We start from the raw sequence: 110449 nt of genomic DNA on the forward strand, positions 1-110449 counted from the left end.
AATAAACAAACAAAAAATAAAAAAGGGAGGGGGGCAAAACATAAGGGACTCTTAAATACAAAGAACAAATAGGGTACTGGAGGGGTTCTGGGTGGGAGGATGGGCTAAATGGGCAAGGACCATTAAGGAGGACACTTGTTGGGCTGAGCACTGGATGTTATATGTAGGGGATGAATCACTGGAGTCTACTCCCGATATCATTGTTGCACTATATGCTAACTAACTTGGATGTATATAAAATAAAAAATAAATATGTGTATATATATTGGAAAAAAACAGTAGTGTGGTACATATATTATGTAACCATCCCTCACCCTCCTGCAGAGGTGTTAAATCCAATACACAGCTATTTTGCCCTGAAACAGATTTCACATTAAATGGGATAAAGACTATTAACTTTATTTTTTTTTAATTTTTTTTAATGTTTATTTATTTTTGACACAGAGAGAGACAGAGCATGAACGGGGGAGGGTCAGAGAGAGGGAGACACAGAATCTGAAACAGGCTCCAGGCTCTGAGCTATCAGCATAGAGCCTGACGCGGGGCTCGAACTCACAGACCGCGAGATCATGACCTGAGCTGAAGTCGGCCACTTAACCGACTGAGCCACCCAGGCACCCCAAGACTATTAACTTTAGATCGGGTTAAGTTTACACTAAATTCAAAAAAATACTTTGTTTTCCAAGCATTTCAGATTTTATGAATTTTGGAATTGCAGATAAGACAGGGTATTGGTGGCACCTGGGTGGCTCAGTAGGTTGAGCGACCAACCCTTGATCTCTACTGAGGCCATGATCTCACAGTTCATGGGATTGAGCCCTGAGTCAGGATCTGTGCTTGACAGAGCAGAGGCTACTTGGATCCTCTCTCCCTCTCTCTCTCTCTCTCTGCCCCTTCCCCACTCATGAGCACCCATTCTCTCACTCTCCCAAAAATAAATAAATATATATATTATTTAAAAAAGGGTATGGGAGTACCCAGCCAGTCATGAGCATGCTACCATCTTCATCCTTCCTCGCCCAAAATTTTGCTACCCCTTCAAATTGAGAATTCTTTTTCTTCTCTGGGAATGCTGGTATTACTAAAGAAAGAGACAGGACCTTGACTGATAACACATAGGTTTATTATGAAAACTCTAAAGTGAGAAATGAGAACTCAGAAGATGAGAACAAAGACAGAAAAAATAAAAGGCCTTGAATGTTGATATGTAGTGGTTATAGCCCATATATTGTATACATGAACCCAACAACTTCTGTAAAATGGTTATTTATTGACTTTATAATAAGCTTGGTTATGAATTTCTCCTTACAATCTTCTTTATTGCCTAGAAATACATGAATGCAGAAGCCATTATAAAAGCAAGAGTGGGAGGTCAGGGTGCTTTCAACCAATCTGAAGTGCAACAGCAAAATAACATGCTAGAAGGGTATAGCAGGAAACCGTCAGCCCTACATAAGGCCTTATCAAAGGAAGCTATATTATGCTGCACGCTTGCAAAGTAAATCAAGGTCATCAAGAAAATAGGACACTGTGGGGTGCCTGGGTGTCTCAGTCAGTTAAACCTCTGACTCTTGGTTTCAGCTCAGGTCATGATCTCCCAGTTCGTGGGCTCAGGCCCAACGTTGGGCTCTGCACTGACAGTGCAGAGCCTGCTTGGGATTCTCTCCCTCTCTCTGCCCCTGCCCCGCTCTTGCTCTCTCCCTCTCTCAAAATAAATAAACTTTAGAAAAAATGTGACACTGTACTCATTAGTCTGTTTAAAATAGGAGTATAAGGGGCACCTGGGTGGCTCAGTTGGTTAAGAGTCTGACTTCGGCTCAGGTCATGACCTCACAGTTTGTGAGTTCGAGCCCTGCATCAGGCTCTGGGCTGACAGCTCGGAGCCTGGAGCCTGCTTCAGATTCTGTGTTTCCCTCTCTCTCTGACCCTCCCCCGCTCACACTCTGTCTCTCTCTCTCGAGAATAAGTAAACATTAAAAAAAAAAAATTAATAATGAAATTAAAATAGGAGTATAAGACATTTGTTTGTTTTTATTTAAGTAATCTATACCCCCAGTAAAGGGCTTGAACTCACAACCCTGAAATTAAGAGTCGCATGCCCTTCCAACTGAGCCAGCTAGGCACCCCAGGAATATAAAACATTTATTAAACATTGTTGCTTAAAGGAATATTTAGAACTTGATACCAAAATGCATCATTCCAAATAATATTATATAATGAAGAATTGACTATTTAAATGTAGTACAATAGAAGCAAATGAACATACTTCTCAAAATATAGCTAATTTTTATATGGGTATCTTATGTGTTTATTTCTTTATACACAGTAGATGCTTTATAGCTACGGTATGTGAAGAATAACAAGGTGCTTTTATTTAAGTATGCAGGTTGACAATCCACATCAGCATGGACTGGTATTTCTACTTCTGTTTTTTTCTTTTTTTTTTTTTTTTTAATATTAAATTTATTGTCAAATTGGTTTCCATACAACCAGTGCTCATCCCAACAGGTGCCCTCCTCAATGCCCATCACCCACTTTCCCCTCCCTCCCACCCCCCCATCAACCCTCAGTTTATTCTTAGTTTTTAAGAGTCTCTTATGGTTTGCCTCCCTCCCTAACTTTTTTTTTTTCCTTTTCCCTTCCCCTCCCCTATGGTCTTCTGTTAAGTTTCTCAAGATCCACATAAGAGTGAAAACATACGGTGTCTTTCTCTGTATAACTTATTTCTCTTAGCATAACACTCTCCAATTCTATCCACATTGCTACAAAAGGCCATATTTCATTCTTTCTCATTGCCAAGTAGTATTCCATTGTGTATATATACCACAATTTTTTTTTTAATATATGAAATTTATTGTCAAATTGGTTTCCATACAACACCCAGTGCTCATCCCAAAAGGTGCCCTCCTCAATACCCATCACCCACCCTCCCCTCCCTCCCACCCCCTATCAACCCTCAGTTTGTTCTCAGTTTTTAACAGTCTCTTATGCTTTGGCTCTCTCCCACTCTAACCTCTTTTTTTTTTTTTTTTTCCTTCCCCTCCCCCATGGGTTTCTGTTAAGTTTCTCAGGATCCACATAAGAGTGAACACATATGGTATCTGTCTTTCTCTGTATGGCTTATTTCACTTAGCATCACACTCTCCAGTTCCATCCACGTTGCTACAAAAGGCCATATTTCATTCTTTCTCATTGCCACGTAGTATTCCATTGTGTATATAAACCACAATTTCTTTACCCATTCATCAGTTGATGGACATTTAGGCTCTTTCCATAATTTGCCTATTGTTGAGAGTGCTGCTATAAACATTGGGGTACAAGTGCCCCTATGCATCAGTACTCCTGTATCCCTTGGGTAAATTCCTAGCAGTGCTATTGCTGGGTCATAGGGTAGGTCTATTTTTAATTTTCTGAGGAACCTCCACACTGCTTTCCAGAGCGGCTGCACCAATTTGCATTCCCACCAACAGTGCAAGAGGGTTCCCGTTTCTCCACATCCTCTCCAGCATCTATAGTCTCCTGATTTCTTCATTTTGGCCACTCTGACTGGCGTGAGGTGATATCTCAGTGTGGTTTTAATTTGTATTTCCCTGATGAGGAGCGACGTTGAGCAGCTTTTCATGTGCCTGTTGGCCATCCGGATGTCTTCTTTAGAGAAGTGTCTATTCATGTTTTCTGCCCATTTCTTCACTGGGTTATCTGGTTTTCGGGTGTGGAGTTTGGTGAGCTCTTTATAGATTTTGGATACTAGCCCTTTGTCCGATATGTCATTTGCAAATATCTTTTCCCATTCCGTTGGTTGCCTTTTAGTTTTGTTGGTTGTTTCCTTTGCTGTGCAGAAGCTTTTTATCTTCATAAGGTCCCAGTAATTCACTTTTGCTTTTAATTCCCTTGCCTTTGGGGATGTGTCGAGTAAGAGATTGCTACGGCTGAGGTCAGAGAGGTCTTTTCCTGCTTTCTCCTCTAAGGTTTTGATGGTTTCCTGTCTCACATTCAGGTCCTTTATCCATTTTGAGTTTATTTTTGTGAATGGTGTGAGAAAGTGGTCTAGTTTCAACCTTCTGCATGTTGCTGTCCAGTTCTCCCAGCACCATTTGTTAAAGAGACTGTCTTTTTTCCATTGGATGTTCTTTCCTGCTTTGTCAAAGATTAGTTGGCCATACGTTTGTGGGTCTATTTCTGGGGTTTCTATTCTATTCCATTGGTCTATGTGTCTGTTTTTGTGCCACACAATTTCTTTATCCATTCATCAGTTGATAGACATTTAGGCTCTTTCCATAATTTGGCTATTGTTGAGAGTGCTGCTATAAACATTGGGGTATAAGTGCCCCTATGCATCAGCACTCCTGTATGCCTTGGGTAAATTCCTAGCAGTGCTATTTTTGGGTGATAGGGTAGATCTATTTTTAATTTTTTGAGGAATCTCCACACTTTTCTAGAGTGGCTGCACCAGTTTGCATTCCCACCAACAGTGCAAGAGGGTTCCCGTTTCTCCACATCCTCTCCAACATCTATAGTCTCCTGATTTGTTCATTTTAGCCACTCTGGCATGAGGTGATATCTCAGTGTGGTTTTGATTTGTATTTCCCTGATGAGGATGATGTTGAGCACCTTTTCATGTGCCTGTTGGCCATCTGGATGTCTTCTTTAGAGAAGTGTACTCCTAGCTTTTTCTACAAATACCAATTAGTGACACTGGGATACTTTGGTGACTTGATGTTCCAAACACAAAAGCTTCTAATAAATATCTCTAGAATATGAGAATACTCTAAAATACATACTTTCTTTTAGAACTTAGGTATCAGGGTAAAATGAAGATCCTCCAATACTGTTTATTAATATTTTTTTAAAAAATATTTATTTACTTTTGAGATAGCACAAGCAGGGGAGGGGTAGAGGGAGGGGAACAAAAGACCTGAAGTGGGCTCTGTGCTGACAGGCTGACAGCAGTGAGCCAGATGTGGGACTTGAACTCAAAACTGGGAGATCGTGACCTGAGCTAAAGTCGGATGCTCAACTGACTGAGCTACCCAGGTGCTCCTGTTTATTAATATTCTTTAATGGTCTATAACGAAGATAAAATACTTGATAAAAGCTTGACAGAGAGGTCAACAAATAATTATTTGTTGTAGTAGAATATTTAAAGAAAACAAACAAAAACATTAGCTTCAGGGTCAAGACTATTTGGATTCTAATCCTGGTCCTAATCAGTGATTTGTACAATTCCCGAGCTTCAGTTTTCTAGCATGCAAGATACTGAGATACCAACCTCTGAGGTTGTTGTAAACATTAGAAAAAATTTAATGTTCAACATATTCCAAACTTACAATATTTTTCTAGGAATGTGTTCAATGTGGGAGCATCTACAGCAAAAATAATCAATAATGCAGGATTCATGGCCAAACATAACTATTTATTAATTTTTTAAATAAACATTCAGTTTCTTCCTTTAGAAAAAACCTAGAATTTAAATATTTCCCATCCCATCACATACAAGGCTGTATACATTATTTACATCTTTCAATTAAACATATTACAGATTTTCTGACATTCAGTATCCCTTTTAAAGTAAAACGATGAAGCAGTTAAACTTTGATCTGTAATAACTAGAATTTGAGTAATCTTGGCACACTTTTCAATATAGCATTCATGTTTCATTTCATATTTCAGACCATTTTTCCCCATCCAACTACTTAAAAATAAAGAGAATTGTGTGTTTCCATGAGAGCAGGATCCGTTGTCTTGCACATTCTCTGCAATTACACAATGTGAATAGGCTTCCATTATATGGCACTGGCAGGATTATGCTTTTGTCATCAGAAATTATCTCTACTCAAACTTTAAGAGTTGTCATGTTTATTGTACTCTCTCTCAACCTAGATTTCATGACACTGTTCCTTGATAATTTTAAGTAATAACATATGGAAAAATTCAAATAGAACAAAAGTTAAGCATTCCCTACAGGATTAGGGTCCTTACCACCTTAGTTATGCATGTACAAAAATAACACATACAATTTAGTGACTGTAAAAAACTATTTCCCCCAAAAATAGTTATTTCTGCAGAACAATTTAAGGAGAAATGTGTTCTTAATATGGAAATGCACTAATCTATTATCTCAGAAAATGAAAATGAGAATATGTACAAACCTGTAAGAAACACCAACACATAAAAATTTAATACACAGAAGAAAAATTAAATATTAACAAAAATTTTAAATTACTAATAATCTCAGCTTCAGTGACACAACTTCAAGAAAGCTGTCAACCAGAACAAACCAAAAATGCTTATGTAAGTTGCACCTGCCAACACTTCTGTCAGTGGATTACAGAAAGTGCTTCAGAACCACTAACAACAAGGACCTGCACAATCAACCCATCTGTTTTGTTCTCCTAGTGCAATGGAGGCTGAGAGGTGGGAAGTCAACAGCGTAAGGAAGTAATTTAAGGAAAAGGAGATGACAAGCCAACAGAGCTAAAAACAGGCCAGTGCTTTCATTATCTATCTTTGAGAACTGTAACCCAAAATGCTCTATTGTATAGCATTACACACAGAAAAGGAACTGGCATCATACTTGCAAAACTGAGATTATTCAATACTTTAATATGCATTTCCTGTCTTTTGTCAAAATTTAGGTTTTGTTCAGCTATAAGTGGCAGACATGGAACATAGTATTATACCTTTACAATAAATTATTCTCTATGATTAACTTGTTAGGAACATCTTAAAAGTTTAAATTGTTTGTAGTCAGAACTGTTACTATACCTTAAAATTAAATTTTTCCAATAAATCTTAAGATATCTTTACCTCTAGTAATATCATACACCATTAAACTGAAAAACAGTAATTGCTGTGGGTGAATCTTAACATTATGACAAAACTCTACTATTTAAATTATTTTAGGAGTGGATCTAGAATAGCATGTCTAAAAATTGGTATATTCTTTAATATTTCAGAAAAGTTTCAAAATAACTTTTCCCCTTGGTATGCAGTCACATTTTCAAGTTACAAATATACTTATGGTCCCATATCTTTTAAAAAGACATTCAAAAATTTTAAAGTTATAAATGATATATGAAATGATTATACAATTTTAAATATTTTATCTGTGATACACAGGTTTAACATTCAGCATAATTATTATATAAAATTTATTCCAATTTCTTTGTACAATGATCTGCAGTCTTTTCATTTGAGTGAAAATAATGTTTAAAAAAAAGGACAAAGGTAAAGGCTATTGTTATCTTAAGCTACTTCTATATTAAATATTGGATCCATTTTTTCATACTGTCCCTTCAATCAAAATTATCTTATAGTAGTTGAGATAAAACTCAGAAGCTATCAGGGAAAGAAACGAAAGTAGAAAACAAGAGACAGACCTTGATTTTTTAATTATTATATTTAACAATAAGGTAATTAAACTAAATTTGTAAAAATTAAATAAAACCTATACATCCAAATGACACTGTGTACTTCAAAGTAGAGACATCAGGAAACTATTCCTTTATTAAATGGTGCTACCAATGCTCAAAACATTCTCTTCTGCAAATTCAGAGCCTATGGCAGTCTTTTGAACTTCCCTAATGGTTTAGTTCTAAGAAAACAGCAAAGTAGAGTTAAGTTTGGTGAATGAGCTAGGTCTTACTAAGCTGCCAAAAAAGTCTTTGGTGCAACTAAAATGATGAAATAGATTTTCTTGCATAGTCATAAACCAATTCTCAAGGCATCTCTGAAAATGCTCCAAAAACATTACACCCTCAAAGCATAGCTAGAAAGAATAATGCTCCCACAGGAACCACTCTGAAGATCAACTCTCATTTGGATGTTTAAGGTATGACATACTTATTTGAAAAGAAAGTCCTACAACTAACTTAATAATTGTATCTCACATTTCACCATTTCAGTGGTTATCAAAACCTCTCTCAGAGAGGGTGTACACAAAGGTATAAAAGAAATGTCATTTTGCTATTTTCCCATAAGCAAGGAAAATGCTAATACATAAAATGGAGTCTGGTGATTACATGTAAAATATAAATATCCACATCATCTGTATTTCCTGAAGATAAGAGATTGTAGTGTTTTATCTTTCCTGATAAGCCAGGCAGTAACTTAATCTGAGATATATTATACACTAAACCTGTCTTCCCCCAGCCAATACATTTTATGCTCACCCTTTACCATTTACAAATAACACAAATAGAAACAGCAATGTAAAATCTTTCGATGTAAAGTAAACTGACCTCCAAAGCCTCTACCAGCCAACTAACACATGCTTACTCTTTTAATGAAGTCTAATGCCATGGTTTTTATGGGCAACAGAACAATCAAGTCAGCAAATGAGAGCCAGTAGCACCATCTACTGCTTACCGAAAGATTTTCACTCTTGGATTATTAATTTTCCATCATTTAAAATAACTCCTAAAACTTGCTTCATTTCAACACTTAACCAAAGCATTGTGATAATAATACTATGTTAACTTATTACTTGATATTTTATGCTTTAATTAGTGGATGAGAAAACCAACTTCTGCTTTAAATCTCTGTATAAAGAGCAGGGGGGAAATCATTATCTTGGTTATTTATAAACTAAATTAAGAGATCTGGGAAGAATCCAATACACATTCGTAAGCAAAGTGCTACAAAACCAGGATTTGATCCTTATTTTATAAAGGGCATCTTATTAACGCTCATGGAAACTAATCAAATCAAAGCAAGTTCTGTTAAACTGGTTATTTCTCACATGCTCTGGTGGGTGTTTCCTTACCTGTGGCCATGTAACCCCATGTACAATGCCAGGCCTCTCCCTGGGAGAACTTCTCTACTTTGTTACCATATCCATGCGTACATTATCTCCTTACTTCCTAATAATACCTCTGTTTAAAGGAATACTCAGAAGCAGGCACCTGAGATTCTGACACAGTGACAACAAACTCCTATCTACACACAGTAGGAAAGTAGGGCCTAGTACTAAACATTATTTTATAGAAACATCCTTCCATTTTTACAGTGTACTACTGTGTAAGGCTTAAAAGAGCAAGAACGATTTTTCAGTATTTTCTACACTTGGCTATTTGCAACCCCTTTGTTACTAGGATGATACAAAGTCCAACGCAGTATAGAAGACTACTGGAATAATTATGCTTCATTTTCATCAATAAATAGGATCCCATGTCACTTGATGCCAAATTTTATTTCTGAATCAACCTACAGGGATTGATATTACCTACCTAGGTAATAAAATATTTGTTTTAAGGACATCAGTTACTTCTCACTGCAGTTTATCAATAACCATTACCAATGAACGTCCAACATACTTGCCAGGCTCTCCCATTACTTCTACTGTTGGTACTTGGAGAATGATTGTTAGAAATGAAATGGAGAAAAAGGCAGTTCCTAGTCATCATAACTGTAATGGCATTAAATTATATCACTGCTCTCCCTGTTAATGGCAAAGACAGACTGATTTATTTAATTTTAGATTCTCGCTTACTGACCATTTTTAGTCTATATAATTTCAAAGCAAGATTTCTATTCCACAAGGAAAAAGGTATATATTTCACACTAAAGGAAGAATACATATTTGTAACTGAAGGAAACAGATCTTACCAGAAATGACAAAATCAAAAGGAAGTCTGAAAAAGATACTTCTCAAGACTAAAATTGAAGTGAAAAATGTTAAAATTATTTTAAAAATTAACTTTCTGAACTTTTTACTTATGGGAATAATTCACTAGAAAGCCATGACAAATAAAATGTAAAAGTTAATAACTACTAAATTAGCACTTACATTGTTTGATATCACTGCAAAGAAAAAGATTTCCTTTCACAGTAGAAAAATCAGAAGTCAGAATGCTTCAAATTGGGTCTATCATAAGCAGAGAAGGGTACTGTATCATTTTAAAATGACAGGCAAACACCAGCTCCATTCACTGAATGGAAATGCTGGAGAGTGATCTATTTCCCCCAAACAGTCCTTAAATTCCATGTTTAATGTCTACACCTAAAATTAATAATTTATGTTTAACTTCTCATGGAAGTTGATTCCTAAAAGGAAGTCTCTAAGACTTTGTTTACAAGAAATTGGTTAAAAACTTCATGCCACTCTACTCAAGGATTTTAAGACAAGACTTTCTGAACTTGACTCATCATACAATTCCATCTATAGCTCCCCATACAAACAAACCCTCCCAACCAAACACACACTCTTATCCATCCCCTCCTCTTCAAAGTAGAAGGGAATTCTCTAGACTTATGGCTCATTTGGCAATTGCTAAGAAACCTCACAGTTCAGCATCACCTCTGAAGATGGCAAACCTATATAAAACCTGAATTTTTACACCTAGAGTGCAGTTAACATGTAGAAAGAAGCTAAAATGCAATAGTTATTACACTTCAACATCCTTTAGTTTCAATATCACAGATATCAAGAGATGGAAGAAAGACCTGCTTGTAGAACTTTAAACATTTGTTGAACAGAATTACCATCAATATCAAAAATAATTAATAAATACTAATTTTGTACGTTCTACATGCACACCTTTACAAATTGTGTTTCTTTAATGTAGTAAAAGCTGGAGATCACCAATTTTGGTAAACTATGGCTTTTATCATAGACATTTTAAAACATGCATCAGTAAGTGCCCTGGGTAGTAATCCTAATATTGTTCAAGCCCTGTTCAGTTCTATGTCTGTGCTTTGCACCTCAGAAGTGAGCCTACCAAGGCACTTAAAAACATAAGTCTTTTGGGGACTTCAGAAATTGGCCACAATTTACACAACACAGAACCCCCAACTGTCATCAGTCCAATCAGCAAGCGTTTTCTTTCAGCACACAGTATTATCAAAAATTCTGCAAGTAAGCAAACCAAGTAAAAAAAACAAACAAAAAAAAACCACCATATGCCACTAAGACAAAACTTACCCCTATCAAATTTACAGAGAATGGTTCTTGGCTTCCTCTAGCAATTGAATATGGTTTCACTTACTCAGAATAAAGAAAAAGAAACCCAAACAAGCCCCCTAAACCTATGACAAAAACGACCGAGATAAAAATAAAACACAACCAAATCCAAATAAACTCCACACACTTCATTTGAGGAACAATTTGCACAGCTCTGCGTCCTTTTATCTGTCCTTTGAGGTGAGTTTTTCAATCAGTTCTTGGAGTGGTGCAAGTTCTCTTCTATCAATAAGGTTGAATTCCTACACACAATAAAAGCAGGAAAAAATAGTAATAATGTATTATTTATATCTCATCCCAAAGCAGATTTCCATTAACATTTGTTGGACATTAGCTTTCAAAGTAAATAAGGGTCTTATCATTTTTTCAAAAAAATGTATTCCTATTCCCCCACTCTGTGTCTTGACTTAGGCAAATCACTTACGCACTTCTGATATTGTACACATCTGTAGTAATACTAGGGTAAATCCCCCTACCTTGTAAAATTACTGTAGGGACTAAATGTGATACTGTGTGCTAACCACTTCATGTAATTCCTGGCATAAAGTGAATACTCAATAAATGAGAGTGCTGCTTCCTGTTAAAAGGGAATAACCATTTAGATATCGTCAAACAAGTGGGGACCAAAAACTCTAGCATCTCAGGCAAATTTCAACATTACATGAACATGAAGAGTAAAAGAGTTAAACATCAGCAAGCTATCATGAGATGTAGCATGAGAGTAACATAAGCAACACGGAGTCCACAAATGATAAACAAAATCCTATAACAAACAAATTAGAAAGCCTGGATTTAATTTTTGCTTCTTTATGAATTCCACTCCTGTCGTTGTGAGCTTCAATGTTGAACAGATTTCCCCACAACTATAACACCGTAAGGCTAAATAAATATAGGCTGTCTATACTTCTGATCTCATATTCTGCCATGGTAGGGCATTCTGAGCTCCCAATTTCATTCACTTATTGAGATGATCATGTCAACCATTATAGTAAGTACTGGGGGAAAGAATTAGAAGCATTTAAGAGCAAGCCTACCCCTAAGATTTGTGGGATCTGGACTAAGAACACAAATGGATATATAGCATATGACTATTAAATTTTACATTAAGCTAAAACATTGTTAAATAAAACATGTTCTATCCTCCTACCTTAACAAATATACCTTCAAAGTGACCAGGAAAGCAGATTCGAATTTAGAATTCTCAAGATTGCTCAGGATTCTGCACTGGAAAGGAGTAACATGAAGAAAGCCTATCCCTGACCCTCAGCAAACCTCCCTGATCTTCCAACCCCCAGCTCTACCTGGAACTTTAAGGAGCCTCACTTGCAGGAGTGTGGACACCCTGGCTGGTTTATGTAGGCAATGGTCACACACCTTCACAAACTGCTGCCATCTCGCTACCCCTAAGATCTAGAGGTACACGTATCAGAGATATGATCATCCCTTGAAAGAATGGACCCAAGGAAAAGATCCATGCAGAACTTGGAAATATAACTGGGACCATGTGGAAAGAAAATTGAGATCAGGTACCAGAGCACAAACCAGAGGGATCTGGGAGGTATGTTCTTTGCCCTGTGGGTCCCTTACTCTGTGAGAATACAGCTGGAGAATGACTAGAACAGGATTCTCTAAACAGTGAGGTCTAGGGCAGAGGTCCCTCTTACACCAACAAGGGGTGACTGTATACTAATGGAACTACCTTTAAGAAGGTCAGTGTCTTGAAATACATTTCAATAAGCTCAGATGTGCTTAATGCTAGGTATCAATATTTGCTAGGAGCTGAGACATAACATTGCATTTTCAGATAAGATCATACAGTAGGATAAAAGTAACCCTTCTGGAGGGAGAATATCCTCTCCTAAATCACTAAAACCTGAACATTAGCAATCCTCTTCTGTCTAAACCAAAGCACAGAAGCAAACTTTGGGATAAGATTTTCTTTTTTTCTATAGGTGTCTGTAGATAGGATACCATGGTAAAGTAATTCCTCTGAGCAACAGTTTTGGCAAGTTATAATCTAAAATGTGTTTATATAGGTGAAATTGAGACATGAAATGTGTGCTTTTAGTGTGGGGGTATGTAGAGAGGGAAAATAGACACATTTTTCTTTAGTAGAGATGGGGTGAGGGGAGGGCATTTGTGAGTATATGCCCACAGATAAACAAAACTAACAGAGATTTAAGACTTGGACTTCTGCCTACCATCTACCCTCTCAACCTCAACCAAAAAGAAGCTCATCAGCTTAACCATTTCCACCTCTTTTTCAGTCCTGCCTATTTGCTGTCTAGTTATTATAGCAGGATGAGAATATCGGACTCCTCTTAGTCTACACCCCTGAGAACTAAAGTGAGAAGGAGGAGGTCAACCAGAGTCAGAGAAAAGACCAATGGACCTCTGGAATAGCAATACTCTTTGGGGCAATTTTTTCCTCTTTTGGACATAATGAACAGTACCTAACTTAAAAATTATTCAGCATGTGATTTTAAAAAGGAGGAGGAAAAAGGTGTTATATACAAAGCCCATTTCCAGGCCAGAATATGCTTAAAAAAAAAAAAAAGAAAAGAAAGAAAGGAAAAAAAAAGAAAAAGAAAAAGATCCAAGGTAGACAGGAATTGAGAATTGAGGGTTAAGAGGATTAGGAGGAATGCTAAAATGGTAAAGGGGCCAAGTTCATCTGGAGGCCTGCCAATTAGCCAGGTTCCTAATTCAGCCGCTCCATTATGGCCTGTTAACTGAAGCAATGTCAAGGCAAGACCTCCGAGATCCATTTTAGACTTGCATGCCACCAACCTGGAGATGAGTGGAATTTATAAACAAAAGGCCTTATCATCATGGCAAGTAGAGAAGAGCATAAAGACTAGAGAGATATGGCAAATTTTATCCTAAAGGATACCTTTAGTATGGATGCAGTATTCACCTTTGAATTCTACACATAATGCGTTTTACTGAGCAAAAAAAGCTTCCTGGGGTGCCTGGGTGGCTCAGTTGGTTATCTGTCCAACTTCAGCTCAGGTCATGATCTGACAGTTTGTGAGTTCAAGCCCCAAGTCATGCTCTGTGCTGACAGCTCAGAGCCTGGAGCCTGCTTTGGATTCTGTGTCTCCCTCGCTCTCTGCCCCTCCCCCACTCACACTCTCTCACTCTAAAATAAATAAACATTTAAAAAAAAGGAAGAAAGAAAAGAAAATCAGAACTCGAAAGGTTTCCAACTTACCTGGACAAAAAAAATAAAGTGCTTGAAAGAAGTATTGAGATGTGCTTCCTCCTGAAGTTGGATTACAGGATCGAAATGCTGATGATAAATGTGAGCATAAACCCTAAAGAGGCGTTTGAGTATAGTTTTTGCCACAGACATGAAATTCTTCGGGAATGGGACACCTAATAAATAGATAAACAACCCCCTTATTAACAACAAGAGACAAGAACAAAGCAATATGAGTTTGTCAACAAATGGCAACATAAATTAACAAGACAACCCTTTAAAGAAATATTTGTGAATTACTACTTAATAATACCCACTGTACTTTTCAGAAGTTCTCAACATATCACGAATGAAATTAAACTTTAAAATTTCCATGGAATAAGAACTAGACTTCAGCATCACCCCTTAATGCTTCTTGTGTGCTTACCACTTTACTAAAAGGAAATAAATTTATGCCTAAGATGGTAATGAAGCTAAAACTCACACTTATATCCTCAGATTTCTTAACATCAAGTCTCAATACAAATATGTGCTGAATACAATGTATTAACCATGTTCAGTTTTACTTAAAATGCTTGTTGGGGCGCCTGTGTGGCTCAGTCAGTTAAGTGTCCGGCTTCAGCTCAGGTCATGATCTCACGGTTTGTGAGCTCGAGCCCCACGTCGGGCTCTGTGCTGACAGCTCAGAGCCTAGAGCCTGCTTCAGATTATGTGTCTCCTCCTCTCTCTGTCCCTCCCCTGATCATGCTCTGTCTCTATCTCTCAAGAATAATAAATAAACTTAAAAAAAATTTTTAAAAAAATAAATAAAATGCTTGCAACACTTTTTTATATTTTTTCTATGGAAATTATTTCATTACTACTCCAGGTCTACATTTATTTATTTCTTTTTAATGTTTGTTTATTTTTGAGACAGACAGAGACAGAGACAGAGAGAGACAGAGAACAAGTCGGGTAGGGACAGAGAGAGAGGGAGACACAGAATCCAAAGCAGGTTTCAGGCTCTGAGCTGTAAGCACAGAGCCTGACATGGGGCTCGAACTCACAAACTACGAGATCATGACCTGAGCCAAAGTTGGATGCTTAAACAACTGAGCCACCCACGTGCATTTATTCTGAAATCAGCTATAGTCCCTCTCAATGAGGCTTATTGTTTTATGAATTAGAGCACTTTTACAGCACTAAACAAATACAAAACTAGGAAAATACAAAATTTCATGTCCTTTGTTACACTGGCAAAATGATCCAGTTTGGCAAAACATAAGGCAAATATTAAAACTCCTGGATTCAGTGTCATCACATGACACTCACTTAAAAATATTATAGGTCACAAGGAAACATAAGACAAACCAAAATGAAGGGACACTATAAAATAGTATGCTTATCCTCTTCGAAAACATCAATGTCACGAAAGACCAAAAAGACTGAAGTACACATAGTCCATATTAAAGAAAGCTACAGAAACATGACAAGTGAATGAAAGCAAATGTCAAAGATTTTCTTTTGCTATAAAGGGTATTATTGGGGAAATGTGAAAAATCTGAAAAAGACCTGTAAGTTAAACAACAGTATTGCATCATTGTTAAATTCCTGACTTTGATAGTTATACTGTGATTTTCTAAGGAAATGCACACTGAAGTACATTTGGATAAAGAGGCATCATACACATAACTTACTCTCAAACAGTTCAGGAAAAACAAAATATGTAGTTAGGGGGAAGAGACAGGGAAAAGAGGGGAGGAGAGGGAGGGTGGGAGGGAGGGAGAGAGAAAGTGCACACACAAATATGGTAAGAAGTTGACAACTAAAAAATCTAGAAGAAGAAAAAAAAATCTGAAGAACGATATACAGGATCCTGTTCTTTGCACAACTGCAAATTTTCTAAAAGTCTGAAATTGAGTCAAAATAAAAAGTTACAGAATATATTATGGGAGATAAAAGATAAGGTGAAGGCACTTAACAAAAATGATTATGATGTATGTAAGGGAGTCCTGAAAAATAGACCTTTTATTACAAAGGCTCCAAGGTAGTTTAAACATTCAATAAATGTGTTTAAAACAATCCATAATAACAGCAACTATTTACATTGTGGTCTCCTCCACCACAAACTCTGAAAGTATAAAATATAGGGGCTCATGGGTGGCTTAGTCGGTTGAGCGTCCAGCTTCCGCTCAGGTCACAATCTTGCAGTTCTGGAGTTTGAGTCCCGCTGTGTGCTGACAGCTCACAGCCTGGAGCCTACTTTGGATTTTGTGTCTTCCTCTCTCTTTACCCTCCCCTACTTGTGTGCCTCCTCCCTCCCTCCCTCCCTCCCTCTCAGAAATAATAAATGAACTTTAATAAATAAATAAAAATATAAAATGTAGTCAAAAAGCTGTCCGTTGATAGAACAAATCCTTAATTTTTTCAGAAAACACAAGTTGTAAGAAGTTTGAGAGGGTAAAATCATATGAACTAGCTGGCTATGAACAATTTCCACTTGAAAGGTCAGCCCTTAAGAGCAAATAAAAAAAAAAGCAAATGTCATTCAAGTTGCTAACAGGCCAACCCCTCAAAATCTTCTGGTTTTCTTCTCACCTAGCTTGATTTCATAGTCTGTAAGATTCACACTGTGGTCATAAATTCAAACTCCCTCTTTGCTGAAAATACACTGTAAAACTGAATATAAGTTACATAAACTCTTCCCTAAACAAGAAATGGATATGACTATGGCAGATGATATTGGCTGCCTACTCAGTATCCAGTCTCTTTTCTATAACACAGGCCAAATTTTGTTACTATCCAAGATATACGGATATTCTGTTTAAAATTACAGGGAGGTTTAACTTAATGTTCATGATAAACTTGGTATGGAAAAGATAAGGCACTTAAATGTGTAAGATTAGAAATATTGTGATAGATATGATAGGCTAGTATGGTTCCTGGAAGAGAGCCAGAAAGTTCCAAAAACATATAAAATTATATAAAGCATAATGGATCCCAATTATACAAAACAATCATACCAATTTTTGATGGAAATAATGTCTCATCATCCAACTGGTCCTGAACCCAAGTCATCAGGTAATCAATATACTTTGGTGCAGAGCACTTAATAGGCTTCTTTATGTTTGTTCCATCTGCCCAGTGATACTCATATCTGTATTGGAAAGATAACAGGCACACAGAATAGCAGAGTATACCTATACAAAAAGCATATATTTTTATATTGTTAAATGTATGTATATCATGAATGTATACAGGACATGTTTTAAACAATCTGCTCCTCCAAATAAAGATCTTTTGCATTTGGCATTTAAATTTAGAGTTTTTAAACTGCTACTGACTGGACTATTTTGGATTTAGCATGATCCAAACTAAGCTGATCCATCAATCTCAACTTTTCTAAGTTTTTCTTTATATACAGCATTTGTATTTTAGAATCATACATTGCCATGGTAGAAAACCTAGCTAACTTTCCACGTCTCCACTTCTGTGATAACCATCTTTAATCTTTATGGTTTTTTTTTTCTTTGAAAAACATTTCTTATGCAGTACAATTATTTTTACTTGTAGTTTTAAATCTGGGGTTAAGGATAGAGAACAGCAAGGAAGATGCATGAAGAAGAGAATGATTCAGTATTTGAGTACCTTTGGCTGAAAAGCCAAATTTGCCTTAAAAGAAAAATGGCAACTCAAATAAAGATGCCTATAGGATTTGGGTATTAACAGAACACTATCGTTTGGTATAATCAACACTTAATGTACACCGACCATGTGAGAAATACTGTATCAAGGAATACTGTTCTTGACCAAGGGACACTAAAATGAAAGACACTTTCCATACTGTTATGGAAAATAGACTAGTAGAGGAGATAGGCTCATAAATGAGTAAGTAAAGACAGTATGGCAAGACTGGTAATGGAGTTATACACAAACGCATACCCACATGCAACCACAACCTGATTTTTAAGATAAGGAATAAACACACAGCTGCAACTCCAAAGCATAAAAATCTCCAAACTGAACTATCATTTCGTTTTTTTAGTTTCCAAAAGATTACCTGGCTACCATTTAGCTTCTTTCTTTGAATCAGTTTTGTTTTTCTAACCCTGTTCCAATTTAGACTAACAAAATGACAGGTCAGTGAGTCTAACGAAGGAGGTGAAATAAAATATAATGGGAAATACTACATAATATTTTAAATAATAAAAATTATCTTGAGATAGGATAAATAAGGAATCTATTTAATTATAGCTACTTATACCTGAACAATAAACCTAAACACAATACACTTGAATAAATATTCTAACAGCATACCTTACTGCCAACCCTGGGCAACAGGGTAGATTATCAAGTCTACTTTGAAGGTCTTCAAGAGGAGATTCTCCAACTTTTGGCATCCTGTTCCACTGCTTAATCACTTTCATAGTCCAGAGATTCTTCCTAATATGAAACTAAAGTCCCGAGGGACACTTAAGACTATTCCTGTTTGATCCTCTTAGGAGACATAGATCATGAACCACATAATTTTTAGCATCATTACTCTTCACTTAAAGACAGGACTCATCCATGTTTTCTCCCACATGTTAAGAAACCTTAACATTTTTGCCTTTCCTTGCAATCATATTTTTCATTTTATTAGTGATCAGGTGTTCCACATTCATTTTTAAATGCAAAAATAAAAAATGGACACAGTTGACCTAAAAATCATTTTCAATATTCTGAAGTTTTTAAACACACTTATTTTCAATATCCTAAAGCTTTTTGAAAAATAAAACTATATATTGCTTACACTTCTACAGTTTATAACTATGATTCCTCGATCCATTCTTATTCTTTTGTCATGTCTATACTTAAGAATGACTTCATCCTGTAATTCTATTTTGCCCACATTGATTTTTTTATTCCACCTCTGACAGACCATTCTCTTTGAAATTTATTTCCATCATCATGGTATAAACTTATCAACTGCAAACTACAAAATACTCATCATTTCTTGGCTAATAATAATAACTGACAAAATCCTCTGAGCCATCACTCAATACCACTTTACAAGGGGCCAGTACTAAGCTACTAACAAATACCTCTCCTTGGTACAATCCCAAGCATCTTCTAGTAAAGATGGCAAAGCATGACGACAAATGCATCTTCTCAGCACTAAAAATGGGCATAAGACTCTCAAAAAAAAAAAAAAAAAAGGGAAGGGAGGGAGGGATGGCAGGTGGAAAGAAAGGCAGAAGGAGGGGAGGGAAGAAGGATGGATGAATGGAAAGGAGACCAGGAAGATCATTTTTTGTTTTTCCAGTATCTTTACAGAGATCCTGTGCCTGTTACTTTTGAAAAATTAGATACATTCCTCCTAACCAGCTTACTTAGATAAGGTTTCTGCAGGAAAAGTGATCAGACCAGTATTCTAAGTGGTAGTAATTCTCCCTAGTTCACAGGAACAAGGATATTGGTATAATATCAGAAAACCTCACAATAAAATATTGATCAATTTCAGAGGGGGAAATGACAAATTTGAGGTAAAGAAACCTTGCAAACACTCAGATGGTAAAGTAATCAGGGTTAATATCACCAGTGATGGGACAGTTGATATTGTGTGTGCCCTCTGATATGATCCACTGAGAAGAAATTTATCATTTCTATGATGTCCTGCCAAGATAGCAAAGCCTAAATGTGGTCACAAGGAAACATCAGACAGACTGTATCAGGGGTCCCCAAGACCACCCCCATGTTTGACGATTTGCTAAGAGGACTTACAGAACTCAGCACACAGTTGTACTCACAGCTATGATCTATTACAGTGAAAGAACACAAACCAAAATCAACAAAAAGAAAAAGCAAATAGGGCAAAGTCCAGAAGAAACCAGGCACAAGTTTCCAAGAGTCTTTTCCCAGTGGACTCACAAGGGCCACACTTAATTCCCCCAAGACTGAGCTATGATAACACATGTTAAATACGATCTACCAGGTAAGCTCATTAGTGACTCACTGTCCAGATTTTTTATTGAGAAATGGTCAAGATGCACCCTCTGCATGGCACATATTAAAATTCTAAACTCCCAGAAGGAAAGCATAAGCTATACTGTTTGTACAGTCTAGGCACAGTGAGCCTGTTTTAACAAATAGGGAGGTGAGAACCCTTTCAAAATCCCAGGTTCTCACATGCTATCCAAGGATCAATTGTGTAAATAGGCCTTTCGAGGGGTAACAGTCAGGCCTGCTATGTTAAGTCTTTTCTGTATAAAGAAAAGAAATACTGGAAAAGACTGAGGAACTGTTCCAAATTGAAGGTACCTGAAAAGATAAGTCAAATAAATGCCATACATATTCCTAGGTAGAATCTTGGACCAGAAAGGGAAAACTGAGCAGTAATGAAATGTGAATAGTGTCTATGGACTGGAGGAAGGGATGTGGAGGGTTTGTATGCTGGTTATACAGAAGACTAACTTTGTTTTTGGAAAATACACAGTTGAATATGAAGGGGTAAAGATGCATTAATGTCTATAACTTGCTCAAAAGGTTCAGAAAAAATTGTTAATGAGTACATATACAGAGTAGGTGATGAAACAAATGCAGTAAAATGTTAATAATTAGGGAATCTGTGTGAAAAAGATACGGAGGGGCCTCTGGGTGGCTCAGTCGGTTAAGCATCCAACTTTGGCTCAGGTCATGATCTCACGGTTCATGAGTTTAATCCCCACGTCGGGCTCTGCTGACAGCTCAGAGCCTGGAGCCTGCTTCAGATTATGTCTCTGTGTCTCTCTGACCCTCCCCCGCGTGCGCACTGTCTCTCTCTCTCTCTCTCTCTCTCTCTCTCTCTCAAAAATAAACATTAATAATTAAAAAAAAAAAGATATGGGAGTTCCTTGTGTTCTGGCACCTTTTCTGTACACTTAAAATTATTGAAGTTTCAAGGTTTGAAATAGTCTGAAAATAAGTTCTTTTCAAAAAAAAATTACCTTAAGAGATACTTAAATCATATTCTTTTGAACATCTTTGATGATGGCAAACTGTCAGTTTTTCTTTAAAAGATTCTGGGAAATAGCTAAGCTCATTTGAAATTAATTTGAAGAATAAGGGTAGACAACTCCAAGTAATACTCTGCTCAGTATGTGAATTTGGTCAAAAAATACAAGTATGACTATGAAGTACTAAAACTGAATCTCTTGGGTAGTAAGTAATCTGACACTGTAGTTTAAAAGTCACCAAAATTAGGGGTGCCTGGGTGGCTCAGTCAGTTAAGTGTCAGACTCTTGATTTGGGCTCAGGTCATGATCTCAGGGTTGGTGGGATTGAGCCCTGCATAAGGCTCAGCGCTGTTAGCACAAAGTCTGCTTCAGATGCTCTCCCTCTCTGTCTGTTCCTCCCCTGCTTGTGCTCTGTCTCGGTCTCTCTCTCTCCCTCTCAAAAATAAACAAACATGAGAAAAATTTATAAAAATAAATACATAAAATAAAAGTTACCAAAAATATTCTAAAATAAGTGATGAGCAATCTAAGGTCGCTACTTAAAATGATAATACCCTAAGCACTAGTAAGTTTGGGCAATGTTGTTTTGTTTTTGGTGTGAAGCATATACTTCACAAAAAGTCAGCATTAAAAATAAAACTTCTCTCTTTATGTCTCATAAGTACCAATTAATCTTTCTTAAAGTTATAAAATGACACAATGTAGCAATTGAGAGTACAGGCACTAGGGGTGGCTGGGTGGCTCAGCCCATTAAGCGTCTGACTTTGGCTTCAGTCATGATCTCACAGTTCATGAGTTCAAGCCCCACGTCAGGTTCTGTGCTGACAGCCTGGATCCTGCTTCGGATTCTGCACCTCCCCTGCTCATGCTCTGTCCCTCTCTCTATCTCCCAAAAATAAATAAAATGTTAAAAAAAAAAATTAAAAAAAAAAAAAAAAAAAAAGAGTACAGGCACTAGACTCAAAGAGACCTGTATTTTAAATCTGGTTCCGCCTGCTTCTAGATAATAGGACCTTGAACATCTTACTTAACCTTTCTCAGACTCCATTTCTTTTCTTACCTCATAGGGTTGTATGAAGTAAAAGATAAAATGCATGAAAGGCTTGACATTTTAGGTAGCACTAAATAAATGGTAGCAGCCATAGTAGTAATAAAGGCCAGTATCAAGAATCTATCCATCCAAGCAAACATTTATCAAGTGCTAACCAAGTGGCAAGCACTGTTCTTGCACCAAAAAGGATTTAAACAAAGAAGGAATCTAATAGGTTAAATAAGACATGTATAAACAGTGCAAGAAAGAAATATAATCACAAAGACAAAAAGGTTAAATAGATCAGATCTAGTCTGAAAAAATCAAAAGGTTTAGAAGCAATTGATGTGAGCCTTGCAGATGGGTAGGATTTTTTAAAAATATTGCCAGATGATTAGAGGGAGATGGGAAGAGAAGAAAAATATCCAAGAGAATAATGGAGTAAGCAAGTTTTCAGAGTGTATGCAATGGAAGGAACGGTAAGGCATTGCCAGTAATCTAGTTTGGATAGACCAGAGAAGATTCATAAGCAAACAGAGAAAAGGTTGGAAGGAGGATTATACAGGGAGAGCCAGAAAACTCAGGCTAAGAAATCTGGACTTAATGTATCTGTCATTGGTGAATTGTGCTACATTGGTGAAGGAGATGCTACACAAAGAAATTATATGTTCAGAAGCTTTCTTTCTATCTAAGAACTTTTAAGTAAAAATGAGAAGTGATTATGAACCATGTCTTACTTTGGGCCAGCTGACATCACCGGACAACTTTCCTCTGTACAGAAATCTGTGATTGTTCCATAAAGCATATTAATCTGATTGAAGAAATCCACAGCTGCAAAGCAAATACCAGTTATAAGTAAAAAATTAAATTTTAATTTTACTCAAGCAGAATCCTAGATTTATCAGTGTTCTTTTCTCCACAAAGAACAGGTGAAAAGTATACAAAGAAATCACAATACTTGGTTACACTGAAATTAGGGGTTTCTGTTTGTTAAGTGGCTCCCTTAAGCAGATAAAATATCAAAGCAGAGAGTGGGAGAAATTCTTTGCAACACATATAACCAACAAAAATCTTGTATTCAGAATATATAAAGAACTCCTATGAATCAAAAAGCAAACAACCCAATAGAAAAATGTGAGACAATTTTGAACCCCAGCCGTTAACAAAAGAAGCTTCCAGATGGTCAAAAAGCACATGAAAAGAGAGTGGCAATCATGGAATTGCAAATTTAAATGATAGTGGGATGCCGGTCCATAGCCATCAAAAAAGTTAAAATGTATTTGAAAATGCAAAGAGCTATGAATATCCAACACATTCTTTTTTTTTTTTTTTTTTTTTTTTTCAACGTTTATTTATTTTTGGGACAGAGAGAGAGACAGAGCATGAACGGGGGAGGGACAGAGAGAGAGGGAGACACAGAATCGGAAACAGGCTCCAGGCTCTGAGCCATCAGCCCAGAGCCTGACGCGGGGCTCAAACTCACGGACCGTGAGATCGTGACCTGGCTGAAGTCGGACGCTTAACCGACTGCGCCACCCAGGCGCCCCAGAATATCCAACACATTCTTAAGGAAGAACAAGATGAACATCAAAATTTGTAAAGCACAATGGATAAAATAGTACGGTCTTAGTAGACCAATGGAACAGAATGGGGAACAGAATGGAGACCAGAATGGAGACCAGAAACAGACAAGAAACAGCAAGCACAGAAGCATGTTAGTTTTAGGTGTACAATATAATGATTCAACAATTCTACACATTAGTCAGTGCTAATCACAATAAGTGTACTCTTAATCTGCTTCACCTATTTCATCCATTCCCCCCCATTTACTTACACAAATATTTCTTCTTTTTTTTAATGTTTATTTATTTTTGGAGGGGAGGGGCAGGGAGAGAGGGAGAACAGAATCCGAAACAGGCTGTCTTCTGAGCTGTCAGCACAGAGCCCCACACAGAGCTTGAACTCACGAACCTGGAGATCATGACCTGAGCCAAAGTCGGACACTTGACCAACTGAACCACCCAGGTGCCCTCACAAAGATATTTCTTAAGAAGAGCACAAAAAGCACTTATCATAAAGGAACAGTTTTCTATGTTTCATTGGACTTATTCCTGGGTTTGCAATATTTTTGATGCTATTTATAATTTTTATATTGACTCTAGTAACAATCTTATTAAATTTACCTATTGGTAATAATAATATTGGTGCAGTAATAATCCTAATATTTCGATTTTTCAACATTCATTCATATTGACTATGAATGAATATGTTTTCCTCCAAGTGATATTAAGAAAGCAATCCCATGTAGGAGCACCTGGGTGGCTTAGTCAGCTAAGCATCTCACTCTTGATTTTGGCTCAAGTCATGATCTCACAGTTGTAAGATCAAGCCCCGTGGTGGGCGCTCCCCACCCCCTCCCCCCACTGCTAAGCATAGAGCCTGCTTGGCATTCTGTCCCTCCCTCACCCTCTGCCTCTCCCTCACTTGCAGTCTCTTTCTCTCTCTCAAAAAATAATAATAATAATAATAAAGTAAAATAAATCAAAAATAAAAATTAATAAAATACTTTTAAAATCCCATTTATAATTGCACCAAAAATAATAAGACATTGAGGAATAAAGCTAACCAAAGAAGTGAAAGATGTGTACTCTGAAAACTATAAAACATTTATGAAAGAAACTGAAGATGACACAAAGAAACAGAAAGACATTTCATGCTCATGTATTAGAAGAACAAATACTGTTAAAATGTCTATACTACCCAAAGCAAACTACAGATTTAATGCCATCTCTATTTAGTACTTTTCACAAAACTAGAACAAATAATCCTAAAATTTGTATGGAACTACAAAAGACCCCAGATAGCCAAAGCAACCTTGAAAAAGAAAAGCAAAGATGGAGGCATCACAATTCCCAACTTCAAATTATATTACAAAGCTGTAGTGATCAAAACAGTATGGTACTGGCACAAGAGAGACACATACATCAATGTGATCAACAGAATAGAGAGCCCAGAAATAAACCCACACTTATATGGTCAATTAATCTATGACAAAGAAGGCAAGAATATACAATGGGGAAAGGACAACCTCTTCAACAAATGGTGCTGGGAAAATAGAACTAGACCACTTTCTTTCATCATACACAAAAGAAACTCAAAATGGATTAAAGACCTAAATGTGAGACCTGAAACCATAAAAATCCTAGAAGAGAGCACAAGCAGTAATGTCACTGGCCATAGCAACATTTTTCTAAATATGTCTCCTGGGGCAAGGGAGATAAAAGCAAAAATAAACTGCAGAGACTACATTAAAAAAAACAGCTTCTACACAGGAAAGGAAACAGCCAACAAAACTAAAAGGCAACCTACAGAATGGGGGAAATATTTGCAAATTACATACCCAATATGGGGTTAGTATCCAAAATACATAAAAAACTACAAACTCAACACACAGAAAACAAATAATCCAATTAAAAAATGGGCAGAAGACAGGAACAGACATTTCTCCAAAGAAACGTACAGATGGCCAACAGACACATGAAACAATGTTCATCATCACTTACCATCAGGGAAATGCAAATGAAAACTACAATGAGATATCATCTCACATCTGCCAGAATGGCTAAAATCAACAACACAAGAAACAACAGGTTGGTGAGGACATGGAGAAAAAGGAACCCTCATACACTATTAGTGGGAATGCAAACTGGTTTAGCCACTGTGGAAGATAGTACGGAGGTTCCTCAAAAAATTCAAAACAAAATTACCACATGATGCAGTAATTCCACTACTAGGTATTTACACAAAGAATACAAAAACACTAATTCAAAAAGATATATGCACCTCTATGTTTATTGCAACATTATTTACAATAGCCAAAATATGGAAGCAACCCAAGTGTCCGTCCATAGATGAGTGGATAAAGAAGATATGGTGTTTTTGTGTGTGTGTGTGTGTGTATACACACACACACATGTACATACATATATATATATATATATATATATATATATATATATATATGTATGGAGAGAGAGAGAGCGAGGGAGAGGGAGAGGGAGAATGGAATATTACTTGGCCATAAAGAAGAATGAAATCTTGCCATCTGCAACAACATGAATGGATGCAGAGAATATAATGCTAAGCTAAATAAGCCAAAGAAAGACAAATACCATATAGTTTCATTCATATGTAGAATTTTTAATTTATTTTTTCTTTTAGTAATCTCTATATGCAACATGGGGCTTGAACTCACAACCCCGAAAAAAAGAGTCACACACTCCACTGACTGAGCCAGCCTGGTGCCCTCCTATGTGGAATTTAAGAAACTAAACAAAAAAGGGAAGACAAAAGGAAAAGGCAAAGGAAAGGGAAAGAAAAAAGAAAAGAGACGAACCAAAAACAGACTCTTAACTGTAGAGAACAAACTAGCGGTTGCCAGAGGGGAGGTGGGGCAGGGAGCAGATGGTGAAAGAGGTGAAGGGGGTTAAAGAGTAGTACACTTATACTGATGAACACTGAGTAATGTATAGAATTGGTGAAAACACGCTATTGTTTACACCTGAAACTAATATAACACTGTACGTTAACTACACTGGTTTTAAAATTTTTTAAAAGGTCTACTCCAAAAAAAGAGTATCTGATAAACATATTTTACTAATTTCATAAGATCATTATTGAATTTCCTTTTAAAAAAAAGGCATAGATAAGTAACTGAGTGTACTACTGAGAGAGGCAATTTAGCATAGTGATTAAAGTGTAGTCTCTCCTTGTGATGAGCACCGGGTGATGGATGGAAGTGTTGCATTACCATATGGTATACCTGAAACTAATGTAACACTATATGTTAACTAGAATTAAAAGAAAAACTTAAAAAAAAAAAAATGTAGTCTCTAAAACTCTAAAGCTCTATATTTGAGCCCAGGTTCTATCATTTGATAACTATACAACTTAGGCAAATTACTAATCTTTCTGTCTTACCTTCCTTATCTATATTAAACTGAAATAATAGTACCTACATCATGATGCTATAAAGATGAAATAAAAATAATCCATGTAGAAAGGATAACAGAGGGTAAGACATAGAATTAGTGTTCCATAAACATTAATTGCTGTTATTATTATTTTTTTCCACCGAAGATGGTAAATCTGTGCTTTGTACTACATTATAACAGGAGACAAAAATTTCATAGAACTCCATATTCACAAATAAAATAACACAAAGGCTAAAGTGGATTGAGGTTATCACTATCCTGTGACATTAAGTTGCTAACTAGAACCTAGAACAGACAGCATTCCAACACTAACCTATAATGAGGCTACTAACCTAATTTAGAGCTTACTGAGAAACAGGCTACTTACTGTTCACTGCAACCCATTCATTTAGATCTTCCCCCTCAGGAAGCATGACCGCCATCCGGAGATTACCACTACCAAGTGTGGCTTCTGCGTGCTTTAAGAGCTCATACTGGTGAGAACCCTCTGGAATGTTCTTCTTTGGTTTAAATGTTTTAGAGGAGCGGCTACCACTGTGAATAGAAAAGAAACGAAGAACCTCAATATTTAAGGCACAACTTTCAACAGAGTTGCCTGTACTGTATTACTGAATAAAATAACATTGAGGTGATCTTAATGTCTACAAATAAACAGCCCTAAATTGTACTGGCTACGTTAAATCCCAGTGCAATAATGGTGGTAACTACTATGTTTGATACCCCATACTCCTACAAATCTTCCCTACATTCCTACTGCAACTCCCAAGGAGAAAGATAATTTTTAGCTATAACTAATCCAGTGTTTCACAATAAATTAGATTCAGGATTATTGGTTGTAATCTATAAAAACAAAATAGTACTTCTATAATCATTTTTGGTCATTTTATTCCTTTTCACCCCTATTCTAAGTCCCTCATTTTACTACAAGTAATTTATTTCCTTCATTAAAGATAGTTTTATGTCAATAAAACACAAAAATCCCAGAGTGAGAATGAGAAGCTACATGTTCTGCCCAGTTATAGGAAACATCAGCAATCTTAACCCAGAATTCCACATATGCAGATAAGTAGCTAGACATTAATATGGTTGGCTTCTCAAATTTCTCAGTTCGTGTGGATACATGCACACACACACATTTTTTAAACGGATTGAATGAAACTAGTATTAGAAATGTTTTTAAGAGTTTTTAAGAGATGGATTCTTCTGTTAATACTATCAAATTTTTATCAAACTGTATTATATCCTGGTAATTCCTTCTCAATACTTCCCTTTTCTTCTCTTCATATAGAAAGGAACAGTTAAGAAGGAATTAGAACAAGGAGAGGCTGGGTATGTGCGAACTCTAAAGTTTCATGTTACTAAATTCATACCACCAAAAACATTCAGTGAACATATGAATATGGAAAGGGAATTCCAAGAACAGACAGTTACACTTTGCAAGCTCTCCATAGCTTTTCACTCATTACCTCCTTCTCCCATGCTTAGCCCCATGATCTCTCCTGTTTTCGCCAAGATAAAGGGTAGTTCTCAGTGCTGGTCACATATTATAATTACCTCAGGAGCTTTCAAAAAGTACTGAGGATCCTGAGATAAACTAAGAACCCAGTATCAAATTCAACCCAAATATGGAATTCAAATGACAGGTATTTTTCATTCTAAGGCAATGGAATTGTTGTTTAAACCGAAGTCTCTGTTCAGATGTTTAATTAGAGTACACTGATGTTCTTCATATTATTGCCCCCTCCCTCTGCCAGGTATCTCTACTCAACAGCCAAGGTAACTCTAAAAGCACTGATCAGACATTACTCCTCTGCTTAAAACCACCCAGTGGGTTTCCAGTGCCCCAAAGTAAATCCAAATATCATATATTAAGACAGAGGCCCTGGGGGTGCCCGGGTGGCTTAGTCAGTTGAGTGTCCGACTTCAGCTCAGGTCATGATCTCGCTGTCCATGAGTTTGAGCCCCACATCGGGCACTGTGCTGACGGCCTGGAGTCTGCTTCAGATTCTGTCTCCCTCTCTCTCTCTGCCCCTTCCCCGCTCATGCTCTCTTTCTCTCTGTCAAAAATAAATGAACATTTTTTTAAAAGTTAAAAAAAAAAAAAAAAAAAGACAAGAGGCCCTGGACCGAAACCCTTCTTCAGTTTAATCAGAGAATGCATTAAACACCAAATCCTCTCCCAGCATCTCTAAAATATAAAAACATAAAGATCATTATGCCTACACCAAACCTGAGACTTACTTTATTTTCCTGCTCTTCTCACCCTCTGTTTATCAAAATTTAGTGTGAGAAACAAACCTCACCAACATTTTCTACAAAGACATTTTACTGATTTATGTGTGATTAATGACAAAAATAGCTCTCCTATGACTAATCTGGTGCATGTCTTCAGGCAGGGTGTTAAAGTTAAATACACTCTCTTTAATTAGCCACTGTTCCAGTTAATGCAGCAACTGAGGACGTGACAAGCTGTTCTCAAAAGTGCTGGCGGAACACATGAGGATTATTAAGGACATCAGTTGTGCCTGCACTCAGAGGAGGGTCAGAGCCTCACCTGCCCCCCAAAACCATCTACTTGTTGACCCACTCTGCCATGAAGTCTTAGGCTTCCAAATGTTTTCTTGATTGATACTCCACCCAGAATTGGTCTTCCACAAAACTAAGTAAATCTACCTCATAAGACTTTAGTCTTGAGTAGAAAGAAAAAAAAAAAAAAAATCTGAGCTCGATTTTGTGAAGGCCAGCTATGTTATCTTAGGCAAATACCCCAACTTTCTTGAGCTTATTCTTTCTTAAGCAGTGAAAGCCTAATTTAACAAAACATCACCACTGTCCAGATCTTAGATCTGCTGCAAAATGAGAAAAGTAATATATGTGAAATAAAGTTTGGTTAAAACTGTAAAGTGCTGTGCAAATGTTAGTTTTTTCATTGTCCTTCCTGTTCCCGAACCAGAATGACAGAGTCACAAAGCAAAGGGTAGCACAATATCCAAAGCAGTATTCAAGCACCACTCCCACCCTCTTCTTCTAAGACTGGATGGGGTGGGGGTGGGGGGGGGGAGAATATAAACCTACTTCAGAAACAAATGCTTTTACACATCAAGTTTATGAAAGAATTTTTTTTAAATCCTGTTTTATTTTTTGGTGCTAGTCTCATATGAAGGTTTGGATGATCTAATGCTAATCATGGAAATCAAGAAAACAAGGTTCTATTCCTCATTTTGCCACTTTCTTTTTATGTTACTTAGGAAACCACAAATTATCATCTGGGCTTCAATTTATTTGGTTTTTTGAAAGTCTGGAAAATAACTTTTTACAAAAAGGTATAATTTAAGAGATGAGATAATGTTTATAAAGTGATCTTAGTTCCCTGTGGACTACTGACTTCCTTCTCTGTTCCTCATTTCCATGTACACTTAAACTTCAAAAATGTTTTCAAGTTCTCTAGTTTTCTTTCTCTCTGACCCTTCTGCTTTATTCAGGCAATATAACCTAACCATTTCAATACTATATATTTTTTATATATTCTTTTTAAAAACCATATTCAGGGGGTGCCTGGGTGGCTCAGTCGGTTAAGCATACTACTTTGGCTCAGATCATGATCTCACAGTTTGTGGGTTTGAGCCCTGTGTCGGGCTCTGTGCCGACAGCTCAGAGCCTGGAGCCTGCTTCGGACTCTGCCTCCCTCTGTCTCACTGCCTCTCCCCTGCTTGTGCTCTTTCTCTCTAAAATAAATAAACATTAAAAAAAAAAAAGAAGAACTCAGCTTTGTCCTTTATTTTTTTTAAATCTGTTTTAAGTTTATTTATTTTGAGAGACAGAGCATAGAAGTGGGGTAGGGGCAGAGAGAGAGGAGAGAGAATCCCAAGCAGGCTCCGCACTGTAGGCACAGAGCCCAATGTGGGGCTCGACCCTGTGAACCGAGAGATCTTGACCTGAGCTGAAACCAACAGTCGGACGCTTCACCGACTAAGCCACCCAGGCACCCCCTTAACTTTGTCCTTTAAAAAATAAAAAAAACATATTCAGCTTTGGTGTGCCTGCGTGGCTCTGTCAGTGAAGCATCTGACTCTTGACTTCGGCACAGGTCATGATCCCAGGGTCGTGTTATTGAGCCCTGTGTCAGGCTCTGTGCTGAGCATGGAGCCTGCTTAAGATTCTCTGTCTAGGGGCGCCTGGGTGGCTCAGTCGGTTAAGCGGCCGAATTCGGCTCAGGTCATGATCTCGCGGTCCGTGAGTTCGAGCCCCACGTCGGACTCTGGGCTGACAGCTCAGAGCCTGGAGCCTGTTTCAGATTCTGTGTCTCCCTCTCTCTGACCCTCCCCCGTTCATGCTCTGTCTCTCTCTGTCTCAAAAATAAATAAACGTTAAAAAAAAAATTAAAAAAAAAAAAAAAAAAAGATCCTCTGTCTATCTGCCCCCCTCCCTCACTCAGGTGCTCTCTCTCTCCAAAAAAAAAAATTATTAAAAAATAAATTAAAAAAAAAAAAAAAGCATATTCAGCTTTTTCAACAGCTACCTGAAACTTCCTCTAGTATCCACCATACCCTGGAAGGCGGGGGGGGGGGGGGGGGGGGGGGGGGGAAGGTCAGTACTAGTCCTCATTCCTAGGTCAAAAGATCAACTGACAGAGTCCTCAAGTTAAAAAGCACAAAGAGGAAAGCATATATGCAAAAGTCCTCATCAATGAGTACAAAGCTCTTATAATAACAATGTATGCCCAAATGCATATATGTCACATGGCATTTTAAGATATTTGGTGAAAATATTCACAGACATTTTCAATAACAGAAAGTATGTTGCCCTCCCAACCCACCCTCCTCAGAAGAAATCTGCTTCTCTGGAGAATCTCAGAACTAAGATCTTATATATCCTTCCAAATAGTCTATGCCTATACAAGCATAAAAATGCTTGGACCTGTTTTTTTTTTGTTTTTTTTTACACAATTGTTGCATGCTATAGTATACTAAATAATGTTTTTCACTTAATATCCAGGAGATGATTGTATATTAAGGCAGAAGCAGATCTAATTTATTCTTTTTAATACTGAATAGTACTTCCTTATACAAATGTATAATACACACACACACACACACACACACACACACACACACATATATATATATATATATATTTAAGTTTATTTATTTAGTGAGAGTGTGAGAGAGAGAGAGAGCAGGAGAGGGGCAGAGAGAGAGAGAGAGAGAGAGAGAGGGAGAGGGAGAGAGAATCCCAAGCAGGCTCTGCATTATCAGTGCAGAACCCAACATGGGGCTCAAACCCATGAACCGCAAGATTACCACCTGAGCTGAAATCAAGAGTTGGATGCTCAACAGACTGAGCCACCCAGGCGCCCCAATGTATAACATATTTTAATCGGTCACTTCATGATAAACATTTAGGTTGTTTCCAGTCACTTGTTACTATAAACAACGCTACAGTAAGTAACCTTGTGCACATGTATATATGAAAAATAAATTGCTAAAGTAAAACTGCTGTGAAGGACACGCACATTTTTTAATTTTACATAAGCCTATTTTTCTCCCCAAATAAGTCGTACCCTTTTACAATCTCATTAACAATGTATGAAAATAGCTAACACAGTATCATAACTTTAAGAGAATTTGGAGCTTTCTGATTAGACAGTGAATGACACATTATATATAAGGATGTTACATTGATAAATCATGGCATTACCCAGGGGTCTTTTCTTTCCAAATAAACAACCAAGATTCAGGATTGTTTCTCCTAGTCAGTCCTCTTATTCACATCTTAAGGCCGATCAGTTTCTACAGCAAGACAGGATGGTTTGACAAATAACTGAGTCCTAAAGGAAAACCCTGAACCCACATCTCTTACAATTGGTAATCCAATTTGATCTACCTTTTGTAAATTTCAACAGCATTATTTATTTGCTCTTTGAGAACCTGAAGAATAGATTAGCCCCCATAGTGACACTAGGTTAACTTCTATAAGCCATTTCTCACCATCTCAACACTCACATTTATCATTCCCTTATTTTAACCCTTTATTGTCCAATCCAACTATCAATGAAGTTGATACTTCCCAAGTTGAACAGGAGAATCTTAAGGCTATAGGAATTGGGGAGGGGAGAGATATATAGAAAACTCAAAACAGGGGAACCAGTAAGAGTTAGAAGAATAGATGTTTGTATATTTTGACACCCAAGAACATGCCAATTATCTTGAACAAGTTATTTGACATTACCAAGCTTCAGCTTCCTCATCTATAAAATGGGAAAAATAATATCCACCTTACTACTGAACCCTGTGGTAAGACCTCCACTAATATTAGTTCTCTTTGCTTCACCTCTAGGTACCAACCTGTCATTCACATCAGTAGCTCCTTCCATAGGTCTAAGTCCAATACTAAAGATCATGTACTTGATAAATATTTCTTAATTGACAGTTCCAGTGAACTTCAGGCTGAGAACTCCTACATCAGGATAGTAATGATGATTAATATTAACTAACATTTACTGCAGGCTTTGTGCTGAGAAGGATTTTACATGCAGTATCTCATTTAATCCTCTTAACTATGATGTATATGCTATTATTTTATTTTATGGGTAACAAAACTGAGGTTTAAAGAACTTAAGATTATAGTTAAGATTAATTTAAGATTATAAGAGTGGTAAATAAAGGAGCCAGAATTTAAATCTAGGATTGAAATCTTGAAAGCTCATTCTTTTACCCACTACTGAAGACTGCATGATGCTTACTTACCTTTACCTTCCATCCAATTATTTCTAATAATTTTCTTCCTATATCACCACAGTTTAATCAAGTCACTTATGAAAAAACACAAGACTAATTCATAATGAGAGAGTTATCAGTTAGGCACATTTTTTTTTTTAACGTTTATTTATTTTTGAGTCAGAGAGAGACACAGCATGAACGGGGGAGGGTCAGAGAGAGAGGGAGACACAGAATCTGAAACAGGCTCCAGGCTACGAGCTGTCAGCACAGAGCGCGACGCAGGGCTCGAACTCACGGACTGCGAGATCATGACCTGAGCCGAAGTCGGACGCTTAACCGACTGAGCCACCCAGGCGCCCCAGTTAGGCACATTTTTAAAACAATCTTCAAACTACCTAATTCTATCTCCTCTCCTCATACCTCTACTGATTTATATGAATACTTAGCACTGCCATTAAGGAAAAACAAAATCCCGCCAGAGAACAATTTCCTCCAAAAGGGTGCCAAACATACTAATGCTTTCAGAAAGGCAGATATGCACCAGCAAAAAATGTTAGAAATTGCCAAAATCAAGTACAACATGTTCTAAAAACAATAAAGCTAAAGACTCTAAGCTAAAAACATTGAGTATCAAAAAGACTACCTTCAATTCAAGGAAGTTAGCAATCTGAACAGACATACCTACTTCCATTTCTGCCTAGCATTCCTTTTAAGCCACTATTATGAGTAGTGCTACTGCTACTATCATCAATGACAGAGTAACAAGTTCCTTAACACCGCTGGAAAGCAAGAAAAAAGGCTATCAGCAGGCCAGAAATTGAAGAATTCTGGTGAGATTAAAAAGTTGATGAGAGGGGCGCCTGGGTGGCTCAGTCGGTTAAGCCTCCGACTTCAGCTCAGGTCACGATCTCACAGTATGTGAGTTCGAGCCCCGCGTCGGGCTCTGGGCTGACGGCTCAGAGCCTGGAGCCTGCTTCCGATTCTGTGTCTCCCTCTCTCTCTGCCCCTCCCCGGTTCATGCTCTGTCTCTCTCTGTCTCAAAAACAAATAAACGTTAAAAAAAAATAAATAAAAATAAAATAAAATAAAATAAAAAAATAAAAAGTTGATGAGAATACACCTAAAACTAGAAGGATATTATATGTCAACTATACTTCAATAAAAAAATAGATTTTAAAAAAAGTTGATGAGATACAGGAACAAAGTCTAAAAAACCTAGTTTAGAACATGCGCACTGATAAATGAGTGAATCTTGATAATACTATGCTAAGTGAAAAGAACCCAGACACAAAATATGTTGTATCACATATTGTATAATCCCATTTATACAAAACGTTAGAACAGACAAGTCCATAGAGACAGAAAATAGGGGCTGTAAAGGGAGAAATGGAAGAGTGTCTACTAATGACACAAGATTTCTTCTGGGGGGTTAATGAAAATGTTCTGGAATTAGATAGTCCTGATGATTGTGTAACTTTTTAATATACTAAAATCTACTAAACTGTACACTTAAAGATGAGTTTTATGGTGTGTAAATTATAGTTCCGTGTTTTAACATTTTTTAAAGAAAAATCTTTACTATTAAAAAATAATTCTCCTCACCACCTCAATAAATCAGTTTCTTTCATCCATTTATCCAGGCTTGCATTCTGCATTTCAAGTAACATATTCTGACCACCACTTATGTTCTAAGAAGCACTGTTCTAAGCCGAGACACAACACTGAGCAAGAATCCCTACTCTCCTGGTGGGGATGGAAGGAAGAAGATTCCAATATTTATAGGAAGAACCAACAGACTCGCTACTGGATTTCATCATTTGTGGACAGTGGTGAAGAATCAAGGAGGATTCCTAGATTTTTAGTCTCAAGTAGATAGAAGATGGGCCACTTATGGAGATAGGCTTTGGAAGATGGGTTTAGGACATATTAACTTGAGATATCTATCAGACATCCAAATGGATATGTTAAGTAGGCAGTTGTATTTACAAGACTCAGGCTCAGAGGAAAGATCAGACTGAAGGTAACTAATAATTTCAGTATCTTCACTGGTTAGCACAGGGCCAAAAGAGGCACTAGTATATTATTAAATGCATATTTTATAAGTTAAGAAAAGTCCTATAGTAGTAAAGAAAATTGTTCAAGATTTAGCCTAGGGCTTCCCAGACATCTGTAGTCATGGAAACTTTTCTTCCAAATTTTAACATCTTGCTCTTTAACACATTATTAGGGAATATTGTACTCGTATATTAAACTGCTAACTGGGTTGCCTCTCAATGTGAAGCAGGTTCACAACTCTTCAACTTTATAAAGTATAACTTAGTGACTTCATATAAGAACAAGTAGAGGGTTGGGCAATTCACAATTTAATACCCTATAAAATTTTATAATCTAATCCTTGGAAAATAATAAAGCACTTCACACACAAAGGCCAATTAGTTTCTACATCTGTGAAGTGATCTGAGGCATTATCTCAGCTACAGGCAAAGACACTAAAGTTTAATAGCTCATCTCCGATCACCCTCTGAGCTTTTGAGTCGTATGTAGGCTGCAGTTTCCTTTGCCCAGCACTAAATTCATTACCCCAGTCAGTAAATGGGTAGTGAAACCACAAGAGACTTTAGGAAGTGCCCAGAGTCAAATGTCTGGGTGATTTCTATGCAATAGCAGTGACTCCATTTTCAGAACCCTATACAATGTGCTGCAGTGTTAAAAAGAAGACTCCAAAACTTGCATGTGTAGAACTCAGAATGAATATTGATCTAGCAAATGAGTTGGCAGTAATTCCAAATAACACCGGTATTTCAACCAAAGGTATCTAGGGAGCTTAAACATCATTTCTTTTAGAAAATTTTTCCTAAACTCTCAGGAAAAACTGTCCATTCTCTCTTGTGTCTCACTGTAGCTTAATGCTCCTGCAACACCTTATGTGTGTATTTTTGTGTTTATTCTCTTTTAGATAGTATACTGGAGACGATATCATCAGTTATGCAGAACCATTATGACAATTAAATGAGTGAATACATTTAAAGCACCTTAGTTTTAAGGTAGCTTTACACAGCAAATCCACAACACAGGAACTAACAGCTTTAAAATGTTCAATGAGGGGCGCCTGGGTAGCTCAGTTGATGGAGCAGACGACTCTTGACTTCAGCTCAGGTCATGATCGTGCTGAGTGTGATCTTGCTTAAGAGTCTCTCTCTCTCTCCCTCTGCCCCTCTACCCAGCTCAGGCATATGCACACACACGCTCTCTCCTCTCAAAAAAATAAAAAATAATAAAATAATAAAATGTCCAGTGAATGAATGACTACATGTAAATGCATATTTACATGCAGGTATATGTGTAAGTAAAACACCAATCCTTACTTTATCCCTTAGTCCATTCAGGCTGCTATAACAAAAGACTGAGTGGCTTATAATCAATAAAAGTTTAGTTCTCAGTTTCAGAGGCTGAAAGTTCAACAACAGAGTGACAGCATTGTCAGGTACTGGTGAAGGCCCTCTTCTAAGCTGGTGCCTGCCCACTTCTCACTGCATCTTCTTATGGTGGAAGGGGCTATGGAGCTCTGTGAGATCTTTTTTTATAAGGGAACTAACCCCAATCACCTTCTAATCACCTCCAAAAGGCCTCACCTCCTAACACCATCATATTGGGCATTAGGAGTTCAACATATAAATTTGGGGGAACACATTCAGGCCACAGCAATTCTACTGCCACACGTATACTAATCCACAAAAAGTCAGCTTAAAACACTACCTCTCATGCTTATTTGTTTACGTTTTTCTTTCTCACACTTGATTACATAAATGTGAGTTACTCAAGAATACGAATCATGTTTTAGTCACCCTTGAATCCCAAGTACCTAACACAGAACCTGGGATACAACAGATTCCTAACAAATGTTTACTTAACATTAAATAATAATGTTGAAGGGGGAGAAAAGCTTGTTCTTATTGCAAAGAGCAAGTTGTTACCAATATTAAAGAAAAAAAACGGATCCATCATCTTTATTTGGCACACCAAATCTGAAAGATTTTAACTGCAGCAAGAGAAGCAGCAGATGGATTGGGGATAGTTCCTAATCCTGATAACCAAAATTTCATTTTCAATCTTGGGCCCTTTGCAGTTCTGCCCTACTTAAACCTTGGTTTAAAAACTGGTCAGTCAGGGGCATCTGGATGGCTCAGTTGGTTAAGCATCTGACTTCAGCTCAGGTAACGATTTCGAGTTTTGTTAGTTCAAGCCCTGTGTTGGGCTCTTCGCTGACAGCTCAGAGCCTGGAGCCTCCTTTGGATTCTGTGCCTCCCTCTCTCTCTCTGCCCCTTCCCCTCCTTGTGAGCTCACTCACTCTCTCTCAAAAATAAATAAATGTTAAAAAAAAAAAAAAAAAGAAACTGGGGCACCTGGGTGGCCCAGTCAGTTGAGCATTCAACTCTTGATTTCAGCTCAGGTCATGATCATGGTTGTGGGATCTAGCCCTGCACTGGGCTCAGGCTCTGCACTGACAGCACAGAGCCTGCTTGGGATTCTCTCTCTCAACCCCTCCAACTCATGCTCTCTCTCAACATAAATAAATAAACATAAAAAAAAAAGTAATAAGAAATAAACTGTCAAGACATCTCAGCAATTCTAAGCAAGCTTACTCCTCCCAGTGGGGGGAGAGGAGGCAAGAGGTTGTTTTTATACTTTTTTTATTACTGAAATATAATTGACATACAATGTTATGTTAGGTTCAGGTGTAGAACACATTGATTCAACAATTCTATGTTACTCAATGTTCACCACAAAAGGGGTAGTCACCATCTGTCACCATACATTACAAAATTATTGACTATATTTTCTATGGTGTACTTTTCATCTCTGGAACTTATTTTATATATATTTAATAACTAAGTAAGTTTCCATATCCTCCCATTGCTTAAACTAATTTAATCATACTTTAAAAGCTAAAATGCAAAATAAATAAATAATAAATAAATAAAAGCTCATATGCATTTACTTGTGGTAATAGGATTACTTTTTCTTTTTTTCCAAAGCAAAACAGCAGAATTACTCTGGGATTTAATCCAAAATAGCAACCCACTATAAAGGATTCAATAAAGAATAAAGTCTGCAGTCTTGGCACCAATGGAACAATTTTTTTTTTTTTTTTTTTTTTTTTTAAGTAGGCTCCACGCCCAACATGGGGCTCAAACACACAACCCTGAGATCAAGAGTCACCTGCTCTACCGACTGAGTCACCCAGGTGCCCCTTGGAACAATCTTTGTATCAGATACAGATCTCAAGGTAACAATAGGGCAAAGATTCACTTACTATTCCTATAGTCTATCATTTGCCTACAAATACAGAGCAGTAAAGCAAGAGGTATACAATGCAATCAATGACATCGTTTTGTGGTCTAAATGCTGGGAAATTAAATTCTTATGATAAAGCCAACTTGACTAGGAAAAAAATATGAAATTAAATCAGATACAGCCTACTCCTCCTTATCTCATATACTTTTAACCGAACTTTCTTTTTTCACCAATGTCTAGTCATCCTTAAAGAATTAATCCAGGTATCATCTTCCTCAGGAGGTTTCTCTGATAACCTAGACTGTGTTAAGGAAGCCTTCTCTGTGTTCACACAGGACACTATCACGTGTCTCTATTTTACAATGTACCATGAGTTTCTCAAAGGTATGAACTATTTCTAAGTCAGCACTACATCTCCAGAATCTAGCAGAAGGCTTAGGTTGTAACAGATCTTTAATAAACGTTTTGTTGAGCTAAACTGATAAAAGATTCCAGATCAAAAATGGTAAAGTAAAGCAAGTATTTTGGCATAATCTGCTGAACTCATATCCTGGGCTTACAAAAATAGGTTCAATCATAACGGACATAAGCAGCATAGTACATACTACATTACTACATATGTATAGTGGTATACATATTATGTTTTAAAACATCTTTCTGGTAGTCAGTTAACAAACGCAAGCACAAAATTACAGCTTAAGACTGTAGGACTGAATTTACTCTGACACTGTCAGTTTAAATTTCAGGGATCCTCAATGGGATGGTCCCTTCCAAGGTACTGGAAGCAGTCCTAACAATGTGTTCCCATGGTCGTATGTTTTCACAAAACTTGCAAAGGAATGCTAATTGCAACTGGTTAAGACTGCTTTCTCTAACTCCTGCTCCATCTCACTTCCGCCTCGGCTAATGCGGTATTCTGGGCATTTTGCTAAAGGGAGGTTGAGGTGGAGAAGTATGTAGGTTTCACAGGATATGTCTAGTTCTCAATCATTTCCATGCATAATTAAATTACTGCTAGTCTAGGTACAGGAATGACTTCCAGGAATATTCTTACACCCAAGCACTGCCTCATTTGGTGTCATTTACACATTAATGTGCAGGACCACAGTCATCCAGACATGAGCTCCATAGGGTATTGGCAGAGACATAAGAACACTGTACTACACATCAGCTAAGGAAAAAACTTAGTCGAGATATACTGAAATTTGACAACAATCTTAAAATAGTACATTACCAATGAGTTATAGATCTGAAACTCTTGAAAGTTATCAATAATAATAAACACATTTTGATCAGTAATGCTAGAAGGAAATAATCTATTCTCTCTATAGAATAATCTACTCTCTCTACAGAAAACAGTAATCCTATTTTACAAATTGTTGACATAAGAAGTCAAAAAGTATGCAGTCAAAAATGTATACAAAAATATATTAAGGTATATCGGGCAGTTAACTAATAAAAATGTTATTTTTCTATATTTTGTGATATTCATTGACTTGGCTTTATTAAATATGTAATTTATTATTATTTTTTTCTTACTCTAAATATTTACTTTGCTACCTAATTTTGTATTCATTAATTTTGTATTCATTTTCTCCAGAAGGGCTCCCAAATCTCTACTCTCTACCCATTTTAAGGCTCACTAAAGGTACTGACAGATGGAAAATTAGAAGTTGGCTGATATAAACAATTCTCTCAATTATCCACACATAAACCTACTTAGGTACCTTCTCAAAGAAACTGCCCTTGGCCATCCCTTAAAGAATTAGCATGTCTTCTTTCAAGCACGACTGTACTCTGTACAGTATTCTGTTACTGTATTTACCTAACTGAAAATTATGTTAACTAGTCTGTCTTCCTTTTTGCCATGTGCTTAAGAGCAGGTCCTACACTTCTTATTCATGTAGGTATTTTTTCAGAAGCTACTTTTAATGCAATAAATGATCGATAATTGTTAATCTTTCTAAGAGTTGCTACCCCTTGAACTACTACTATCTTTAGGAAAGTTTATTAAAGCTCTTTCAGTCACTATGTTAGTTGTATCAGATGTTGACTGATTAACCATTGTGGAAGTGAGGAACAGGATTAACTATAAGAATTCACATGAGCTAATTTCTTTAGGATCCTAGGAGGTGAAGTAGTTAATTATCATCTCAGTGCTTTGCTCACCTAAAAGATCATCATAGTTTAAAAAGTACGTTGTCCAGTGGAGAAAAAGGAGCAGCAAGTATGAACAGTAGATCCCCCATAAAAGCTGAGCAACTCACAGGATATCCAACTGGCTCAGCTGGTAGAGCATGTGATTCTTGATCTCAGGGTCCTGAGTTCGAGCCTCACACTGAGCATAGAACCTACTTAAAAAAATAAATAACAAAATAAATAAACTAAAATTTATGGGAGGCCTGGCTGGCTCAGTCAGTCACAACTTAGGGTTGTGAGTACAAGCCCCACATTGGGCACTGAACTTACCTTAAAAAACAAACAAAAAAAAACCCTGAGCAACTAATTTAGCTAATAGATTCTCCAGGACTATGTAAAGAAGAAGTCTGTCCTTAAATCAAAGAGCTACAAAGAATGGACTTTGCTCTTACTTTAAAAAGTTAAGGTAACTTCTGGGGTGATGAAAATGTTCTGGGTCTTGAAAATGGTATGGGTTAAAAAAAAAAAAAAAGAAAAAAGAAAAGGGTATGGGTTACACAGAGTTTATACACACTTGTCTAAACCTATCAAACTATATACCTCAGATCTGAGCATTTCACTGTTTGTAAATCATACTTCAATAAAACAAAAATAAAGATAAACCTAAAGCAGTGAACGTGAGCCTAAGACATATCTCTGAGCTACATAATATGGAAATATACCTCCCATGATGTTCTTAAACATATAAACAATTATTTTTTTTCTTTACTGACTTTTTTGCCTCTAGTTCAAGTGTTTTGAGCCTCTGACAATCTGAAAGACATTTAAGAACTTTCTCCCTAGAGACATAAGAGACAAAATATTTTGCACATAGGAATTCAGGAAGGTGCTAAAACATGTCCAAAAACCCAGATAAAGAACTCCTGTCCTAATCTGTCTCCTTTTTCTCAGGCTATCACAAGAACATTCATGTTCTTGTGAAATTTTCCATGAGCTCCACATTTATTTTTTAATACTAGAGAAGTATTCTTTTGGATAAAACACAGACATTCAGGATGAATAAGTACAGACCCTTTTTACTCAATGAAAAATAATCTATAGTTTATATCCTACGGTTTATTCTTTATTAAACAGTGACTCTAAAGAAAGCTTTGATCATATTTGTATCATACTTTAAAGTTCAAAATGACAGCACTTATAAGAAATTCAGTGCATTAAGTTAATAGTCTTAAGAAAATAAGGAAGTTCATGGTGATGCCTATAAATACAGATAGGGTCCAGGAAAATGGGAAAATTTTATTTCTTTTATTTCTTGGAGCTGGAGAAAGATATCAGGAACATGAATACAAAACTTATAAATCGTTTCCTCCTATAATTTCAAATGCAATTGACTGGTTTTTGTTTGTTTTTACATAAGCAGAAATCATTCCTGATTTGGAGATAAATTTTAACCAATGAGTAATTGAAGTCAAAGACATTAAAGATTTAAATGAGATTTGCTAAAGCATAACTTCAGAAGCATAACCTGAATAATATGGATTATCAGTGAAGACTGATAATAAATAATACATAAAAGACAGTTCCTTACATACAGCTCAAATTTGTATTAATCTGTTTTCTTGTAAAAATGAGTTATTGAACTGTTAGTTGGAAAAAGGACTTTTAGACTCCTTACCCACTAAGACATCACTGAAACAAAAGCAACTCAAAAAGCACAGAGTAGTTTAACACAGTGACATAATTTCCTTTCACTTACAGACACCACACAACTGTCAACACTTAACAGAATGTGGCAATAAAATGAATTAGAATTTATAAGAAGACTATTTTGAAGAGTGAATTGTTGAAGATGGTAGGCTACAAATACACATTAGCTTCCACTCCCTACTCAAAATGATAATAAAGTGAATTTAAAAAAAATTATAATTATAATCCTGTAAGGACAAACAGAATGAAAGAGAAGACAACAATGAAAATTTTAAGATTATAAAGTAGATGAAGAAATAACTGAATTAACATACCTAAGGAAACTTAAGCCTAAACTTAGAAGCTACCCAATTTATACCATAGATCCCACAAAAGGTTCAGGAATTAAATAAGTAGGATACTCTGGAAGTGGGAGTGAAGATAGAGCAAGACTTTCACAGTCTAAGAAATTACACACCCAGCTTCCCTCTGCAATCTACACAGTGGGCATCTGTACAACCCCCCTCCTGAGAAAAGATTAGGGTTACCTACAAAAGGACAAAACAGAGACGGTGTCTAGCTTGGGAGATAAGGCACACTTGGAGGCAAATGTACCATACCTAACATTGAGAGATTAGATGAGTGTGAAAAATCAACATCGAGACCTCTATAGCCCCCAACCTCCAGCTCCTTCAGGATACCAAAAACCTTGCAGCCAGGATAATAATCTCCAAGCAATGTAAGTGATGGATCACTAAATTCTACATCTGAAACCGTTTACCATATATGCTAACTAGGATTTAAATAAAAATTTGAAAAAAAAAAAAAAAAAAAAAAAAAAGCAAACACCAGAAGAGCTCTTGCTGGCAAATCTGACCACACCATGTAAAAAGGCCTAAAAAGATTCATACCGGGAGTTCTTCAAAGAAACAGCCTAGCCATATCACCTTTCAGCAAAGACCACAGTTAACATGCCCTTCACACGACAAGCACACAGATTCCAATTAGATTTTCAATTGTCCTACATGTAAATAAAAGCAGAAAGCAAAGGAGTTACCAGGCATTTGCAGGGAGCCTCTAACATGAAAGAAGACACTAAAATAGAAAAAAGCAACCTGGAGAATAAAAGATGCAGAAGAATAAAAATGACCCCATTCCAAAAAGAACTATATAATACTGATAGGAAAAAAATATTGCTTCATGAAATAAGAACAGGATACTATATAAAAAAGAGAAACTAGGGTCCCTGGGTGGCTCACAAAAGACAGATGGCCAACAAGCACCTGAAAAAGTGCTCAAGGTCACTAATCATCAGGGAAATGCAAATCAAAACCATAGTGAGATAATCATCTGATATCTGTCTGAATGGCTATTATCAAAAAGACAAGAAATAACAAGTATTGGTGAGGATGTGGAGAAAAGAGAACGCATGCTCACTGTTGGTAGAATGTAAACTGCTACAGCCACTGTGGAAAACAGTATGAAAGTTCCTCAAAAAATTAACAATAGGGGCGCCTGCATGGCTCAGCCAGTTAAGCGTCTGACTCTTGGTGTCTGCTCAGGTCATGATCTCACGGTTTGTGAGTTCAAGTCTTGCATCAGGCTCCATACTCACAGTGTGGAACCTGCTTGGGATTCTCTCTCTCTCCCTTTCTCTCTGCCACTTCCTTGCCTGTGCTCTCCCTCTTTCTCAAAATAAATAAACTTAAAAAAAAAAAAATAGAACTACCATATGAGCCAGCAATTCCACTACTTACTAAGTATTCACCCAAGGGGGGACGCATGAAACCAACAAGATATATGCACCCTTATGTTTCCTAAAGCATTATTTAGCATATCCAAGATATGGAAACAACCTAAGTGTTGTTCAAAGGAAAAATGGATAAAGAACATTGGCAGGGGCACCTGGGTGGCTCAGTTGGTTGAGCATCCGACTCTTGATTCAGGTTCAGGTCAGGATTCCAGGGTCGTGGGATCAACTTCTGCATCCTGCTTTGCACTGAGCACAGAGCCTGCTTAAGATTCTCTCTTTCCCTCTGCCCCTCTCCCCTGCTTATGCTCTCTCTCTTTAAAATAAAAATAAAATTTTTTTAATAGGTAATACAAACTCACACGAATACTACTCAGCCATAAAAAAAGAATAAAATCTTACCATTTGCCACAACATGGATGGGCCTATAGGGTATTACGCTAAGTGAAATAAGTCAGAGATAGGCAAATACTGCATAATTTCATTTGCCTGTGGAATCTAAAAACCAAAACACAACAAAATCCAAACACATAGATACAGAGAACAGATTGGTGGTTGCCAAGGGGAGGGAGCTTGGGGCAAGTGCAAAATGGGTGAAGGGGATCAAAAAATACAAAGTTCATTCCACTTATAAAATAAGTAAGTCACAGGCACATAATATACAGCATAAGAAATAGAGTCAATAATACTGTATCATACTTTGATGACACTAGACTCACAGTGGTGATCATTTTGCAATGTACACAAATGTTGAATCATTCTGCTACACACATGAAACTAATGTAATACTATATGTCAATTACACTTCAATAAAAAAAGAAAAATAATTCAATAATTAATGCCTAGAAATGAAAAAAATTAAGTAACACTATAAATTAGAGATAAGAAATTAAAACAATCAGGTAAAAGAGTTCAAATGGCTGTATTCTGAAGCAGGAAAAAAGAGGTTGTTTTTATAACAAGCCTTAGAGAACTATTTAACTCTAAATCATGTACATGTAGAATGCCAACAAAAATAAATTTTTAAAAGTATAAAAGCTTAATTAAAAAACAGTGTGAATGTTTATTAAAATTTGGCAATAAAATAGACTATTTACAGAAATGTCAATAAACTGTTCTATCTTTAAAATCAAAGCAGGGGCGCCCGGGGGGCTCAGTCGGTTAAGCATTCGACTTCAGCCCAGGTCATAAGCTCACAGTTTGTGAGTTCAAGCCCTACGTCAGGCTCTGTGCTGCCAGCTCGGAGCCTGGAGCCTGCTTCAGATTCTGTGTCTCCCTCTCTCTCTGCCCCTCCCTAGCTCACGCTCACTCTCTCTGTCAAAAATAAACTTTAAAAAATAAAATAAAATAAAATAAAAGCGTACTGTGCAATATATCTATGACTCGTAATATTTCCAGTACACCACAAATCAGTAAGCCAAAATCACCTATACATGTGGAGACTTCTCATCCTAATGGTTCATTAGCTGGTGGCTGCTTAGCTATTATCAAATTGTTTCAAAAACATTCATTCACCTTAGAAACTGCCAGATTCAATCAATTTGATATACCAATGGTCCCTGAGAAAGCCGAAAGCTATGAATGAAATACGTACAGAGTTGAGATCTGTTAAAGCAGCATGCAGCACAGAGTAGTGGGAGGATGCTGGCTGCCAACAGTCCTACAGCCCTGGAGTAACACTGTGCCTCCACTACTTAGTGAGACACGTAGACTTAGTCACTTAACCTCTCTAGAGCCTTATTTGCCTCATCTACAAAATGGAGACAGCATTATGCTGCAGTCGTTTCAAGAATTAGAAACCAGAGAATAAAAAACACTAATGCAATACCGGACACAAAGATCGACAAAAGCCATCTACCATTACTGTTTAACTTGGGGCATTATCTATTTCACATGGAATAGTGGAAACCTTGATTTTTGCAGTTGGGTATCCTGGAATCCTGTATTTGGCTTGTACTAGTTATGTGACTTTAGGTAAGCTACTTAATCATTATGATTACAAAAAAGAGAAATCACGGGGCGCCTGGGTGGCTCAGTCGGTAAAGAATCGACTTCGGCTCAGGTCATGATCTTGTGGTTGGTTCTTAAGTTCGAGCTGCACGTTGAGCCCCACGTCGGGCTCTGTGCTGATAGCTTGGAGCCTGGAGCCTGCTTCAGATTCTGTGTCTCCTCCTCTCTCTCTCAAAAATAAATGAACATTAAAAAAATTTTTAAAAGAGAGAGAAATTGTATCACCTACCATGTAAGATGGTTCTGAAAACTAAATGATATGTATAGAAACGTAAAGAACCACTGGTGCACAGTCAGCTCTCCATAACTGACACCAGTTAAATATAGCCATACTATCTCTTTATCCCTTATAGCAAAGGCCCTTCCACAGACATAAGCTTAAGTTACATCTACATATTGTACATTTTAAATAAGCAATTGTAAAAAGAGTAAGTAATCATGTAATGTCAAAAAATACAACTAAAATAACAAGAGACTTGGAATTCTTGGTGTAATCAAATCTCATTAGGATTTGTTTACACAAATAACAGAGTGGCCTTAGAAAATCACAAGATCCCAGAGTCTTAACTGGTTTGTCTAAAAATAAGAGGGTGAACTGGAATCTTTTCCAACCCTAAAACTGTAAATTATTTACCCAGAGATTTGATCTCATTCTCACCAATTCCACAAGTCACCAGAAATCTCAGACACCATGAAGACTGCATATTGTTAAACATAAAACTGTTCTTTTTATAAATAAGAAAAAAAGGCACAAAAGTACAATGACTTTGCCCAACTTAAATTCTGTACTGCCACCACCTAATTTCTAAGTCCTGCCTCTCAGAGCCTGACATACAGGGGCCTATACAGGCTCTGGACATATTGTTTTAGAGTACATCTGCAGATCACAAGAACAACTGAATTCTTCTTCTTTTTTTTAATATTTTTTAAAACATTTATTTTTGAGAGAGAGAGCACAAACAGGAGAGGGACAGAGAGAAAAGGGAACAGATGATCCCAAGCGGGCTCCACGCTGACAGCAGAGAGCCCGATGCAGGGCTCAAACTCACAAACCACGAGATCATGACCTGAGCCAAAATTGGAAGCTTAAACAAATGAGCCATCCAGGTGTCCCAAGAATAACTGAATTCTTCTACAGACGAATGCAGATAAAATATTTCTTTTCTTCAAGACTGTTTCATTCTCCCTTTCTGTTGAGAAGCAAGGGTTTCCATTTTTCAGCTCACCAATGGTTTAACCATGAGCTTATGGCACCCAAGCACAGGATAATCAATCCTCTAAATGAAAGCTAACAAGAACAGCTATCATTACCAGGGTGATGTCAGGAAAGCCCCTATGAAAATAATACAGATGCGGTCAAACCTGGGAACACAAGGCAGAGAAACAGCTATATAAAACTCCAGGAATGGTACAATTAAAAAAAAAAAAAAGTCCCTTTAATCCTAATACTGCAAAAATGACATTTTGCACTATCTGGAATTCAGCAATGCTCCCCAGTACCTGCAGCAGGCTTTAACTATAGCCATAGCCACTGAAAACTAAGAAAGGATAACATAAACAAGTGAAAACCATCAAAGAGGAGGAAGAAAAAAATGTATAAAATTGTAAAAATCCTCCCTTGTTGTCCCGTTTCTTTTTGAACTAAGTGAAATATAAGTATCAGAACTACCATAAGAAAAAGGAACAAATTCATTAAGGTTAGAAGTGTTTCTCATATATACAAATACGCAAAGTATTTACTGATAAAATGATAAAGTGTTCTGAGTTGTCATATCATATCACTTACTCATGCTTGTAACAGTTGACCTGTAAATGCTCAAAACTATAAACATTTCATCAGATTCAACAGCAATTAGACACTACTATTTACTTATATTTTGGAGAAAAAACTCTCTACCTTGAAATAATCCAGAGAGGAAAACCCTGGCAGAGATCTCTATCAGACTCCATAAGAAAAGCAACAAATATGTTAAAAGGAATAGGTGAAAAGCAGCTTTAAATCCATCTCCAGAATCTGTACGTCATTTTTACAGCTCCAAGTATGCCACCTGCCTCCCAAACATGTTCATTATTTGCTATCTACATTAAAATATCAGAAAGATAACTAAGAAATAAGAAATCCAATTAAATATTTCATTTTGTAAAATCTCCCTTTAGGGACTATAATCCATACAGATCTTGGAGAAAATTAATATTTTCCTAAGAAGTCATCAATATTTTAAAACTTAATTTTGTGACTTTGTTGATCAATGTGTTTAACATACTACTTTTCCCTTTTAAAATTAAAGAGGAAAAAGATTGATGGCAATGGAAGCAAGCACCCTAACTATATCATTAGAAATAAAGGAGACAGATTCTTTGGCAGAATCTTTATCATTAACTTGTTTACTTGGTATTAATATGAAAAGCCCAAGAAGCCAAGAAGTTTTCTTGACATTACTCTCAGTGGTGCAATGGTGGTGGGATACAGGGAAAGGGGCACTCTCACTCACTGCTACTGGAACACAATTCACAGTGGCAGGTAGGAAACATGTGCCTGGCATATACCAATCCTGAAAAAGGGGTAAGACAACAAGGGCTCTACAAAATTGTGAGATAAACATCCAACAAATAGGTGTTCCAAACCTTTCTGTGCACCTACTTATATTTCCCAAGAAGTCTCTTAAAGGTCAAAATTAGAGCAGGGTAAAAGGAATCACTAAGACCTCCACCTACCACCATGAAAATACTTGAAAATGTCTTTGATTTTTTAAAAAATTTTTGTTACTGAGTGTGTAATACATACGAGGCACTATACTAGGTGGTAGAGATTTAAATACAGCTTTTGAAATCGCTGTTACCTTTAAGGAGGTCACGCATTCTGATGAAGAAGAAAGGCCAGAAAACTGATAAGTACAGTTGTTTTTGATAAGGGCTATTAATATGGAATCTGAAATGTTATCCAATAAATTGTAAAGGGGTCACAAGTCAGGGGAAAAGAGTTGGCTCTTCAACTGAAGAAATAAGGGTGGGAAGAAGGGCAGTCCAGCCAGAAGAACAGGAATAGCACTTACAAAGGCAGGCAGACAAGGGAGGAATGTATGTTGAAAGAAATGCAAATAAAATGGCTGGGCTCCATGGGGGAGAGCATGGCAGGAAGGCACAAATGAGGCTGGAGTGGTAAGCAAACACCACATCACAGAGGCTCTCTATGCCTTGGGATTTTGCCAACCACTGCCAGCACACTCCAATCTCTACCTGAAAAGTCCAAGTGAACTGCAAGAAAAAAGTGGTCCAAAGAATTCCAGCCACTCCCTTTCCCTATTAAAAAATGCAGTGCTACAGCAGAGTAATTACGGCAGCAGTGGCAAAATCAAGTAGGGAAGGAACCCACATCCATCCACTAGAAACAGCCTCTACCTAAAAATACAGAAGCACACATCTACACAATTCCTGCTGTTCTGTATGTATGAACACAATGGATACATCCTGTGACTTTTATAAACACGGAATGCAACTATTTCATTCCTATATCCAAAAGGGTTGTATAGTCAATGCAACATCAATAATCTTTAACCTTCGTTAGCCAGTGGACTTAAAATGAGTTAAAAACAACTCTTGAGGAGTATATCCACATGACATACTGGTCTTCAAAGATACTTGAGGCCAGAGACCACACCTTATTTAATTCTGACCCCCTACCTTTCTCCTTCCACCACCATCAAACACTTTGCTTTAGACACAGAAGGCGTCCAGTAAATATTTATTGTATTATGCAATAATACCATTCATTTGTAACACAGCTAAATAAAATTTGGAATGCAGAAAGCGTTTATATACTGGGTTTGGGAACTTCATAAGCAAGGATAATAACAGTGTTTGTACAGGACTCTCTGGTTTATGAAAACTTACATATACACTCTGTCTTTCAATTCTCAAATTTACCCAATAGACTAGGCATTCCTTTCCACCCAGTAGACAGAGGAAACAGAAGCTAAGAAATTAAGTGATGTGCCCAAGGTCACATGGCTGGTGACAGAACAAAGACTCTGAAACTCAGGTCTCCTCACTCATTAACTACTACTGTTTCCATGACAACCTTTAGTCAATAAAAAAAATTGTATACACACACACACACACACACACACACGACATACTTGCCAAGCAATATACTAACATTCTGAGAAATAAAACAGTGAACAAACACTATGAAACTTACAGTCCAGAAGGGGGGAAGGGGACCTTAACTAATAATTTAAATAATCACAAGTATGCAAAGACAACCAAGGGACCTAACCTTCTTAGAGAGTACAATGAGATAAATATAGGAACCACTGCAATGGGATGGGATTTTACTGGGGGGAGGGGGGTGTCTAATGTGCAAGTAGGAATTATAGCCAAGAAGCAGGGTATGGGGATGAATGGACAGAAAATTACTAGGAGGAAATATCAGGGTTAGGAGGGTTCTGGCTAAACCGACCTAAGGGGATTCTTGCTGAAGACAGGCCAGGACGATCAAACATCACCTGAGGGACAGTGGAGGATAAGGAAGCTAAATCAGATATTGAGGCTGCAGGAAGGGGGTGTCTGGTTAAACTGACCAAGCAAGGTTCTTGCTAAAACTAGACTTTAAGGAAGTGCACAGATGAGCCTAGGAGAAGGTTCAAGAGCCTAAGTTTGGTCAAGAATAGAAACTGTCAGGGCCTCACAGATTCTCTTGAGAACAGAGGTAGTATTATAGTGAATCCGAAGGATTTTTCTTCTTTACCTTATTTTGAATCATTTAACGCAATATACAGGCATTATCCACTTACTATTATTATCCAAAGCTTCTTAAACTTGAATGTGCTTTTCACCTAGGGAATCTTAAAATGCATTCTAATTCAAGGCTTCGGGCCTGAAATCTTGCATTTCTAACATGCTCCTAGGTGATACCAAAGCTCCACACTTTAAGGGTACAAAGCAGACTTATCAAGAATTATAATTATATTGAGATTTGGATCTCCTCAGTCCTGGGGGGGGGGGGGTGTCTTCTGTCACCAAAGAGCCAACAGCAGCCTTTCTTCCCAATGGTAATACAAAATGATAGTGGTACTTTTTTTCTAAATATTGAATGGCATTAAAAAAAAAAAAAAAAAAGGTATGGGCACCTGGGTGGCTCAGTCAGTTGAGCATCTGACTTCAGCTCAGGTCATGATCTCACGGCTTGTGGGTTCGAGCCCCACATCAGGCTCTGTGCTGACAGCTCAGGGCCTAGAGCCTGCTTTGGATTCTGTGTGTGTCTCTCTCTCTGCTCCTCCCCTGCTCACACTCTGTCTCTCTCTCAAAAATAAAATAAAAGATTTAAAAAAAAAAATTTAAAAAAAAGGTAAAGGTATCTCTAGAACCTACAGTTATCACTAAACAATGTAGTCCCAACACCCAAACTATGTTCCCACTTAAGCAAAAGCTAAAATCAATACCTCTCAATTGAGGTACATTTTGGTTCCCAAATGTTTAGCAACTTGTAACTGTACTTTTTGGATAGTTGGCTGTAACTAGTTTGGAAAAAAAAAAAGAAAGAAAGAAAGAAACAAAACTTTCATTTTGGTTCTTGATGTTTGTCATTTCCCAAATTACAAACTGACAAGGTTGGGAGCACCTGGGTGGCTCAGTCAGTTAAATGTCTGACTCTTGGTTTCAGCTCAGGTCATGATCTCACAGTTTCATGAGTTCGAGCCCCACATTTGGCTCTGCACTGGCAGCATGGAGCCTGCTAAGGATTCTCTCCCTCTCCCTCTCTCTCTGCCCCTCTCCTGCTCATGCTGTCTCTTTCTCTCGCAAAATAAATAAATAAACTTAAAAAAGAAATTAAAAAAAAAAAAAACCCTCCAGCAATTGCACTACTAGGTATTTATCCAGAGGATGCAGATATGCTGTTTCAAAGGGGCATATGCACCCCAATGTTTATAGCAGCACTACTGACAATACCCAAAGTATGGAAAGAGCCCAAATGTCCATCAACTGATGAATCGATAAAGAAGATATGGTATATATACATATGCAATGGAATATTACTCGGCAATCAAAAAGAATGAAACTTGCCATTGGCAACAATATAGATGGAACTGGAGTGTATTACGCTAAGCGAAATAAGTCAGAAAAAGACAAATATATGACTTTACTCATATGTGGAATTTAAGATACAAAACAGAGACTGTGAGGAAAGATGGCGGCGTAGGAGGACGCGGGGCTCACAGCGCGTCCTGCCGATCACTTAGATTCCACCTACACCTGCCTAAAGAACCCAGAAAACCGCCAGAGGATTAGCAGAAGGGAGTCTCCGGAGTCAAGCGCAGACCAGAGGCCCACGGAAGAGGGTAGGAAGGGCGGCGAGGCGGTGCGCGCTCCACGGACTGGCGGGAGGGAGCCGGGGCGGAGGGGCGGCTCGCCGGCCAAGCAGAGCCCCCGAGTCTGGCTGGCAAAAGCGGAGGGGCCGGACGGACTGTGTTCCGACAGCAAGCGCGACTTAGCGTCTGGGAGGTCATAAGTTAACAGCTCTGCTCGGAAAGCGGGAAGGCTGGAGGACAAAGGGAGGGAGAGCTGCTGAGCCCCCGGACGGCAGAGCTCAGCTTGGCGGGGAACAAAGGCGCCAGCGCCATCTCCCCCGCCCATCCCCCAGCCAAAATCCCAAAGGGAACCAGTTCCTGCCAGAGAACTTGCTCGCTCCGCGCAAACACCCAACTCTGTGCTTCTGTGGAGCCAAACCTCCGGCAGCGGATCTGACTCCCTCCCGCTGCCACAGGGCTCCTCCTGAAGCGGATCACCTAAGGAGAAGCGAGCTAAGCCTGCCCCTCCACCCCCCGTGCACCTTGCCTACCCACCCCAGCTAATACGCCAGATCCCCAGCAACACAAGCCTGGCAGTGTGCAAGTAGCCCAGACGGGACACGCCACCCCACAGTGAATCCCGCCCCTAGGAGAGGGGAAGAGAAGGCACACACCAGTCTGACTGTGGCCCCAGCAGTGGGCTGGGGGCAGACATCGGGTCGGACTGCGGCCCCGCCCACTAACTCCAGTTATACACCACAGCACAGGGGAAGCGCCCTGCAGGTCCTCACCACGCCAGGGACTCTCCAAAATGACCAAACGGAAGAATTCCCCTCAGAAGAATCTCCAGGAAATAACAACAGCTAATGAACTGATCAAAAAGGATTTAAATAATATAACAGAAAGTGAATTTAGAATAATAGTCATAAAATTAATCGCTGGGCTTGAAAACAGTATACAGGACAGCAGAGAATCTCTTGCCACAAAGATCGAGGGACTAAGGAACAGTCACGAGGAGTTGAAAAACGCTTTAAACGAATTGCAAAACAAAATGGAATCCACGATGGCTCGGCTTGAAGAGGCAGAGGAGAGAATAGGTGAACTAGAAGATAAAGTTATGGAGAAAGAGGAAGCTGAAAGAAAGAGAGATAAAAAAATCCAGGAGTATGAGGGGAAAATTAGAGAACTAAGTGATACACTAAAAAAAAATAATATACGCATAATTGGTATCCCAGAGGAGGAAGAGAGAGGGAAGGGTGCTGAAGGGGTACTTGAACAAATTATAGCTGAGAACTTCCCTGAACTGGGGAAGGAAAAAGGCATTGAAATCCAAGAGGCACAGAGAACTCCCTTCAGACGTAACTTGAATCGATCTTCTGCACGACATATCATAGTGAAATTGGCAAAATACAAGGATAAAGAGAAAATTCTGAAAGCAGCAAGGGATAAACGTGCCCTCACATATAAAGGGAGACCTATAAGACTCGTGACTGATCTCTCCTTTGAAACTTGGCAGGCGAGAAAGGCTTGGCACGATATCTACAGTGTGCTAAACAGAAAAAATATGCAGCCGAGAATCCTTTATCCAGCAAGTCTGTCATTTAGAATAGAAGGAGAGATAAAGGTCTTCCCAAACAAACAAAAACTGAAGGAATTTGTCACCACGAAACCAGCCCTACAAGAGATCCTAAGGGGGATCCTGTGAGACAAAGTACCAGAGACATCACTACAAGCATAAAACATACAGACATCACAATGACTCTAAACCCATATCTTTCTATAATAACACTGAATGTAAATGGATTAAATGCGCCAACTAAAAGACATAGGGTATCAGAATGGATAAAAAAGCAAGACCCATCTATTTGCTGTCTACAAGAGACTCATTTTAGATCTGAGGACACCTTTAGATTGAGAGTGAGGGGATGGAGAACTATTTATCATGCTCCTGGAAGCCAAAAGAAAGCTGGAGTAGCCATACTTATATCAGACAAACTAGACTTTAAATTAAAGGCTGTAACAAGAGATGAAGAAGGGCATTATATAATAATCACAGGGTCTATCCACCAGGAAGAGCTAACTATTATAAATGTCTATGCGCCAAATACCCGAGCCCCCAGATATACAAAACAATTCCTCATAAACATAAGCAACCTTATTGATAAGAATGTGGTCATTGCAGGGGACTTTAACACCCCACTTACAGAAATGGATAGATCATCTAGACACACAGTCAATAAAGAAACAAGGGCCCTGAATGATACATTGGATCAGATGGACTTGACAGATATATTTAGAACTCTGCATCCCAAAGCAACAGAATATACTTTCTTCTCGAGTGCACATGGAACATTCTCCAAGATAGATCATATACTGGGTCACAAAACAGCCCTTCATAAGTTTACAAGAATTGAAATTATACCATGCATACTTTCAGACCACAATGCTATGAAGCTTGAAATCAACCACAGGAAAAAGCCTGGAAAACCTCCAAAAGCATGGAGGTTAAAGAACACCCTACTAACGAATGAGTGGGTCAACCAGGCAATTAGAGAAGAAATTAAAAAATATATGGAAACAAACGAAAATGAAAATACAACAATCCAAACGCTTTGGGACGCAGCGAAGGCAGTCCTGAGAGGAAAATACATTGCAATCCAGGCCTATCTCAAGAAACAAGAAAAATCCCAAATACAAAATCTAACAGCACACCTAAAGGAAATAGAAGCAGAACAGCAAAGGCAGCCTAAACCCAGCAGAAGAAGAGAAATCATAAAGATCAGAGCAGAAATAAACAATATAGAATCTAAAAAAACTGTAGAGCAGATCAACGAAACCAAGAGTTGGTTTTTTGAAAAAATAAACAAAATTGACAAACCTCTAGCCAGGCTTCTCAAAAAGAAAAGGGAGATGACCCAAATAGATAAAATCATGAATGAAAATGGAATGATTACAACCAATCCCTCAGAGATACAAACAATTATCAGGGAATACTATGAAAAATTATATGCCAGCAAATTGGACAACCTGGAAGAAATGGACAAATTTCTAAACACCCACACTCTTCCAAAACTCAATCAGGAGGAAATAGAAAGCTTGAACAGACCCATAACCAGCGAAGAAATTGAATCGGTTATCAAAAATCTCCCAACAAATAAGAGTCCAGGACCAGATGGCTTCCCAGGGGAGTTCTACCAGACATTTAAAGCAGAGATAATACCTATCCTTCTCAAGCTATTCCAAGAAATAGAAAGGGAAGGAAAACTTCCAGACTCATTCTATGAAGCCAGTATTACTTTGATTCCTAAACCAGACAGAGACCCAGTAAAAAAAGAGAACTACAGGCCAATATCCCTGATGAATATGGATGCAAAAATTCTTAATAAGATACTAGCAAATCGAATTCAACAGCATATAAAAAGAATTATTCACCATGATCAAGTGGGATTCATTCCTGGGATGCAGGGCTGGTTCAACATTCGCAAATCGATCAACGTGATACATCACATTAACAAAAAAAAAGAGAAGAACCATATGATCCTGTCAATCGATGCAGAAAAGGCCTTTGACAAAATCCAGCACCCTTTCTTAATAAAAACCCTTGAGAAAGTCGGGATAGAAGGAACATACTTAAAGATCATAAAGGCCATTTATGAAAAGCCCACAGCTAACATCATCCTCAACGGGGAAAAACTGAGAGCTTTTTCCCTGAGATCAGGAACACGACAGGGATGCCCACTGTCACCGCTGCTGTTTAATATAGTGCTGGAAGTTCTAGCATCAGCAATCAGACAACAAAAGGAAATCAAAGGCATCAAAATTGGCAAAGATGAAGTCAAGCTTTCGCTTTTTGCAGATGACATGATATTATACATGGAAAATCCGATAGACTCCACCAAAAGTCTGCTAGAACTGATACATGAATTCAGCAAAGTTGCAGGATACAAAATCAATGTGCAGAAATCAGTTGCATTCTTATACACTAAGATACAAAACAGACAAACATAAGGGAAGGGAAGCAAAAATAATATAAAAACAGGGAGGGGACAAAATATAAGAGACTTAAGTACAGAGAACAAACTGAGGGTTGCTGGAAGGGTTTGGGGTGGGGAGATGGGCTAAATGGGCAAGGGGCATCAAGGAAGACATTTGTTCAGAAGAGCACTGGGTGTTATATGTAGGGGATGAATCACTGGATTCTACTTCTGAAATCATCATTGCACTATATGGTAACTAACTTGAATGTAAGTTTTAAAAAATTAAAAAAAAATAACTGAGAAGTTGGGGTGCTTGGCTGGCTCAGTCAGTACAGTAAGCAACTCCTGATTTCAGGGTTGGGAGTTGCAGCCCCATGTTGAGGGCAGAGTTACTTAAAAACAAACAAACAAACAAAAAAAAAAACCTGACAAAGTCGGTGAAGGATCGATTAAAGAATTAAATAGGCTGACTGATTAAGACCCCTTTGGGAATTAACCATAGGCTAGAGACATAAGCATCAGTCCTCAAAACAATGCTATGTTCCAGTTGAGAGAACTCAGTTTTGACAAATCAGTTTGTTGTTCACGGATTCAAAAGTGAAATTTCTGAGAGTTGAAAACAAAAGGGCCAGCTAAATATTTGGCAGGATGTGGGGAAGAGTTAGGAAGAATGGAACAAGGCATATGTGAGTAAAAACTATAACCACAGGGAGTTTTTAAACAAAAAGCTATTTCAGTAGTTAAATCTAATGCTACAGGGCACTAATTAATAAACAGACTCTCTACAGAGCAGAAAGGCCATGCTGCTGCTCATCTGCCTGAAACATGATCTAGGCACCAAGATACTGGAAAATGTGCCATAAAAGGTTTTTACTTCTATTGCTTCCACTTAACTATTCCATATTTACAGTGAGTATTAAGAAAGTATTTTAAGTTATTCCATCACCTATTTCTACAAAGAAACATACACAAAAAATATTCCTCTAATAGCCAATACTACCACTATTGAACTATTCCCATTAAATTTCAATTTGAGAACAAAAGGATTTAGGCTGAAAGATAAAATAGTAGCAATAAAAGAAAATCCAACCTTTCCTTTATAAATAGTAATTATAAGGCTACTTGGTTATGAGGTAAACTATTACCCAAATATTTGCTTACCTTCAATCAAACCCCTGCTTTTAAGCTCTAACTGCAGAAAATCGTAGTACTGATACATGTGATTAGAAACCTACAGAAATTGGCTAGGATTTAAGTAATCAGAAATGATGAAGATGCTTACAAAAAATAATAACAGCTACCAGCAGTCATAACACTGCTGAGTTATTGATAATGAACTGCTGCACTTAACTACAATTTATTGAGCTAGGCTTTTTCCATTCGGTATCTCTAATCCTCCCAACATGTCTGAGGTATTGATCCTAAACACAGGATTCATAGGGAAAAAATTAGATTACTGTCACACTCACACCATACCCAGTGGAGTCTGAGACTGCCTTCAACCATGATATGGTGGAAGCAGGGGCCCACACATGCTCAGATGACATGCGGAGGCCCAAGCCACAAGAAGGGTGGCCAGGAAGAGTTGGGTTAGGAGAATGGCTATACACAGCGGTTTGAGCAAATACGTATGTTGGGGATTATGGGAGCCTAGTTTCTCACTAACAAAGAAGGAAGTGAAAAATATGTAAAGGGAGAAGGCTAGAAGGAACCCTGTGCTACTTGGCTCAACATTGCAGGTATTAGAGTTAATGTACTCAATATACACAGATAGAAAAAAATATATGCACATGTAAACGTGTGTGGATATGTTAGTTTCTAGCACAGTCCAATGAGAAGGTCTGGGAGCAGCAACACATCTGAACCAACAAGCATATCTATCACCCACATTCTGTTTTCTAAATACTATTTTTCAATGAACAGAACCTACACCTTTAGAGAAATAACCATTTCCAGGGCCAGGGCAGAGAAAGCGTAGGATAAACCTGGAACATTTGGTTGTGCCAGAAAGTTAGGTAGTGCTCACAAAAAGACAGAGACAAGTCAAAGGGACACAAAAGCCAGCCTGAATAGGACTCCCACTAGCCAAAACTGAAACAATATGATTCTTGATTTACGCTCAGTTCATGATCTCATGGTTCATGAGATCGAGCCCCATGTCAGGCTCTGCACTACCAGTGCGGAGCCTGCTTGGGATTCTCTTTCCCCCCACCCCCACTCTCTGACTCAAAAATAAATACATAAGCTTAAAATTTAAAACAAAAAACAAAGATGGATCTGGGGAAGGGGGCAGGGAGAAAAAAGAGAAGGAAGACAGAGATGGACACATAAACACAGCTATAACCCTGGGTCTCCTTTCCTAAATTTCTATCCTTACATTGAAGTTACTTCACATAATGCTTAATAAAAATTTCCTTCCTGTCTCTATCTATCTCTTTGTTTCTGCCTATACAGAAACAGATCTGGTTTATACTTATTCACATCCCTAAACCACCTTTCCTACAGACTTCCATTTTAAAGTTAACTACAAGTGTTTGTTTCAACTCTGTTTCAACCAAGTAGCCCTACATTAGGAAATAAGGCCTTAGTCTTTTTCAAGTTAAATATTTCTGTAAAATTTCACTGGTCAGAAGAGACTACCAATTCCAAAATGCAAGAAATATAGAGAATACTCAGTATTTTCAGTGAACACACTTTGAGTGAACGTTAAGAGCTCTGATCCTAAATTTCCCTGAATTTTATATGCATAAAATGCCAAGAGAGGAAAAACCCTAAGAGGGCTGTATTTTGATTTAACCCATGCCAATAATCAGGCCAATAACCTAAAGTTGGTGATTTTGCCACTTTACCAAAAAGAGGTTGAGTAAGCTATGTTACTTATAGATCTCATCTAGCTCCAAGATTCTACAGCTTTTCGGACAAACCTGAAAATGGACAATTCACAAGCAAATTCATGTCTCTATGACGTTTCCTCTGACTGAAATCTTCCACTTCCCCTTCCCCTTTCAGAAAACCCTTGTTATATATTCCATCACTTCTTTCACAAAGCTTTCTTCCAGCCCAAATCGGACAAATTGCTCCATATTCTTTAGACCCCCATGTACTGCATCTATTACAGATGACGATTTATAAGCGATCAATCACTCTGGAGTCCCACATTGTCCACAATGCTTAGCACACAGCAGGTGCTGACAATGTTTAAAGATTTGAGTCTATTAAGTTAAATTAGGTTCCTGTGAAGTTTCTCTATGTATCAGTTGGGAATTTAGCTTATTAAAGATACCCAAAGGCCAGTCTGCAGCACACCCAAAGCTTTGTCCCAATCTTATCTACACATGCTGTACAAATTTATTCTGTGCATCTGCACAAAAGCTACAAAAGGTATCACTGCTGCTGATTATCTGGACACCCTTTGGGTATTACCTAATCTACCTCATCTCCCCATCCCAAAACCTCTTTACCCTGCTTTACTTTGTTTCCTGGCACTTATGTCCTCCTACCATGTGGTATAATTTACTGATATTCAGTGTTTATGGTCACTTACCAAAACATAAACTGAACTAATACAGGAATCTTTTACTGTTTTGTTCATAAATGATACCCAGTGCCTACATCAGTGCCTGGCACGATAAATTATTTTTTTAAACAATAATTCTTTCCTTCTGTCTTAAAGCCCTCGGGAATTATGAGTCAGCATCCTCATTAACTAACATATCTCACATTGCCCTTACTTCCTCAGCTACAACCATTTACAGTAGCCTTCCAAGTAAGCTTCTAAGAACTAGAGAAAAATGTGTGTATACACACACACACACTTTTTTTTTTTTTTTAAGTAGGCTCCATGCCTAGCATGGAGCCCAACGTGGGCTTGAACTCTCAACCCTGAGATCAAGACCTGAGTTGAGATCAAGAGTCAGAGGCTTAGCCAACTGAGCCACCCAGATGCCCAGAAAATACTTATATTTAACTCCTAAACAGCAACTCTTAATTTCTCTGATCAACTCCTGGTGGAGAAATAATATTCAGGAAGCTATACCAAATAACATATAGATGAAATAACCAAAACTTTGTTCTTTCATTTCTGAGAATAATTATTTATATCTATGAGATCTTCAATTTAGCGTTGGAACTACTAGTGGACAAAAACCAAAACCAAAAGTGTTGGATTAACTTTTTTGGATTGTCAAACACAATCCAATGTTGGGAATATATTAACTGCTACATGAGACCTGACTGAAAAATTGTACCCCAAATAGTACAAACCCTCTAATGTGCCATATATTTACATACATCAGTTATGGCAAGACTTTTCTTATGTAACTAATATGCTTCAGAAAAAATAAACTTATCCACTTCATTTCTGTAACTATTACATACTGAGCATTGTATAAATAGGATACTATTCTAGGTGTATTCAGAAAATACCACCAAAACTTTCTCCATCCCTAGTTTCAGCCAAATATGGTTTTTCCCTGCCTCAACCAATTTAGCTCAGAGTTCCAAGAGACCCAAGTCCATTAGCAGCAGTTACAGACATCATCTACATTGCTATTTTGAAGACAGCTTTTAATTCTTGAAGAAATCAAACATCAGCAGTGTAAAAATACACTCAAGATGAGAAGCTTCAAGCTGAGATACCTGGAAATCTCGTTTCAAGCTAACATGGGAAACAAGGACTTTCATGAAGTCCCCCAATCCTCCTATCACTACCTACATGACAAACTCAAAATCAACTTCCAGGATGAGCCTAAGGAAGAGATTTCACAAACTCACATGTGTTAGGCAGGATGACACAAGCCAGGCCTCCTGTGTACATGAGAAATGTTAGCAAGCTGGCCTGCCAGTTAGCCTTCTGTGGTCACTCAGTTTTGCCTGAACACTCGAAAAAGAATTAATATTCTACATAGGGGCCTGTGAAAATAAGGGTTAATTAAATTCTCAGGATCCAGGTGCCAATGTGATGACTAAAAATTACAGGTGGGGAAAGAAGAGAATGGGAACAGAACTGCTATTGCTACTGTTGTGAAGAAAAATACTATTCTGTCCACAACAGTAAAGGAGTATATGATGTTAGTTTCAACCTCCAAGTTTTTATTAGCTTTCTAACCACAGATCAAACAAAAGTGAATCACAACGAAGCCTTCAAACGCGGAATTCCAAGGGTGTTCAGACGACCTGGGGCTGTCTGCTGCCTCCATACCCCCATCTGGCCATCCCATCTTTCTGTCCATCCCCCCAAACTCTTCTGCAATAAAGGTAAATGAAATAGCGACCAGCACTAAATGTGACGTTAAGTTGGCATTTACAAATGATCTGCAAAATAACTCCCCAGCGGACCTAATCAACCCAGAGCACACTACCGGACTGCTTGGTGGCTGTCTAAAAAGATAAAGCCCGTACTTTTCTGGGGAGCATACTGGGAGGAAGGGCACCTCGGTGAACCAAGTAGCTGCTCCACACTCCAAGACCCTGGGCTGTCACCTGGGGATCCTGACCCTAAAGCCGCCTCATTAAGGATGTGTTACATCCACAGGACTTGTTACTCCAACTTTCCACTCCTAAAACCTAAGAGGGAAGTTAAAAGGGTGCTGGGGTGACAGGGAAAAGTACAACGCCCGATCTTGTGTGCTTGGAATCCAGAAAAAAGCAATGGGCAAGCGAAACGGAGAAAGACCACCTGGCACGCGACGCATAAAGGTCATGCGGAGGAGTGGGAGGTATCTATGCAGAGCGTGCAAACCAACAAACCCAAGAGTGGAACGAAGGGAAAGATGGGGAGATGGAGAATGCAGACCCAGGCACCGGGGTGTGTCGGGACTCGGGGTCCGGGGAGAAAGAGCCTCTGTGGGGGCTGGAGGACTCCAAGCGAGCTTGAAGCGGGTTGGGGAGGCGACGGCCGTCAGGCAGCGCCAGCGCACCAGAAGGGCTACCGGAGACCTGCTCAGTGGGAACGCCTAGCCCGGGCAGCTCAGGGCAAGGCGAGCTGGGGCCCGCGGCCCTGGTCGACCGAACAAAGCCGGCGCGCGCGGGGCCTGGCTACTCACAACAAGAAGCTCATGTCTGCCGCGGCGTGGGCTGGGGGCTTTGCGGTTTCTAGGCCTCCGGGCGGCGGCGGCGGCGGCGGCGGCCAGGGATGAAGAGGGAAGGAGAGAAGAAGAGGAGAGGAGGAGGAAGGGAAGCGCCAGCTGTTCGACGGCCCCAACTTGTTCGGCTTTGCTAGTTCCAACGGCAGGCGGAGGGGGCGGAAGTGGGAAGCGCACGGCTTGAATCACTCACTGGGAGGGGAAGGGAAAGAAGGCGGGGAAAGGGCCACACGCCTGCTCTCCGAAGAACAGCCGCCGTGACTGCTGAGCTGCTTGTCGCGCCTCCCCCTCCTCCGATTCCTCTTCTTCCTCCTCCCCCTACTCCTAGTCTCCAGTCCCTCACCGCCCTCACCCCGCGAACTCTCGCGAGAGCGGCGGGCGCCGACCCTCCCTCTCCCACTGTGGCCCCGGGTCCCTCAAGTTCTGGACATCTTTGCAGCCCCGGACCACGCCCAGCGAGTGCACTGGGGCCACCAGATTGGTCAAGGACTGTCCACCTAGTTGCGGGTCGTGGCAAAGCGCTCCGAACTGCTTAGCTGAGTTTCAGCAGTCAGGAAGGAAGTGGGCTTCAGCTGCGGGATGTTCTGCAGTGAGGGATGGAATTGCCACCAGAATTATGCCCTCTGTAAGTGTTCAGCACAGGATGGTAAAAGGTTATGGAGTCTCTTTGCTAGTATATAAAAACAGGAGGAAGTTTAACGTGTTTGGAATGGGTTGGGTGTGGTTCCCCCAGAGGAGAGAAAAGGGTCTAAATGGGTTTTCAAGGTCCCTGTTGTTTTATGGTTGTATTTTAAAACCCTGAACTAGGAGAGGTCAGGATCCATTATTGTCTCAACAGGCAAGCTATGGTGTCATCAGCAGCTGGGAAAACTGCTGTGGTGACATATTCAATGTGGAGCATTCTTAAATGGATTATAAAGCCTGGCTCTGAACCCCTTAACTGTGAAATGCAAGGCTCTCTATAAAGGGGACTGAATCAATTCTAGCCTCTAGAATGTTTTGTGCAACAGAGTGCCGAATGGTTATAATTGGCTTAGGCCCCATAAATGCTTAATCAGCATTGCCACTATAACCAACCTACCACAACATTATCAATTTAAGTACCCATTTATTTTACACAAGAGATGTCCATCTTCTTTACTTAAAACATGCATCAAGTCCACAAGTTTTCAAAGAACCTGAACATAACTTAAATAATGTGCAGCTATTAACCCACTTTGGGCTAACTGACATGAAGGAAGTACCAATATGAACTATATGCTTTTGAGTTGGTGCATTATTAGTTTGGCATGTTGGTAAATCAAACCATTTAAAAAATACAGAAGAAAATATTGGAATCTTGACATTATCTTGGGAACAGCAGAGGTCACTGGAATAATTTGGGAAGACTTAAATACTCAAAAGATGCAGGAAAGAAGGGGGGAAAGGATTTATCTCAATATAGTGAAAATAATGGATTTATAACAAAAGCCCAGATCTTGATTTGGTACTAATTTATTATGTAATTCCATAAGGGTCTTCTGAAAGTAAGACTTGAATTACCAGATTAGGAAATTATGTTTGGGAAGAGTAAATCAGTTAACCTATTAGAACAACAGTTCATACCTTTCAAAAGGAGGGTCTTGGATTATTTCATGATCTCTAAGATATTCCAGTTCTAAAAGTCTGTCATGTCAGGGACATCCATCAAATGACTGGCAGACAGTCCCCATCTGCTCCCTGATTTGGCAGGCTGTCTTACATAGTTTTGCTTTTGTTCAAACACAATTTAGATGAATCCTATGACACTGAATCAGGATAACAATTGGCAGAGGAGAGAATCTGCTAAAGTACCTGCTGAGTTCTTTTCATACCACAAGGAGAGTTGCCTGAAATTAACAGCTGATAAAACTTAAATATATTGGTCTTAAAAATGATAGTCATGTTAATAATATGGAATATAATTCCAGAGGTTAGACATTTAAATCAAACCATGGCTGTCACTTAAAATTATTCGGCTTCGAAAGCACTGGGAAATTTAGAACCAAATAGAGATTTATTCAAATGGACATTTCTAATTGCAATTGCACTTTCACCAATCCATATTTCATATCACTCTTCTCTTAAAATTTCAAGAAGTTCCTCTCCTGGTCAAAAACTTATTTTGTTTATAAATCTTTGTTTATGAAAGATTATTAAAGTTTGTATTTACCAGTTTTTCAAAGAATTGAGACTATAGCATGAATAGAATAGAATACAACAGAACATGTGTGGGTATATGCTTTCAAATATCTTTACAGATCCATTCAAATTTATAAGTATATTTACATATATAAATATAAACAAACAAGATAGTTATACATTCTGGTAAGATAGGAAATAAACAGAATAATGTCATAGAGAATAATGGTGAAGGAAGAGGATCTAATTCATTTATTTATTTTTTAATTTTTCTAAACGTTTATTTGTTTTTGAGCGAGAAAGAGAGACAGAGTGTGGGCAGAAGAGAGGGAGACACAGAATCCGAGGCAGGCTCCAGCTGTCAGCACAGAGCCCAATGCGGGGCTCAAACCCACAAACCCTAAGATCATGACCGGGGCCGGAGTCGGAAGCTCAACCAACTGAGCCACCCAGGTGCCCCGAAGAGGATTTAATTTAGATTGAATGGTTCATAAAGTCCTCTCAAGGAGGTGACATTTTTGCTAAGACCTGAGACAAGAGAAGGAGCCAGCCTTGCAAAGAACTAGGGGATGAGCATTTCCTGGTAGAGGGAATAACAAGTGAAAATGCTCTAAGATAAGAAAGAGCTTAAAGAGTTCTTAGAGTTGAAAGGTTATGGCCTGGGCAGAGTGAGCAAGAAGAATGGCATAAGAGAAGACTGGACACGTAGACAGGGCAGGCTGGGGTTGACAAGCTTAGGCAAGGCATTTGGATTTTATTCTGAGAACATTAAGAAGTCAGCAGAGAAGTAAAAGAAAATAATCTGAATAACATTTCATTTTTTTTTAATTTGGAAAATTTCAAACATATATAGAGGGGAAGAAATATGATGAATCCATCACACAGCTTCAACAATTATCAGCTCATGATCCGTGATTAACATTTTGGAAAGATCATTCTCCCTTGTTGTGGAGAATGGACCAGAGGGGGCCAACATGTCAGAAGGGAAACCAGAAGACTATTGTAATAGTCCATTTGTTTCTCAGTTGTGATTTGGTTTAGGGTAGTGTCATTAATAATAGGAGAAATTAATAATCTCAAGGTAAAACCAACAGCACTTGGTGATTGTGCAGGTTGGGGAAAGAAAGGAGTCAAAGATTATTCCCATTATTTTGGCTTTAGCAACTGATGGAAATAGCTATTTATTGAAATAGGGAAGGTCTGAGTGATAATTTGGTGGTAAAACAAAGTTCTATTTTAGATTAGTTAGCTTTGAGATGTCTATTAGACATCAAAGTAGTGAGGTCTGGAAGAGTTTTGACTACTGCGCAAAGCAGAGGGAGAGATCCAAACTACAGGCATGAATGCAGACCTCAGTAAGTAAATAGTATTTGAAACCATAAGATGGACTTGCAAATAGGAATTTATATTCCCGATAAGGATAGACATAGCAGAGCATTACCTGTAAGCATCTGTTTATTCTTTACTTCTCTTCCCAGATATCTCTGGTTTCTGATCACCACTTACCTACTTCAGGTGTATTTATAATCTCCTTTTCCCTCAAAGTAATGGTTTCTACAACCTTAGAGATGATTCATCATACTTTTTATCAGATTAATCATTTCCAATGTGGTTACTAACATGTTACCCTTCCCAGGTAAGATAACACTAATTAAAGCCAAGTTTCCAAATAGTGGGTAAGAGGAAATTTCTCCTTATAGAAACATTTCAGTTAAAAAAACAAAAAACCAAAAACAGGGGCACCTGGGTGGCTCAGTTGGTTAAGCATCCGACTTTGGCTCAGGTCATGATCTCATGGTTCGTGAGTTCAGGTCCCATGTCGGGCTTTCTGCTGACAGCTCAGAGCCTGGAGCCTGCTTCAGATTCTGTGTCTCCCTCTCTCTGCCCCTCCCCAGCTCGCGCTCTGTCTCTATCTCTCAAAAATGAATAAACGTTAAAAAAAGAAAATTTAAAAAAACAGTAGGAATGATTTAATTATTATTAGAATATCACCATTTTTGCAACCCCTAATAAATTACTGGATCTAGGCATTAATCATGGCTGCTGGTATCACAGGGAGAAAACCATACTTTGTATGCATCCTGATGGAAGAATGTATCATCACCTGTGAAAAAGTCTTGCCAACAAAAGAGAACTTGAATCTGGTTAAGCCTCTAGATCAACTATATTAAATTATAGGGAATAGAGGGAACAGGAGAATATGGTAAAGAACACGTTAAATGACACCACATGGATTCATCAACAAAATCCAAACTGTGGAGAAATGATACAGGACCCAATGTCTTCAACAAATGAATTACAAAGGAAAAATAGAGCTGAAAGAGAAACCTAGAGGTTGAAAGAAACATAAGAGAGATACCCACCAGTTGTCAGGTGTGCTTTCACTTACATCCTAATTCAAACAAGCAATGTGAAAAAGAACAATAACAAATATTTATGTCATTTATGGACATCCGAAAGTTTTGAACACTGGGCAATTGATGATTAAGGACTAATTATTGTGGTGATGATGTTGTAGTTATGTTTTTTTAAAGAGCCCTTATGTTTTATAAATATGTACCAAATACTTACAGATGAAATAATATGCCTGGAATTTGCTTCAGAATAATGTGGGAGAGGGAAGTAGGAGTATAAATGAAATGAGATTGGCTGTGAGTTGATAATTGTCAAAGCCAGGTGATAAGAATAAGAGAATCATTAAACTGTGCTATTTACTTTTGTTTAGTTTTGAAATTTTCCATAATAAAAAGAAAAACAAATAAATAGCAGGTCTCCTTTTGTAAAGGCCTAGAAGAAGTATGAATTAGTGATGGGAATTTAAAATTTGCTGATACAGAACAATGATTTTTGGGGGTGCCTAGATGGCTCAGTTAGTTAAGCGTCAGATCTTGATTTTGGCTCAGGTCATGATCTCACAGTTTGTGAGTTTGAGCCCCACATGGGGCTCTGCACTGATAGCACGGAGCCTGCTTGAGATTCTCTCTCCCTCTCTCTCTGCCCCTCTCCTATCCATTCTCTCTCTCCCTCTCTCTCTCAAAAATAAATGAACATTAAAAAAAAAAAACTTAAAAAAAAAAAAGAACAATGATTTTTTTTGGACCAGAGCATTCTTTCCTTGCCCTCATATCACCCAGCCTTTTCTGCCTATATAAAGATATTCTTTTATATATAAAACTAAAAGGAAATGCAGTTAATACCAGGGAGAAGAAATGCCAAATTCAAACCCCGTGGCTAAATCTGGGCCTCAGTATTTCTTAAGTAGCTGATTCCTTCTGATTCTAAAATGTGATCTGACTGGGAAAGAATAGATACCTGCACAGCAATAGAAAAAGTACACCTAGGCAACAAATCTTTAGTAACCTGATCAAGTGCATTCTGTTGTGCAAGAGTGTTTTGGTTACATAACATCTAGATTGATGTGGTAATTATTCTATCTAATTGGTTTATTGCATAAGATTGTTTTTTTAGCTACCTCGTATTTTTTTAGCTACCTCTCATGGTCTAGTCACTCTGCTAAGCTTTTCATATATTTTATCCTCATGTCATTTGTTCCTTACACTACCCCATAAGGTTGGTATTAGGTGTTATTCCCCCCATGTATAGATTAGGAAACTAATGCTGAGAGATTATGTATGTAACTTGCTCAAAATCACATAGCTGTACATACAAGCTGAATTCAGTAGATCCCATTTCCTTCTGCCCATTTCCATAATGACCTAAATTAGAATGAATATATCCTAAATGAATTTTGGCATGCTACACAATCCCACTTAACATAGCTAGCAGTTCAACCTAACCCTCATTAATGCCCTTTAGATCTTAATTCCATACCTTGCTTCATTAAAGACAAACATGTATAGTTATACACAAACCAGTGTATGGTTATAAATGCTTCTCAAGGGCATATTATTCTGATATAATAGAAAAGAATGAAAGTGGGGCACCTGGGTGGCTCAGTCCATTAAGCATCCAACTTCTGCTCAGGTCATGATCTTCTGCTCAGGTCATGATCTCACAGTTCATGGGTTCAAGCCCCATGTTGGGCTCCATGCTAATGGTGCAGAGCCTGCTTGGGATTCTCTCTCTTCCTTGGATTCTCTCTCTCCCCCTCCCCTACTTGCTCTCTCTGTCTCTCTCAAAATTAACAAACTTTTGAAAAAATTTAAAAAGAAGTGTAAAAGATTGGTTCATGAAACTTGGTGTCTCTGGGTGCAATCATTTATCACTAAAAGCCATAAAGTATCAAAACACAAAGCTTATTTAATGTGTTACAAGGGAAGAAGAAATCTTCTATTGATCCCAAACCTAACCCAATTCCCTCCAATTCAAGCTGTTCATTCTTTTAAAGGTGAGGTTTGTGCAATAAAATGCTAGATTTAAGAGAATGATGACGTACATACCATTCGTCCACTCAACAAGCATTTACTGTCTATTATGGGCATCTGGAAGCAAAAAACATCATGAGTCCTATAGGTCATTGGGAAATACAAGTAATCAGACAAAAGCAAAATTAAAAAGTGTGTAAGTTTCAGTAAGGAAAAGCCTATGTTATATGTGAGCATATATGAAAGGGAACTCAACTTCTTTTTTTATTATTTTGAGAGATAGAGCACAAGCAAGGGAAGGACAGAGAAGTCAGGGAAGGACAGAGAGAGAGGGAGACAGATAATCTGAAGCAGGCTCCAGGCTCTGAGCTGTCAGCACAGAGCCTGATGCAGGGCTCGAACTCATGAACTGTGAGATCATGACCTGAGCTGAAGTCAGACGCCCAACCGACTAAGCCACCCAGGTGCCCCAGGACCTCACTTATTTTGGTCAGAGAATTAGATCCTGTGCATTGAGAAATAGCTGGTATGTATTTACTCCTTGCATATAAATTCCTGTTATATTTATAAACAGCACAAATTAATAAAACTTCTATTCCCCTCTCATCATTGCCAACCCACTTGTGGTGGGTTTTTTAATTTTAATTTTAATTTTAATTATTTTTACAATGTACATTTTATTTATTTTTAAATATAATTTATTGTCAAGTTGGCTAACATACAGTGTGTACAGTGTGCTCTTGGTTTAGGGGTAGATTCCCGTGATTCATCACTTACATACAACCCCCGGTGCTCATCCCAACAAGTGCCCTCCTCAATATCCATCACCCATTTTTCCCTCTCCTCCACCACCCCCCCACCAACCCTCAGTTTGTTCGCTGTATTTAAGGGTCTCTTATGGTTTGCCTCCCTCCCTCTCTGTAACTATTTTTCCCCCTTCCATTCCCCCATGGTCTTCTGTTAAGTTTCTCTGTTTTGGTGTTTTGAAGCACCATGACATAGAAATTGTTTTTTGTTTTCAAGAAGCCAGTCTTAGAACTTTTTAGAAGCTGCTACTTTTGGTATACAATTTTTAGAATCTTAGTTCATAGGACAAAAATCATAAAAGATTTCTTGCATGGACTATATGCACTCGCCCAATAAATGTTGACTGTCTTTATCTGTCAAGTTTATTATTGTCCACAATTGATTGTTTTTTCCCACTAAACTTAGACCTTGTAGACACTTTTCCAGGCAGCTGCATTGGGGGGAGGAGGAGAAAGGGTCCTTTTTGAACCTATTCAAAGCTGCTTTTCCCAAATTGATAGGACATTGCCAAGGTCAAAAAGCCTAAAATTAACTCTACCAGCTGTGTTTTGGATTGCTTCATATAGCACATGGACTCCGGGGGGCTCATTCTGGATAGGCTAGCTTACTGCTTCAATCTGCCGTACCCTTAGAAGTTTGTTTGCCTGGAGTACATGTTGTGCACAGGATGTGGTAGCTAAGCAGCTTGAAAGTGTATGGGGACTAAACAAATAAGTCTCTCTTTTAATCTCAAAGAAACCTAGCAACAATGGGGGGGGGGGAGGGGATGGAGAAGTCACTACTGTGTATGTCAGATGAGCTGCTTAACTTTTAACCTTGCTAAAGTTTCCCAGAGAGCAAGCTGGTTATGTGGTGCCAAAGACTAAGAGATGATGCTGCAGTTGCAAGGAGTCTATGTTTTTAGCCCACCCATCTCCATGAGGTCCTTTAGCATGAAGGACCATATATAGGCATAGAAAGTATCCCAACTGGCTGCAACTTAAAAATATCCTAAGAATCAGCAGCTGTTACTTTCACCCACACAAATTCACAGTTGGCTTAATAAGATAGTGCCTGTTCTCAAGAGCTGCAGCCCTCTGGGTTATGCCCTCTGTTCTTAGGTTGCCTCCCCCATCTCCAGTCCCCTACTCAGAGTAACTTAAAGCAGAATGGATGAATAAAACAGATTAGTTATGAGCGGTTCAGGGTTTGCATCAATGTAAATAATGAGATCTGGAAGTCAGATCTTGCAATATGGTCTTAAATCCCTGCCTTTACAACCACTGGACCCCAGGAACCCTAGGCTGTCCATACTCCTGGCCATTTGTTCTCTCTCACTTATGGCCACTACCACTCCCTCTTCTTGGCATCCCTCTCATGTTTTTCATAGTTGTCATGGTCACAACCATAGCAACCTGAGCAGGCCACAATCCTCTTATAGCTGGAGATGTGAGGTACTGCTTTACACAATATAATTCCCCTGCACTTCACCAATAGAAATCTGGTCCCAGATAGTCAAATCTTTAAGTTTTTCCTCGGGAGAAATATTTCAACCCTCCCCAAATAGCACTATTTTTAAGGTTTGTATAGCATCAGGGTAACCAGGAAGAATCTACAGATTTGACCAGTTGTTTTTTTTTTAAACTGTTCCCTATTTTTTTTGAGAGAGAGAGAGAGAGATAGAATGTGAACAGAGGAGGGGCAGAGAGAGAGGGAGATACAGAATCCAAGGCAGGCTCCAGGCTCTGAGCTATCAGCACAGAGCCTGATGCTGGGCTCAAACTCATGAACTGCAAGATCATGATCTTAGCCGAAGTCGGACGCTTAACTGACTGAGCCACCCAGGAACCCCCAAGAAGAATCTGCAGAGAAGAAGCCCAGGATAATCCGTCCCACCTTGAAATTTGACCAACTATTTCTAAATCCCTTATTTATAGGCTCTACTCTGTGTTTCCACACCAATCATTCCATTTGAGTACAGGGGAAGAGTTTTAGAATGAAAATGGCGGGAAGATTTCATGTGCAAAATAAAGCATTTTTTTATTTTTATTTATTTATGTATTTGTTTATTTAGTTAGTTACTTACTTGCTTATTTACTTACTTTTGAGAGAGAGGGAGTGTGTGTGATCAGGTGAGGGGCAGAGAAAGAAGGAGAGAGAGAATCCCAAGCAGGCTCCACCCTGTGAGGGCAGATCCTGATTTGGGACTCTGTCTCATGAACTGTGAAATAATGACCTGAGCTGAAATCTATAAGCAAGATACTTGACCAACTGAGCCACCCACATGCCCCAAAAGAAGCAAGTCTTTTTTTGTTTGTCTGCTTTTTATGTTTACTTACTTTTGAGAGACAGAAAGAGACAGAGAGAGACAGAGTGTGAACAGGGAAGGGGCAGAGAGAAAGGAAGACACAGAATCTGAAGCAGGCTCCAGGCCCCGTGCTGTCAGCACAGAGCCTGATATGGGGCTCAAACTCACAAACCTGTGAGATTGTGACCTGAGCCGAAGCCAGAGGCTTAACTGACTGAGCCACCCAGGTGTCTCAAGAAGCAAGTCTTAAAAGGTTAATAGACTTTCTCCAGATCAGGAAGGGGTGAGAGAGGAGTAAGAGGCAGAGACATGGCATTACAGAAAGATTATGCCACATGTGTAAAGCTCTGAAGCATGAAAAAAAAAAAATACATACGTAGACAAAGGACATGTTGACTGCTACAACTAATTACCTTAGTACAAATTCTCATTCATTCAACAATATTTATTAGTACTAACCATATACTAGTTACTTATGTTAGCACTTGGGGATATAGTAGGGTACAAAACAAAGTCCCTGACCCCAAGAAGTTTATATTCTAGTTGGGGGGAGATAGTTTGGATTTGTCAATGCATTAACTCTAGCTGTATTTGCATTTTCATTCATTATCCCTAATTATGGCATGAAATCTAAACTTATTAAAGCAATATTTTAGAGGAGTAAAGGTATCAGGAATCAAGTAGGGAAGAAATTCAAGAGTTACAGCATAAAGATACAAGGTGTTCTGACCACCGAGCAGACAATAGTTCCAATGCTCAGTTGAACTCTGCTTTACTTGATATCACAGAACTGTAAATTTAGTTCTATAGGAAGTGCTGTGAATATTTAAAGTATAGCTTTTAGCCATAACTCAGTGACTGCATGGTCAAATGGCAGGTCTAAAACTGGAGCAGGTGTGTGTGTGCAAAGACATTAAGATGGAACCACAACTCTGTTCCTAGGAACAAAGCCTCCTCCTTCTCCCCTGACTCTTTCCTGCCTCCGGCAACCTCCAGGGACCTGTGTCATCTATTAGAATCACTGTCACAGGGCCTTCATGCTTACAATTTCCATAAATCTTCCCCAGATCATCAACAACCATCACAGGAGGCAGGGGGTTGGGAAAGGGTGGTTGGTGGCTACGCAGCATGGCTCAAAAGGCTGTGCCTCCCAAGAGGCCTTAGTAGCTACTTGGGATAGGACTGAAAGCAGCTCTTTGTTTCTGGTAATACTCTGGAGCCAACTGTGGCTGCCCATCCTGCCATGGCTCTTAGAGAGCTTGTATAATCATGGAAGCATATGAGAATCTAAGCCAGTACTGGAAAGAGACCACAGAATTTTCAGGAAATGAGGGGAACTAATATTTATTTTATGGCTGTGTAATTTTCTGCCGGAATCTTGCAAGGTTCTATACTCATTTAATTCTTACCACAACCCACTGAGGCAGATGTCCCTGTCCCAGTTCTATGGGTGAGGATATTAAATCACATCTAATGTAACACCAGGAGTAAGTAGGAGACCCCGAATTTGAACCCAGGTACTATCTAATTTATGGGGAATCAAATGTCCAGGGCTTTGTATTATTGTAGGGTTGGGAATATAAGTAGTACACAAACACAGCTTTATATAATATTGAGTCACATATTAAGAAAGTTATTCCCCTTTAAATTAATTTTTATTTCTTCTGATTATATGAAGGAGAAAGTCTTGGTTTGATGCCTATGTCTTTAACATCTTTTTAACATATAGTCTCCAGTTTTAAGAGAGAGAGCCACAGGCTTTAGACCCAGAGACTTTAGTAGGCAACAATATTTAGCTAGAGCTTAATAAAATAGTGCTCTTATTGAATTTATTTATATCTTCTATTACATAAGGCATGTGATAATGGTTTTCATTTACAGTAGCGATGTAAAGTAGATCTTATTGGTCAAGCTCAGAATCTCTAGCATCACAGTACTCAGGTTCATCTACTTGCTAGCTGTTAGACCTTGGACAAATTAAGTAGCCTTCAGTTTCCTCACTTGTAAAATAAGTTCAATGGTAATACTAATATATAAGATGAATGTGTGGATTCAATGAGATATTGCACATGAAGCACTTAGAACAATATTTTTATTTTTATTATTTTAATTATTTTAAATATGAAATTTATTGTCAAATTGGTTCCCATACAACACCCAGTGCTCATCCCAAAAGGTGCCCTCCTCAATACCCATCACCCACCCTCCCCTCCCTCCCACCCCCCATCAACCCTCAGTTTGCAGAACAATATTTTTAAAATACTGTTGCTCAATAAATGGTAGTTATTATGAAATTTAGGAGAAAAACAAGCTAATTTAAATCAGGGTTTCTCATCTTTGGCACTGCTGACCAGACAGTTCTTTGTTGTGGGAGGCTATGCTGTGTATTATAGGATTTTTAATAGTATCCCTGCCCTCTATGTCCTAGATGCCAGTAGCACCCATTTATGACAAACAAAAATGTCTCCAGACATTGCCAAGTGTTCCTCCCAGGGGCAAAATAACCCTTGGTCATTACTGTTTTAAAAGAAAGGATTAAGTAAAAGTATGACTCAGACATGACATGACTTAGACATAACAAATATCTAAATGTGCTGTGAGAAAACCTGAAGTTTGGGAAACATTGCACTACTATAGTGCTATTCAAAATTTAATTTGCAGAAATTACTATTTTTACTTGCAGATTTATAACTATACTCTAAGCTTCCTTTTAAAACTAAAAGTATCAAGCAACTTAGAAGGAACTGAGCTACTAAGTACATGAAAGTTATCTTTACCTTTTTTTCCTTTTACTTCTTTTTTCTTCTCTTCTCTTCCAATCCGTCTGCTGCCATAGACCCTCTTCTACACACACCTGTGAACTGATGAGGCAACATCCTTTGTCCAGACTTCTTACACCCCTCTCTCCCCAGTCATGGGTGCTCTTATCTTCCTCCCAAGGCCCTATTCCCGCCTTTTGAATGCATGTAATAATGTAATTGATGCCAAATCAGATAGTATGCTTTCAGTTACACACAGCAGAAAACTAAACTATCTTTGGTTGAAACAATAAGGATATTTGTTGGTTCACAGAAATGAAGTTTCAAGATTGGAAGTTTTCAGGGTGGCATTTATTCAGTGGATCCAGCTCCAGTTTTCTACAGTTCCCTTGAGTCAGGCTTTCTCTGTGTGCCAACTTCATCCTCAACTTGGTGGTAAATTGGCTATGCATTTGGGGACCTCACATTCATACCCAACCATGTTTAGAGGACATTGAAAAAAAATTGTCTCTAGAAGTTATCCAGAGACAGCCTCAGATTATTGAAAGTGTCAGTGTAGGATTTTTCTGCCTTGGAAGTTAATTGCTTTTAATGATACGATGCCTGAAAATTTCTCTATCTCTGAAGTTCATTAGTTTACTGAGATGTTGATAGAGTAAATGAGATAATGTAAGTGAAAGCACTTTGTAAACTGACATGTAATTGTAAGGTATCCGCTCTTAGGTTTTTGTTTTTTTTTTTTTAAGACTATAAATCTACTCAACTAGATCATTTATAGTAGAGTTTATTGTACAATCTCATAGAAGAACAATGGAGAATGAATGTCAAAGAAACCTCAAAACTGGTGCCTTAATAGGGCCACATAGGTCTCAAGGAGACTGGTGAGTGATTCTAGACTCAAGACAGCTCTGGAGTACTCAGCAGCAGAATTCATGGGCCTTATTTGATATGGACTGGTTATAATGAATGTTTCTACTTTCTTCTGTCCTGCCCCCAACTGGAAAATTATTTCTGCATTTGTAATTCAAATTGCCAGGATGAGGGCGATGACTGACTTAGTCAGTAATTCATCAATGTTTAGACTATACCCTTTACCCCTGGCCACATCAAAGGCCACTAGCTACCTTATGGGGAGAATGCTCTTAGTTTCCATGGTTAATAATGTCTTTCAAAGCCTAAATGAATGTCATTTCATACTACACAATGTGTTCTTGCTCAAATCAATTTAAATAAATTTAAAAATAGATTTAAATAAATGAAAAGATGGCACTGTCATATGAAGACATCAATGCTCTAATTAAACTATAAATTTAATGCAATTCTCCACCCAACAAATATACCAATAAGATGGAAATTAAAAAAAAAAAAAATAGGATTTTCCAGAAAAACTGAAGTGTACAAGTTTAGCCAGGGGAATTCTAAAAAACAAAGATAGTGGGGGCAGGGGCAGTTTATCAGATATTAAAACATTATAAAGATACAAAGTTTAAAATCTTGAAAAGTAAGCTAGATCAATGGAAAAGAATAGAAAGAAAAGATATAGATAAAAAATACATAAAATTACTGCAAGAAAAGTAGATTATTCAGTAAATGGTGAGGGACAACTGGATAGCCATCAGAAGAATCTTGGATCTGTACCTTAATTTTTTATACCAACTTAAATTTCAAGTGGATCAGGGCACCTGGGTGGCTCAGTTGGTTAAGCTTCCAATTCTGGATTTGGGCACAGGTCCTGATCTCATAGTTCGTGTGGAGCCCTGCATCGGGCTCCATGCTCCGTGCTCACAGTGAGGAGATTCTGTCTCTCACTCTCTCTCTACCCCTCCTCTGCTTGCACTTTCTCTCACTCTCTCAAAAAAACAAAACAAAACAAAATAAACTTAAAAAAATAAATGAATTTCAAGTGGATCAAAGATTAAAAGTAAAATTGAATCCATAAAAATGCTAGAAAAAACACTAAAGAATTTTTTATAATCTCATCAGGAAGAAAACCTTTCCAAGCTTGACACAACTCCAGAATCCAAATCCACACAGATATAGCACATATTGGTAAATTTGATATGTGAAAGAAATTGCCAATAATGAAAAATATTAATAACAAAAATTTTAGATTGACAAATTGGAGTATTTACAACATATTTCAGGTATAGGGCTTATTTCTTTGCTTTATAAACAGTTCTTGTAATTCAATAAGAAAAAGATCACAACACAACTTTTAAAAATCAGAGAAATAAACGTAAAGAGAATATTCTGCAGCTGTTAGATAAAAGTGGCAGATCTATCTTAACTGATTTTAAATGATCTTTCAGGGGCATCTCCTTGACTTAGTAAAGCATGGTACCCTTGATCTCAGAGTCGTGAATTGATGCCCACAGAGATTACCTAAAAGAAAAAAAGTGAAAAAGAAAAAAAAAAGAAAAAGAAATGGTCTTTCAGATATATTAGTAAGAGAGAAAAAAGCAAAGGTACAGAAAAATAATGTAGTAGTCTATCATTTCTTTAAAAAAAGGGGGAGTTACTTAAAAGACCATGTTATTAATTTCTTTATTGTTTTATAAAGAAATTAAAACAATTTATAAAACAAATTACCACAAATTTATGATCTTACATTTCTGGAGATCAGAAGTCCAAAAGGGGTTTCACTGGGCTGAAATCAAGGTAGCATCAGGGATATTCCTCTTGGGGAATCTAGGGAAGAGTCCAATTATTGGCTTTGTCCAGCTTCCAGAGTTTGCACAGAATCCTTGGTTTGTGGCCTGTTACCAATCCAACAGTTGCTTCTATCATTACATCTCATTGTCTAACTTTTCTGCCTCTTTCTCCCATCTTTTAAGGGTCTTTATGATTATATTGAATCTACCCAGATAACCCAGGATAATCTCCCCATCTCAGGATCCTTAATGTAGTATAATCTGGAAATCCTTTTTGCCATACAGGGTAACAACATAGTGTCAAAGAAACATTGGAGCTGGGGTGCCAGGGTGGCTCAGTCAGTTAAGCCTCTGACTTCGGATCAGGTCATGATCTCGCGGTTCATGGGTTTGAACCCCCTGTTGGGCTCTGTGATGATAGCTCAGGGCCTGGAGTTTGCTTCGGATTCTGTGTCTCCCTCTCTCCCTCTGCCCCAACCCCACTTGTGCTCTTGTCTGTCTCTCTCTCTCTCTCTCATCTCAAAAATGAATAAACATTAAAAAATTAAAAAAAAAAGCACCATAGCTGTGTTAAAGTGATAAAATCAGATTTTATTCAAGACTATTGCAATAGAGGAAAAGAATATGGTATAGAACTGGGCTTAACTCTGAATACATGGACAAGTGGGGATTTACAACCAAAGAACAGGGCGAGGGTCAGTGGATGGAAAATTACTAAGGGGAAACATCAAGGGTAAACAGGATTTCTGGCTAAACCAACTTGACAGGATTGTTAGTTACTAAAGGCAGGCCAGGGTGATCAGCTATCAGTTGGTGGAGGATGAGGAATTTGATCAGGTACCTGGAGTGATTAGATATCAAGGGTGGGGTTCCTAGCTAAGTTGACTTAGCAGGATTCTTGCTAAAACTGGGCAATGCAAAGACAAACATGGAAGCCCAAAGGTCAAGACCTAGTTCAAAAGATGGCTCTAGGGAGCCTGATTAAAATTTGATCAAGGAGGGAATCTTTATCAAGAGTTGTAGGTTCCAGGGATTAGGATTTGGGCACCTGTTGTGGGGGGAGGGGGTCATTATTCTGCTACCACACCAGGAAAATTGATCAGCCAAAGAGAATCAACTAAAAAACTATTATAAACTATAAAAGAATTCATTAGTTAAAAATAACATATAAAAGGCAATATCCTATCCACATATATATGATTATGCAAGAAAATGGAAAATGTCACTGGGGAGAGCAAACATCAACCTGGGGATCAGAAGAAGAGAAATTATTTTTCAATGTGTCCACTTGTGCATCATTTAAGTCATTTTATAGCCATCTTCTATTGAACAAATGAATCTGATCTTGTCACTATTTAAAATCTTATATGGTTTTTTGGTTATTGGTGGTGTTGCCCTTTATCGAAATTGTTTTTGTGGGTTGCTTTTTGTTCTTGTCAATTATTCAGGTCCCTTTTCCTATTTTGGGAGAATCTGCTATTGTGTATGGTTTTGATAGGACTCCGTGCCCCATCTTTTACTATGGAAACTGAAAGGGGAAGAATTTGCATCCTCCTAACCAGGGCATTGACTCTGGAGGTGAAGCCAAGGGACACCTTGGGTGTCAGGGAACCTGCAGGAGCACGCTGCACTGGTGAAGGGGACTCCTGCCAGTCTATTCTAAGAAACAGCTAGTGTAATGTGTGTTCTTGACCACAGCGGGAGCCCCCTGGCTTTGTCTGTTTTCCAAATCTTATCTTCCGCCTCCTGCTGACTTTGTGAGTCCCACAATGTGCATCACGGTGTTCTTTTTCTCCTGTTTCTTGTAACAAAAACTCTGACTCCAGATATTAGTTAAACCTCTTAGCAAGTCATACAAGGCCTCACTTTTTTTTGTAGGCTTCTCTCTCATCCACCTTATCCCCAGGACACACCTGGATTTTCCATAATTTCCTAAACATGCCATGCCTTTTCACCCCTCCATAACCACGGAGAATGCTTTCTTCCCCAGAGAGGTAAGTGCTTTCTGAGCTTTTAATTCCCACTTAATTCAACTATAATTTCTCTGAATTATCCCTTCACAGTACTTTTTAGCCTACTTCTGTGATCTATTACAATATTTATCATATTACATTTGAAGTGTTTGAACTATTTTGTATCAGACGAAGAAGTCCTAGAGAGGACCTGCCCAATGAAGCCTGGTCCAGCATACAGCATTTTGAGGTTCCTTAATAAATATTAGTTGGCTAAATGAATGAAATTGAATGCATTTTTGATGATTCAAGATCATTATGACCACAATTTTGTGGTCTATTTGACTACAGCTCTTTGGTGTTACAAAAGGTTATAGGATGATTTGTTCCTTTAAAAATATATTTAATATTTGATAGCTTAAAAATAGCTTCCACATGTTATCTTTTTTAATTTTTAATTTTTATCTTTTTAAGTAATCTCTATGCCCCCAAGGGGCTCAAACTCACAACCCCAAGATCAAGAGTTGCATGCTGAAAAAAAACAAAAAACAAAAAAAGAAGGGTGCCTGTATGGCTCAGCAGGTTAAGCCTCTGACTCTTGATTTAGGCTCAGGTTATGATCTCAAGGTCTTGAGATGGAATCCCCAAGTCAGGCTCCACACTGTGCATGGAGCCTGCTTAAGATTCTCTCTACCTCAGGGGCACCTGGGTGGGTCAGTCCGTTAAGTGTCTGCCTTCAGCTCAGGTCATGATCTCATGGTTCATGAATTCAAACCCCGGGTTGGGCTCTGTGCTGACAGCATGGAGCCTGCTTGGGATCTTCTCTCTCCTCTCTCTGCCTTTACCCTGCTTGCACGCTCTCTCTCAAAATAAACTTAATAAATAAACTTAAGAAAAATAAAAAAAATAACCTCACAAGATTCTCTGTCTGCCCCTTACAAGATTCTCTGTCTGCCCCTTCCCTGCTCATGCGCTCTCTCTCTTTCTCTCAAAAAGAAAGAAAGAAAGAAAGAAAGAAAGAAAGAAAGAAAGAAAGAAAGAAAGAAAAAGAAAAAAGTCGAATGCTTTGCTGACTGAGCCAGCCAGGTGCCCCTACACATATATTTTCTTGGTTGATTTTTGTTACAACCATGTGTGGTAAGCCGGGGTGAGTTCCAGAGAGATTGAGTAACTTTCCTAAGATTACATGTGATTTACAAGTGGCAATAATGATAAAGTCAATAAAAGAAAAACATATGAAATTTATTTAGCACTTACTATATCCAAACACTTTTTTTACTTGCTGTATGTAATTTGATCCTTTTCACTATGTGGTAACCATGTTATTATCTTCCTTGTGTGGATGGGGAAACTGAGATTACCAGTTAGTAAATAGTAAAGCTGATATTTGAACCAGATGTACTGAAATGGAATCAGTTTCCCAAATCATTATGCTACAGTGGTAATTTTACTATAATCTCCTGCTGGCTCCTAGAGGCTGGATTCTTACAGCTTCTTTTCATGCTATTTTCTTGTTAGCATGCAGTACCATTTTGCTGCTGCTAATTCACTATTTCTTATCTATGCTAGAAACCAGGTAAGTAAAGTGGGTGTTGGGTCTAAAATTAGGAGGAAATAGATGACCATCTGTTGATTCTGTAACATCTTTTATTGGAAGGCCTTTTTTTGTTTGTTTACTTATTGATTCACCATCATATTCTATTTAATAAAAGTCCCAGAAAAGTGCCCCTTGTCAAATAGCCTTATTTGAGTTAACTCATGCAATTGACCTGAAAACAAGGTTCTCCAAATAGTCAATGGGGCATTGGAGTGGCAATAATCCGGAACACATAATCTTTTTTTTTAATCACTTGAGCTCATCCACCTGAAGGAAAGAGACACTGGCCCACTCAGTGAACCTACCACCGAATGTCTCTGCTGTAAACTGTTTCAGCATTGTTAAGTAGCTGAAATGATAAATGGATATACCTGGCCAAAGAAGCAGAGCTCACAGCTTCAGAAAAACTGCTGAGCTCGAAAACGTTTCTTAGTAAATGCCCTTTGAAGGGTTGATTCTTTTATCAATGAATATTTCTTTACTACAACTTCTTTTCTTTTTATCATGTATTCTTATATATATGTATGTATCACACACGTGCACGCGCACACACACACACACACACACACACACACACACACACAGACCAGGTGCCTGGGAGGCTCAGTCGGTTGAGCTTCCGACTTCAGCTCAGGACATGATCTCACAGTTCATGAGTTCAAGTCCCGCATTGGGCTCACTGCTATCCATGCAGAGCCTGCTTCAGATCCTCTATCTCCCCTCTCTCTGCCTCTCCCCTGCTCATGCTTTCTCTCTCTCTCTCCCTCTTAAAAATAAGTAAACATTGAAAAAAAAGACCAGAGATTTTGAATTTGCCTACATCATTGGCAGTAGAGAAAAGCCCACTTTTATTATGTGTACTAATCAAAACAGCACAATAATTAACTGTGCATGAGTATTCATGTAGTTTCTCTCAGAAGAATGTTTAAGAATCTGATTTCACAAATCAAAACCACACTCAGATATCACCTCACGCCAGTCAGAGTGGCCAAAATGAAGATATCAGGAGACTATAGATGCTGGAGAGGATGTGGAGAAACGGGAACCCTCTTGCACTGTTGGTGGGAATGCAAATTGGTGCAGCCGCTCTGGAAAGCAGTGTGGAGGTTCCTCAGAAAATTAAAAATAGACCTACCCTATGACCCAGCAATAGCACTGCTAGGAATTTACCCAAGGGATACAGGAGTACTGATGCATAGGGGCACTTGTACCCCAATGTTTATAGCAGCACTCTCAACAATAGCCAAATTATGGAAAGAGCCTAAATGTCCATCAACTGATGAATGGATAAAGAAATTGTGGTTTATATACACAATGGAATACTACGTGGCAATGAGAAAGAATGAAATATGGCCTTTTGTAGCAACGTGGATGGAACTGGAGAGTGTGATGCTAAGTGAAATAAGCCATACAGAGAAAGACAGATACCATATGTGTTCACTCTTATGTGGATCCTGAGAAACGTAACAGAAGCCCATGGGGGAGGGGAAGGAAAAAAAAAAAAAGAGGTTAGAGTGGGAGAGAGCCAAAGCATAAGAGACTGTTAAAAACTGAGAACAAACTGAGGGTTGATGGGGGGTGGGAGGGAGGGGAGGGTGGGTGATGGGTATTGAGGAGGGCACCTTTTGGGATGAGCGCTGGGTGTTGTATGGAAACCAATTTGACAATAAATTTCATATATTAAAAAAAAAAAAAGAATCTGATTTCACTCATTCAGTTCATTCCATGAAAATTTACTGAGTACTTGTCATATGCCCAACACTATAAATAATAAATATCAGTAGTGAACAAAATCAGTGTGGTTCCTACCCTCATCGATATCACATATCTTATTGTGCAGCTTCATTATACAATCACTCCTTATTTTTTTTAACGTTTATTTATTTTTGAGAGAGAGACACACACACACAGAGCAAGTGGGGGAAGGATAAAGAGAGAGAGAGGGAGACACAGAATTTGAAACAGGCTCCAGGTTCTGAGCTGTCAGCACAGAGCCTGATGTGGGGCTCAAACCCACAAACCATGAGATCATGACCTGAGCTGAAGTCAGATGCTCAACCCACTGAGCCACCCAGGTGCCCCAATCCTTATTTTAACTTGTAGTCCAAGGTTATCATAAAATCCTACCTGTAAAATTTCAATAGCAATGTGAAACTTCCCAAATATACTTTCTCAAAAAATATTGAGCCAAATATAGTCATTGGATTTTAGTGCTAAAATAAATTTTAAAATAGGCATATATTATGCTCTTCTGCTGTGCTTAAATTTTGTAAGGTATTATATTATTTTACTATTGCTACTGTAACACACTTCATGGCTTAAAAAAACAAATCTATTATATTACAGTGTAGAGGTCAGAATGAGTTTCACTGGGCTATAACCGAGGTATCATCAGGGCTGTGTTCCACCTGGAGCCCTGGGGGAGAATCTAGAAGCTGCCTACATCCCTTGGCTTGTGGCTCCATTTCTTTGTTTTCAGAGTAAAACACTACTTTGTAAACTGTGCCGAGATTATGGAAACGGCTTCAGTTTTTTTCGTTTCAGCATTTTCTGATGTGGTCATGTTTTCTTTTCATAATGTGAAAAAAGGAAAATTCATAACACAGTCTGTTCAGAAAGCAGCTTAAAGTTCTATGCAGCTGGAGTGCAAGTGCATGGAACACATCAGTAGAAATCGAGGCTATTCTGATCGGGTTGGAACCAGACCAAGTCCAATTTTGTTGGCTGGGTAATGATTTCAGCTTGATCTCATGAACAGTAGGGAATCATGGGGGATTTTTAAGTAGAAAATTTCCAATCAGAATTGTAATTTAAAAAGAAGCTGTAATGATAGATTCTATTAAAATAAGATAAACTTTACTAGTATGTTTAATTCCCTCACTTAAATTCACAATATAAAATTTCGTTGTCTCCATTGTTGATTTAGCCAATTTCTTCATACAATCAGGGCTGATAATTAAAACAAACTTTAAACTGAAGTATAGTTGACACACAATGTTACGTTGGTTTCAGGCGTACAACACAGTGATTTGACAAGTTAGTTCGTTATGCTGTGCTCACCACAAGGGTAACTACCTACCATCTGTCATCCTACAACACTTTAACAATGCCATTGACTATATTCCCTATGGTGTACTTTCTATTTCGATGACTTATTCATTCCATAAGTGGAAGCCTGTATCTCCCACTCCTCTCCACCCATTCTGCCCATCTTCCCACTCCTGTCCCCTTTGGCAACCATCAGTTTTTTCTCTGCATGTGTTTGTTTGTTTGTTTTGTTTTTTAGATTCCACATATAAGGAAATCATGTAGCATTTGCCTATCTCTGTCTGACTTATTTCACTCAGCATAATACCCTCCAGGTCCACCCACAAATGGCAAATTCTCATTATTTTTTTTATGACTAATGTTCCATTGTATATATACACCACATTTTCCTTATCTATTCATTTATTGATGGACACTTGGGTTGCTTTCATATCTTAGCTTTGGTATAATGCTGCAATACACATAGGGGTGTATATATCTTTTCAAATTAGTGTTTGTCTTCTTTGGATAAATACCCATTAGTGGAATTACTAGATCATATGGTATTCCTAGTTTTAATTTTTTGAGGAATCTTCCTACTGTTTTCCATAGTGGTTGCAGCAATTTACATTCCCACCAACAGGGCATAAGTCTTTCTTTTTCTCCACAACCTCACCAACAGTTGTTATTTCTTGTCTTTTTTATTCTAGTCTGACATGTGTAAAATAATTTTTCATTGTGGTTTTAATTTGCATTTCCCTAATGATGAATGATGTTGAGCATCTTTTCATAGGTATGTTTGCCATTTGTATGTCTTTTTAGGAAAAATATCTATTTGGGTCCTCTCCCCATTTTTAATCAGATTATTTTTGGTGTTGGGCTGTGTAAGTTTTTTCTTTTAAAATGTATTTATTTATTTTGAGAGAGAGAGTGCATGATCAGGGAAGGGTAAGAGAGAGGGGGAGGGAAAGAACCCCAAGCAGGCTCTGCATTGTCAGCACAGAGCCTGACTCAGGGCTCGATCTCACGAACTGCAAGATCATGCATGACATGAGCCGAAATCAAGAGCCAGATGCTTAACCCAGGTGCCCCAGAGCTGTATAAGCTCTTTATATATTTTGGATACTAATGCTTTATTGGATATGTCACTTGTAAATATCTTCTCCCATTCAGTACGTTGCCTTTTAGTTTTGTTGATGGTTTCCTTCACTGTGCAAAAGCTTTTGATTTTGATGTAATCTCAACTGTTTATTTTTGCTTTTGTTTCTCTTGTTTTCTTTTACAAAAATTTTAATTTTATTTTTGAGAGAGAACACGAGCAGGGGAAGGGCAGAGAGACAGGGACATAGGATCTGAAGTAGGCTCTAAGCCAACAGAAGAGAGCCTGATGTGGGGCTCAAACTCATAAACTGTGAGATCATGACATGAGCTGAAGTCGAATGCCTAACCAACTGAGCCACCCAGGCATTCCTTGTTCCTCTTGCTTTAGGAGATATATCTAAAATAAGGTTTCAATGACTGACGTCAAAGAAATTACTGGCTATGTTTTTTTCTAGGAGTTTTATGGTTTCAAGTCTCATATTTAAGTCTTTAATCCATTTTGAGTTTTTGTGTATGGTGTAAGAAAATGGTCCACCTTCATTCTTTTGCATGTAACTGTCCAGTTTTCCCAACACTTTATTGAAGAGGCTGTCCTTTTCCTAATATGTCTAAGAATGTCCAAGGTATATTCTTGCCTCCTTTGTCATAGATTAATTGACCGTATCAGTATGGGTTTATTTCAGGGTCTCTATTCTGTTCCATTAATCTATGGGTCTGTTTTTGTGCCAGTACCATACTGTTTTGTAGCTGATAATTCAATTTTTAATTCACTTTTCTATGCCATGAAGATGTAGCATTTACTTTGTACACTTATGGAAAAATAAGTCTTGCTGAATTGCTCTTTTTTCCCCCCAAGACATAAGCACAGATAATAAAAGGTATCTGGTTGGTATTCAAATACTACTATTTCAAGTTAACCAAATGTTCGCAATAGAGAAACTTTTTCAATCAGCAAACTTTTATTATTCATTGGCCCAATACTCTGTCGTATGATACAGTATCTTCTTGACCCTTGACCAGAGGGAAAACAGTAGTGCTGATTCTACTGAAAGCAGTTTACTCTCATGATCTAGCCCAGCAAACATGAATTATTACAGTTACTTTGAACAAACTATATAGTTTATAATTGCTAGCTTTAAAATTACCCAATATACTTTCTTGAATGTCAGTAATAAAGTACATGCAAAATAAAAACTGGACTTATTTCTTTTTCTGACAAAAGTAGTTATCTTCTTATCAAATGGTACACTGAAAAGAGAAAAGCACCTTAATTACTTTTCAATGTATTAACAGAATTCTATTATCTTGCTCAAGAGTATATTTTGTGATAAAACCTACTCAGTATGTTTTACTTTTTAAAAATTTGACCAGTGACTGTCTAGTAATAATTAACTGAGTTCTACTTAGGATTAACCCTCCAAAATATTGGTCTCAATTTTACTTTCCTAAAATAGCCTAGTCAGTCAATGAAAAAATCAGGACCACACTAGTGTTAAACACGAAACGATCTTTAAGTTCCTGTTTAGCTGCATAAAAGAAACACTACTTTGGGTTTTTGTTTTGTTTTGTTTTTTAGTTTTTTTTTTTTTTTTTTTTTTGAGAGAGAGAGCATGAGTAGGGTAGGGGCAGAAAGAGAGGGGAGAGAGAGAATCCCACACAGGCTCTGCACTGTCAGCATAGAGCCTGATGCAGGACTCAAACTCAGGAAGGGTGAGATCATGACCTGAGCTGAAACCAAGAGTCAGACACTTAACAGACTGAGCCACCCACTTTACTTTTTAAGAACTAAATGGCATTATTATTAGTTAATATCAAGACTGCTGTCACAAAATAACATATTGTATCGATGGGTTACATCAACATTACTACAATAACTCAAACTCTACCTTTTATTCACATCTAGGCAAACAGAACCAAATTTCAAATAGGAAATTTCACATTTCTAAAAGCACCAATTCATAGCAGTCAGATGACAAAAAAAGGACCAGGCAACAAGGTCAGGCATTGGAATTGAGGAGACATGCATCTTTTCTATTTCTGTGTCAGATGATAGTGATTTTTGTTTTTATTTCCAAAGACTGCTTACAGAACAGTGGCAAAGGACTAACAGAAGAGCTGGAACAGGCTTTTCCTTTGCCACATGATTTTAGGGAAGTCAGTGCTGCCATCTCTGGCTTCTATAGTTTCTCTTTTGAAAGAAATGATAAAAGCATAGAATTAATCCAAGTTATAAGACTTAACAAGATGTTGATAGAGAAATTTGAGGAAGGCACAAACTCCTTGGATATATATATATCCAAGGATATATTTATTATATATGATATAAATAAATATATAACAAATAATGCATAACACTATTTAATATACAATAAATATATAATTATAAATATCTATAAATATATCCTGGCATATATTTGTTAAGTCATTTCTATATATCTCTAGGGATACAAAAATGATAGGGTCCTAGCGATAGAAAAATAATAAGGCATAATCCCTGTCCCTGAAGATCTTAGAGATTCTTATACAAACAAAAAGTGCTTGTAAAATAAGCAAACAAAAAATCTAAACATTTGGTTTTAGTTTCAATATTTTTTAGATACATTAGTTAATTATGGTATAGTCTAAGCTTTTTGTAACAAAGAGATATAGAAATACAGTGGCTTAAGAAAAATGTCATTTTGGTGGTGGGAGTGGGGTGCCTGGGTGGCTCAGTTGGTTAAGCATTCAACTCTTGATTTCAGCTAAGGTCTTGATCTCAGGCTCCTGAGTTCAGGCACTGTGCTGGGCTTTGTGCTGGTTCTTTTTTTTTTTTTTTTTTTTTTTTTTTTTTTTTTTTTTTACCTCCTAGTTAGTTAGCATATAGTGCAACAATGATTTCAAGAGTAGATTCCTTAATGTCCCTTACCCAGTTAGCCCATCCCCTCTCCCACAACCCCTCCATAACCCTGTGTTTGTTCTCCACATTTAAGAGTCTTTTATGTTTTGTCCCCGTTTTTTTTTTTTAATGTTTATTTTTGAGAGAGAGAGAGATTCTGAGCAGGGGAGGGGCAGGGAGAGCCAGAGACACAGAATCCAAAGTAGGTTCCAGGCTCTGAGCTGTCAGCACAGAGTCTGACGCGGGGCTCAAACCCACAAACCACGAGATCATGACCTGAGCTAAAGTCGGATGCTCAACCGACTGAGCCACCCAGGTGCCCCAAGAAATAAGTGGTTCTTAGAAAGAAAGAAAGAAAGAAAGAAAGAAAGAAAGAAAGAAAGAAAGAAAGAGAGAGAGAGAGAAAGAAAGAAAGAAAGAAAGAAAGAAAGAAAGAAAGAAAGAAAGAGAAAGAAAGAAAGAGAAAGAAAGAAAGAAAGAAAGAAAGAAAGAAAGAAAGAAAGAAAAATGTCATTTTTATCTCTTTTACCTAATATTCTAGAAATAAGTCGTTCTGGGCTAGTAAAGAGGCCCTGCCATCCTCAACATGTGGCTTTTGTCTCTGGGTCCAAGCTGGCTGCTCTTGTCCACCCCCCCCCCCCCCCACCCGCCCCTTCACTTTTGTATCTGGACCAGAAGGTTAGAAAAAAGAACAAGTTGAAACCATGCCAATTTTTTTTAAACTTTTTTTTTTTAACATTTATTCACTTTTAAGAGGCAGAGAGAGACATAGTGTGAGTGAGGGAGGGGCAGAAAGAGAGGGAGACACAGAATCCAAAGCAGGCTCCAGGCTCTGAGCTGTCAGCACAGAGCCTGATATGGGGCTTGAACCCACAAACTGTGAGATCATGACCCTAGCCAAAATCGGATGCTCAACCAAATGAGCCACCCAAGTGCCCCTGAAAGCATGCAAACTTCCTTGAGGAAAAGAGCGGGTAGTGACAGAAATCACTTCTCACATTGCACTGGTCAGATTTAGAAAAAAATGGTCAGGTAGCGGTAATACTCTAGCTGGTTGGCCTAGTAAAAACTTCATTGTTTTTATTAAAGTACCATCATCAGTCTCTGCTCCATGTAAGTATGGTCAAAAGAGTTGATTAGAGTATCTTGTTTTAGTAGCTCTAAGAAAGACATTCCTCAGGAGCTAAGACTCCAGACTTTGAGAAAATACACTTCAGGAAAGGATCATAAACACCTTGAAGATGAAACCATGGTGACCCCACCTCAACAATGTGTTGTTTGATGATCAACGATATGCACCAGGACACGCTTGCTAATTCTTTAATTTGGAGAAGCTATACACTCTTACAACTAATAAAATTATCTAGGAATTTGCTTTAAGATGATCTGGGAGTGGGTGGGCGAGGAAAGAAGTGAGCTCTGTAAAAAATGAAGCAAGATTGATCCTGAGTTATTTTTAAACCTTTTGCATATGTTTTAACTTTCCTATATTACAAAGGTTTAAGAGTCAATAAATAATAATTGCTAACATCCATATAGGGAACTGCAGATTTTCAAACCTGTTTCATGGGCATTATCTTTGTGAGATTTGATAAAATTCCACAATAATTTTTTATCATTATTCTCCTCAATTTACCTTGACGAACAGAAAGTATGGAAAAGGTAAATGCTACAACAGTATTTATGAAATTCAAAATGCATGTTAAAATAAAAAGTTTAAAAGTGTTTGAGGGTTGCCTGGGTGGCTCAGTTGGTTAAGCATCCAACTCTTGATTTCAGCTCAGGTCATAATCTCGGGGTTCGTGGGATAGAGCCTGCATTGGGCTCTGTGCTGACAGAGCAGAGCCCGCTTGGGATTTTCTCTCTCCCTCTCCCTCTGCCCCTCCCCTGCTCACACTCTCTCTTGCTCAAAATAAATAAATAAACTTAAAAAAAAAATAAAAGTGCTTGAAAACATGTAACTCTATTTTCACTACCTTCTTACTTGTATTTCTTTTAAGAATAAAATTATATCATGCAATACCAAAGCATGTCCTAGGAAGAGAATAACATAATCTCATGAGTTAGAATTTGGTGTAGTATAAAGAGAAAGAGCTTTGGAGTGAGGAATCTGGCTAAGACCTTGCTCTACTCTACCAGCTATGGGACTGGGGCCATGTCATTTAATTCCACTGCATCTCAGTTTTCCAATTTAACAAATGGGATTAATATTTAAGTTGTAGGTTTTTGTGAGGATAAATTCACAGTAAATGTAACTATTATTATAAATAAAGAGATAGAAGTGCTAATGTTTTCCTTTATGGCTTAGATTCCCAAGGTAGTGCTTTAAAGAAAAATACTCTCCAATTTTCCTTCTAGTTTTGATAGAATTCTGAAGGTGTACACATCTAAAAAGATGCCTATATGAACATTAGGAAGAAGGCAAAAAATTCATGTGTACTGCATTACTTATTGGCCAGTAAAATAAGTGTTAGGGAGAGCCTGTAGAAGACAGACGGATCTTGCAGAATGACAGTGGATTATTGTAAACTCAGTTAGATAGTGATTCCAATTGTAGCTGCTATTCCAGATGTGATTATGTTACTAGAGAACATATAAACTGAGGCCCTTATACAGAACCATTCCTTGAGGAGGATCTGTCACCTAGCTGGAACAGGTTATTATCAACATAATGTTGAACTACTTCCACTATGGGAAGACCAGCACTTTGTTCTCACTGGAATAGACACTTAATCTCTATATAGATTTTCCTTCTCTGTACATAAAGTTTATGCCAAAACCACCATCCATGGATTTATAGAGTGGCTTATCCACTGTCATCGTATTGTACACAGCATCACTTAAAAAAATTTTTTAAATGTTTTTATTTATTTTTGAGACAGAGAGAGACAGAGCATGAGCAGGGGAAGGGCAGAGAGAGGGGGAGATGCAGAATCTGAAGCAGGCTCCAGGCTCTGAGCTGTCAGCACAGAGCCCGACGCGGGGCTTAAACTCATGGAGTGTGAGATCATGACCTGAGCTGAAGTCGGATGCTCAACCGACTGAGCCACCCAGGCGCCCCCACACAGCATCACTTTTGATGAAGGAAGTCTTTGTATAGAAATGAAGTGTGGTAATGGTAGTTTCCTCATAGAATTCATCAATCCTACTCTATCCCCCATCACCCTAAAGCCACAGATTTGAAAGAATGGTGGATTGGCTTTTTGAAGACTCAGATATGGTACCAGCTAAGTAACATATGGCATACTTTGTGCAGCTGAGGCAACATCCTCCAGGATGCAGTATATGTTCTAAATCAGATAATGTATGTGGTGCTTTCTCCTATAGACAGAATTCATGGGTCTGGGAATAAAAGCGGGTAAAAATGGGAGTGACTCCTTTCATTATTATGTTATATATATATTTTATTACATATATATATTTATTAATATATATGTATGTTACATACATAATATTATGTTAATAATATATTGTATATATTATTCATATATAATGAAAGGAGTCATTCCCATTTTTACCCCTAGTGATCCACTAGCAAACTTTTTGCTTCTTGTGACTTTGGGTTCTGGTGGTATACAGGTCTTAGTTCCAAATGGAGGAATGTTTTCACCAGAGGACACAAGAATGGCTCCATTAAGCTGGAAGTTGAGACTGTTATTGTTTACTTTGGGCTCCTCATGGTAATCAATCAACAGGCAAAGCAGGTAGTTACTTACTGTTCATGGTGTGGTGATTTGATCCTGACTACCAAGGGGAAATTGGGTTACTCCAGCACACTGGGGATAAGGAAGAGTACGTTTGGATTGTGGAAGGTCTCCATTTTACATGCTCTTACTCTTCCCACGTCAGGTGATTTAAGCCAAGGGAGGAACTACAACAACTGAGTTCAAGTAGGATTAATGATCCACACACTTCAGAGATGAAGATTCGGGTCACCCTACCAGACAAGGGACCATGACCAGGTAAGAAGCTTGCAGAGGGCAAAGGAACTATGGAATTGATAGTAGTTATAAATACCAGCTACAACCGCATGACCGGGAGTAAAACTCAGGACTGTAATAGTCATAATTATTAAACTGAGAAAATTACTCTAGCCAAATCAGTGATTATACAAACTTCTGAAGGCTTTACAGCATTTACCAACTATTTGAGTTTATTCTGGAATTTGCACTTCGAAAAGGAAAAGGATTTCTTAAAAGTCTACTTTTTTTCATCACCTACAAGCATATTATATAATATTAAATCAATTAAATGCTGTTCACTAAGGGTTGTGATTTACTATTTTACATACTCAAACTTAGTACACAGCTAAGGCAGTGATGACTTCCTGGTATTTGCTTTAGGCAGAGATTCCTAAGTAGTATTCATTAGTTTATATTCTGGTTATTTATTCACTGATACATTTCCCAGGCTAGACTACAAATTCCATACGGGGATATTTTTCCTCTGTTTTATATGCAGCACCCATCTAATGCCTAGACCCTAGAAATAAGCCATGTGTGTGTGTGTGTGTGTGGTGGGGGGATGTTTTCAGCATGTGTGGTTGTATAAATGAATGAACTAACGTTACAGGTAATTTGAGTAATTCTGAAGTGACTAAAAATTGATGATTGTAAGTAAACGTCCTTGTAATCATTTAAGAAAGATAAAATGAAATAATTTTGGTATCAAAAAGATGAGAGTCTGAATGCTGTCTTTGCAATTTGTTAGTTATTAAGCATTGGGCGCCTTACTTAGTCTCTCCAAGTCTAAATTTCCTCTTTTGCAAAGTAAGGTAACATTTTGCAGCATTGTTATGAAGGTTGGAGGTAATCTGTACACTTGACACAGGGCTTAGCTCAGAGTATGTGCTCCAACTTCATTAAAGATAGTTCTATTATTATTTACTACATGTGTCCAGGAGTAACTAAACAACTCTTTGTATGAATTAATAAACTCAAATTATTCAGAAAACACAAAACAGTTTATGACATTCTGGTTCATACCTGGAATTGTTTTAAAAACTTAGAATACTCTTATAAACCTTGGGAAATTCCCTCAAACTTTGGGTTTTGAGAAATCTTCACCTATAAAATTGGTATCTCAACACGTATCCTACCTATATTACAGAATTATTAGAAGAATCAAATATGCAAATGAGTTTTATAAACTATAAAATGCTAAACAAATGCTAATTATTGTTATATCTTTGACTTAAATGCTTCAACCATAATTGTGAGAACATTTTTTTTTGTCATTGCACTATTATAGCAATGCATTTTTATCTCCTTGTCCATTTCCCAAAGAGAAATCAGAGCTGAAACTTGCCACTTGATTCACAAAGCTATCTTGAGGCCCAATGACCTAGTGTTTGCTACAAATTCATAAAACTCTCATCCTTAGAGACATATACTGCAACTGCCAAAAGAAGTTTTAAAGGCAAAATGTTACGTATTTTATATTCATCAGCGTATTCTGCTGGTTGAAAACCTACTGTTGTTTAAGTAAACTTAGAAACTTTAAAAAAGTCAGTAGCACATTTCATCAGCTACCTAATATGCTATTGACTCTCCCCATAACCTTTACCTTAGTGACTTTAGAACAAGAGCTTTGTATAAACATACCAAGATGGCCCTAGGCAGAATAGGGACATTGACTTTGTGTTTTTATGCGAAGTGGGGGTCATGTTGTTTTCTGTTTTTGTGTATGTATGTGTTTTTTAATGTGGCTTTATAGCTAGCAGTTCCTAAATTTAGCTGAGTATCAGAATTGCCCAAGAATTCACCCCAGTTCTACTGAGACAAAATAATACAAGGAGGAATGCTAGAAACAGTATTTTGAACAAATTCCAGGTCCTTCACATGTAATCAACTAAGTATCTCTGTCCATGGACCACTGGGAAACTGGCTCATCTTGCCTCAGTGTTGCTTTTCTCTTCTCCACTTCAGTGCTCTTTCCTTTGCTAGTGGTTCTTTACTTTCCAGGGTCCCCAAACGTCAGGATAAAATCTATCTGATATGTCATTAACACCCTAGTGTGACTTAGTTTAATGTGTCATTTCTTCAGAAATGCTAATGGTGTGATGTGAGAGTCTATGATAGGTTGGGGTGGGGGTGGTAGAGGGTGGGGAAACTTTGCTTCCTGGCCCCCAAAATGACTTTCTTAGGGAATAGCTTCCTTTAAGGTCAGCCTTCCCATAAATAAAAACGTTTAAAAAGGCAGCCTTCCCATAAACTCAGGCCTATATGTAAATCACTATATGGAGATGAATTTGAGGAAGAGAGTGAAAATGAAGTCCAGTGAAAATGGAAAATGGGGATAGCACCTGGAATCTAGACTTGCAGGTCCCTATAAACCTTGCTGGTTTTGTTTTTTGTTTTTCTTTTTTAAAATTAGAGTAAATGTCTGTGACCTTTCTAAGGAAATAGTGGATTATTCTCACTAGAGTTATTTAACATGGGATGTATCTCCACTTGGCAGAGATGCTGTAAACAAGATTCAAATATTGGATCAGAATCTCTCAATAACCTTAAAACTTTTTTCTATCTCAAAGACTTTATGTTCTCTGATACAGTAAAATTATTTTTTGGTTTGATATTTCCCCAGTTTGTAACAAGTTGGGTTAAAGTCTTTACTTCTGATACATGTCTGCTGGCTCCTTTAGCTTGACCTTTACTTTGCAGCCTATGTCCAGGACTGCCATAAGGCTTATAGAGGGCACTTTCAGGAAAACAGGATTTCCATCATTAGTCCAGACAGGTCTTGAAACATGTATATACATGTTTATTGCAGTATTATATACAATAGTCAAGATATGGAAGCAATGCAATTGTCCATCAATAGATGAATAGATAGATGTGGTATACATATACAATGGAATATATTATTCAGCCATAAAAAAGAATAGAATCTTGCCATCTGCAACAATATGGATGGATCTAGAGGGTATAATGCTAAGTGAAGTCAGTCAGTCAGAGAAAGACAAATACTATATAGTTTCACTTATATGTGGAATTTAAGAAACAAAACAAATAAACACATTTAAAAAGAGGCAAACAAAAACAAACTCTTAACTGTAGAGAACAAAGTAATGGTTACCAAAGAGGAGGTGGGTGGGGATGGGTGAAATAGGTAAAGGAGATTAAGAATACATTTATCATAATGAGCATTGAGTCATGTATAGAATTGTCAAATCACTATATTGTACACCTGAAACTAATACAACACTATATCTTAATTATACTGGAATTAAAAATAAACAAATAAATAAATTTAAATCCTTAGATACATTATTAACAAATACATATTGAAGTAGTTATATGACAATTACATTTTGATTAAAAACATAAATAAATCCTGAGGTAAAATCAGAGGGAAGAAACAATTAAAATACAACAATAACCATTTCCTTTAAACAGTATCTAAGAAAATAAAAACACACGACTTACTAGGTTTTTCCTAAGTAGTAGATACCTCACAACTCTATGTGATAGTTAATGTTACCTTTATTTTTACAATTTGGCAAAGCAAAGCTCAAAGATTGAGTAATGACCAGTTACACAGCTTGACAGTGACATAGCCAGAATTTTATGAGAATGTGACTCTGAAGTCTTATGTTTTTCCTAATTAAGCTATGTTGTTAAAGAGGGAAACATTATTCTACAAATATCATTGCTGATTTGCCTTTTCCTTTCATACCTTTTTTTCCCCAGTGTCCTTTGTTTCTTGTGACAAGGATCTCATTGGTCTCTTGCATTTCCTTTTCCGTTAGCTCTCAGTTTAGGAACACACTGGCTTCAGAATATTCTCTTAGCAGGTGGAAAACTTGTCAAAATCCCAAATACAGCAGAATTACCAAATTTAGAAGTGAGGAAACTGCACCAACCGTCTCTGAAAGGATATACAACAACATCTTTGAGAAGCGGATGACTAGAGAGGAGTGGCTAGAGGCTACCTTACTCTGTGTGTGTGCATATATGCATATGTGTATATATAATCTTGCATGGCTTGACTGTTTTTTAAACACTGTGTTCATGTATTACCTATTTTAAAGAGGTGATTGTTCAGAATGATGCCTATTAACAAAGGCTTCTTGGTTATTTAGTATCTTGTGTGTCATTTGATGTTCAGAGACTGGGCTCTGGTTGTACCCTAGCTTTTGCCCTCCTAGGAAAAGCTAGTTGATATGATTACTTCTCCTTAGCTGACTAGTAAAAACCACTACCACCTTATCTTTGTAAATATGGCCAGAGGCGGGGTGCATGAGTAGCTCAATGAAGCATCTTGATCTCGGCTCAGGTCATGATCTCACACTGTGAGTTTGAGACACCCGCTAGTGTTCTCTCACTCTTTCTCTCTCAAATAAATAAAAAACTTAAAAAAAATACACATATATGTGTATATATATACATACACATATGAATATATATACACATATATATACATATATGTGTATACATATACATATGTATATGTATGTATGTGTGTATATATACATATATATGTATATATACACATACATGTGTGTATATATACATATACATATATGTGTATATATATATGGCCAGAGGTGCTCTATTCCATCATTCCTCTTTCTAAATATCCTCAATGAGCTTTATGCAGTAGTATCATCTTGGCATTCCCATAGAATTCAGTTTTGTAACCACCTCATCTATTTGGATAAACAGTTCCTGTCAACTGTGTTGACAATGTGTTCTGAGAGCTCCCTCAGGAATATAGGTCACATTTCCAGTCTTGTTCATATTTGACATGGGAAAAATGGGCTATTATCAATATAAATCATACTCTTATTTTTATTTATATTACTATTTCTTGATAGTACATTTCATTTAAACAACAAATTTCTTTTCTAGAGACAAATCTTAACAAGCTAACTTTAACAAGTGCAGAAACTGTAGTATTTAGAAGTGTATTGGTCTGTCACGTGCCGAGCATAAATGGGTATATTTTATTCCTTGGCAGAATGGTTTTCCAAATGCAATCTATGGGAGAGACCTAAACATTGTTTAGCATGGACTTGTTAGTAGTGTCAATTGACAAAGCAGACGCAAGAAACACATCACTGCAGCAAAGACACATTTTTGAGTTTGTGGCTCCAGTCGATCAATTTTCCTTGTCAGATAAAAGAATGAAGCAATGATAGTGGTGATAAAATGCACCTCTTTGTCTTTCCTTGGAAGTAACTTTCCTGAAGTTCTCTTGCATCTAGTCAATGTAATAAACTTCTTCCTTTAATCTTGGATGATGAATAGCATCTTAACCACAGGTTACACAAATGGGCACCATTTCTTTATGGTACTTCACTTCCATCCCTTTTCCTTTTGCCACCCTAGGCTTATTGACATCCTTGGTTCATGATTTTTTTGTTCCTTTCAAATGCAAAGAAGGCTGTGGGGTGGGACCTTTAAGATTAACTCCACTTCATTGCATATCAGAAGAAAAGTATGTTCACCTCCAAGAATTGAGGGGCACAGAGAATGTGTTCCTTCAGTTATTTATTAGTAATCAAACAATCATCCTCTTCCAGCTCCTCTCCCAGCTCACAATAATGTGCTCTTTAGAGTTAAGAGGACTTTTTTTGAAAATTCTTTCCTAACGATGAGAGATGACTGTTTTTCTGTCCTCCTTATTCTCTCCTAAATCTAGTGTTTCTTTCCACCAAATTAGACTAGCTCTACCTCATAAATTCTTGTCAAAGAAGTAGGTTGACACTCTGTCAATGCTACTCGGTAAATAGTACTATAATAAGTGTTAAATGACCATACCCAAAGAACAATATGCTTTATGATAGAAACCATGGAGGAACTCTCCTCTATATAAAGCTAATCTCTGCACCAGAGCTTTGATGCCTTTGATGCCTAGTCCCTTTCACCCTTCTAGGAACCCTCTCAACCAATTTCTCCTGGTTACTCAATTAAATCCTTATCGACTGAATCCTTGCCCAACATCATTTCAACATGTTCTAATCGAACCCAATTTAATCCAAACAAAGCAAAATGAAACGCACTTTTGAGCTATACTTCCTTTACTGACTTACCCCTTTTTCACCTACAAAATCAAACTTATTTTGGACTTCTATCTCCATTTCCTCATCCCTGCTTTATTCTGGCCATCCTTATCGACTGAATCCTTGCCCAACATCATTTCAACATGTTCTAATCGAACCCAATTTAATCCAAACAAAGCAAAATGAAACGCACTTTTGAGCTATACTTCCTTTACTGACTTACCCCTTTTTCACCTACAAAATCAAACTTATTTTGGACTTCTATCTCCATTTCCTCATCCCTGCTTTATTCTGGCCTCTGCTATCACCCCTCCAAACAACTGTACACAAGATTCCTGAAGGCTTCCCATAGCACTAAATCTAAGATACTTTTTTCTTGTTCTCATCTCATTTGACAGGTAAGTAACGATCTTAGTAAGGACTTGACACTGGTGAATACTCCCTACTTCTTTCCAGAAATACTCCGTTGGCTTTCTTTAACTTGCTCTTAATTCTCTTACTGATCCTTCTCTCTTGCAACTTCATTTTCCTCTACAGGCCATTCAATATTGTAGTATCTCACTTCTTTTTAGGCCTTCTCTCTCTAACCTTGATCCTTACAATCTCATCCAAATCAGCAGTTTCATTTATACTGACAACCCCCAAATGAATATTTTTAGGACAGATTTCTCTGGCTTAACACAAAATGGGGTTGACTTGCTTCCAATATCTCTACATTGAATTCTAAACTTTCCCCACCCATCTCTCCCAACTCCAAATAACAATAAAATTACGGAAAACAATATTCCCCTCTCTAATGTAGCTTCAAATTCTGTTGATTCTACCTTCTAAAATCTCAAATCTTCCCTCTTCACTTCCATCATCACTACCCTAGTCAAGTCCCTCAGTGTAAATTATTTGTCCAAAAGTCTTTTCATTTCCATGATAAAAGTTTAGTCCTAGAAAGTGCTATACGTATTTGGGTTATAATTTTATTTATTTTATTTTAATTAATTAATTAATTAAAATGTTTATTTATTTATTCTTGAGAGAAAGCGCCGTACAAGCAGGGGAGGGGCAGAAAGAAAGGGACACAGACGGGGGCGCCTGGGTGGCTCAGTCGGTTAAGCGGCCGACTTCGGCTCAGGTCATGATCTCACGGTCCATGAGTTTGAGCCTCGCGTCGGGCTCTGTGCTGACAGCTCAGAGCCTGGAGCCTGTTTCAGATTCTGTGTCTCCCTCTTGCTGACCCTCCCCTGTTCATGCTCTGTCTCTCTCTGTCTCAAAAATAAATTAAAAAAAACGTTAAAAGAAAGAAAGGGACACAGAGAATCCCAAGCAGGCTCTGTGATGACAGCACAGACTTGCCACTCGAACTCACAGTGTGAGATCACGACTGGAGCCCACATCAAGAGTCAGATGCCCAGTCAGCTGCCCAGGTGCCCCTAAAATAATATTTAATACAACTTTTAAACCCTGGTGTTCCAGGGGTCCTGGGTTCCAGAGTAGCTCAGTTGATTGAACATCCAGCATTTGGTTCTGGCTCAGGTCATGATCTCACGGTTTGTGAGGTCGAACCCCGGATTAGGCTCTGCGTCGACAGTGTGGAGCTGGCTTGGGATTCTCTCTTTCCCCTATCTCTCTGCCCCTTGCCCGTGCTCTCTCTCTCTCAAAATAAACAAACTTAAAAAAATACAAATAAAAACCTGGTGTTCCGTAAGTCATTAGTGTCCATTTACAAAACTTATTGTTCTCTTTATATTATCTAGACATATATAAATCTAACCATCACTTTGATATTTGGTCTGTAAGCCTATTATTATATCCCTGACTGCATAGGGCATAGCATCATGCCCAGAACACAAAAAACACTTAATGATTATCAGATAAATGAATAATTGTTAAAAATTAGTTTCTATTCTCCCTTATGTTCTATTTTAATAGTGTTAAATATTGGGTGTTACTCCTGATTATAATCTGCAAAATTTCATTCTATGCATTGAGATTGCTAATCCATTCAGATTTGTGTATTATGGAGGATGGCTTCAGCTATTAACAAAATGAAGGCAAGAGTAAATATGGGCAGAATCCCTAACATGTTCACGGACTGTGAATTCAGATGAATACTGAAAGGGTGATTGACATGATCCTTGGGGTTTGCTTTAAAATATTCCAGCAAAGAAAAAAAATTGGGCGTGGTGGTGATAGATAAAACAAGAGTGAAAAGTGTTGATAATTTCTGAAATTCTGCCATTTTATTACTTTGAGATTTTCTTGAATAAACAGTTTTAAATCTTTCAGATTTTCCTTTTTTTTTTTTTTTTTTTTTTTAACTCTCAGAACTCCCTTTTGCTTAATAATCTGTAATGGATCCTGGACTCTGGAGGAGGAAAACTTCACAACCAGTCCTTTTGCAAACCTCTGCCTGTCCACCTGTGAACACGCTAACTTATTACAGGAGGCTTTATTTTTGCTATATACATTATCAGCAGATAAGTATCTATACACTTCCTTTTGAAAAGAAAGTTGTGGGGGGCACCTGAGTGGACTTCTGCTCAAATCAAGATCTCAGGGTTTGTGGGTTTGAGCTCAAGTCGGGCTCTGCTCTGTGCGGAGACTGCTTGGGATTCTCTTTCCCGCTCTCTGCCCCTCCCCTGCTCTCTCTCTTTCTCAAACTAAATAAATAAATAAACTTAAAAAGAAACAAAGAAAGTTGGCCTTTGGCACAGATCTCAAATTTAGGGGGTGCTAAACCTCCTCCGATATTATACCAACCTCTTTATAACCCGAGTAGCACAATTCCTCCCAGAAGCGGCCCTGTTGCCCCTCACGTCACGCATTTCGGGGACGGTGCTGGGGCGTCGCCAAGCTGGCGTTCCACGACTCGGCCTTCCCCAGAGCAAGAAGGCCTTCGCCTCGCCTCGTCCACTTCGGGCCTCAGTTTCCATCGAAGGAAAGAACAACCGGGCGGTCGGACCCAGGCCCCGTGGCCCCTCCCGACCCTCCGGCAGCCCCGCCCCGAGGGCGGAGACCGGGCGGAGCAGCGCGTTCTCCTCCGCCTCCTCCCGACTCGTTGCTGCCCCGGGTGCCGGCGGCGCATGTGCCTGGCACCCCCTCCCCGGCCCTGGATTCCACTCCCCCTCCGCTCGCGCTGCAGCCGCAGCCGCCTCCAGGCCCCGCGCCGCCTCCGGAGTCCATGGCCGGGACGCGCTGGGTGCTCGGGGCGCTGCTCCGGGGCTGCGGCTGCAACTGCAGCAGCTGTCGGCGCACCGGCGCCGCCTGCCTGCCCTTCTACTCGGCCGCCGGCTCCTTCCCCTCGGGCGTATCGGGCCGTCGCCGCCTGCTGCTGTTGCTCGGGGCGGCCGCGGCCGCCGCCTCTCACACGCGGGGCCTCCAGACCGGGCCTGCGCCCGCCGGGAGGCTGGCGGGGCCACCCCCCGCGGCCGCCTCCGCCGCCGCCGCGGCCGCGGCCTCTTACCCGGCCCTGCGTGCCCCTCTGCTGCCGCAGTCGCTGGCGGCGGCCGCGGGCCCGGCGCGGAGCTACAGCCAGGTAGGTGGGCGCAGCAAGGGGCCGCGCGCGGGACCCTTTCCCGGCCGCGCGCACGCGCTCCCGCGCCCCTCCGCGTGCGCCTCTCGTGCACGCCCGGGGATCCGCGGCACGCGCCGCGCACCCTCCCCCCCTTACCCCCGCCCGCCCAGTCCTCCTATTGGGCCCCAGAACAAGGGACGCTCTCCCAGGCCTCGGGTTTTCTCCTTGTTTTGTTCTCTCGAGTCTCTGGTCGGTTGGGCAGTGTAAGTGTGGCTAGGGGTGAATGTTGAGGCCTTGTTTCCCGCCGGCCCATGGTAGGTTTTGTGAGGCTGTTGATGCCCCCACCCCGCATCCCTGTCGCTCTCCGCCCGCTGGTGGTGAAGTTGGGAGGCTGGACCCGCGGAGGGTTGGGAGTTTCCGTGCAGTCAGAGCACTAGGCCTAGGCGGCCCTGGTGCGCCTCGCAGCCTGCTGATGGGGAGGTTCACGCACAGAGTTACGTGGGCTGGGTTCGTGGGGAAGGAGCCTCGTCGCCAGCGCTCCCCTCTCCCTCGTGTCCCTGGGGAAAGGCGGGCTGCCCCAGTTTACTGAAGGTCACCTCTGCACTTCACCTCCTCTAGCCGAAGGTCCTTTGGGACCATGGGTCGCCGCCGACGGGAGGACGGTGTGGAGACTGAAATATGGGGGGAGGGGACCTGGAAGAGGGGACGCTTAGGGGTAAAGCCAAGACTTGGGGACCCAGGAGGGAGGCTACAGTGTTTTCTTTTTTAAAGTCAGTGTGTGTCCTTTAAGAACTCGGATTGCAAATATTTTGTGCCTTGTAGGAAGCTTTCTTTTCTGCTTGTTAACGTGGCGTCTGGGAAATATCAGCACACGTTTTGACTACCCACTCCTGATACCTTGGATCATATTTATCTAATTCAGTTTGTGCTTCTCCTTGAACTTAAGGGAAACTGGGAGGCTAATCAGCATGGCTTCTGTCTGCCAGTGGCTGAGCTAATGGATTTGAATCCTGGCCCAGTACTTTGTGCTGCCCTTTTCGTAAAAGCTTGTGATGCTTGTGGAATTCTGGGAAAATGGGGAATGTTGCCTTTATTAAAAAACACAAACTATCTCTAATAAGCCTTTGCCAGCTGGCTACTCTCTTGATTATTTTTCTGTGAAATTGACTATAGTATCTGTTGAGCCTCTACTAGTGTTGTTACACACTGTGCTTACATTTATCATTGACTTCTTAAAATTCTATGTAAGTCTTCATGAAAATGAGGAGAACATACAGAGGAGTGAAGTATCTCCTTAGCCCGATAGCGTGCAAGTCACTTGTCTTAAAACCTGAGTTGTCTTTCCACATTGATAATTGTGCTTGTTGCATTTTTATTAAGTATGTAAGAGACTTCTGCTAGAGGTTTACATTTATCATTACTTCTTGCAGTTAGACGTAAGTCTTAATGTAAACGTGGGATGGTCCAAAGGAATCTCTTTCCTTAGGCCAGTAGAGTGCAAGTCTTAAAATTTCAGTTGTCGTTCCTGGTTATGGTTGTAGGGCTTATTGGAATCTTATTAAATTCCAGCTTTTGCTTAGTATTGTAAAATAGAGTTCTTTGGGTATGTCTCAGGTTTCTGTCACCTTATACTACTACTGTCACCTTTTATGATCTTTCCCTTATTCAGTTGGTCGTATTTGCCATTTGACAGATTAATCTTTACACGCCTCCTGCTGTCTTGTTTTACCCAGTCCTGTCTTTTATTAACTCCCTTTTGCCTACCAGGTTAAGGGAACACATTGAGCTTGACACTCAGGTGCCTCTGCTATATGGTACCAAGTTCCTTTTGCCAGCTCATCTTCTTTGGCTCCTAATTGTCCCTTGCAGTTTAGCCAAATGGGATTATTGCAGGTTTGCAAATGGACTGTTGTTCATGCTGCTTCTTTCCCTCACCTCTCAAACTGGAATGCCCTATCTTTTATATATGGCTGTCAAAATTCTGTCCTTTCAAGGCCCATCGTATATTATGTCTTGATTCTTCTGTTAATGCTCTGTTTTGAATTCCTCTAATAATCTTATATCTTAATTACAGCACTTAAAGCATCTTGTCTTGTAATGCTTGTCTTAGTTTAGATGGTAAGCTTTTTGAGATGAGGGCCTAACATGGCACATGGTGAGTAGGAGGCACTTGTATTTGTCAGATTGAAGGGACTCTTCTTGTCCTCCCTTAACTAAAATACTATTGTTATTGGGGCTGATGAATTTAAAAACAAGCCCTGAATAAAATTTATGTCCTGCCAAATCACTGGGATATACCTGCATGTTGCTTTAGAGTATACAATTTAAGCCAAAATAGGATGGGTTAGATTGGGGAAGTTTATTTCTTGCCTCTGAAATAGTAACTGTCTCCTAAGAATAACATTCGGAGTGTTAGTTTGCAGGAATAAACAATTTCTAAGTAGGTTGTCAGAGAAGTATTTTTACATTTTTCCATTTTTCTTGGAAGGAGTCCAAAACGACCTACCTGGAAGACCTTCCACCTCTCCCTGAGTATGAATTGGCTTCGTCCAAGTTAGGAGAAGAAGTGGATGATGTTTATCTCATTCGAGCTCAAGGATTGCCGTGGTCGTGCACTATAGAAGATGTGGTTAACTTTTTCTCAGGTATATTGTATGTATGTTTGAAATATGTAATTTTGTCTGAGTTTTTACTCAGACAGGGAGTCTCACAAAACCCAAGTTAAGCTATGCTATAGACGTCTTATTTGATATTTGGGAATTGTCTAGTTCTGACTGGTTTCATATCATACCAAGTAACACCATGTGTACCATTTGTGGCATATGCCAGGTTTAAAGACTTTAAATGCAACTAAAAAATGTGGTGTTCAAACTACATGGTAGAAACCAGTTTTCTCTGAAGTTCAAAAAGCAAAACCTGTTAGCTCTTTATATGTAACACATACATTTAGAATACAGGATCACTTAGTGTCAAGCGATATAATTTCCTTAATAACATTTTTGGAATGTTTACATATCTACAGTTAGTTTTTAAGTTCTGTATCTGACTGTGATTTTTAATATTCCTCTTAAAAGACCTTTAGAAGATGCCACCTTAAATGTTATAAAATCATATAATAATATATTGTGTACTTTCATGTGCATAACATTGAGTGGGTCAAGTATTTTATGAAGCCAGTTACATCTTCAACTAGTTGCCATTATTAAGTATGCAGTATGGGGATCTTTTCCTTGGTAATGAAAAGGGGGCACAATCAATTATGGTAACAACATTATTCTTATAGCATTTTAGAGTTCTTATAGTTACGATTGTAACAAAAGAAAACATTTCTATATAAATCTAATCATATTTTAATTTTTTAAGTGATTTGAAACTGATTGTAGAAGCATTGGGAAGGGCATAATTTGTTCTATGTTGAGCTTGTTTGCTGTTGTAATGATCAGGAGATTATAAGCTTATATGTTAAGGTTTGCTGTCCTTTTCAAGTGGAACATCTTCCAGACATCCACCTTATTAGCATTCGGACGCCTTCAGTGATGGGGGTTTCTGTAAGGAATATGATAGGCATTTTGGTTCATGCTTTGTTTTGTTGTTGGAATTGGAAGATTGCATTCTAGTGACATTTATAATTGAAGTAAAAGTTTGATTTCTGGTTTTGATTTTACTCACATACTTTCAGACTGCAGAATTCGCAATGGTGAGAATGGAATACACTTCCTCTTAAATAGAGATGGGAAACGAAGGGGTGATGCCTTAATTGAAATGGAGTCAGAGCAGGATGTGCAAAAAGCCTTAGAAAAGCATCGCATGTACATGGGACAGCGGTATGTGGAAGGTACGTGAAGTCACGTTCTGGCTTTTTGCGATCAGTACGTTAGCCTGTACTGTCTAAGGCAGTTCATTTGATCCTTAGCAATAATGAAGTAGTTAGATGTTAGGAATATACCCTTTTGTAGGCTGTGAAAATGAAGCACAGAGATAATCTCAGTTTCTTATTTATAAAATGAGGATGTTGACCAAGTTTGCCTCACAAGATGGGATGTTTAAGTCATAGCTGGCACACAGTAAATAGTCAATAAATATCATTTGTTATTTTAAAATTCTTGGATAACCCAACAAGTGTGATTTTTTTTTTAATTTCTTCTTCTGTTATGTAAATTTGCGTACTTTTTGTGCTTTTACATTGTAGTTTATGAGATAAACAATGAAGATGTGGACGCCTTAATGAAGAGCCTGCAGGTCAAATCTTCACCTGCGGTAAATGATGGTGTGGTTCGTTTGAGAGGACTTCCTTATAGTTGCAATGAAAAAGACATTGTAGACTTCTTTGCAGGTGCTTTTCAGTTATATCATGTTTATGAATTATATCATGTTTATATCAGTATATCAGTTACATTATGTTCATGCCTTGTTTTTTCCTCCTGTTGTTTCCTTTTATATCTTAGATGAACCTTTTCTCCTAGGTAACTGCATTCAGTTATATTTGGTTCTTTAGGGGAGAACTCTTCACTCAGATTACCAATGTTTATATATTATAGAAATGTTTTGACCTATCATGCTGATCTTTGGTGGATGCCACATTTCAAAATTTTTTCATGTAGGTTTATTTTACTATTGACAAAGGTAATCTCTCATAAGAGTGACTGTATTTGTCTAAGACAGTAACAATTTATATGGTTTAAAAGCATTATCATCTAATTTTAGCTCTAAAAAATGTACCAATATTAGTCATGTTAGTCTAAATTCTTATTTCTCCTACAACACAATTAATGGCAAAAAAAGAGAGGAGAGATTGTGTGTTTTAGATGGACTGCATGGATTCTAAACATTCTGGAAATACAGATGTGTAGGTGTAGCTGGATAATAATTTTCATGTATTCAGCTTAGAGACTAGCAAAATATACCTAAAATTTTAATAATAAAATTCAAAAAAATTAATAGTATGTGAATGAATGTGTTATATTCTAAGGATAGAAAAGACTCCTGTTAGCATTAATTTGTAATAATTTTTTGGTGTCCTAGGACTGAATATAGTAGACATCACCTTTGTCATGGACTACAGAGGGAGAAGAAAAACAGGAGAAGCCTATGTGCAGTTTGAAGAACCAGAAATGGCCAACCAAGCCCTCTTGAAACACAGGGAAGAAATTGGTAACCGGTAAGTGAAGCAGATTCTAATAATGTGGAAGTATCATACATTGGGTCATTTTATGAATGCGCTGTGATAGAACTGTAAAATTATCTAAACACAGCAGAGAGAATAGCATGATGACATACAAATGCCTGACACTTAGGATTAACAAATTATTAACATTTATTATATCTGTTTTTTTCAGTAGGCATCTTTAAAAAGCATTTTCTTACCTTATGTGATCCAAGTATTATCACATCTAACAAAATTAGCAGTAATTTATTTACTAATGCCAGTCCATAATCACTTTCCTGATTGTATCAAAAATGTCTGAGTTGGTGTTTTTTTTTTTTTTTTTTTGGTGCCGGAATCTAGACATGGTTCACAAGGTGCATTTTGATTGTTATGTCTTCAGTTCTCTTAAACTAGGGCAAGTTCCCTTCTCCTTTATTTTTTTTTTTTAATTCTCTTCCCCTTTTTAAATGCAACTAACTTGAACTAACTTGAATAAACTGAATCAGTCGTCCTGTACAGTGTCTCATGTTTTATATTGATCTTATTGCTTCTTCATTGTGTCACTAGTTTCTTTGTATCCTGTCTTATTTCCTGAAAACTGGAAGTTAAAGCTAAAGTCTTGATTCTTGATTCAGGTTAACATTTTGATATGGACACAATATTAGGTGTTTCTGTATACTGCATGTTATATCACATTAGAATGCATATGATGGATGGGTTCATTTGTGTCAAATTTGGAAGAGTACTCAAAAATGTCAAATTTTAGATTGCTGTTTTACTGCTTTCTGGCTGTTTTATTTGGCTGCTTTGAAGTTTAAAAAAAAAAAGAAAAGCCATTTTAAAGTTGTGTATTTCAGGATCTTTGTATAGAATTGATTCAAAGGTCTTTATTAAATTTTTAGATAAAAATATGTATGCAAAAAGTACCCTCTCCCCCCATTTTCTTTCAGTAGTCTTCATGTTTTCTTGTATGTCTTAGGACAAATACATCAGTGTTTTTATGTGGTAATGTTATGGCAGTGTATAAATCTCTTCAATAAATTAAGAAGTGGTGCCTATCTAATAGTTATGGATCTGTAAATACAAATGATTTTTGCAATTCAATCTTGATAACTTAATTTGGAAAAGCAGTCTTGAGAAAAAAAAAACACACAAAAAAACAAGCTGGTTCCAGAAGCTTGGATTTAATAGATAATCCCACTGCCAAGTAGATAGCAAGTCAGAATTGACATTTAGTTCATGAATCCTCATTGACATCTTGGTGTCGTTCTGGGGGAAGTTAACTCCTCATATACTGTGAATTTTTTAAAAAATACATTTATTTTGAGAGAGAGAGTGCGATTGGAAGAGGGGCCGAGAGAGAATCCTAGGCAGGCTCCACGGTCAGCACAGAGCCCAGCACAGGGCTCGATCACATGACCATGAGATCATGACCTGAGCCAAAAATCAAGAGTTGGACACTTAACCAGCTGAGTTACCCAGGCGCCCCTGATTTTTAATATCTTATACAGATATCATTAATTTTCACAGAATTGACTTGTGAGGCTTCAAGAGATTGATAACCAACTACAAAAAAACAAAACCTTTCTTACCAGATTATTTTCATACACACAATTAATCTTTGCATAGTTGTCCTCATGAAGCAAGACAGAATAGAAAATACTGTTAAAGGGTGCCTGGGTGGCTCAGTTGGTTAAGCGTCTGACTTCAGCTTAGGTTATGATCTCAGGATTCGTGAGTTCAAGCCCTGCATCAGGCTCTGTGCTGACACCTCAGAGCCTGGAGCCTACTGCAGATGCTGTGCGTTCCTCTCTCTATACCTCCCCCACTCGTGCTCTGTCTCTCTCTCTCAAAAATAAACATTAAAAATATAAAAACTAGGTAAACATTAAAATTTTTTTTTAAAAAAGAAAGAAAATACTGTTAAAATGTATATGAAGAAAGCTGTTATCTTGGGCAGGGATGTGAGAAAGATTGAATCAGTGACCTGTTCTGTTGAGAGTAGTTTTCATGGGCTAATATCTATATCTTATCTTACTTTTCCTCCATCACTTGTGTTTCATAACACCTTTGTGTTGGAAATATTATATATGTATGTTTTATTTTAAACTTCAGTCTAAAGTTACTTTGCATTGCTTGTGCCTGTTTACTTTTGCTTTGACATAGATATATAGAGATATTTCCAAGCAGAAGAAATGAAGTCCGAACACATGTTGGTTCTCATAAGGGAAAGAAAATGACATCTCCTACTGCTAAGTATATAACTGAGCCAGAAATGGTCTTTGAAGAACATGAAGTAAATGAGGATATTCGACCCATGACAGCTTTCGAAAGTGAGAAGGAAATAGGTAAGGACCTGCATCCTGTTGAGATTTAATGAATCTGTCTTGTGATACTAAAATATTTTTTAAGAACATGTTGTATGAAATGATTAGATTATAGGACCAAGGAATTGAGTTGAAGATTTATTGGTCTTTGAGTGTAGTATGTACTTTGAATATGTGCAGCAGGGCTTAATTATTTCATAAAGTTTTTTTTATTTAATCGTTTTTGTAGATTCTGTATAAAAAGCTGGGTGGCACAAATATAAAAGGAAGTAAAATGTCAACATTTACAGGTGAGGGGTGCCTGGATGACTCAGTCAGTTAAGTGTCTTACTCTTGGTTTTGGTTCAGGTCATGATCTCATGGTTTGTCAGTTCAAGCCCTGTGTTGGGCTCTGCGCTGGTAGCGTGGAGCCTGCTTGAGACAGAGTCTCCCCCGCCCCTCCCCTGCTCGTGCTCTCTGAAAATAAATAAATTTAAGTAAACAAAGATGAGAAAAGATGTGGGTAGAGAGCAGAAATGTTGACTGAATTAAAGAGTTTTGTTTGCCTCTGTATTTAATTATTACTCTGATTCCTGACCACTAAGCAACACTGAAGTTTGATAAATCCTTTTTAAACTGGTGCTATGGGATTATCCCATTACCATATGTATTTTTTAAGTGGCTATAACCCCCCAAATTTCTGTTGCCTCTATTTCTTCACTCATAATCATTTTTCTTCTCTTTGTTCTTATAGAAAAATCTGTAGTTTGTAATCTGGTATTAGTTTGAGGCACCTAAATCTTTGCACTAAATCTTCGTGGGGGTTCAGGTGATATTTGTTAGGTGTCACACATTTC

General features: G+C 38.2%; 2 protein-coding genes across 5 annotated transcripts in view; one reads left to right on the forward strand and one right to left on the reverse strand.

Annotated features, from left to right (window-relative positions):
- Positions 1-5392: 5392 nt before the first annotated feature.
- Positions 5393-63438, reverse strand: MOB1B (MOB kinase activator 1B). Of its 2 annotated transcripts, XM_019468014.2 has the most exons (6): positions 63047-63431; positions 27507-27673; positions 22883-22976; positions 17165-17298; positions 14175-14338; positions 5393-11202 (listed from the first exon to the last, which is right to left on the reverse strand). In XM_019468014.2, exons 1-6 carry the CDS (start codon positions 63058-63060, stop codon positions 11125-11127), a joined length of 651 nt encoding a protein of 216 aa, XP_019323559.1. In that variant the 5' UTR covers positions 63061-63431; the 3' UTR covers positions 5393-11124. The 2 variants fall into 2 exon arrangements, with proteins under 2 accessions (XP_019323559.1, XP_019323567.1); XM_019468022.2 differs by lacking the exon at positions 14175-14338 and having other exon boundaries at positions 63047-63438.
- Positions 63439-101694: 38256 nt separating this feature from the next.
- Positions 101695-110449, forward strand: part of GRSF1 (G-rich RNA sequence binding factor 1) — a 13562-nt gene continuing 4807 nt past the window's right edge. The window contains exons 1-6 of one of the 3 annotated variants that reach the window (XM_019468042.2): positions 101695-102161; positions 104629-104785; positions 105820-105975; positions 106330-106473; positions 107163-107298; positions 109453-109634. In XM_019468042.2, coding sequence (XP_019323587.1) covers positions 101808-102161; positions 104629-104785; positions 105820-105975; positions 106330-106473; positions 107163-107298; positions 109453-109634 — 1129 coding nt within the window. In that variant the 5' untranslated portion in view covers positions 101695-101807. Of the gene's footprint in view, positions 102162-102339; positions 102455-104628; positions 104786-105819; positions 105976-106329; positions 106474-107162; positions 107299-109452; positions 109635-110449 lie in introns of those variants that run through there. The other 2 variants (XM_019468033.2, XM_019468049.2) reach the window with 2 other exon arrangements.

The sequence above is a fragment of the Panthera pardus genome, unplaced genomic scaffold (genome assembly GCF_024362965.1).
Source record: "Panthera pardus isolate Hobbes unplaced genomic scaffold, ASM2436296v1 HiC_scaffold_13, whole genome shotgun sequence".
In the NCBI taxonomy this organism is placed as follows: domain Eukaryota; kingdom Metazoa; phylum Chordata; class Mammalia; order Carnivora; family Felidae; genus Panthera; species Panthera pardus.

Excerpts from the sequence above, each read along its gene's own strand:
- MOB1B (XM_019468014.2), bottom strand. Across the intron at positions 17,299-22,882 it reads GTGATGTCAGCTGGCCCAAA|ATATGAGTATCACTGGGCAG; the intron begins GTAAGACATGGT and ends TTTCCAATACAG. Across the intron at positions 14,339-17,164 it reads ATTATTTCCATCAAAAATTG|GTGTCCCATTCCCGAAGAAT; the intron begins GTATGATTGTTT and ends TCTATTTATTAG.